A 144179-nucleotide genomic window follows, 5' to 3' on the forward strand; every position below is an offset into this window, starting at 1 on the left:
ATAGGGTTTCCTGCCTGAGGAGAGGGCTGGACTAGATTATCTCCAAGGTCCCTTCCAACTTTTTTATTACTATTACTATTATTACTATTATTATTATTATTATTATTATTATTATTATTATTATTATTATTATTATTATTATTATTATGCTCAGTCAGTCCACAATACATGTGTTTTCATTTTGGACCCTAATTTGGTTGTTGAGGATTGATTATGCCATGGGTGTCAAACTCAATTTCATTGAGGGCGACATCAGCATTGTGATTTCCCTCGGGGTGGGTGGGTGTGGTTGGGGTGGGGTGGGTGTGGCCTACTTGATGGGTGTGGTTGGGGATTTTTAGCACTTGGTGCACAGTCACTATGTCCTTTAGGCTTTTTTTCCCTTTTGGTCCCTTTGAATAACTGCTTGGATATGACCCTGCAGTTTTCTTGGCAGTGATTCAGAAGTGGTTTGCCATTGCCTCCTTTCTAGAGCTGAGACAGTATGCCTGGTCCAAGGTCAACAGGTTGACTTTGTGCCTAACATGAGACTAGAACTCACAGACTCCTGATTTCTAGCCTGATGTCTTAACCACTACACCAGATTGGCTATCGATATATATTTACATAATTGCAAGTGATTTTATAGGATCAATCATGTTACATATCTTTTTTAAAATCATTTTATGACAAAAGGAATATTTGCTTAATATGTTCAAGAGTGCTAAATTATGGCTGATCTACTTATAAGATACATTTTGGCTGCTTATGTCTCTGTGTTTGTTAGGTTCACTTTAGCATCAGTTACAGTTCTCTTCCCTAATCAGAGGATGGCATTGTGGCATTGCTAGTCCCTTTAAACTCAATTAAGCATTCCCAGAGTATGATCTCTTTTTGATTGTTCTGGAGTCTTTTAGCAACTGCATTTGACTTTTCATGTCTTCAGTGAAACAGACAAATGGTGTAATGGCAGCATTTTCTAAGAAAAAGATATTAAATCTTTATATTTTAAAAAAACAAACAAAAATGCCCTAAACCTTATTGTAATTCAGGCTTGAACTATTCACCCCGGGCATGTCCAGAAACTCATTTTCTAATACTAGATGCAGCATTCTCTGGAGGAAAATGTGCCATCTGTTTCCTTATGATAAACTGTTAACTCTGTGCATTATTTATTATGTATACCAGTTCATGTTAAGCAATTATTTGCTTCTCCAGCATTAAGAATTCATCTGGATAAAAATGGGATATACATGTTAATAAAATCTGCTTATATTTTCAGTTTCTGTCTTTGAAACGTGGGATTAACAGTCCTCCTCAGTCATTGGAGCAGGAGAAGAGATGTGGATTAAGAGCAAGTGTCCTGAAAAATATTTCAAAATTTATTCCATTTGTATCCCAGCCTTCATCAAATGTATCTCACAATGAAAACTACCACCTTATTTTAATAGGAGTTAAATGTTAACGACTACTGTAGTGATGTATAATTATAGCTTGAGTCTGCATTTTTAAACAGGCCTATTTAAATAATATTTGGAGCTTTCTACAAATTTGCTGCCAATTCTTGCCTGTTCAGATTTGCAAAAAGAAAAGAAAACTGAATAAATGTTGCTACTTTTTAAAAAGAAATACAATATTACACTTTGTGTGTGGATGTGTATTAAATTAATCAAGCATTTAATGGCAAGTCCATTTTAAGATACAAAATACACCTGTCTGTAAAGGTCTCTTCATCCATAAATAGAGTAGGACAAATTGCCATATTTTAGATGATCTGGATTTTGAATGTGTTTGTATGTGGACCCATACTCATAAAAAGAATCATACATACATACACATACACATATACATAAAGATATACATATTTCTGTATTGGGGGCATGATGGCTCAGTGATTAAATATGCTGAGCTTATCAGCTGGAAAGCTGACAGCCTGGGTTCAGGACCCAAGTGCTGTGTGATGGGGGTCAGCTCCCATTACTTGCCCCAGCTCCTGCCACCTAGCAGTTCAAAAGTATGCAAATGTGACTAGATAAATAGGTACCACTTCACTGGGAAGGTAACAGTGTTCTGTGAGCCTCAGCATATAGTCATGCTGGCCACACGACTTCAACAATGCTGGCTCCATTGGCTAAGAAATGGAGATGGGCACCACCCCCTATAGTCAGACACCACTGGACAGGATAAAACTTTACCTTTACCTTTATTTTTGTATTATAACATTTTCCACTATCAGATGTTCCCTTACCAAAGTCAACTCCATCTATCACGGTGGGAAGACTGGTGTGTGTCCCTCCCTTCTGTGATATTTAGACTTGCAATATTCTGTCAATGTAACCTTATAATAAGGCAGAATTAGCTTATCTGGCCATGCTTCCTGTATGGTCTACCTTGTAAGGTTGAAATCAATCTTTCAAGTTTGAAAATAAATTCCCCTCTCTCCTTTACAGCTGAAATACCTTGGGAGGGTCTGTTTGCTCTGTCCACGTTCCTATTGTGATCTAAGTTGCTTTTTATCCTACTGTTTCCTTGGATGCGTCCCTTTGCGCTGTTTCCCAAGGTTATTCATACATACCATTACACAATTGCAGCATTACTCAGCTAAGCATGCACATTCTTTAAAGAGAGAAGGGTGCCTCTCCATGTCATGGGAAAGGAAGGAAGAATATAGGGGGAAGAAAAATACAGGGAATGTGTATGTATGTACAAAATGATGACTAAAAACAAGGAGTTGAAAAGTCTTGGGATATCCATGTGATTCCTCAAAGGAAATTTGGCTCAAGGCCCTTTCAGGCCTGGTAGCATTATTTAGACATTATGCTTCTATTTATGCATTTTAGGTCTTCATTGGGAGTAGTTTTACTAATACCTTTACTGACATGCTCAGTTTAAAATTCACCCTATCTTACAGTATATACTGCATCTAAATCAATGAGCTTTCCTATAAAATACTCTGGGTGGGAAAGACATCTGAAAATCATCTAGACTAAGGCAATGGTGGGATTCAAATAATTTAACAACTGGTTCTCTGCCCTGATGACTGTTTTAAGTATAAAAAAAACTGATATACTGAAAGGTAGTACTTGGTGGCCTCACCCCCTTTCCTGTATGCACCAGTCGGGAAACTAGAGAGATTAAGTGTCTATTCCTGAAATTACCTCTGAGAAGCTCCACCTAGTTTTTTCCTGAGTGACGTGATCAAAGGTGCTGTGTTGCCATTTGGTTTCTGTCGCTCCTCTCTTGGATTTTTGGGGAGATTTTTTTCCCCACCTGGAAGGAAGTTGAACAAAAACCAGACATGTTCCAGAAAACTCAGATTTATCATAACCAGTTCACCGAACTGAACAAAAAAATAGGTATCGGTTCTGCGGAACCAGTGTGAACCAGCTGAATCCCATCACTGGACTAAGGTATGTTTCAATCAAAAATATGCTCAGAAAAAATGAAAAAAATATCCAGTCTCCACTAAATGAGTTTTATTGCACTAATATATATGCTTAAATATGCAAAACAAATTTGTATGCCTTTATCTCTATGGCCACAGGACAGTGTATATTGAATTCTGACCTCTAGAAGTGATATTCCAGAAATCACAGAATATCCTATGGTATGAAAGGCTGAGAGAAAAATGAAAGTTCAGACAATGAGACTATCACATTTGCAGATACTTAATTGGAAGATGAAAGAAGAATGTAGAAACCACATGGGTATTATAGAATAGCAAAGATTAAGTTTCTGAAAATTGACAGCTTATATCCACATAGCTGAGATTTGTACTGTATTTTCTTAGATTAAATGAATAAGGCTGAATAAAACAAATAATTTAACTAAAAATAGTTTTTAAAATATGTTTTTATTACTTCTTCCCACCACCTGTTTAATTAGCTAACATGAAGCATTATGTGTTAGCATAAGTGGTAAAACAAAGAAACAGTAGTAAAAATGAAATATAGTAAAGATCAATCTGTAAGGCATACAAAATAAGGCATACAAATTTGCAGGGCTTTTTTTGTCACAGAACTCCCAGAACGGAGTTCCGGCACCTTTTTTGGATGGAACCTTGTAGGGTAGGCAAGGTGGGTTGTATGACATGTGTGAGTTCCGGCACCTTCTTCTTCTTCTTTTTTTTTTTTTTTTACAAAAAAAGCACTGCAAATTTGTATGAGTAATTAGAGAGTTCACAGAGTAGGTAAAACATAGACTTCCCTATCTCTTGTACTACTACCATCTTCCACCGTGTCCTCTTATCAAAGCTAAATATCTATCTAGGATTTAATTTTGTCCGATAATGAATGATTCTTGCTATCTTTTTCTGAATCTCTTTTAGTTTGTCTGAATTCTTAAAGTGAGTTGTCCAAAAATGTAATAAAGTGAAACTATTATTTTCCATGCTTTGGAAGTAATTTTTCCATTTCTGCAGCCTAAAATTATCTTTTTTACCCAGCATATGTCCTATTTATATTCACTTTGCAACATATTTTGTTTGCAACTAATATTTTAATGGTATCTTTATAGGTATTCTCATGAAACTCTTGATACGGTTCATTTAATTTCATTTCACTTTCTTAAAAGCAAGGCAATGAAGGAGAATATTTGTAGCTCAAGGTTGAAATGAGAGTCCTTGGCACTCTCTAAGCTTGGTTCTTTTCTTACAGATGTTTCATTATCCAAACTAGGTAACATCATACTAGCACTGATGATGTTACCTAGTTCGGGTAATGAAATGTCTGCAAGAAAACAATCAGCTCAGAGAGCACCAAGGACCCCTAAATGCAAAGCTTCCCAATTACCTCTTTTGAATTTCATTCTGTTATTTTTATTTCATTTCCCTACCATATCAGGCTTATTTTGAATTTCATTTATGTCTTCTAAAATATTAACATTCCCATACAATTTTACGTCATCTGGAATTTAATTAGTATTCCTCTGTCTATGCATCTAAATGTTTAAAAAATACATTAAAATATTATATTATATTCCATACTTAAGTTTGATGGGAAGTTAATTGATTCATTGAGTAAGATTTTTGAGTGTCTTTTTGTTGACTTTTGCTTTGTTTATGCATTTGTGCTTTGGCTATTTGGAATCTTAAGACTTCTTGAATAATAGAACAACCTGTGTTAAGTCGTTTTGGTTAGTTTGGTGAAATTTGGTTTCCTTAACTGTGTGAATCCTCTTGTGCTTGATTGTGGAGGATGCAGATTCATTCTGAAATGTAGACTTTGGTGATCAGATTCATTTGATTGTAAGTTTTGAGATGGCTGCACTCTGTTCATCCTCTTGTGTGTAAGTATGAATAGAAGCTGTCTTTTACAGATAAATTCATGGTTGCAAACCTAATGAAAGTATTTCTGTGTGAATATAGTAGAAAACAGTAGACTGGCATTCTTGTCAAATCTGTTTCTCATTTTGTCTTTATTTTTCATTAATTCTCATTTACATCAATGTCATACATATACAATTTAAATCAACAATATGGAAATGTCAAGGGGCAAATATCCATTGAATAAACACAAACTATAGATATTTTCTAATTAAGTTCATAAGCAGATTTAGGAAAATCTTTTTGTAAATTCAATATGAAAATAAGAACTAGAAAACAAAAGCCAAAATAGGGGCACAATCATGAAAATACGATAATACGAGGGTAATTCAGAAATAAACCTCCGTTTGGTTATCAATGACAGACACTCACAGATACAGTACTTTTATTATACACATTAGAAAACTATGCCTGGTGTGTGGGCGAGCATTATCATGAACCAACACCACACCGGAAGTCAGAATGCCCTGATGCTTGTTATGGATGGCTCATCTGAGTTTTCATAACATTTCACAGTAGACTTCTGAACTGACAGTTGAACCATGCTCCATGAACTTCACTAGCAGTACTCCTTTGGTATCTTCACATTTGGCAGGATTTTATATGGCACCATTTCCGGTGTAGTGTTGGTTTTTGAATTTTTTTTTAATTTTTAGTGTAAAAGTGTGACCCCAAATTTAAAAATGAAAAAAATTACTAATTACTTCTCAACCACTGGTCCTGCTAATAAAACAGCCAGAATATTAACAGATACAATGACAGAACACACGAAAATAATGACACCTGTTGATATTTCTGAATCTGATCCTGAGAAGCAAAGCCAAACTATAAATGACTGGCCAAACTATGATCAAAAAAATGATTTTTGCTTGAAAAATGAATGGCTTTGTGTTTGCAAAATGAAACTTGGCTATATGCCTTGTAGAAAAGTTGGAACTCTTGGAGTTGAAAAGAAAATGGGAATGAAACTTTCCAAAGAATGGACCAATAATGAGATAACCTATTCTGGCTAAGATAGGAAGCAACAGTTGAGCTCACTTCAAAAAAATTTTTTGATCACAGAGAATCTGCTGCACATAAAGCAGCATTAAAAATAGTTGCTGAAAGTGAAAAAATGACTCTTGAGAATGGTTTTTAACGTCATTATCTCACAAAAAAATAATAACTGCAAAATGTTTTCAAACTGCATATAAAGTAGCAAAGGAAAATCAATCATTCCAACATTTTGAAACTGTAATTGATCTGCAAGAACTGAATGGAGTTGAAATGGGTTGTATTCTTCATTCTACAAATGCGTTATTAACATTGTTAATCATATAAGTGAAGAAATGAGGAAAACTGTGGTTAAAGAAATTGTTCAATCCAATAATAAAATTTCATTGATAATTGATGAATCAACCACAATAAGCAAAAAAACTGCCCTTATAGTATATGTTCGATGCTGTATTGAAGGTGTTGGAATGAATTCACCAATAAATTTGGTTTTGGACTTGGTAGAACTTGAAAAAGTAACAGCAGAAGGAGTATTTGATTCCTTACTCCAATGTCTTCACTCTTATGGAATGACAGAAGATTATTTAAAAAAAATTGATTTCTCTGGCATGCGACAGCACTGCTGTGATGATAGGGTGTAATAGTGGAGTGAAAAAATTGCTGTCAGAATGTTTTCCTTCTATTATAGTTTGGCGTTGTATTAATCACAGACTAGAATTATCAGTAGGTGATGCTATCAAGGAAACTTCAGGAATAAATAGATTCAAATTATCCAAATTATTAATAAACTTTACGTCATATCCCATGCTTCGGCAAAGAATAGTAGATAGTTGCATTTATGTGTAGAATTACTGGGGGCTGAGCTCTGAAAATTGGAAGAATTTTAAGTACCCGATGGGTCTCATCTTGTTTGCGTACAGTTTTGGCTGTGTGGAATAATTTTGAATCTCTTGTGTATCATTTTGAAGAAGCAATGCATGATCCAACAAGAGATAAAAATGATAAATGCGCTTATGATGGCTTGAAAAGAAAAATCACATCTACAGAATTTTTATTGGACCTAGGATTGATGTGTGACGCTCTCCAAGAATTATCAGAATTAAGTTTGGACCTACAGTACTACAACATGGACCTGTACAAGGCAAATAAGAAAATAAAAATACTGATACAAGTTTTTGAAGAAAAAAGACAGAACTTTGGGCCCTATTATAAATGTGCTGTTGCTGCTGTATGTGATCTTAGCTTTCGTGGAGTTTTAGTTCACGAAAAAGATTCAAGAAAGGATCCTCCCATTGACCCAAGTACATTTTATACAAAATTGAAAGAGTCAATTGAAAAAAGATAGCTTGATAGCAAAGATGATGAGTTGGCGTATTGGTCTCGTGTACTTGATCAAAAACATTGGCCTGAAGCTGTTAATACTCAACTGACATTTGGAGAAGTGGAAATTAGAAACATGTCAATCAGACTGCAACTAAATGAAAGAGAAATGATTCGTGAATTCCGTGAATACATTCTTGAAAAGATACGGACTCTGAATACCATTCCCATTTCTTCAAGTGAATGGGAATGTGGGTTTTCGCAGATGAATCTAATTGCCACCCCAACAAGAGCTTCATTGAAGACTAAGACAATTTTAGCACTTTTGTTCATCAAACTTGTTGGACCACCTCTGAGACTTTTCAATCCTTCAAAGTATATTGATCTGTGATTACTCAGAAGACGACATTCGGCCATAGATATTAACAGCAAGGAAAGGAGTCGAGAAAATTTGCCAGACGAGAATTGGACAAAACTTTGGAATTTACTATGAACATTTGCCTTAAATACAATAAATTAAATTTATGTTAATAACTGAATATATATATATTTAAATAAAAGATTAACAAGATGTGAGTTCTGGCACCTTTTTTTTTTTTTTTTACAAAAAAGCACTGACTAAAAGTACATAACCACATAAAAAGAAATTATCATTTTTATATTTCATTAGGAAATGGTATAATCAAAACTTTAGGTCTTACTTTATTTTCATATTGAAACATAGTCCGATGGGTTTTATTACACATCACAAATTAATTCCACAAATACTTACATCTCTTCTTAACCCTCCCATATTGACCATCTATTGAATAGGTAATTAGGAGGTAAAATTATTTTGCTTTAGTATAGTAATTCCATTGACCATGAATGAAATAAGAAAGCTTACTATGAAACAAATTGTCATGCAATAGGTAATGAGGTGAAAAAATATTGTTGCTTAGATAGTATTCAAAATCAGGTTCTTAACTAGCCATTAGCCAAAACTAGAAGCTTTTTACCTCCAATAAAATGAGTTTGTGTTTTTAACCCTGCAACCCAAAAGTAAATGCATTTAATGATGAAGGTTGCTTAGAGTTATGATTCAACAATATTTGGAAAACAGTGGCATTATATGGATTTGTCCCAATAGGATTCATGCTTGAATAAATAGATAAAAAATAATACTGTTTGTTCGATTAATGCAGAAGATAGATATGATGCATGTTTAGGTGTATATTTCATTGCATTCATCCATGCAACTTTTCAATGCAATCCAAACAATCAGACTGATATCAGGATGTGCATCAGAATCAAGATGTTATGCATCCACATTTTTGTTCTTAATAGTACATGCTTTCTCTTTCAACTACTATGCACACCTCAAGATAATGGAAGCAACGTAACATAGCTGGGATCTCAAATTATTTTTGTTGTTGATATAAGTTTTCTGTACAATAGCTTTGACAAAAAAGAAAAGTGAGGTGCTTAAGTGTTAAATTAAGATGCAATTTTCAATTATATTCCCTAACACCCACACTCTTTATATTACAATTTGGAAAATGAATTTCCTTCTACTTTCCTGGTGACTTTTCCCATCAGTCATGATAAATGTGCAAAACAATATTTGCATATAGATTGTTGGGATTTCTTTATAAGAAGTTATATAGAACTAATAACTAGCTGATCACAAGAGAAACAAATATATTAGAATAATGAGTGCCTGGTTTAGAGATAAGGATTTGGTTGTTGCGCCCAAAATAGTCACCGTGAATATTAATCACCAAAATTGAATTTTACTGTGTACTGAACTGTGTACAAGTCTGACACTTTGAAATTGAACTAATCAATTTTCCTGCAGGAACACCAGCTTTGACACTGCAACCTTTACTATGACTGAATGGAAAGAAAACACAAATGTCAGATACTGTATTAAGACTGGATTACATTATGTTTGATTTAATATTGTCTCTTTGTTTTTTTTCCCTTTTTTGGCATGACCAAAGTTCACAAGTATATGTAACTATTTGATTACTAAAAAATGACAATACCATGTGATTTTTCTTTTCACAATAGCAAGAGAATATAAATCTTTCACCCAACATTTTAAAATGTAATTGTTACAGCTTCCCAATCTTCTCTTATCTGTTTTGTTAATTATATTAACTATCCAATGTTTTTGCTTCCAAAGAAAAACCAAGTGTGGAATATAAACCATAGCAGTTCTAGATTATATTGTGACTATCACATAAATGCCAGATTACTGTTCTTTCTCCATTACTGAATTGAACTACTAACTTCCCATATTTGAGTCAATGTAAAATAATGATGGGGTAAAACTTGCCATCCTCATTCTTGCTTTGGCTGTTGTGAGAAACTGATGAATGTTGTCCTGCTTTTAATGTGCCACTTGTTACAGGCAAAGTTATTGATTTACTTTGATGGTTTTTGTTCCCTTTTCTCTTTATGGTGCCACTACCTAGTAGGGAAATCAATGTAGCTGGGGGTGGGAGGAGAGACCTATACAACATAAAAAGGATGGATCTGACTTAGGATTTTGCCTGTATTCCTTTGTCTGCAACTCTTTCCATTTGGACACATAAAGTGATTTTTAGGAAAACACTAAGGCAGCAATAGAAGGAACAGAACAGAACAGAATAACAGAGTTGGAAGGGACCTTGGGGGTCTTCTAATCTAAACCAACCCCCCTGCTCAGGCAGGAAACCCTATATCATTTCAGACAAATGATTGTCCAATCTCTTCTTTAAAACTTCCAGTGTTGGAGCATTCACAACTTCTGGAGGCAAGTTGCTCCCCTGATTAATTGTTCTAACAGTCAAGAAATTTCTCCTTAGTTCTAGGTTGCTTCTCTCCTTGATTATCTTCCATCCATTGATTCTTGTCCTGCCTTCAGGTGCTTTGGAGAATAGCTTGACTGCCTCTTCTTTGTGGCAACCCCTGAGATATTGGAACACTGCTATCATGTCACCTCTAGTTCTTCTTTTCATTAAACTAGACATATCCAATTCCAGCAACCATTCTTTATATGTTTTAGTCTCCAGTCCCCTAATCATCCTTGTTGCTCTTCTCTGTATTCTTTCTAGAGTCTCAACATTTTTTTACATTGTGGCGACTAAAACCTGATGCAATATTCAAGCGTGGTCTTACTAAGGTATATAAAGTGGTATTAACACTTCACGTGATTTTGATTCTGTCCCTCTGTTAATGTAGCCTAGAACTGTGTTGGATTTTTTGGCAGCTGCAGCACACTGCTGGCTCATATTTAAGTGATTGTCCACTAGGACTGCAAGATCCCTCTCACAGTTACTACTATTGAGCCAGGTATCACTTATACTATACCTGTGCATTTGGTTTTTCTTGCCTAAATGTAAGAGCCTTACTTTTTTCACCATTGAATTTTATTTTGTTAGTGCCCAGTGTTCAAATCTGTCAAGATTCTTCTGTATCTTAAGTCTTAAGAGTACTGGGCTTAAAACAGAGCCTTGGAGTACCCTACTGCATACTTCCCTCCATGATGCAGTTGCATTGAAGACTTCATGTTGAGTGAGATTGGTCAGCTTGTTACAAAGCCATCTGGTGGTGATGCTGTCTCACCCACATTTTTCTATCTTATAAGATAAGATAACTTTTATTGCCATTTTTTTACTGTGGGCACAATGGCACACATCAAAAATGAAATTTAGTTGCCCGCTCTCAAAAATGAACACATACATGACACACACCTAAACATACCATATACAACAGATGTATAGACCCACACCCCTATATATACATAACAAATAAATATTAAACACTATCCATCTTGAATATATAACGGAAGAAGGAAGCTTGATAATTCACAAGCTTAATGCTGTATGGAATGAAGCTATGGCTGAATCTGGTTGTTCTGCTTCAGATACTGCGAAGCTTCCTCCCAGAAGGTAACAAGGAAAACAGGTCATGAAGAGGATGTGTAGTGTTCCAGATTATGTTACAGACCCTACTCAAGCAACGCTTCTGTGCTATGTCCTGGTTGGGAGGGAGGGAACTGCAATGATCTTTTAGCAGGTTGTGATCTACTTTATCAAATGCCTTACTGAAATCCAAGTAAATTATATCCACAGCATTCCTCTGGTCTACTAATTGTGTCACTTTGTCAAAGAATGCAATAATATTTGTCTGGTACGATCTGTTTTTGACAAATCCAAGGTGGCTTTTGGTTATGATGTTTGCCTCTAGGTGTTCGCTGATTCGTTGCTTGATTATCTTTTCCAGAAGCTTCCCAGGTATTGAGGTTAGGCTGATAGATCTGTGTTTCCTGGATCTATTTTTTTCCTTTTTTGAAGATGGGAACTGCATCAGCTCTTTTTCAGTCCTCTGGTAGTTCCCCAGTGCTCTAGGATCTTTGAAAGATATAGTTCAGTGGTTCTGAGATCATGTCTACCAGGTGCTCACTTACCATTTTCTTGCCTATCTTAATTTGTGTTTTTAAATCTGTTTTTTATAGATTGGACTGTTTTTTCCCTCTGTGTAAAGACAGATGCAAAAACCAAGTTAAATAGTTCTGCTTTCTCCCTGTTGCTTGTTACCTTCTTGCCACTTTCTCCCACTAATGGACCAATAATTTCCTTAACTTTTTTCTTGTTTTTTATGTGTTGAAAGAAGCTTTTTTTGTTATTTTTGACTTTTATCACAAGCCTTAGTTCATTTTAAGCCTTAGCTTTCCTCACTTCATATTTGCAGCTCAGGCTATTTGCTGATATTCTGCCTTAGTTATGTGCCCTCTTTCCACTTTTTATACTTGTCCTTTTTGTCTTTCAGTTTATCAGAGAGTTCTTTATACAGCCATGCTGGTTTCTTTTGAGAACTGTTTTTTTCTTCTTTGTTGGTATTGTACCAGATTGGGTTTTTATAATCTCACATTTCAAAGTTTCCCAAGCTTCTTGGGTTGTTTTCCCCTTGAGGATTCTCATCCATGGAATCCTTCCTGTTGTGTCCTGAGCCTGCAAAAGCAGGCTCGGGATGTTGCATTGGTCCCGGGCATTCCAAAAGCTGCCCGGGACCAGACAGAGCGGTGCTGGCCTTGTGCACATGCGCAAGGCGTGAAAATGCTCTGTTCCTATTGGTTGTCACTGTCCGGGCTTCTGGCCATATAAAAAGGCCTGCGAGCCTTTTGTTTTCGCTTGGTTGTTGTAGAAGGAGTAAAGTGTTTGTTCAGCATTCGCCATGTGTCTTCATCATTCGCACACGAACGAAGTACACAACACTGGCGACAATGGTGGGATCCTTTGCAAGCTGAAACAAAAGATTTAAGGACTTACCCAGGAAGTCCTGAAGAGGGGAAGACGGTGTCTGAATCAGCGTCCCAGCCTGCCAGTAAGCGTCGCTGAAGGTTGAGCTCGGCTAAAGGACCCTTTCCCCAAACAGCAGCTTGCAGAGGAAGCGAGTGGTGAAGGTCGTAAAGTTTACGATGTCAAAGATTGGCCGCTTGACTGATTTCGATGTCTCCCACTCAGAGAGATGGAATTCTTATGTAGGAGACTGGACTATCACCCTTCCGCTCCTGGCTTTGCTCTGGGGGGGGGGAGGAGGAGCATAATATGCATTCTGGGTCACAGTTTCCCAGGCCTAACAGGTCCTCACTAGCTGCTACTGAGGCTGTTTGGGATTCATCCCAAGGTTCCGCAAGTGCTCCAAACAGAAATTCACTGGATAGGGGGTCATCCCACATATCCATAATTACTCCAGACAGGGAGTCACACTGTGGGTATCCACTATTCACATATGCCAGATAGTGCTCCAGACAGGGAGCCTGACCAGAGGTATCCACACAAATCACTAGCAGTAAGAGAAAAGGAATTCCATCAAAGGTGCTTGCCTAATTCCACAATTGCTCCCAAAAGGAAGTCACCAGCAAGGGGGGTTGCCATGGAGGCAACTCCTGACTCTGGCACCTCTGTCACGTGTTTGGGGGCCACAGAGTACTAGGGCACTTTCGCTACCCAGCCCTCTCCATCTGCTGGTGTTAGGCTCGAGGGACAGTATTCCCAAGAGGGGTCCACTGTGAACTCGGGGACTTCCACCCCTCCAAGGTATCCTGGCTTGGACTTAGAGGGTCCAGCCAGCCAGCAGATGGGTGGGTCAACCGGGTATTTGGGGCAGCAAAGTCCTGGCCTGCCTAGCCTGGTAGGCGAGCAGGTAGGCCAGGCACCCTCACCAGGGTCACCTGGGGATTTAGGGCAGCAATGCCCTGGCCTGCCTAGCCTGGTAGGTGAGCAGGTGGGCCAGGCAATCTCTCCGGGCCTTAGAAGGTTGCAGCGGGCCAAGTGCCCACCCAAACATCTGAGAGACTTTGTGAGGTTGCTGTCAAATCATGAGGGACCTGTTCATGAGGTCCCTAAATAACGGGAGTAACTCGTGGGTAGATTATTTTGTTTTTTTTTATTTCAGATATATTTATTTGTATTAATAAATATTGAAGGGGGTGCCTGAGGGCAGACTCAAGTATTCCACATCTTTGCATTTGTATAATGCAACTGTATGCCACTCTTCCCAATGCATGACATACATGTGAGTATGCAAAGTATGTTCCATCTAGGGAGGAGGGATGTTGTGTCCTGAGCCTGCAAAAGCAGGCTCGGGTCGTTGCATTGGTCCCGGGCATTCCAAAAGCTGCCCGGGACCAGACAGAGCGGTGCTGGCCTTGTGCGCATGTGCAAGGCGCGAAAACGCTCTGTTCCTATTGGTTGTCACTGTTCGGGCTTCTGGCCATATAAAAAGGCCTGCGAGCCTTTTGTTTTCGCTTGGTTGTTGTAGAAGGAGAATAAAGTGTTTGTTCAGCATTCGCCATGTGTCTTCATCATTTGCATGCGAACGAAGTACACAACACTTCCCATGCTCTCTCTGTTTATTGAAATTAGCTCTCTTAAAGGAGACTGTGTGCAACCAAAAGGTTTTGTAGATTGAGATAACAGAAACATATTGCTAGATAGACTATCACATTTCTTACTTGACTGAAATTGACAAACAAAGGGAAATGGGCAAATAAGCAACATTTCTAGGTACATACATGGCTAAAGGCAGAGTTGTAGAATCTAAAGGTAATCAATGCATATTAATGGCATTTCAATACAGAATTGCATAAATATGCTCCTTCTTCCCAATAAAAAGGGGTGGTGTGCAGACCTAGTAAGTTTTAAAAATAGGAAACATCTATGAAAAGAACTCATGAAACGGTTCTAGAGGTCTAGGTAAATGCTAGAAGGAAATGGCTCTGGTGGAGACTGGCTAGTGATAAAAAGAGAGTCACCAATAATGCTCAAACATATTTCTGGTCACATAGAGTTGCTCATCAGATCTCACCTCCAGAATAATAGTTGACAATATGATACAGAATTTACACATCCTGAGATTGTGCTGTGATAGTGTCATCTTAAATGTAAAAATGACTTTTACTTCAAAGATTCAGCAATAATTTAAAATTGTTTCATGCATGAGCTGGAAACAGGATGAGGACAATAATTGTAACCAAGGAGGAAGTGTGTGTATTGTCAATGTATGGTGATGTCATAGTAAAGTCTAATTAGAGACTGGTCCTTTATGGTAGGTAGATAATTTATTAGATGCTATAAAAAGCCTTAAGATTAGACTAATGTTTATTTTGAATCAAGTAATGATACTATATCTCCAAACTTTTAAATTATATCATCTTGGATCCAGTCCAACAAAGAATGTATAGTAGCCAAATACCTCAGAAAAAAATGTGAAATCTTGTTGATTCAATATTTGGAAAAGAAGGCAGAACATATGTACTACTCTTCCTATTCCAGCTGTGGTAATAGATTAGATTTTGGCTGGAAGGTGGTGTATATAAAGCAGCTATTCCAAAAGTTATTTTCCTTCTGGACAACAAAATGCACAAAACCAAAGAAATGCACTTCTCCCTATAGAGCAACATAATCATCTGTGTACGTATATGGTCACAAAGAAGAAGGATTATAGTAACACATTGTATAAATATATTAAATAAAAAACCAGAACACAATATTTATTTTCCAGACTACTGAAAGTTTTTAACTGAATCTATGTTAGGTCTTTGATATGATGTTATAAAGCCCTGTGTCTGCATTATAAAACTGTCACAAAAATCCATTTAATGATCAAGTTTTATTATATTTTCAGGCAGAATTTAATATCAGTTATGACCTGATGATCATAAATATGGTATTTCTGTTATTATAGAATACTGAACCATTTTAATTATTTTTTAAAAATACAAGAAAAATCTGAAAAGTACTTTCATTTATAGGATTAATGTAAGTGAAAGCATTTCTCCTTAGGTTTTTTTTTTTTTTTCAGACTGAAAACTGAGTACATGTATATCATTCTTTGCTTTGAACTATGAACTGGTTAATTAGTTTCAAATGTTAATATTAATGGATATTAGCTAATATCACATCATCTAACTTGTTTATGCAAACATTTCTGGGTGAGAATTAATTGAAAATAGTAATGTGGACCAGGGAAGAATATATGTTATGTCATGACAAATATTGATATCCTTCTGAGTCTAAGAACTACTTATAAAATATGAAAAAAATTCAAACCATAGAGAAACAATTGGTAATGAGATAATGCAAGCATATTTAAAACCCATGTCAACTCCCCAATTCCAATTACAAAAATCAGTGAGCTTATGTTTTGATTTTGGATAGCTGAATTTGATTAACTTTGGTTGGTGCTAGATAACCCATGACCCACTGAGTCATCATTTCAGAGATATTTCCTTACCTAAATAGAAAAACAGAATAACCATAAGAGGGCAAAAAAGCAGTGGAAGCAGGACAGATTTCCAACTTTCTGCTTATTTCCATTGCATTTTCTTATGAGAAGCTGGCAAGCATCAGAAATCTTTCCTTTCCTTTCCTTTCCTTTCCTTTCCTTTCCTTTCCTTTCCTTTCCTTTCCTTTCCTTTCCTTTCCTTTCCTTCCCTTCCCTTCCCTTCCCTTCCCTTCCCCTTTCCCTTCCTGTTAGGCATGGAAAATCAGGTCCACTCATGAAGATTTAAATTAACTGATTTATTGCTAAAAGACTATGCACAGGAATCTTCTTGACTAATGGTGAACACCTAGTTAGAGTCAGATAAGCTCCAACAGCAATCAAGGGGGATTGGACTTAGTTCACTTCTGGTTACTAACTAATGACTCTAAACTGATCCCTCTTTAGTCCTCCTCTAGACTTTTTCTTATACTCTCTCCCTCCACTACTTTGCTTGTGGGAAGTTTGGGAGAAAATGGTTAAGCTGGCAGGAAGTTGCAAGTCCAAGGTCAGCAGGCAGGTTAGTGTCAGGGAGGGCACACAGAAAGGTGGCACAAGTCGGGAATGTTTGCACACTTACCTAAAGGTGAAATGAATGGTTTAAATCAAGTTGCAATTTCAGTACAAATAAAATTTTCTGAATTCAAACAACAGCAACAAAAACAAAAAATTAGCATAGTTATTTTGGTGTTACACCAAAATCTAGTTTTTTTTCCCTCCAATACCTAGCCTTTTTAAAACCCAGAGCTGAAAACTCATACAGCTTTTCCATCTCTTTTTGTTCATTACTTTATTCTACAATTCCTAGCAGCTTTTAATCTTTCACTGTTTGCTTGAGAATCAATATTAATTATTCACTTCTGTGAAATATCTGTGATTTCCTGCAGTCTCTGCTTTTTAGATTTCAGTGAACCTGGATCCCAACAAATGAAAAAGGATGTTAGGAAAATGGTAACGCAGAAATAATTTCACAACAAAGAGCCTTATCAAAGTCCTATTACCTAATTTGTATCCAAATCTATTTAGATGCAACTTATTCAATGGCAAATGCTACCGCTCACTTCACTAAAATTTTATGCAGGTGTATTATAGCATATTATTTTTATTATGTACACAAGAATATGAAATCATAGCTGCTAATTCTTTAGCTGGTGTAGTTTTCATGCACACTGAGTAGTTCTCAAGAATCTAAGATGTCATAATGTATTGGTGTAGTATATGTATGGAGCCAAGCAGTGTGGATTGACAGTGTATAATTGACAAATGGAAATTTTGTCAATGTGTATATTTGTCAGGTTCCATACAAGATTTTCTGATATGGCACATAATGTGCTGATAACTAATGGGGCCACCATATCCAGTTTATTCATAATCTTTCCATTTTGATTTTCAGATTTTAATCCAGTTTTTTATCTTCTACTATACTGTCTCCTGGTATTGCCATATCAATTATCTGTGCTTTATTATTTTTTTAACCACAGTTAATTCTGGTGTGATATGAGCCAGTCTTTTATCAGTTTGTATTCAGAAACCCCACAATATTTTAACCTGCTGATATTTTCCTACTTTTTCAACTATGTATGCTCACTAATTTTTCACTCTCACATGATAATTTTTACAGACGTTCCAGTGAATCATTTTGGTAACTGTTATGTTATTGTTTATAATCAATTTCTGCAATCTTCTTGCATGAGCTGAGTGATTTACTGTTTCTTCCATCTCTTTGCACAATCTGCACTTTGAATCATTTGATGATTTTTCAATTCTAACTTGGAATGTATCACTTTAAATAGCTTGCTTTTCAGCAACAAAAATTAAGTTTTTGGTTTCTTTTTTTAATGTCCCAATTGTAAACAATTGCCAGGTTTATCTTTATCCGCTTTCCCTTCAATATTTTATTATTAATTAATAATTTATTTATTATAAAGTCTTTGTTCGGAGTAAATTCTTGTTTATTGGGACTTACTAATAAATCTTTAGTTTTCCCCTTGACAACTAGTTAATTACAACTCCAATTCAGACTTCTAATGCAGTTTATTTCCACCAAGAGCATAAATATCTAAGTATGTTTCAGAAGGGGCATTACTGGATTATACGGAGAAAACACAAAGCATTTTGAATGTAAGAAAGAGGATGCATTATGTCTACTTCTTTTACTGCCTCCAAGAATACATTTTTTTTCAAAATATCTGGCTTAAATTATAAAATTCAACAGGATTAAGTCCTGATTTCTTCAAAAATATTTTGAGTACAGTCATACTCCCTTGCTCTACTGATTACAACTAATTAGAGTTTAAAGTTTAAAACATCTAGAAATCTCTGGATTACTTATTCATAATGCCTTATTCTACTAGTTTTCCTTGCACTTCCTTTTGCAATTCAGTTACATTGCCAATGTTCAGGGACTTTAGGAGTAGTACAGAGGTTTCCATTTATGAGAAAGTCATTCTAACACATTAGAAAAGAGTAGCAAGGGTATAGAGAGCATTACAGGATGATCAAAACATGAATGGAAGTGTGAAACCAATCATCCCTCCTTAACACATTACCAACTTTCAGGTACAGGTAGTCCTCAACATACAACCACAATTGAGCCCAAAATTTATGTTGTTAAGTGAGATAGTTGTTAAGTGAATTTTGCCCCATTTTATGACCTTTCTTCTCACAGTTAAATGAATCTCTGCAGTTGTTAAGTTAGTAATACAGTTGTTAAATGAATCTGGCTTCCCCATTGACTTTGGTTGTCAGAAAGTCACAAAAGGGGATCACACGACCCTGAGACATTGCAACCGTCATAAATATGTGTCAGTTGCCAAAGCATCTAAATTTTGATCACATGACCATGGGGATGCTGCAACGGTTGTGTAAAAGCTGTCATCCACTTTTTTCAGTGCCATTGTAACTTTGAATGGTATTAAACAGTTGTAAATTGAGGACTACGTGTATATGTGTGTGTGCGTGTGTGTGTATCACAACATACCCAAAATGAATGGACCTTTTCCAAAGATGTAAATATGCACCTCACAGTAGATGGCAGCATATAGCAATTTTCCACATATGTATATTTTTTAAAAACCCTAAGCAAAGTCAGTCCTGGTCAGTACAATAGTTGAATGAGAGATTTCCAAAATATTCCTGTGGTGGAAAAATATTTTGGAAGACATCATTGGCAAACCATTTCCAAGTTCCAGGAACCAAATGAATATAATTGGAAGATGGCAAAGGTGAACCCATTTCTGTATTGTTGTCAAGAGAAATAAACGAATATGTCAATACAATCATCAGGAGCCAAGTTTGACTGAAGGGAAGCTATGATGTGAAAGTAAGATTTGAGTATTAATATTCTAGGGGGAAGATGGAGTGTTGTAGAAATGACAGATTTAGAAGACTGAGAAGAAAAAAGTACAGAGAACAGAATCAATGCAGTTAAGTTTAGATGGTTTCAGAGTGGGTAACTGAAAATAATCTGATTTTTTGGGTAATCATGGATACTTTAAAGCTTAGAGTTGGCAAAGGCATCCAGCTTTTAGATAAAAATCAACAACATCCCTGGGCCGGAGTCAAAACAGGCAAAAAGATAGTCATAGCATTGTTATTAAAGTTACACCACTTTATGTGTTTGTCTGATGTAAAGGCTCATACAAAGGATTGGAGTTCAAATCATGATGCATCAACATATTTGTGACATATTTCTAAAGATTAGTTTTTAAACAGTTAAGAATCTTGATTAAAGCAATACCTTTTGTGTGAAGGAGAAGTTGTAAATATCAGTTTTGAGGTAATGATACAACATACAATAATAAAAAACTGGGTCAATGAGTCTGATGAATAACTTTTGATTCAAACAAATCAAAGATATGCCATTTTTATTCTATAGCATTAGAATGTGTTCTTTTACAGGACTTCTGGTTTGCATCGCGGCAGGATGAGACACAGGAAGGCAGGGCTCTGCCTTCCACACTCGATTTTGCCCTACTGGGGTCCCTGAAAAGGGCCTAAAATCACCCCGAAGAGGCGATGAAAAGGAGGGGTGCCTTGCTGATAACGGAGAGATGGCAGCTTTCCATTCAATCCAAGGAAAGCCCTCCAAACTGGCAGGGGAAAGACCAGCTACATTCCTGTGGCTGGCCATTAGCTGCTGACAACCAAAGGAGAAAAAAGCACTACTTAAGACATTATAAACAGCATGTTTGGAACTGGATGAGAATATTGATCCTTTCTTTGCTATTTTACAACTGAATTTCCTGGGAAAGGCTCCCAAGAAGCTAAAAACCTCCGAATGTAATCGGAAGCAGCATTTTAATTTTATGGGGGACAGAAACATATAATATTGAAGTGGAAGTAATATAAATCTACAGTTTCAAAAAATTTGAGAACTGAGATAACTGTTAAGATTTTCTCTTTGAAAAGAAAAAGAAAAAAACATTGAAGCGAAATATAAGAAATCAATCTTTTGTTTTAAGAGTGGAAAATGGACTTTGAATGACATCTGGTGGTGTGTGTGTATATAGCATCATAATTTGCTTTGTTTGGTGATTCCTACCTTGGGAGAATAGCTGGCATTAAAGGAAAATATTTTGGCATACTTATCATCCTGACCTTCTTGGATTATAAATACCTACTGAGCTTGGACTTTTAACTTCAGGAGCTAGGGGGAGAGAAAGAAAAATTTTATCTTGGACTATGCTGGGCTAAGACAGACTTTTGAGCTGCTTTCAGAGAGGTTGAACATTTTAAATACTTCGAACATTGTGGATTACAACCTTGCCTGATTGACCATTTTGGGGATACTTGAGACAAGGAATTATCATAAAATATTGCTTTCAGAACTGAATCTATACTTTGGAATCTATTGGATTATAAAGGATTCATTTAAAGACCAGAAAATAATCTCCAGGAATGATTCCTCAAGAAAAAACAAACACCTTTCAGAAAGAAATATATTCTATGTACAACTAATTCGCCAAACAATTGTTGAATGCAAAGAGAACATAAAAAGAAATCATAATGAGACTAAAAACAATTTAGACAATATAAATGAGGAAATCTCCAAATTAAATCTACAACTAGACTACAAAGTATGAACAAATAATCCAGAAATCAGAAGATGAAACAGAGGAAATGGATTTAGAGATAAAAGAAGGGAAATATAAAAAACTATATACAAACAAAATATTGCAAGACTTAGCTATAACAATGAAAATGCAAAAGACCTTTTACCCCTTAGATCTGCAAAATATATCTGATGGAAGGAAAAAGATTTTTAAAAAGGGAATATAGAGCTGTTAAGGGAAATGTCACAACTTGGGAGACAGGGAATGAAAAGAGAAAGGGAGGGAGAAAAGAACTGGGAGTTGTTTAAGGAATATAAATGGGTGGGATTCCCCCCCCCCAAAAAAAATACCCTACCTAAATTGTTTTCCTCATGCCAAGCAATTTTTTACAAAAATAGAAAGAAAATTCCTGGGAGATCTAATTGCCCTGGCTTGGAAAGCAACTTGGGAAAGAAAGCGAGAGTCAGATTTAAAAAAACAGAAGATTTGACCTTTTAAAGGGGTCAAATTTAGAGGTATTTATATGTTTAAATACTTCTTTGAATATGATTAAAAGAATGGAAGACTCTTAGATATAATCAGACTTTTATAATGCAAGGTATGATTTAGAATTAAGATAACATTTATTTCTATTTTTTGATATGGGAAATATGGAGATAAGAGGATTGATTTGAATAAAAAGTTCAGCTATATAAATGCAATCAATATTGAGAAAATCATAACTGATAAAGCTATTTCAAATACTGATGGGAAATCAAACTTTAACAAAAGCACAAAAACCAGGATATTAATGAATTGACATTATTGATTTATGAATTGATATTATTATTTGTATGATATTAGTAAAATATGATGAAGATGCTTATATCTAACACTGTATACATTAACAGTAGCAAAAACTGTAATGGTGTAATGAAGGGAAAATGGGAAAAATATGGAGAAGAAAGGAGGATCAGCAAAAAAAAATACTGGATTGTGTAGTATTGAACAGATTTATATTGAAGAAGTTAACGTTAAATATCTGAACCCAGACAACATGTTGTTTACTAAGCACTAAAGACTGTAATTTTTAAAAATTAATAAAAATTTTATTTTAAAAAGTGTTCTTTTACTATAGAATAGAAATGCTTTGATTGGCTTCATTCACAGAAGCCACTCAGCCTCTTATGTTCGTTGAAAATCTGGTACCAAGACTAGTTAAATGCTATGGAACAGCAAAGAGGCTGTGGAGGAAGAGAACTTTGTAAATCATTTTGCTCCGCTATATATAAGTTGAGTAATGCCACTTAGGTGTAATGCTAAAAAAACCAAACTCTGAATGTAAGCTCTCTTGTTTGTTTAGTAATATCTATGAGCAAGAAGAACCAAGTGGATATACAACAGCATCCTTGGTCAGTTGTGAAAGTTCTTCAGAATTCTGCCTTAGCGTTATATCTAAAACTGACCCATTTTTTTTCTTTGCCATTCAAAATTGCTTATCTTCATGAGTCAAAATAAATGCAAATAATCAGAGATTATTTTTATAAAATTGTTGAAATATATATATGTTAGAGAATTTTATTTTCTCTATTGGTAAAAAAATAAATCAGAAGCTCTCACAGTTGACTGCATTTAGCTGATTCAAATAACTTTATATTTATATAAAAATATTTACAATACCATTCTTCTTTACAGCAACATAGCTTAATGAAGACTTCTTACAGAGACAGACCAGAGACAAACCTGACACTGGAAATCCAGCTCCTAACTCAATACTCTTTTTTTTTTTTCACAGACTCAGTAGCACTTCCTTCACATTGGCTGACTGAGTTACCACATGACTCTTCCTGCTCATAAATATTCCAACACTCCTCCCTTCATGACAGGAAGAGACATCAGACCTATTAACTTAATACATTTTCCATAGTGAACATTACCCAATGGTTTAGTCATCATGTCTGCCAAATTATCCTCAGAAGAACAATGATGTAAACTAATCAATTTTCCTTTTACAGCTTTCCTGACATTACAATACTTAATGTCTACATGTTTACTTCTGTTCTTCACCCTGTCACCAGTTGCCATTTTTATACAGGCAGCATTGTCTTCAAATACCTTTACAGATTCTTTTACATTAATATTTAAATCTTGCAACAACTGTACATACCATGTTACTTCAGAACACAATTCAGATAAAGCAATAAACTCTGCTTCCACTGTTGAAATAGCAACAGTTGTTTGTTTTCTGGACTTCCATCCAATCAGAGTCCCTCCAAACAATATTATAATTCCAGAATTTGATTTCCTTGTGTTTATGTCATTTGCATAGTCACTATCGAAATAACACTTTAATTTCAATTCCTCAGTAATCTGTATTTGAAGACCCAAATTTATAGTTCCCTTTAAATATCTGAGAACCCTTTTTACACCCATCCAATGTAACTTTGTAGATGCAGCTGTAAAACGACTCAAAATGCTTACTGCGCAAGCTATGTCTGGTCTGGACCACTGTGACAGATATAACAAACTCCCTATTGCCAAGTGATATATCTCTTGATCACAGGTTTCACCTTTGTCCGCACTTAAACTATTATAAAAATCCGCACTCATGGGTGTGGGAGCAATATTGCAATCTTTTATATTATATTTCTCCAATAACTGCTTAATTTTTCTCCTTTGACTGAGAATATAACTACCTTTTTCATTTTTCTGTATCTCTACACTGAGATAATTTTTTATTTCTCCCAAATTCTTTAATTCAAATTTCTTTCCTAATTTATCAGCAAATTCTTTGACTTGTGATGCATCCTTTGCGATGAAGCAAAGATATCCACAAATGATAACGTAGACAATTCCCTCCTTGTAACTGTCCAGTATATATACAATTATCAGCTTTGCAACTTTTAAATCCAAGATCCTTTAAAGCAGTACCTAAACAGATATTCCAGTTTCTGGCTGACTGCTTCAGCCCATAAATAGCCTGGTTTAATTTATATACCATGTTAGGTTTTGCAATTTCATATCCTGCTGCTTGGATCATATAAATTTCTTCCTCTAACTCAGCATTGAGGAATGCAGTTGTGATATCAAAGTGCCAGATTTTGTTTATATGCTGCTGCCAACGCCAGTGCTAATCTTATGCTCTCACTTTTCACAGTTGGCGCAAATACTTCATCGTAGTGCACATTCTTTAATTGTGAAAAACCTTGTGCCACTAACCTGGCCTTATACTGTACATCATTATTTGGCAATACCTTTTTCTTATATACCCACTTACAACCCATAGCTTTGGTTCCCTGTGGCAAAGTCACTGATTTAAATATTTCATGGTCTCCCATGGATTTCATCTCTTTATCCATGGCCTCCTTCCATCTTTCTTGTTCAGCTTTTGGTAATGCCAACACCTCTTTATAACTTCTTGGCTCATACCACACATTGCAAACTTTTATCTTGCTGGCAGAATATCTGTCAGCAAGATATTCCTTTATTACATCACTCTGACCTACGTGGTATTAACTGCTCCTGTGTCTCAAGTCTATCTGGCTTCATGTCTTGTTCAGCCTCTCCTCCCTGACATTGACATCTTCAATAATGATTTTTCTATCATTAGATGAGTTATTGTCATTAAATAGATCACCATCATTAAGTGAGACATACCCAGAATTTGCATTAATTCTGTCCCAATTTTGTTCTGCAAAATTAGCAGACCTTGAAATTATAATTCTTTTACTTCCATCGCTAAAGCGATATCCTTTTGACCCTGGCTCATAGCCCACAAACCTGAGCTTTCTTGCCTTTTGCTGTCCCTTTCTTCTGATTGCTTTTGGAATATGTACCCATGCAGTACTTCCAAAAATTCTCAAATGTGCCAGTGATGGCTTTCTCCCATATAGAATGGCATATGGAGTATTATTAATGGAGGAACTCCACAGCCTGTTAACTATATAATTGGCAGTCAATATGGCTTCTCCCCAATATGACCTGCTCATACCAGAATCCTCTAACAATGAATCTTTCATTGTTTGCAAAACACCATTCCTTCTTTCAGCTACACCGTTCTCTGCTGCTGTGTAAGGATTTGTACGTCTGTGTCTTATCCCCAATTGCCCCAACCATTGTTGGAATTTAGTTGACATAAATTCAGTACCTCTGTCAGTTTGCAACTGACACACTTGTTGTCTGTACCTTCTCTCTACAAAACTTATCCACTGTTTGAATTGTTGTAGCACCTTTGTCTTTGCTCTAAGCAAGTAGCAAAACAAATACCTGCTATAATCATCAACAATTACCAGTGCATATTTTGCTCCTCCCAAACTGGCTTGCATAGGTCCCACCAGATCTGCATGGACCAGCTCTAGAACTCTTTTTGTTTGTCTTGTGCTATATTTACTAACTGGGAATGCCTTTGACTTCGATGCTTTGCATACTGCACAGTCCAAATATGTTTTGCATCCCTTCAAATTTAGCCCTTTTGCAAAATCTTGCATTTGCTGCAAAACTTTAAAGCTTGCATGGCCAAGTCTTCTATGCAGAAGATGCACACATGAATCATGCTCTGCAACATTCTTAAATATATGGGAACATTGAACCTTTTGTCCCTGCAATACATATAGATCATCTTCCTTTATGCCTTCTGCACAAATATTCCCATTCCTTTTGATGAGACACTTCCCATTTACAAAAATGATCTCAAAACTTTGTTTGTCTAAATTAGACACACTTAACAAATTATGTTCCATTTCAGGTACACAAAGCACATTGGTAAACTTTGATTCCAAATATGGAATTTTTACATCGCCTTTTCTGATGACTTTTGCTTTCTGGCCATTTGCCAAAGCCACAGCTTCTTGTGCTACTGGAACAAACCTGCAAAATAATTCAGAGTCATTAACAATTGTTTGACTTGCCCCACTATCTATAAGCCACTTGTCTCTGTTGTTGCTATAGCAAACTTTTGCAACACCAAAATGTTCCTTTTGCAAATTAGTCCTTTTTGATTGCACAAATGTCCTTTGCTGCAAACTGTGCCTCTGCAAACAGTTGCTTTTCATATGTATGCTCGCTCCACAAATGTAGCAATTCTTTTCTTGCAAAGCTCTCTGCTTGCAAAATGTTTCTTCTTTTGTTGCAACTTAGTCCGGGTCCGATCTGCTTGTTTTTTCTCCTCCGGAGACTTGCAGTCTGGACCCCCTCCTCAGGAATTTCTCCTCCTTGTGGCTGCTTCTAAAACGGCGTTTTTCTTCTTCATTAAGCAAACATGCCTTGAAAGCCTCAAACTTTTAAGTCTTGCTCTTCTTTACACTCAAATATTGTAGAAACTGTGTCCCAGGTTTTATCTAAACTGTTCAACACCAATAAAACCTTCTGGGACTCAGGGAATTTAATCCCACGTTGTTCTAAGTCCAAAAATAAACTTTGCATTTTATTTAAATGCTGTTCCACAGATTCACCTAGTTGCAAACAGGCCCTGTAACATTTTGACAATTGCACTATATTGCATGCAGAAACATTCACGTGCACAGCTCTCAACTTCAACCAAATCTCCTTTGCAGTCTTTAAATTTGCAACATTTAGAAATTGTTCATCATCTAAATTCAAGATGAGATAAGCCATTGCTTGATCATGGCTTTTCTGATCAGCTGCTGCAAACACTTGTGGTAGATTTTCTACAATATACCACAGCTCTTTAGCTTTCAGCAAACATTCCATTTTTGCAACCCATATAATGTAATTCTTCTGGCCCAAATGAGGCACAGAGTTTTCCTCAAATTCCATTGCAGCCATTCTGCTTATTCTGCCTTGTTCTTATATTTTCTAAACACAGGCAATTTCTTCCAGCTTTAAATTACAATGCAGTCCTTAGTAAGCTCTGGGCCCATAACCTGTTAGAGAATTTTATTTTCTCTATTGGTAAAAAAATAAATCAGAAGCTCTCACAGTTGACTGCATTTAGCTGATTCAAATAACTTTATATTTATATAAAAATATTTACAATAACATTCTTCTTTACAGCAACATAGCTTAATGAAGACTTCTTACAGAGACAGACCAGAGACAAACCTGACACTGGAAATCCAGCTCCTAACTCAATACTCTTTTTTTTGCACAGACTCAGTAGCACTTTCTTCACATTGACTGACTGAGTTACCACATGACTCTTCCTGCTCATGAATATTCCAACAGTATATTTCTTAAATTGTGTATCTTGGGCTTCTCTCTCTCTCTTTTTTTTTTTAGCAAATCTTTACAACAGATGCAATATACCGGATATTTGGAGAAACAGTGAATAAGTGGGCACAACTGGAGAACAGAGGATATAAATATAGATGATACAAATTTAAATGAAATAACTCTGGGCATAGTTATAGACATAAATATACAGTAATTGCTGATAAATTTGGTGTCAGTTGTGATTAATCCAACTTTTTAAGAGGGAAAATATACTTCCATGTTACAACTTGTAGCTCAACTCATTTCTAATGAGATAAACAGGATAATTAAACTCTAAGACCAAATAAAAAGGATGAGCTAATTTTATGTGGTAGATTAAGTACACTGCTGAAAAACAACAAACTGGAAATGTTGCTTGAAATTTTGTCTCTTATAGAACTTCCTGCTGTGAACTTTATCAGATGTCTTTATTGCATGGGTAATTTTGTGATTGAATATTTAGTGGATACTTTACAACCTGTTCACTAACCTTTGTTTAGAAATGAAGTGCAGGACCACCAAAGAACCAAAAATATTTTTGACCATTTTGTTGTCATTTCTGTCATTGTCTACTGAAGTGATTTTCATTTAGGTATTATTCATGCCAGGTTGTCTGATGATCTAAAAATGCTGTATTTGCGCAAGTTGCTACAGTTTAAAAACAGCTGAGACTTTACACTTCAGATATTTCTCTTTGCAGTCATAAACTTCAATACTTCTTTCAAGAGGAAAACTGAAATACAACAGAAACAATAATTTCATTATTATAATACTAATAGCCCTCTGATTACAGATTACAGTACATCTGGCAAGTATTATTGCTGTAACAATGGAACAAATTACAAGATACTTTACACAACAAAAAGAAGGTATGCTGCTACATACGACAAGTTTAAGTTATTTGTGTGTGAACAATATAATATGATTATATTTGATTTGAGATAAAATGGCAATTTACTTGTACTGGAAATGAGTAAGTATGTGGTGTTTTTATAAAACAAGAACTAGAATAAAGGAAGCTGCTTCTATAAAAAGTAGGCATTTATTTTTGAACTTTTGCTATAATAATGGGTCACAAAAGGTGGAATGAAAGTTTCTCAACCTTAGGAAGACATGTTTGTGAGCCAGCTTGGGGGGGGGAGGGAATCTGGGGGAGCTTTATTCCAAAAGCATCCAGTACCCAGAAATCAACATGGTTTATCAAAAACAGATCACATCAAACAAATCTTATTGCATTCTTTGACACAGTGACTAAATTAGTGGACCAATGAAATACTGTGGACAGGGGCTTCCGGTTCCGGGTCATGATGGTGCGGTCAAGCAAAGAGAGCCGTCTCTTTGCCGGCTGAGTTTCCTCTGCCAGTAGACCCCTGAGTGGGTCGAAAAGTCACTCTGGAGGAGCGACTACCATTGAGGAGGCTTCTTGGATGACTGCAGAGGGGCGGTGGCATCTTCTGTAGTCCGAATATCTCCTTTGGGCCGTCAGAGTAAAGATTGGTCAATAAAATGGCCGATCATTTAGCTGCACCAACTGTAAGCCATAAGATCATCTAAGCAAACAGACCCACCGTGGAAGATTCAGTGAGATTTTCTTTTACCTCTACCTTCCTTTTTTTCCTGTGAAAAGCTTTTTTTTGGGGGGGGGGAGAATTATTTGTTAAAGTGGCATTTTTGGTGGGGGAAGAGAAGCTTATAAAAAGAAAATAATTTTTTTTATTGGTTGATTTTATTTTTGGATATTTGGGAGCCCCAAGAAATTTTGATCTTTTGGTGAAACTACTCATTGAAATTATTATTTTTTTTCTTTTTGGAGTCTGACTTTGGCTTTCAAATTATTATAAAGGAAAAAGATAAAGAAGCCGTATGGCTGGATGGGGCGGATATTGACTGATTTCTTCTGAAAATAGTCTCCCCCAAAAGGACGATGGCTTTAAATGTGATAGAAATGGAAGAAACGTGTTTAAATTTCACTTATAAGTATATATTGGATAAAATCCTGGAAAACACTGAGATGATAGTTGCTTACACAAAAGAGATTTCACTTCAATGACAAAATAAAGCACAAGGTGTAAGTAAGCACTTTGAAAGCCAAGAAACAGCAGAGGGGGCTTATATCCAAGAGGTTTCTTTTCAACCTTGTCTTCAGCCCACTGAGATGGATGAATCAAATTTCCATTTGGATTATCAACCTATATTGGAAAAGACTCTTGATGTTAAGGAGCAAATGATTTACAATAAGAAGATGGAGGATTTTACCCCAGAAGGACAAGCTGACTTGCAGACACCATCTGACTTTTTGACAGAGAAAAAACTAACAGAAGAAGAGCAATAGTTGATCAAAGAGGACTATATATCATCTTATCTACAACTTACTAAGAAAATGATGCCAATTAAATTCTATGCAACTTTTAAAAAGATGGGAAACGATGTTCAGCTACGAGTTATTGAGAACAGCTACAATTCCTATATCAGTTTAATAAAATGGATAATGGGAGACTCACTTTTGGTCTACATGTTATGGCAAGAGATAATGAGAGATCTATTTGAGGAATTAGAAACTCTATTATGGAAACCCATTTGGAATAGAAAGAAACCCAGAATAAGATATAAATATTGAATTTAAGATTACAGTGATGGGTGGTAAAGGATTTATAGCGACTTGGACTGATTTGTCAAAAGGGAAGTTATTACGAAAAGATTTAGAATTTAATATTGAAATATAGTAAGAATATGTTTTTGGGAATGATAAATCTTTTTTCTCTCTCCCTTTTTTCTTTTCCTTTCCTCTTTCTTCCTTTGTTTCGTCTCCTTGGTTTATCTGTATTCCTTTTCCTTCGTGTTCTTTTTCTTTTTCTTTCTTAGTATTTTTTTTGTGTTTTTAATAATAGGGGTGGTATAATGAGAAAAAGATTGAAATAATGGAAGAGATGAAATTAATAATTGGAGAATTATTGAATAAGAATAGAATATAGTTGAGAGATGTAAGAATTTAGTTATGGAAAAAATATGTTTAAATAAGAGAAACTTGGGGTACCTGAATAGTATATAAATGTGTTAGTTTAAGTTTAAAAAATTAATAAAGTGTAAAACAGGATCTTATGGGATAGATAATGATAATTTTTATTGATTTATGGAATCTATATGGAGTGATATATTAATGAATGGATTTGTTTTAGAAATGTATTAATTTGAATATAATTTTTAAATAGAGAGAGAGAGTTAGTTTAAGTTTAAACATTTGAAAAAGTAATAAAACATAAAATAGGATTTTATGGGATAATGAGTTGTTGAAAATTTTTTATTCATTAACGGAATTTATATGTATGAATTTCTTTTTAGAACTGTATTAATTTGCTTATAATATCCTAAATAGAGAGAGGGGGGAATTTAAAGGAATATTGTGTGAGCTGTATATTTATAATGTTATTGTTTTTAATTGATAACCCTATCTCCATGTCGGTTCTTAAGCCTTGTTGGTGTAAAATGGAAAACTAATAAAAAGTGTTTAAAAACAAAGAAATACTGTGGACATAAGTATGCTTGGACTTCAGTAAGGCATTTGACAAAGTAGACCATAACCTACTTCTTGGTAAGAAATAAATCAGAGGTTGTATTTATCTACTTTTAAGAAGTGGTAAGAACCAGCTGATTCTTAAAACATAAAACTCAAGAGGGTGTACTTTCTTTTTCACATGACTGTAGATAGTACCTGGCTCAATAGTAGTAACTGCGAGGGAGATTGAGGGATCTTAGTGGAAATCACTTAAATATGAGCCAGCAGTGTGCCACAGCCACCAAAAAAAATGAACCCAGTCCTAGGCTGCATTAACAGAGCGATAGAATCAAGATCACATGAAGTATTAATATCACTTTATAATGTCCTGGTAAAATCACACTTGGCATATTGCATTCAGTTTTGGTCACAATGATACAAAAAATGTAGAGACTCTTGAAAGAATACAGAGAAGAATAACAAAGATGATTAGAGGGCTGCAGGCTAAAACATATGAAAAAAGTTGCAGAAATTGGATAGTGAAAATAAGAATTAGGGTTACATGATAGCAGTATTCCAATATTTAAGGGGCTGCCACAAAGAAGACAGGGTTCACCTTTTCTCCAAAACACCTGAAGGCAGGACAACAAGTAATGGAAGCAATCTAATCAAGGAGAAAACCAACCTAGAACTAAGGAGAAATTTCTGGACAGTGAGAACAATTAACAATGGAACAGCTTGCCTCTAGAAGTTGTGGCTGTTCCATCAATGGAGATTTTAAAAGAAGAGACTGAACAGCCATTTGTCTGAAATGGTATAGGGTCTCCTGCTTGAGCAGGGGGTTGGACTAGAAGACTTCAAAGGTCCTTTCCAACTCTATTATTCAGTACCACCCACCCACCCACTCTGACTCCCTTCTCCAATGTTTAGGCCACCCAGAACCTTAGAAATGTCAAGATCTATGGGCTTCCAAGTTAAAATCTACATATTTTCAATTTCCTAAAGTTTAAAAATACTGGAAACAGAGTGATGACTAATACAATCTTCGTTTGGAGCAACTGATCCCAAACTATATGTTCCAGATCTCTTTCCTTTATAGTTCCCAGAATTCATTCATCATGATTAAGAAATTTGAGAATTTATGGTTCCCATATTACTGGTAGATTGGGAAAGCTGAACTAAAATAACAGTAAATGAAGATTCTGTTAATGTAACATTACAGTAAAGATAGAGATAATATTTTGGGGTGTCCTTATTGATTGAACTGCCTTGCAAGATTGATATTAATCTTTAAATCTAAATGTACATCTCAGAGTGATGCCATATTATGCCACAATATAAAAGTATTCACTCTCTTCCTGTGACCTTATGCCCCTTTGAAATAAAATCTGTATTCAGCTACTTTATATAACCCAACTGGGAAAATGCTGCATTCCTTCTCTTCTAAAAGTGAGAATTTTTAAGATTTCTTTTCCAAGTTTCCAAGTACAAACTAAATGTTATTTAATGGCATATGGCTGGATGATTAAAGATTGAAGTGAGGATCTGGGCTGCCATCTTTAATTTTTGGTTTGCTCCTTCTGGACATAGTTCTTTAATACTAACTTAGTTGTCCCTGTTTCTGTGATGCCATCAACTAGACGTTGAATTCTCATACCAATTGTCACTGGGGTCATTATATTTTAGAGACACATCTTGCTAAAGTGAGGATTAAAACAAGAATTAATTATGTGGAACACCAAACAGATATAATTTTGGTTCCAGGCTACAACAATCTGGTTAGAATAAATATGTTGCTTATACCAGCTAAAATTTTTAGAAGATAACAGCATCTACATACAGAAGATCCTATTCATTATCAAGATGCAATTCCTTAACATCTGCAAAGTGATATAGAAAATATCAGAAAATTCCCTACATTGGAAGAATCTGTATTTATGATTCTGGAGCAATAGAATCAGTAAACAATTTCTATTAATGTGCACTTTATTGAGATATTTCTCTATTGTCTTCATGGTTTTTGTTTTACACAAGTAACTCTGAAACAACACTAACTTTTTACTTCCCAGCCCAGTGTTTAAATATGTCTAAAAGCAACTAAATTCTGTGTGACAGTTTGTAAAATTAGAGAGAAGAAAGTTATTAGATTTGCAATAGTGGCAAATATCTGTAACTCAGGTGTAGGATGAGGGTGAAAGTTTGTTTTCTGACCTTCTGGGTTGGTTTCCAAACGTTTCATTACCAGGCTAGGTAACATCTTCAGTAGAGTTTAGGGCACAGGTCGGCAACCTGCGGCTCCGGAGCCGCATGCGGCTCTTTGAGCCTTCCCCTGTGGCTCCCAGCCTCCTCTGCCTTTGCAGAGAGAGAGAGAGAGAGAGAGAGAGAGGCAATTGCACTTCCTTGCTTCTCTCTCTCTCTCTCTCTCTCTCTCTCTCAATCTCTGTATGTGTGTTTGTGTTTTTTTTGTATGTGTGTATGTGTAAAAGAGAGTGCACTCACAGTGTTCTCCGAGGAGCTGAATAGCTTACTGGGCGGAGCTCCTCCCTTTCCTGCGTCTCTGCAGGAAGCAGGAAGCAGGAAGGGTAGGAGAGAGCTAGCTAGCCCAGCTGGGCTGACTCAGGAATTCTGGGAGTTGAAGTCCATGAGTCATAAAAGAGACGAGGTTGCTTGCCCCTGAGCTTGTTGGACAACAGCTTGAAGCTTGCCAGGTGAGCAGCAGATGGGGGGGGGAGAAAGAGAGAGAGAGAGAAAGAGAGAGAGGGAGGGAGGGAGGGAGGGAGGGAGAGAGAGAGAGAGAGAGAGAGAGAGAGAGAGAGAGAGAGAGAGAGAGAAGAAAGAGAGTGGGGGAAGAGGAGTGGCAGACCAAGGGCAGATAGAGAGGGAGGGAGAGAGAGAGACACAGAGAGAGAGAGATCCTTTTGACATCTAAAATGAAGATAACACTGCATATATCCTTTTTTTACCTGTGTGTGTATGTAATTTTATTCTCTTAAAGCATTCTCTTGGTGATCATTGTTTTAATAGTATGGATATTCCCAAGAGTCATATTTTTACTTTTATTTTTAATGTATGTGTGTGTGTGTATGTATGTATGTATGTATGTGTGTGTGTGTATATATATATATATATATATATATATATATATATATATATATATATATATATATATATAGAGAGAGAGAGAGAGAGAGAGAGAGAGAGAGAGAAATGTCCATACACACACATACACACACACCCCTATAATAAAGGTAAAAAAGGATATAGGCAGTGTTATCTTCATTTTAGATATCAAAAGGGTTTTGCGGCTCCTGGTGTTTTGTTTTTGGTGGGAAACGGGTCCAAGTGGCTCTTTGAGTGTTTTGGGTTGCCTACCCCTGGTTTAGGGGATGTCAATATCAATGTTCTTCTGTTTATAAGGACTTCATGTGGTTAGTAGGTCCATATGAAGCCTCAAAGTTATTAGAATTATATCCTATTTTTCCTCCAGACACTCAAGGCAGTTCACAGACCATTCCTATTTTTTCCATACAATAATTCTATGGCTAAGATTTAAATCCCAAAGGTTTTAATTTTGATACAAGTTTGTCTTTTATTGCAGTGATATTATGAATTTGTATTTTATATATGCTTATGGGTTGTTGGGGTTTTTTAGCTGTCTCTTTTGCCATTTTGTTTTTCTTTTGTCTGATTCAAATTTGCAATGACTAATCTGTGGCCTTCTAACTCAGATATAAAAGAGAATGCAAACTGATTTGAAAGAAAGCATAGTGGGGTTCAGCAATGTCTGGGTAGGGCTCAAAAAAAAAAAGTTGACAGTGACAGCAGTGTCACAAAATCCTGCACATTTTGCATACATTGGTTTTGATCACACTGATTTTACTACCATTTTTTTTTTGACGGTCCTGTGGACATCCTGTTCGGATTTATAACAACATAAGAAATTGTGGAAGAGTGTAAAATTGATCTTAGTACATGAAATAAATAGGGGTTCTTGGGATGTTATTATTCAGGAATTTCCCTTTCATTAACATAATTTGACACAGAATTTAATTTGCTAAAAACTTCTCTATTAGTGATAAAAAGCATGTCCCTATTCTTTTTTATTCCAGAAGGGAAGAATATGAACTTGCTAAAGAACTGAAGATGTTGATTAGATTAAACTTTTTTTTTACTTTGATATGTGAGGTTTGAGTACTACAGTTGCCTCTGCCATAAATATTATTTTCAGTTTTTACAGTTAAATAGCCACTTCATCCCTATTCCCCATCTTTCTTTAAATCTTCTGCTCTTCAAATACAAAATCATTACTAGAATGCTTAATGATTGAAAATTTAGAATATTAATTTTAGAAACAAAACAAATTATGTAAAAATAAATCATAGATACACACTCTCATGCATAATTAAGCTGTATACTTTAATTTGAGGCAAAGCCCAGTATATTGCCAAATAGGAAAAGAATATATCTGCAATACAGACTACAATATTAAAATCTACTTTTATTTCTGACAGCAATTGTGCTGAGGTCCCATGTTGGTGCTCAGCCACAGAAAAACAATTCTCCCAGATATAACCACAGAAGCAGCTACTTTGACAAATGTAAGGTATGCAGGGACCCTTATTTCCTCAGAAATGGAAAACTAGTAAAGTAATCTCAGTGGAACAAGTGTCTCTGTGACCAAATCCCTTAATTACATCCAGTAGAAAAGCATCTGTGGCAATTAACTCCTCTAACTCCAGCGTAGCAATTTTAATTGGTTGTGGCAAAAACTTTGCAAACTTAAAAAACCACATAATTATATGTATTACAATTTGTAAAAAGAAGTGCAAACGAGCCAGCAGATTGTAGTATCTATTGTCTTCTGTACACATAGTCCTTGACTTATGACAACTGCCCAAAATTTTTGCTAAGTGAGATAGTTGTTAAGTGAATTTTGCCCCATTTTATGACCTTTCTTGCCACAATTGTTAAGTGAATTACTGCAGCTGATAAGTTAGTAACACAGTTATTAAGTGAATCTGACTTCCCCATTGACTTTTCTTGTCAAAAGGTTGCAAAAGGTGATCACATGACCCCGGGACACTGCAACCGTCATAAATATGAGCCAGTTGCTGAGCATCTGAATTTTGATCACGTGATCATGGGGCTGCTACAAAGGTTGTGAGAAAAATAGTCATAAGTCACTTTTTTCACTGCTGCTTTAATTTTTAAATGAACTTTTGTAAGTTGAGGACTACCTGAACTAATTTTCAAGGTACCAGTAACAAAAGTTGAGTTATACTTGCAATTTGTATCTTAGTTATCTGAGTTTATCTGTTCTTTGTACTAGGTAAATTTGATCTGATACTATCTTTTTCCAATTTCCTTAGTGTATAGTCATGATTTTCAAATACAGGTAACTCTTATTTAGTGATTGCCTCATTTAGTGTCTACTTGCAGTATGACAGTGATTAAAAAGTAACCAGTCCTTACATTTACAGTCTTTGTAGATCTATAAAGGAAAGAAAAGCCGAAGTAAGATAATAAATTTCACTTTACAGCCAACTTGTGGGTCCTAATTGTGGTTTCTGAATGATGACCAAGATTGTTAAGCTGATATATGTATTTATTTATATATACAATTTATATCTGGTTTTGTCAGTTTGCTTTGATAACTATCAGTATGCTGACTATGGTCCCAAGAGCCCCAAATATTGTGATTCAAATTTCTTAGTTCTTATTCTAATCCTGAATGGGCAGGTCAAGAGAAGATTTTTATGTATATTTATTTAACTAAGCTAGGTATAGATCAAGCATAAAGTTCTCATGTTCAAGAAATTGATATTTTGCTAATCAGAGAAAGGTCTGGGGTTGTTATATAGAGCCAGAATGCCTAGCTCCAGGTCTCTTAGAAAAGTTTCAATGGTCATTTGATATTTAACTGTTATTAGACTATTGAGGTATCCTTTGAAAGTAATGGAAAATTAGAACCCCCATTCTGGCAGCAAATCCCCAGAGAGGATAAGGCAGAAACAAGCTGTAGAAAACTCATTGTTGCTATCCAGGGATCAACTTGATTTTGAAGCTCAGATTCAGTAGTCTAGTAAAATGAAGAATGGGGAAATAAAGGAGACTTTAATTCCTGTTCATATTGTTGAAAACCACTGAAAATAATAAGCAATATAATGTTTAATAATAAATAAAGGATAAGGAGGGGAAAGGAAAAATCAGCTTCCACATACTATAAATGAAAAATAATCAGCTTCCACATACTATAAATTAAGGTTTAACATTGTGAAGCATCAGAAAAAGCGCTAAATATTGGAGCTCCTCCTAAAGTTGCAGCTGGATTGTTAGAGTCCAGTTCCTGCCATATCATTCAAAGACCTAATAAAGGCTTCTATCCAAAAAGGATCAAGCTCTACTATGCATGGAGGTTTCTGAAAAAGTAAAAGTAGAAAGGCCAATTCTTCCTTTTTAGTATCTAAAATTAGTGTGTTATTTCTGTTAGTTATCTACAAAATGTTCAATTTTTCAGCTAGTCCTATGGTATTGTTTGATAAGAGAAAGCCTCCCGGGAGGGGGGGGGGGAATAGACACTCAATTAAGCAAATTTAGAGTCCAGAGCTAATGATTTTATAGGGAAGTAATTCCTTTAAAGTGCCCTTAATTGGCAATAAGCCCAATTGTACTGTAGAAAAGAACGTGTAGTTAAAAGAAAAATAACAACTTATTTTTAAAAATAAGAAAAACTTGTTGGGACAGATAGTTTTAGTCAATTTGTGTCCCAAGATGTGTTAGTTCAAGTATTTTGGCTTGTTATCTTCACTCCAAGATGCTGCTGCTCCCTGGATAGTCATTTGGGGCCTCCCTGAACAGCAATTAGGATTTTTTTCAGGGGATCCTGGATTTAGCCATTACTAAATCAGTATTGTGAATGGAGGAGTATAGAAGAAAATATACTGTCTGCTCTTGACAATCCTGAAGTCAATATCTCCCCATCATCTATAAACTTCTGTTAGAGGTTGGCTGGAGGATTTAGAAAGAAGTAGGTTTTTGTAAGACAAGGCTACGCTATAAAAAACCTTTTATTTCTAAACCATACATCCTGAATTTGTCTCTAAAGCGTGTAACTTTTCTTTTGTTTCTTAATATGCTTCTGAGTCTACACATAGCAAAAAGCTTTTATTACTTTTATTACCAGTTTATCTATAGAAAAATGGATAGAAACAATATTTTGATGGGGCAAAATCAGATAAAATATTCAATGACATCTGAAAGGATGAAAAGTACATGACAAAAAAAAGATTCATTTGGTTAACTTCTCACCCTGGAAAGCCATAAATCATATATTTGATACAGTCAGACTTTCATTTCCCTATCCAGGCTTTTATAAAAATATAGTTACATCTAATTGTGTGCTTCATATTTATTAGGGTGCATCTAAACCTATTGTCATCTATCCATCTTGGTTTTCCTTTCTACATTCATTGGTTTGCACCATGCATCAGTGATTCATAGCACACCACAGTGCAGGCTGTTTGCCAAGCTTCATCTTTCCAGTGTCACTTAGTTGTCTTCTCCTTTCAATCAAATCTTGATGTGGACTGACTGTTCATGGCCTCTAGAAGATCTTTATACTTCTGGAAGGTAATAGAGAAAGAAGAGGACCAGAATTATTATTAGGCAGAATACATTAGAAACTAATAAATCAAGGATGTGCAGTCTAAAGACCCTCAAGAATATGACAAGTTAAAGCTAATATAGAATCCACATGTGCATTCATTTTATTCATGGCTGATGGATTCCATTGTGATATGGTTCGACAGTTACAGATACTATCTGTTTAAAAATGTGCATCAGAAGATATGTGTGATTGATTATTTTGCATTTATGCTTGTTAACAGCACTGAATGGTAACATATCAGTTCACACTATAATAAATGGAAACACTGGATATCAAGGTTTCTTTTTCTTTTATTACAATACATTGAAGATAATGGGTCAGACATTCTTTCACAATTAAAGCACTGATTATGTTTATTTTTATACTATGCCTGTAAATAACATATATTACTGAACTCTAGTTTTTTTTTCTAAATTTATGTCTGTAAAATCAACATCTAAGCAATTTAAATAAGAAAGGTTCATATTTTTTCTTCTCTTGGGATTGCATTTATAATAAATTGTTTACTACAGTCTATATTGGTACTAGACTTGGGCAATGTAGAGGTGTCCTATTTTTTAATCAGATAGCTAGATAAGCTTGTAACTTTATTTTGTAAGGTTTTTAATATTCATGTTGCACTTTTTTTTTTTTTTTGAAGAAAAAGGATTTTGATTTAAGGAAACCACTATTTTTAGAATAATTATTTTCCTAACCTGAGTTAAATTCAGACTGCTCAGGGAAAATTGATACATGAAATCAAACTTTAGCATAAAGATAGGTGAAAGATTTTTTTTCAAGATCCAGCATCTAATTGGAAGTTAGGTAGTCAAGGACAAGCATACATGTATATGCTCAAGCACAAATATAAAGTCACCAGATCTTGCTCACCTTGTTATTTCCAACCAGATGCATCAGATGATTAACCATCTGGCAGCACAGATAATTGAAAGGGTCTTTCCTGCTGATGAAAATAACCTAACCTCAGCTCCTAAAGTATTTTTTTTTAAAGTGAACAGTATCATTTAACTTATGCAATTGAGGGATATGCTGGGATTGGACTCTTTTAAAAGTAATCTTGAAAAAGACAAGGAGGGCTGGAAGTAACTATCATAATAAGGATAGCTGATAGGGAATCCCAGAGTTGTAGGCTAGACTTAAGAGAAAGCAGGAGCTAGAGACAGAGACAAAGCTAGAGAGATAGATAATACATACATACATACATACATACATACATACATACATACATACATACATCTCCTAGAACAGGGATGTCAAACTGCTGGCCTGTAGGCCAGTTGCATCATGAGGAAGCTGCACCCACCCCACCTCCAGCAATGTGAAAAAAGTCATGATACGTCACGACACATCACATAATGTGGTGAGTTTGACACTCATATCCTAGAAGGAAACACTTCCAAATTGTTGCCTCAAAACCTATATGCATATAATGCTTGAATCACAGTAACAGAAGGACTTTTAATCCAACCCTCTGCCCAGGCCAGGAATTCTCAGATTATCCCAAAGAAATAGCTGTCCAGTCTTTGAAAACATCCAATGATGGACCACTTACGACTTCATGAGTCAAGCTGTTCCCCTGTTTAATAGCCCTCATTGTCAGGAAATTCCTCATTTTGAGTTTGATTCTCTTTGTAAATCTTCTACCTCTTGATTCATGTCCTACCCTCAGATGCAAAAAAACAAACATATTTTGTTCCTATGACAGACAATAAGATATTAGAAGACTATTATTTCCCCCCTTCTCTTCTTTAGCCTAAACATACTCAGTTTTTCACAGGATTTAGCTTCCATTTTTGTTGCTCTTCTCTGGACTCTTTCCAATTCCTCAGCACCACTCTTGTGTCGCCATGACCAAAACTAGATACAATGTTCCAGATGCTGAAGTCTGATCAGTGCCAAGTAACCTGGAGTTCTCCCTTCCTCCAATGCTGCTCCAGAATCCCAAAGGATCGAAATCGTACATCGGATTCTGAATCAATACATATGAGGACTACTTGGAATATTAATTTGCATAGTTAATAATTCCCTCCTTCAGTCATGTCCACACTCTGTCCAAAACATGCTTTACATTATTATTTGCTTCTTTCCAACTTGACTGGGGCACTTGGGAAAGATGGATAGTGAAAAATCTGGGGATCCTAAACTTGCCCTGCCCTCTCCCAATTTAAAGGTTAAATGTTCTATTTGTCTCAGAAGAGGCTTCTGAGAAAATATTTGAGCAGGGCCAAGGTAGAGAAGGATGCCTGAGAAAGCAAAGGTCACCTTAATCAATCCCGCTCCTTTCCCTTTCCTTCCTCCTCAACACAACCCTTTCTCCTGAACGTCTGCTAAGGTGGCTTTACCACCATCGGCGGCTGAGACATGCGTATTTTCAGTGGCATTTAAACAACAACAATAACAAAAACAAAAACAGCACGAGGGCCGAAGTCGAGGCAAGAAACAAAAGGGGTCAGAGGCTGGTACTCGCGGCGTCTCGGCTCGCTTTGTTTATTTTTCAAGCCACCCCGGAGGAGCCGCCGGGAGCTTCTCCTGCAGCAGTCTCGGCAAGCGCACCAGCCAGCCTGAGCGAGTCACACGCTGCATACACGCATCCCCGCGCTGGGCCGACCGAGCGGGCGGGCGTTGGAGGAGGGGCAAGGAAGCGAGCGAGGCGGCCGAGGAAGAAGAAGCGCGCCGAAGAAGAGGGAGAGAAGGGGAAACCCCTGCGACCGCTGCGTCTTTCTCTAGCCGTGAAAGAGGCGGGGGCGAGGAAGGAGCCGCGTGAGCTCAGTCTCCCCGCTGTGCGCCCACCCGCGGCGCTGCGTGGCAGCCCCTCGGCTGCAGCGGAGCGGTGCTGACATCTTCCAGCTCCCTCGGTTTCACTATGGACAGCTTCGATTTGGCGCTCCTGCAGGAATGGGACCTGGATTCTCTCTGGTAAGGCTGGGTGTCTGCGTTGAAAGCGCTGCGTTTGCTCCGGATTTCTACTTCGGGTGCCGGAGTTCTGAAAGAGCCGCGGGAATGGGCTACCCCAATCCTGTAACGCGCCTCGTTAGGACTGGTTCTGGTGATGTTATTCTAGTATGAATACTAAAGATGCAGTAATAGTACTAAGAAGGTTAAAATGATGGAGTATTATTACATGTCGTATTTTCGTTTGCAGTGATATTCTTCACGCTGTCCTTCAAAACTCTCTTTCTGGGGGCTGAGTTCGGCAACTGCACCTCTCAGTTTCTTCTCTGTGCTTCCACTCTTTTTTGCGATTTTCCTCTTCAGTTCTGCTATTCTCCCGCTTCTCTCTTAACTATTCATCTCTTTCTCCGTCTTATTTCGGGGCGAGTTCCCCAGGGCTTCCTCCCCCCTCCCGGCGCGTTTGTGTCCTCCCGTTTTCCTTTCTTTCCTTGGAAACACCTTGATTTTGCTCTGGCCGACCCCCCCCCCCCCACCGCCTGATCCGCCTTCTGCTTCTCGAGTCATTGTCCCCCTTTTTGCGGCTTAGGCTCTGCTCCCCAGCCTGACCCGCGTCTTCACCTAGATTGCTCCTCGTGTCAATAAATATAGAAATTGCTGCATTTCCAAGCGACATCTGGCAGCAGTCAGAAACCATTTCTAGAAATACCATTAAATTTCTTCTTTCTTGTTGCCATTCAAAGGGCCAGCCTTCACAAGCGAATTCCTCCAGTACAGTAATTGCAACTGATGGCATTTAGCATATGGGCACCCTTAGCTCATTCCCTCTATAATTACAGTAATGCCATTGCTGTGAGTTAACCTTGATCTCTGTATGTGGCTATTGTTTATGCATCTCAGGTATTTTTTGCAACTGCTGGGTGCCACTTCAGTCTTTGCCAGCTTTCCTGTTGATTATAGCCTTTATGGCTTAACCTTTTGTATGTGCTTCTAAGACAGTGGTTCTCAACCTTCCTTATGCCGCGACCCTTTAATACAGTTCCTCATGTTGTGGTAACCCCCAACCCCCATCCAGTTGGCGGGGAGGAGGGGCAGGAAGGCCGCTCCTCCAGCTCCGCCCAACCTGGTTGGAGAAGCGCCATTCCTCTCCCTCTTTCTCTCTTTCTCTCTCTTTCCTCTCTCTTTCTCTTTTTCCTCTCTTTTTCTCTTTCCTCTCCCCCTCTTTCTCTCTTTCCTCTCTTTCTCGGTTTCCTCCCTCTTTCTCTTTCTCTCTCTTTCTTCTCTCTTTCTCTTTCCCTCTTTCCTCTCTCTCTTTCTCACTCTCTCTTACAGCAGCATCATCGGGGGTCCCCACTGCCCCGGCCTGGCCTCCGCCGTGTCCTCAGCTGAATGGGTGGGGAGGGGGAGCAGGATGGGAGGCAGTGCTCTGGTGGTGGCGGCACGGCTGCATCATCGGGTCCCCGCCACCCTTGGCCCAGCCGCCACCCCCGCCAGGACTCCACACTGCCCGGCCTCACCCTTCGCCCATCGATGGAGCCGTGGTAGGGACAGTGCCCGCCTGAGCCGCCTGGGGGGCAGCAGGAGAAAGAAGGAGAGGAGGAGGGTGAGGAAGCAGCTGCCCTAGCCGGGACTCCACGCTGCCCGGCTTTGCCCTTTACCCATTGATGGAGCCGCGGTGGGGGCTGGAGCCACGCGGCTCCTGCCAGCCCCTCTGCCAGCCCGGCTGCTCCCCCCAGGCACCCCTCTTGTCCTGGTGCCCGCCCAAGCCACCTGGGGGGCAGCAGGAGGAAGAAGGGGAGGAGGAAGAGGAGGGCAAGGAAGCTGCCACCAGTGCCAGGCCCCAGAAGGAGGCTCTCTTCTCCTACGATTGCTACATCTCCTTCTTCCTTCCCGGCAGCCTGGACTCCAGTGCGCCTTCCCAGCCAGCAAGGCCAATGGTTGGGCTGGCTGGGAATCACAGGGGCTGATCTCCCTTGGGCCGCGGCTTGTGGGAGGGCTGGCCCGCTCAGCGGAGCCTCCAGCGGGCCACTCCCAGCAGGGATCCCGAAGCTTCCCTGGGCGGCTCCAAGGCCACGAGGCCCTGGCCGCGCTTCTCCCAGGGTGTGGGACACCCAGGCACAGAGCCAATCAGGAGCCCTGCAGGAGGTAAGTCCACCTGAGAGAGAGAGAGAGAGAGAGAGAGAGAGAGAGAGAGAGAGAGAAAGTGCCTCTCTGTCTCTCTCTCTGCAGATGGCGGAGGAGGCCATGCGGAGATGGATGCAGAGCGGTGTCTCGGTCCCTAAGACCATTGGAAATATGAGCCACGACCCACAGGTTGAGAACCGCTGTTCTAAGAGGAAGTAAGTACATCATGTGGTTAAATGAGTGATTATTTATGTTCTGAGTTTAAAGAAGCACAATATACATTCATTTAAAATTCCTATTACATATTTCCTAAGTCTCTTTTTGCTGTATAACTGTCTATTCTCTTTTTTGCAAGGAAGCTGTTCAAAAGATACAGTTATTCTGATATGTAGGTCTTTCTATGTTTAGCATAATTGGAATAATGATGGAGTTGTTTTGCTGAAAAATTATTTGTAGTGTTGTCTCAGGTTTAGGAATTGTGGAAATATCTCATTGAAAATGCATACAGTATGTTCAAATCTGTCTGTCCATCCATCCATCCATCCATCCATCCATCTAACTTTAGGTGCTTTTTTCTGAACATTATGCATAATGCATTCAAAATTTGCAGGGCAGATAATACTGGCAGTAAGTTTTCTATGGAAAAAAGATATTGTAATTGTGCTATATAAGCTCTGCTAATACTGAATTGAGAAATGGCTTACTGAAAAGTTTAAATCTTAAATGTAAATGGGCTATGCAATACATTACAAATGGAGTTGTACATTACAATTACTAATGAGTTAGAAATATTGGATTCTAGAAATAGAGCCCCTAATAATGGATACATTCTATCCATATTAATCCTGATTTTAATGAATAGATATAATCAATAATTTACCAGGCTATAAATGTCATTATAACTTTACTAGTAGACTGTGAGTGAGATGTTATCAGGGTCAATTCTTATTTTGGAACTAAATCATTATGCTGTTTTCTTTTTAATGTCTTTAGGCCAATTCAGTTTTGAATATCTGGATTGAAGAATATAATAGGTCGAAAAAAACCCTTAATTTCCTTTACAATGCAAATTAACTATTTATTTGGCATAGTTAATATTTAAAGAAATCTGGCAGAAATGTTGGGAGACTAGATGCATTTTTGGTACATTTAATTTTCAATATTTTTTTCATAGGCTTAAGTACTATGATTGCCTATTTAAACTAATGTTAAAAAGTTAGCCTTAAATAAATATCGTGGATTTGCTAGAGAGCAACTTTAAGAGAGTTGTACTAAAAATATCTATTATTTTTGTTTGGAGATAAGATTTATATGGTTGCAGATATTGTCATTGATACTCAGCAGTAAGCAGTGTGTTATATCCTGAGAATGACATAAATAGTTTGAGATGGGATTTGCATGGCAAATATTAGCATTTTGTAGCCTTTGTTCTTTATTGCCCAGATTAAATAAGCAGCATTTCATTGTAAAAAGAGGCTATTTTGGTCAATCATTTTAAGATTAATGAGAACAGTGATTTTTTTATAAACATAGGAGAAAATGGATACTTTAAACTTAAAGCATGAATATTGATAACATCATAGCTTCACCACAGTATGACCTGTATGGAACAGAAAACTGCAAGCTTCTTGAGATTGGAGGCCTTATGCCACATTGTGCATTTTCTCCATCCTTTACTTTTTTTAACAAGCACTTGGGTTATTGATATTTACAGAATTTCTGTCACCTCCACCCCTTCAATAAACTTGACCATGATGTTTTAGATATAATAAAATTGTTTTCCTCTTTCTAAAAATTATTTGTTATTGCAAATAAGAAAAATGCACATTTTTATCAATATTATTGCATGAAAAGGAACCACATTCTTGGGTAACAGCAGTAATTCATTGCATTTTGGACTGTATTTACAATGATTTGGTTGCTCATTAAGTAGTGTGAGCCAGAATACTTGATGACTATTTTACTTAAAAGTATAAGATTTTATAGCCATTTATACAGTTTTTATGATTAAATAAAAATGCTTAATCCAATGATGTTCTTATGTGATGAGGAAATGAATAGCAACACGAGAAATCTCGTTGTTACATACAAAGAGACATAATATAGTTTTATAGTACAGATTGTATCAGTATTATTGATGCAAAATACAGACATATAGACATTTTTGTAAGGTTATTGTTACTGCAAATAATTCCTGTTACTGGTGTCCTGTTTCTCCAATGGTTTTCCAGCTGCTCATAAATATATTTGTGTTGAAATTGCTATATTTTTGGGAATTCACATAATGCATAAAAAGTATTATATGTACAGTCTGTTGTTTAGATTGCTTATACTTTGAGATAATCTAAATAATAGTTCATCAATGACCAGTAATATAATTAATCCCAAGAAACACTTAGAGCAATATAATGCACTTTGTGTATTTTCTGTATCCATTAAAAAAGTGTATAATGTGCAGTTAGTTTGCAATCAATTCACTACATTTTTCATTGACAAAGCAATAATATGTTGGTGGAGAAGCAGTTTTTTATTTGGCTGCACTCTAAATGCACTTTACTGCATCTACAATTGTGTTCATGCAAGACAAAACAAGGTGAGAGTCTTGCAAAATTACTGTAAATCATATTGTAGGCATTTAATGAAAATATTTATGTTTGAATATCTTAGGGCCCTTTTAAAAAGGCAAGGTAATTCACAAATGTATTGCGTGTGTGTGTATTTCTGTGCCATTTTGATATTTACTTTGATAAATACATTTACGTATGTATTCTTTTATGGCTGCGTCTAAAACTTTGGAATGAAATTGCTACCATTAAAATCTGCAAATACTTTATGCTTTATTCGTAGCTAATTAAAGTAAAATAAGAGAAGATAAGACTTCCTGAAAAGATGAAGAACATAAATGAGATTTGAATCTTTTGTCTTGCTGGTTGAGAATTGTGGGAATTGGTTCAGATAAGACTGAAGGAATCCCACTCTAAAATCTGGAAAGTTGCTGCTGATTAGCATGCCCAGTCCTGAGCTAGACAGTTCAGTCATTTGAGTAGGTATAAGACAACTTTTCAGATTGCTATAATATTTGGGAATCAAGAAGGCAAAGTGCATGAAGGGCGGAAATGCTGGTTGTTACCACTTCAAACTCTAAGCATGTGCTAGAATATTTTTTCATTGTGCATCTTCCCAGAAGCCTTCTGTAAGAAAAGGCACAGCTGGGAATTAAAAGAGGGATGCTAAAAATCACAGTCTCATATTAAAGCGACCTAGTAAATTTCAATGTGCTTTATTTTATTTATTAAATTTATGTTATAGGACAAGGTGTACAACAAGGTGATACAATATCACCTGTCTTTTTCTCAGCCTGCCTTGAAGAAGTATTTCACAAACTAGACTGGGCAAGAATGGAATAAAAGTTAATAGTGCCTATTTAAACCACTTAAGATTTGCAGATGATGTTGTTCTCTTCTCACTAGACCCAGAAGAGTTACAAAGAGCTATACAAAGCAAGAGAACCATTTTGCTTAAAAATAAACCTGAAAAAGAGCCATGTTATGTTTAATAAATTCACCAAAGGAATAAATATATCTGGAGAAGAACTAAACATACAATAGTAGACCACTACATATGCGTCGGCCAACGGATCTCAATGGAAATTGAACAGTGTGTTAAATGTTGGCAGGCATTTAGTAATTAAACATAATTTACAAGAACAACTTCCCCCTATGCCTGAAGAGAAAAGTATTCGATCAGTGTATGCTACCCATTCTAACGCATGCCAGCGAAACATGAACATATTCAATAGAAAAGCTACGAGTGGTGCAAAGAGCCATGGAAAGTTACATGCTTGACATTGCAACACAAGATGGAAAGACCTACACATGGATTAAAGAAGAAACGTAAATATACAATGCCATCAAAAGAGTGCCATTTAAAGAATTTAAATGGAAATAGTCTGGTCACATGGCAAGAAGAACTGATGGCAGGTAGACTAAGGTAGTTATAGAATGTATTCCACTTGATAAAAAGTGTCCACAAAAGAGATCTAAACCAGTGGTCTCAACCTGTGGGTCGGGACCCCATTTGGGGTCGAACAACCATTTCATGGGGGTCGCCAAACAACGCAGTCTGCCATTTTTTCCCCTTTTCCTTAGCTGTGCTACTCCCTTTTATTCTATTGGCTTTTGAAAGCCAATAGAATAGACTCTCTTGAATAGAGTCTAATTCTATTGGCTTTCAAAAGCCAATAGGAATTGTCCAGGCTGTCTCTGCCCTGCTGAGCCGCCAAAAGTCCCATTCTGCAAACGGTGCTGCAAGTTGTCTGCAGCGAAGGCAAGCTGTCTGGAAGTTTCCACCCCTCCCTGCTGAGCAACTACTAAAAATGTAAGTAAAAGAGGGCCAGAGGTGGGAGGTGGGAGGCCGGCAGGTGCAGGGAGGGTTGCTGGCATGCGTGGGGCCGGCGGGTGCCTTACCTCCCTTGGGCTGGGCCAGCTGGTGGCCCAGCCGGTGGTCGGCCTACGCCATCTCTGCCGCTTGCCAGCTACGCCTCGGCCGGCGCAGGGGGCGGCACCACGCATGCACGGCGCTCCCAGGCAGGGAAAGTCCTCGACTTATGACCGGTTGGGTAGTCCTCGACTTACGACTGGTTGGGGTTGCGGCATTAAAAAGGTTGAGAACCACTAAACCAAGATGGAGAGATAATATCAGTAAGTATTGTGGTCCCAATTGGCAAAGGAAAACTCAAGACTGTATTGCTTGGAAACATGCAGGAGAGGCCTTCATCCTACAGTGGTTAGACAATGAGAATGAAATCCATATACTGCCCAAGTCCAATGTTTGTTGGTGGTTCACATTAAAAAGAAGAAAAAATACAATAATAGATTAGAATGACAGAATATTTTTATTAAGATAGCTTATTTTTAAAAAATGTGAGCAACTTCTACAAATGCTTATGACAATGCAATCATCTTTCACTTTAGAGTAAATAATATTTATCTAAGGATACAGATAGTTAAAGGAGATTTATTTAGGAGATTTGTTTGTTTACTTGTTCACCATTTAAGGACAATTCCAGGAAATGAAGTTCCTTCCAAATTGAGCTACATATACATGAGATCATATTGGTTACCTCTTTTTTTAGCCTTGAAGAACTAAATTCCTTATATTCCATTCTCTGTCCCTTGTATAGCTTAACTGTAAAAAGACAAAACATGGGATGAGTGGAAGACTGAGTTCTCTTTTTATTTTGAGTTCTCTTTTTAATTTTCTGAGTTGCTCTGCAAGATAATAAGAAAACCAGGATTAAAATGTTATAAAAATAAATAGGTTAGATTTTCTTAGATTTTGTCATGAAAAATAAGTTAGTAATAATTCACAAAATTTAGTGATTCTGGCAAGGCTACTGTATTCATAACAAAGTTTGGTATCAACCCACTGTTTCTTTATTGCTCCTTCAGCTAGTCATTACATATAGTCTAAATCAGCCTTTGGCAACTTTAAAATGGGTGGATTTCAACTTCTATAGCTGGCTGGAAAATTCTTGGAATTAAAGTCGCTAAGTTTGAGAAATGCTTTTCTAGAAGAACATACGATGTAGGTTTTTAAATCAGTGTTCATTTTATCTTGAAGTAAATGAAATATTTACATAATAAATGGATGTATTGTTGTATAAATTAAAAAAGATGACAAACATGGAATAAATTAAAAGATGCAGTAAAGGGAAAGGAGTCCCTACAGATTTTACTCCACTAGTTTTGCTGACTATAAGGGACATTGCTCATTTGTTTCAGATTCAGTACTTTTATAAAAAAAATGTCCTGTATATACTTATGTAGTTTCAGTGTGTGTACACACATACACACACACACAAATAGTGTGGTGACTTGCTTATAATATGTTAAATCAAATTCTATCATTCTTAGCATCTCAGTCACAATGAGTTCTTGAGTTCAGGAATGCTATGTTTAAAAAACAGAAACGTTTAGCAGGACTATATAAGATAAATACCAAATTACACAATGATATACCAGATCGATTTAATTATTATTACAGGCATATATTTCCTTTTATTATGGCATTATGAAACAGTCAAAAGTGCACATTTCTTACCTGATAATAAGGCTAAGGCTACTGTTGTCTTATGATCTTTAGATTTTTCTTCGGAAATAGAGTATGGTGCAAATAAGGACATTCATGATTTGGTTTTGTGAAGGTTTACAATTTGTTGGACAGCTCTTAATTTAGCATTGGCAGACAGAGACTACTGCTGTCAGAATGTATTTTATTGACACTCTGTTAGCTATGCTGTATATTGACCTTTGACAAAAAGCCACAGCTGCCATATATCTTGCAGATCCTGAAAAAGAAAAGGAAAATGGTATATTTCTTTTTCTTGTTCTTGGAAGAGAAACAAAGCAAAATAAATAATATGAATTCTAAAACCATTTTAGAACAAAGAAGAAACTGAGATTACAGTCCTAGAATAAGGTAGTGCTCTTTGTAGAGATGCATATTCGTTTGACTTCAGTTGATGCATCCCAATATTCTTAATTTTCCCAGCAGGAGATTAACCAGAACTTCAAAACAATTATATTTGATAAATATTTGAACATACAGTGGTTTTCCTTGATACAAAACAACTTTTACAATATGCTTAATTTGCACGAAAAGTGAGCATGGAATAGGGCTGTACAAAACCATTAAAATGTGTATTTGAATACATAGAAGCAGGTTTTTATTGTTAAAATAGTGCTGCTTTGGGGGAGGGGGCTGACTTGTCTGATTCAGAAGCTGCTTCCAGTTGTTTCTATATACATGCATGCATAGTTACTTCACTTTGCTGAGAAAGTATTGAACACAATATCCAAATCACAATAAAACTAGATTTGGATTAAAAAAGAATGGCTTTTGAGAAAAAAAGGGAAATCATATTGAAATACATACTCAGTACACATAGTCTTGCATTAAAGTACATGTCCAGAAATTAGGGAATGCAAAAAAGGAGATGCAATTCAGACATTTTTTAAAAATATAAAAATGTCCCCAGATCCATATATGCTTTTTATATTGAGAGGTAGCCGTATTTTAAATGCTTAATATAAAACATGTTTTTAAAGAAGATATTTGTTCTAAATGAACTGATAATACCTTCTAGCCCTAGAGCAGTGGTTCTCAACCTTTTTAATGCCGCGACCCCCAACCGGTCGTAAGTCGAGGACTACTCAACCAGTCGTAAGTCGAGGACTACTCAACTGGTGCAGCACCATTTGCAGAATGGGACTTTTGGCGGGCTCAGCAGGGCAGAGACAGCCTGGACAATTCCTATTGGCTTTTGAAAGCCAATAGAATTAGACTCTATTCAAGAGAGTCTATTCTATTGGCTTTCAAAAGCCAATAGAATAAAAGGGAGTAGCACAGCTAAGGAAAAGGGGGAAAAAATGGCGGACTGCGTTGTTTGGCGACCCCCGTGAAATGGTCGTTCGATCCCAAATGGGGTCCCGACCCACAGGTTGAGAACCACTGCCCTAGAGTGTATGTGGACATCAGCATTAAGAGTGGGATCTTGTCCCAAAACAGACAGAGAGATTCCCTGAGGATGGGGGCCCCAGCAGGAGTCCAAAAGCTCGGAAGACAAAACCTCTGGCCATGGTGACCCATCTAGATTGGATTCTGATGTGTCTTTTCCCTTGACAGCTTACTGGGCCCTGGAGGATGTAAGCAAATGAATAAGGGAAAAGAAAATGTCAGAAAGAAAGAGGAATAGAATATTGGCTTAAAAACATAGAAAAGTGTTCTGTGGTAAAAGTTTCTGTTCTTGAATGTAGGAAAGAAAAGGTCAGGAAAAGGAACATGTAATCAATTTTTTTATTAATATATAAAATGTCATGTTATTAAAATTACATTAGTCAATTAATAATTTGTTCTTTCGTGTCATGTTTAAAATTCAAGATAAATACCACTTATATAGTGATGCTCTAATTATATGTAGAACAGTGTTGTACAATAACTTTAAAACATGTTTCATAGTAAAAAAAAGTGTGAAAAGTGATCATTAATGCCATAAAAGAAATCATTCTTTTATGAAGTTTAATTAAAATTTAGTTGAATCTGCAATTATTGCTTGATTAATAGATTTTTTGAATTTGTTTCTGCTTTCTGTAATATGTGGCAGGGATCCCCAACTCTCAGACCATAGACCAGTACCGGTCCTTGGCCTGTTAGGAACTGGGCTGCATAGCTGGAGGTGAGTGATGGATGAATGAGCAAAGCTTCATCTGTATTTGCAACCGCTCCTCAGCACTAGCATTACTGCCTCAGCTCCACCTCAGATCATCAGACATTAGATTCTCATAGGAGTGCTGTAAACTGCACGTGCAAGGGATCTCAGTTGCATGGTCCTCCCCCCCCCCCAGTCTGTGGAAAAATTGTCTTCCACAAAACTGGTCCCTGGTGCTAAAAAGGTTAGGGACCACTGCTATATGGAACAGATCCTGAAACAGTGGCCCTTTGACAGTAACAGAGGAAATGGAGTCTGGTGAATTAAAAAAGAAAATTTGTTTATGAGCTACAACAATGTTATTTCCTTTAGGAAATTATCTTCACTCTTTTGTATAAATAGAAAAGAGAGACAGTTTGGTGTGGTGGGTAAAAGATCAGCTAGAAATGGGGAAACTATGAGTTCTAATCCCACGTTAGGCAAAAGACAAACATGGTGACCTTGGGCCAGTCACTTTCTTTCAACTCTAGGAAAGAGATAATGGTAAGCCACTTCTGAAAAATTTTGCCAAGAAAACTGCAGAGTCCACTCCAGGCTATATCTGAGAATCAGATATGAGTGAAAGGAAGGTAAAAAAAAAACAGAAGCAAGCTTAAAAATTAGTCGTTATATTACAGTATCTTCAAGAAACAATATGTTTTAATATTTTTAATTTCTTCAATTTTGAAATATGGAAATGGGAGAAATAACACTTCCTCAATTATCTCTCTATATATTTATGTCTTCTTTGTTTGATAATACAAAATTATTTTGTTACATAAATAAATAAAAATTCAGGAGACACATATGGTTTAATAGACATAGCTTGATTAAATGTCAAATCAATTAAATACATATCTAAAAGCACCTACATGCTCAATCATAGAGAATGCTTCTAAGTCTATTTTATACAGTGCTTCAGCATAATATTAGTATTTTTTCAGATTTCACTTACCTTGAAACCAAATTTTTAGGCTACATGCAACAATGCAAGGCTTACTATTAGCTTTGTTACAACCTATTGCACATGACATTAAACTCCTACTAAAAGAGCCCATAAAACAGGGGTCTTCAAACTTGGCCCTTTTATGACTTGTGGACTTCAACTCCCAGAATTCCTCAGCCAGCATGAAGACCCCTGCCATAAAATATACAAAGTTATACCAGGAGTTTTTAATGATACTAAAATGCATAACAAGAAACTTCACATATGGGCAATTTGAAATAATACAATAGCATGACAGATCAGTACTCACCCAAATTAATTGAACATTTGAATTGCTGAACAATTTGCCATAAAACTAAAAGAGATTCCTGCTTTGTTGTGCCTCAGGCATTTAGACAAATAGCTTTGTGTTCTTATTTTACCTTGAAGAAAGGATGGGTTATAGAATAAATAAATAAATTCTGAAGTAGATTATGTAAAAAAAAAAAAAAATAGAAGCTTGCACATACAACCAACCGTATAAGAGAACTGCAGGAAAGCATGACAAGCTCTCCAGATTTCATAAAACCTGAATGGGGTTCTATTTTATGTATGGAATCTCTGCATTCTGCTTATTTTTTTCTCCTATTCTTCAATAAGGAAGGACACAAAGTGAAATCATAGCTTGTAAAATGGCCTGTTGAATGAAAAGCAGTGCTCAGAGCCTCCAGGAGCTGCAGGGATCCCCGTGCACCCTTTTCGTGCCATTGTTTGTGGCGCTGAATCTGTGCACGTTTGCCTCGCTGTTTTCGGTAGTGCTTTGGGGGGAATGGTCTATTCCCATTTGCAGCATGGCCACCGTCCAATCACCACGCTGCCGTTCAGGAGGGCAGTGTTAGCTGCCAGTGCAGTGGTGGGGAAGACAGAAGGCAATCCTGCCCACCAGATCAGCCTGGCAGGGGTGGGGTGGGAAACCGAATAGCATGAAAAGTAGCACTCGGCGCCTCCAGGATCTGCAGGGATCCGTGCGCGCCCTTTGCAGTCATCCTCCTGCAACACGCAGCCTCTCCCTGTAAGCAATCTGGCTCGCCCAGGGTCAAGTTGGCCGTCATGGGAGGGTTGTCCCGCATCTGCAGCGGAGCTGGAGGATGGGGACAGGCTACGCCTCCTGTGACAGCCAACCTGATCCCAGGCGAGCCGAATTGCTTCAGCTGCGAGGAGCCTGGCCTAAGGTTTCCATCGCCCAGGCTTCCTGAAGCTGATGGGAACTGTGGCCCCCCATAGCTGAACAGTTTAGCCAAACCACAAAATTGAACTCACAGCGGCGGCACCGCCAGCAGTTAAGGTGGACGGAGGCATGCGATCAGGCCTGCCCAAAAAACTACAGTGTGCGGGTTCTTAAGTAGGGCTTACTTTTGGGAGTAGGGCTTATATTAGCCTAAACCCCCCAAAACAAGCTAGGTCTTATTTTATGGCTAGGTTGTATTTTCAGAGAAACACGGTAGTATAAACAAGTAAGTGATCTAAGGCATAACATAGCTATGCAGCAAAAACATATATTGCCACAAAATATTCCTAACAATTTCCAATAAATAGGAACAATAACAGTTTCATACAATTTATGCATATGACTTTATATTTAAGATCTGAATATTACTTCTTGCTGTACAAATTACCTAAGTAAATTTTAACTTTTAGCAATGTTTGATAATCTTTTGTTCAATTCAGTATGCATTGCATTAAAGAAAAACCAGAACTCTGAGCTGGCTTAAAAATTACGTTGACTTGAATTTACATTTATGCATTTTTAAAATCAAGCATAATTTTAAACAGAATCTGCTTTTTTTCTTTTCAGGAGAAAGTCCTGAAACTCACTACATTGAGTTCCTACTTGATTTTATATTAAAAAACAAAAGCAAAAGATTTTTGTTTCTTAGCAGATTAAGTTTTAATTGTTAGATTGGATCATAATTGGACCCAGGTCATTTGCAAACAAAATACCATACATCCAATACTTTTTTGGACTTAAGGGCAATTGTGGTCCTCAAGATGATAGTGCTAGAAGAGTTTTTGTCAGTATTTGCACTCCAGACATGCCATGTCAACTGGCTATGCTGGCAGGGAAATGAGAGGAGTTGAACATCTGGAAGCATGTGGTTGAATAAGTTGCCCTGAAATCATGCATTATAAAATTGCTGAATTCTTTCCTACCTGAAGAAGCTATCATTTACAGCAGCAGTTCTCAACCTATGGGTTACAACCCCATTTGGGGTCGATCGACCACTTTTCGGGGGTCGCCAAAGGCGGCGATCCGCCATTTTGTCCCCTCTGGGGGCGGCCCCGCGCATGCGCGCCGTGCATGGGGCGGCAGCGCGCCTCTGGGGGTGCCGCCGTGCATACACGCTGCGCATGGGGTGCCATCGCGCATGGGGCGCGCATGGGGCGCACATGGGGCGCGCATGGGGCAGTGCCGCGCATGGGGGCACGCATGGGGGCGGTGCCGCGCATGGGGGCACGCATGGGGGCAGTGCTGCGCATATGTGCCGCGCATGCGCATAACGTTTGTGTGACGGGGTCGCCGTCACACAAACGTTGAGAACCGCTGATTTACAGGAACAGGTAGATGGAGTAAAATGCAAAATCATTGACTTAAAGTTTTTATTCATTTAAATTTATCCCACTGAACTCAGATCTCATTTCTAATGAATGATATTATCAGTTTAGAAACAGATGTTTTAAAGTAATGATTCCAGAATTCACATTTCTACTGCATTGTCTAAAATTTCTGTAATTTAGCAGAAGCTGCCATGGTTATTAACACTTCCTCCTTTGATTCTTTTTATATCAAAATTTTTTTGAAATCTAGGAACTTAAATACTGAGTTCTGCTAAAAGTTTGAGGGTCAGTTTCATAAAATTCTGGGTCACTTCTCTCTGCTCTTCATAGCAACTTTGAAAAATGTAATTATATTAAGCAATCCCAACAAAATGAGTAGGCTTAGTTTTAACTTTATTGATTTACAGTCAGTCATACCAAAAAAACTGGCATTTAGGTTGACACATATAATGTATTGTGAATGTCTTATCCTATTTGGATTATTTATTCATCATTGAAATCTGTAATATCTGTGGGCTATAAACATAGCTAATACGGATGAAATTAGTTATGTACTGTACACCTCTCATGAAATGTTTACTTTTTTACTATAAGAATATAAAAATATTTATATTTATATATAAAAATTTTTCCTTTCATTAATTCCTTAATTTATTTATTTTATCTAGCAAAATCCATAGTGTTAAGTACTCTGTTTAGCTCTGCTGAAATGTACTTACATAAATATTATATTAAAATGAATTGAAATAAATATTTGTATTTTAGGTGAAACAAATTTATGTTGTAAAAAGAATGAGATACTTATTTTATTATTCACAGTTATCCTTGTTAAGTTTTCCCCTCTGCCGACGATGATCTTTCAGTTCTTGTTTCATAAATATGCATATCGTGTTCAAGATCCCATTTAAATGCATGCATGAATAAGAAGCAATGAATTTGATTAACTTTATTAGCCATAAATTATCAAGTGTATTATTTTATGTTAACCCCCTTCAAAGAGAAAAATATGGCAACTCTTACCTGTGTGATTTGTGATTAATTCTACTTATGCTAATGCAAATTTCTATGAGTATAGTGTTTTAAATGTTAGTAGTAGGTAGTAGCTGTAATACAGTATGTTGCAGCCTTTCATAACATTTGCTATCTGGACAGGCAATCATTTGTATCCTTTAAAAATTTATTTACAGCTTCAGCTAATTACTTCTTAGGATGTAAAGCCTATCTCATTCACACAATCCATTAAAGTCTGAATAGAATAATTTTTCAACTTTTTGGTGTCAGTGTTATAGACAAATAACACTTGTAAATAATGGATAATGGGCATCAGAGTACTGTGTGGTATAAAATGAGCATGAATAATGTTTAATGGGAGATAGAAGATTAACTCATCTATGACCTAATTGACTGCTTTATAATAAAAGCAAAATGGTCCATGTCCATTATAACTATCATTTTTTTTTCACTTCTTGGTTCAAATAGGAAAAGAGACCCTAATGATAATCTTGCTACAGAAATTTAGGGATTGCAACAGAGCAAAGGGTAATTAATAATGTCATACACTAATATAATAAATCTCTGGCTTATCTAGAGGTACAGTATGTAGAAACATATGCTGACTTCAGGATATACACCCACACCCACATCCTCTCTTTCGCTCTTCTCTCTCTCTCTCTCTCTCACACACACACACACACATCATACACGAGCACATGAGCACACACACACAAATAGACACATATGTGTTGTCCATCCAATGATTTCAAGGATTAGATCTGATTTTCTTTACATGTATGCTGGTATCTGAAACAATTTTATTTTCATTTATTTTCTAAACTTGGTGTAATCACCAAGATCTTAACACACTGACCAAAAAAGGCAAAATAAAATCTAATTGCTTACAAAAAAATAACAACCTAGTTGGTCACAATGTCTATATATTTTGCAATTATCTAAATCAGTAAAAATGAAATAAAACAAAAAACATCAATAAAAACAATCCAATTTCAGAAAATTAACTTGAGAAACAATATGGAGGTGATGGTGGAAAAAGTGAGTATTTATTTAATGGAAGAGAACAAATATGAAAAACAAAAGCAACAGTTCACCGGTATATATATTTTTATAGCTGTTTCAATGTATGAAACTTTATCCCTATCATTGTTACAGGAAGTGTCAGCTTTCCTGGGTAAATTAGACAGAAAACATGACTAAATGAGCTAATTCTATTAATTATAAGACTACATTAATATACTCTTGTAAGTCTGAGGGTAAATCTTTCCTGCTATTACTTTTAATTATCTGATTAATTAGGGTGGGTCTTTCTTAGTTTCTTCCTCTGATTGGTAAGCTATTGGGGTCTTTTTATTTGATTGTTTTCTAGGCGGTATCTCTTTCTCTAGTCCCCCAGGGTCATCCACATAATCCATTAAAGGGAGTTTTCACTTAATGACCCTTTTTGTGACTGGCAACTCCCTTACTAAGCAAAGTGGTCATTAAGCAAAACATCATCACTGTCCCACTTAACAAAAGCAGTCCCTGTTATCATTAAGTGAATCACCTGTAGTCATTAAGTAATGTAAGGTTTTCTACTTAGCCTCACAATTGCCCCAGCGTTACTCAGGAGTTTAAAAGAGCCAAAGAAACTCCTGAGCCGAGGTTTCAACAAAGATTACAACTTTATTTTGATCAAAACAGAGAGGGGCTGCCTGATTCCTCTTCGTGGCTGGTAGAGGAATGAAGGCAACAACCAGAAAAGATATCTTCCACCTTTTATACCTTTCCAGAACAAAAAGATCAGGTCTTGGTACCAGGCATAAGATGGCACAAAAAAATAATTCTTAGATGATGACTCATACACAGCAACCCAGGCTCCATCCGTAACTCCTTTTCCTCCTCCCCATACTGTGTTCTTTTCATATAAGCAATCACCTGTATCTAAAGAATGAAGCCCTTACTTTTCCAATATATGTATGTATGTATGTATGTATGTATGTATGTATGTATGTATATGTATGTATGTATGTAGGTAGGTAGGTAGGTCTTTGGTTGTTCGGGTTTTCTCCCGCGTAAAATTGGAAGTGTCTTGGCGACATTTCAATGAAGTCCCATTCGTCATCTTCAGGCTGGTGTTTTCAGCTTCGTGCTTCAAGGAGCCATGTGTGGTCTTAGCTGTTTCTTCCTTTTAACTGCCAGTGGGGTTATGAACTGATTGGGTGGGAGCTTGGCTGTGTTCTGATTGGGTGGAGGTATGTTCTGATTGGTTAGGGGTTGGGCTGTGCTCTGATTGGCTGGGGAGTTGGCTGTGCTCTGATTGGCTGGGGGAGTGTTCTGTTTGGGTGGGGGCTTTGTTGTGCTCAGGTTAGTCTGAGTTGCAGGGGGATTTAAGATGGTGGGCTGCCTTGCTACTTTTTGGCTTCGTGTTCGTGGTCGTGCCTCATCTTCATGGAGGGTGTCAGTTTGCTTCATGTATGGATTGGAGGGGTTTAAAGTGGCTAATGATGCAGCTGTGGTCTGGCTTCTGGTTTGTGGTCATGCCTCATCATCGGTGTGGCTTTGGGTTTGCTTTTTGCGTGGATGTGTGGTGGTGACATCCTGTGTGGATTTTGTGAGTGTGGGTCTGGTGTCATTTTTTTGTGTTAGGGAATCGTTTGTCAATAAGGGCGGGTTTCCAAATGGCTGGTAGGCGGGACGTATTATCTCCTTTGTTCATGCTGTGTGGGCGTTTTTCTATCTCGATGGCTTCTCTGATTATTCTGTTATTAAAATGTTCAGTTTGGGCGATAGTTCTGGTATTTTTAAAGTCAATTTCATGTCCTGTGGCTTTAAGGTGTTGGACCAGGGAAGATGTTGGTTCTTCTTTTTTGACTGAGTTCTTATGTTCTTCAATGTGTGCACTTATTCTTCTGTTGGTTTGTCCGATGTATGTGTTGGGACAAGCAATGCATGGGATTTCATATACTCCTTGATTTTCTAACTCAATTTTATCTTTGGGGTTTCTTAGGATGGTGGATATTTTTCTGTTTGTGCAGAATGCTGTTTTGATGTTGTGTTTATGGAGGATCTTACTGATTCTGTCTGTGGTGCCTTTTATGTATGGGAGGAGGGCTTTGCCGTTTTCTTGTTCTTTGTCTTGGATTTTAGTGGGGGTTTCTTTTTGGATTAGGTTTGTAATCTTATTTCTTTGGAATCCATTGGATGTTAGTACATTGGTGAGAGTGTGTAGTTCGGTTTTTAGGTGTTGTTCGTCAGCTAAGCGTTTTGTTCTGGAGATGAGTGTCTTGGCTATGGAGTTGATCTGTGCTGGGTGGTGGTGTGAGAGAGCGTGCAGATAGCGGTTTGTGTGTGTTTTCTTCTGGTAGATGGTGTGTCCTAGGGAGCCATTGGATTTCTTGTAGACTAAGACATCCAGGAAGGGAAGTTGGTTGTTAGCTTCTGTTTCCATGGTGAACTGTATTTTGGGGTGTAGGCTGTTGAGGTGTGTGAGGAATATATATAGCATCTGATCAGTTAATTAACTACAAAATAATGATTACAAAATAACAAAACAATGATTACATGATAACACAATAAGTATCAATATAAAATGGTTACTGTATATAAAATAAATGCTAATGTCAAACTTAAACATACTAAAATCATAAGCACAATAAAATCCCTTCAGTAAGACATCACATGACCATGATTTTTGATCTCCTGTTGGCTTCCCTATTGACTTTGCTTGTCAGAAGCCAGCTGGGAAAGTTGCAAATGGTGATCATGTGATTGCAGGATGATAAAAGTATTGTAAATAGATGATGATTGCCAAGCACCCAAACTGCAATCACATGACTGCATTGACCGCATGTGACAGTCATAAATGTAAGGGCCAGTCATCATTTTTTTCAATGCTATCATAACTTTGAACAGGTTCTAAATAAATGGTTATAATTAGTACATAATCTGTGACTGTAACCAAGTTGTTCCTAAGTCTCAGGCAATATTAGGTCTTCAGTCTATTGAGGAATTAGGTCAATAAATTTAAAGGTATTTTGAAAAGTTTGATACAGATGTTAAGATAGTTTGCCATTGTTTAGACAAATTCTCCAATTACTAGTTACAAAAAGTCTTTTAGAACTTCCATATGAATTGATTTCTCAACAGTTATTATTGTATTATAATTATGAGTTTTGTCTCATAGAATTTAGTGATCATTTCTAATAAATTAGGTATTTCTGAAACTGAAACGCGATTGGTTCAAATAAAAATGTCAGTTAAAAAAATTAATTGTAAATACTGTAAGGGGATAGCAGTAGACAAGTAGTATTTATCTTTTTGCACAAAAAATGCTAAAAGCATATCATTGTCATCAAGTAGGTGATCTAAATAAAAAAATACCAGCATCCATACAAATTTTTCAGTTGACAACTTTAGGGTCTGAATTACCCCATAGCATCAACTGGGCATAAGAAAAAGGATCAAAATGCAATTTTCTAGAAATAGTACAGGACAATTTTCAAACTGATATTTATGGTAGTAAGAAATATATCTGATTTACTCTATTTTCAACCCCAATCTAAAGTATATTCCAAGAAATCAGAAGGAGAATTTATAATAAGTGAATTTGCCCAAAATTTGAACTAATCTCAATAAAATCCATGTGAAATTTGGGAAACTGGAGTCCCCCATTTTTATTTGACACTTTCATGTTTTGGAGAAATTCCATAGAAATTTTCAAAACAATGCATGAATTTTCAAAATGTTTTCCAGATATTATGGAAATATAATGCATTCTGGAAATTTATTTCCTTTGTAGTAAGCAAAACATTGTATATTTTTCTGGTCAAGAGATTTAAAATATTTTTAAACACACTTGTACACATACAGTATATTAGATTCAGCCAATTATTTTTTTCATCCAATTAGTTCAGAATGAGTATACTTGAGTAGTTAGCATAATATGAAACTTGGCAATTGGAGATAGTATTTTTTGAGGGGGGTGGCTATCCTCACAGGGCTGAATTATTATTAAATATTCTCAAGAGAAACAAAGTAATAAGCACAACATGGTAAAAAAGGATTCAATACCTGACTGTAAGAGAATACTGTCTTTTCCAGAGGAAAAATGCTGCTTTGCACTGGATCTGTCCAATAATTTGAACTTCATTTTTTTTAAAGACAAGTTAACTTGATATTTGTTTGGAAATAAACATGATCATCCAAAATGCAAGATATTGGTTTTTATATATTTAATGGACATCCTAGGACAAGTGCCCAAAATTATATAGATCTGCAATGTTAAAAACAAGTGATTTGGTGACATTCAAGACAGCATCAGCACCACCATTTCACCAAGAACAATGGAATAAGCCAGTGATAGCGAACCTTTTAGAGACTGAGTGCCCAAACTGCAACCCAAAACCCACTTATGCATCGTTGAGTGTCAGGTGGGTGTGGCCCATTGGGTGGGCATGGCTGCGGTGGTAACGGCAGACTGGGTGGGACTAAAAAGTTCAATCAATCAATTCCAACTTTACAAGATCATTTTTTTTTCCCTGTGTGATGTTGAAATTGACTGAACCTTTTTTTTTTTTGCACACGGTGGCGGAGGCCTAAAGCGAAAAGGTTTTATAAAACCCAGCTGAAGGCCTAGGACTGGGGCAATGGCGTGCGTGCCCACAGAGAGGGCTCTGAGTGCCGCCTCTGGCACCCGTGCCATAGGTTCATCACCACTGGAATAAGCCAATTTGGGTAAAGAAAACCTGGTTACTGTCTTAAAAACTCCTGGATTCTGATTACTTTAAATGCCAAGTTTATTCCTTGTTGTTGAACTATTGTTTCTAAAAGGAACCCTGAGTTTCTTTGACTCTTTAAGATGCCAATTGTTAAGCAGCTTATCTGCTTTTCAATGCAGCCCTTTAAAGTTATGGCCTCTGTGTCTCAAAAACTTAGCTTTGTTGTCTCTTGCATCTCCTGGAACAATGAGGCAGGAAAATCTATTCTAGTAAATCTTTTTGTTGTGGTTTAGTATAAACCATTGAATATTCTATGGGAGATAAAGAATTAGGCAACAGTTACTTTCTACAATAGAATTCATATTTCCTTTCAAAGATAAAAATATATGGGTGGTCAATTTTTATCCTGCTAATTGGGTCTAGCTCTCTTCAACCCTTGTTCATAGACAGTTTTGATTCTAGCTTCAAAATTGACTTTTCAATTAAAATTCTTCTTTATCAGTTCATTATTCTCCAGTGTGTTTCTCCTTCTTCCTTTGAAGTTGGCATGTCTTTTATTTTGAGAGTTATTGCTTTATTAATCATTTCAGAATGCAGCAGCTGTTTTAATATGCCATGATAGTTGAAGCTTCAAGATAAAATATAGGCTTTTAATGGTTCTGCAAATATTATTCTAGTGTATTTGCATCTATTTTTCTGTTACTTTCAAATATGTAATCATTTGTTCCTATGTTCCATGTTATAGACATCAAATAAATAGATAGAACTGATTAGATAGTCACTGTCAAACTGTCTGAATGACTTTGTCCAGTTAAAAGGGGGCAAATTTTGTTGTCTTCATTACCGCTGAACTACAACTGACTCCTTCACTTCCACCTCAAAATTGTTTCAGGGCCATAAAGGATATCTTACTTTTTCCTAATAATGATAACAGTTGATACTCACTGACTTAATAAAATCAGCAATTTTATTTCTTGGACTCCTGTTATACTTGAAAGTATAACACTCCCCATCCGTCTCTTCATTAAACTAGACAGTCCCAATTTCAGCAATCGTTCTTATATGTTTTAGCCTCCAGTGCCATGAGTGTCATCTTTGTTGCTCTTCTCTGTACTCTTTCTACAGCAGTGTTTCTCAACCTTGGCAACTTTACGATGTGTGGACTTCAACTCCCAAAATTCTCTAGCTAGCAATGCTAGTTGCCAAGGTTGAGAAACACTGTTCTACAGTCTCAACATCTTTTTTACATCACTGTGACCAAAACTGGATGCAGTATTCCAAGTGTGGCCTTACCAAGGCATTGTAAAGTGGTATTAACACTTCATGTGATCTTGATTCTATCCCTCTGTTAATGCAGCTTATTAGCACTGTGTTGACTTTTTTGGCAGCTGCAGCACACTGCTGGCTCATATTTAAGTGATTGTCCACTAGGATGTAGTAATTAGTCCTTAGTCATTGAAGGGTGCAAAGAAATGGCTGGCAGCATGCAGCCTTTATTTGTTTATATAGAGTTTTACAAATAGCAAAAGTTACTGCATGGCAATAGCATTTCATTGGCTAAAATCCTTTACCAATCCTCAAGAGTAAAAAGCTAGAGGCCATAAACAGGGAAACTTGTTGTTTGCAAGCCAGCCTTATCAAACTGGCAAGGTCACACAGACCTGCTTACTTTCACATCACTATGGTGATGTGAGCGGGGGGGGGGGAGATAGATATAGAGAAGACACACAAGTGTTTGGGGGGGGCAGTATTCTACACACGACCTTTGCCTGTCTCTCACCTCTACATCTCACTCCTTTTTGTTTTGTTAGACGAAATATCGCTGTAAGTGGGGTTAATAAAAGGATTATAATCAGGAGAGGAGCATCCTTGCAGTTGTTAATATAGGGCCAAAACTTGACCCTGAGGCAATGTGAGAGAGGATCTACTGGGATTTAAAGCTCTAATACATATATTGCAAAATGAAAGAATACATTACATAAACAGCACCCACAAAGATCCTAAGGTACCAATTTTAAAATCAGGGGCCAAATTGTGTAAAATATAAATCTGGTGCTGGATGGTTCATGAATTATCAGAAATATTGAAACAATACATTTCCTCAAAACGTTTACAACACAAATGCTGGTGCAGAAGCAAATAATCAATTGCAGCGTGATTTTGCAAAATAACTTTTCTCAAATTTTGCAGTTCATGGTTGATCGCTGAAATAGCTGAAGAAGTAGTATTAATTGTTTTTGCCAAATTTCATGTAACAGCATTAATGTTGAGGTGAGCACGAACAGCAAGTCCTGGCATGCCCACTAGAGATATAGCCCACTACAAAGTAAGGTTCTCTCAGAGTCACAAGTGTTGTCTAGCGTAACACCACGTGGAGAATGGTTAATGTGAACTTGTTGTTTGGGAAAGCAAAACAGGAATCAGCTAGCTGAGGCAACATTGCGCTTCATTAATATTAGCAGGAATATAATTTAAAGTTTCTTGACCACATGTAAAAAACCCTCCTTGCAGTAGCCAAGCATGTCCAAAATGAAAGGAAGTCTCTATTGAAGCTGTGCAATTTAAAGCAGGTGAGCCAATGTGATGACAGTGAGGTTTTTTAAAGCAATAACCTCCCAGAGTCAGTGAAGTTTTGAATTACTGCAGAAGGGGTGCAAACAAAGACTAAACATGTAGAAAGCAAATTTTCATGTCATACATTTCAGATAAACAAAGGAAGACATTTTGTGTGATGTTAGATTTTGCTTCATTCGTTGTTCGAATGATTGTTTGAGTGGGATGACAGTTACAGTTGTCAAAGGGCAGATGTTAACGATCAGACATAAACAAATGATGGATAAGAAATTTGCAGTTAAAACCGCAAAAATGGCAGCGCACAGGTTCTCGGGGATCAAGTTATTTACATCTCCCCACGTCACAGGCTGCCTGGCATGTCAGGATTGGATTACTTGCTGTGCCATCTGTAGAGTCACCCTTGCCATTTCTGGGATTGGGTCCAGGGACTGGTGCCACGACATCCCTGGCTGGGTGATCACAACGCGCTGGAATCCGCAAAGGTCCTGTTGGAGCAAGCACAGCAGTGTAGCCCCACCCCCAAGTGATCAGAGGGACTGGTCCCAACCATGCTTTGTCTGTAATGCCCGATAATATACCAGAGGTGGAGGCAAGCTTGTTTTCTGTTAAAAGTGTCTCTGATAAGCAGTCAAATTTGGAATGGAAATATTCAATTGGTGTGATGTAAATAATACTTTTTGAACTCTCCTTTGTTTTTTTTAATTCTTTGAGTATTTTTTTTATAAAGTGGAAATAAAAAAAATTTTTTTTAAAAAAAAATGGCTTCAAAAAGGCAAGCAGCTTCTACAGTTCCTAAGGTGGCTTCTTCTCCTGCGATCTTACCGGTACAACAACCTAAAGCTACACCACCATTTTCTCCTCCTCTGCCAGTAATATCTGTACAAGATATGAAAGATATAATGGGAAATGCAGTAACTCAAATCAGAGGGGAAATGAAGGAGCTTCTAGATCAGAATAAAACTGAAATTAGAGGGGAAGTGAAGAATCTGTTGGAGCAGAATAACACTATTTTGAGGCAAGATATAGTTATGGCTCTATCAGGACTTGCTTCTGTGGTTGAGAAGCTTGACTCTAGAGTTGAAGAGGTTGCAGACAAGGTTGACATCTTGGAAGATAGGTTTGAAGGCATGGAAAAAAAGATGGAAATTTCACAGGATGGCATTGTTATGTCTCAGTACAGAGAAATGGAATATGCCTTAAGAATTAGGGGTCTGAAAGAAGATATGCAGCAAGATTTGAGAGAGATTGTGGTAAATGACTTTGCTGTTATTTTGAATAGGGAGAAAGAGGAAATACGCAGAGAGGTTGAAAAATTATTTAGAGTTAATTCCTGGATTGCAAAACAGAGAAATTTACCAAGAGATGTGGTGGTTTATTTTGGAAAGAGATCTCTGCGCAACAAAATCATACAAGCCTTCTATAATAAGAGATTCCAGATTGCTGCTCAAGATGTTATTATTTTAAAGGAGATCCCATCTAAAATTCTAAGAAAGAGAAAAGATTTTGCTTTCTTATCTAATGAACTTAAAAAAAGAATGATGCCATTCAGATGGGAGATTCCGATGGGTATCAATTAAGAAAGAAACAGAGACAGAGAATTATAGATAAAATAAATTATAATGGTAAATTAGTATATCATAAGGATTTGATTAAGAAATCTTTTTTAGATTATTATCAAAAATTATATAAGAGTAGTAAAATACAGGTTTTAGACATAGAAAATTATTTAAATGAAGCCAACTTCCCTAAATTAACAGAAGATCAGAAACAAGAAATTAATGGTTTAGTTACTAGAGAGGAAATTGAGACAGTGATTAAAGAATTAAAATTAGGTAAAGTACCGGGTACGGATGGTTTGACATCTATTTATTATAAAACTTTGGTACAAGAGATGATTCAACCTTTAAGAGAGCTTTTTAATAATATATTACAGGGTTTAGAGATTCCCCCGTCATGGGGTAGAGCTTTTATATCTTTAATTCCAAAAGAAGATCAAGATCTCACTTTACCAAAGAATTACAGACCTATATCTTTTTTAAATGTAGATTATAAGATTTTTGCAAAAATTTTGGCTAATAGGCTTATGAGGGTTTTGCATCAGGTTATACATAAGGATCAAACGGGTTTTATAACTGGAAGCTACATGAAGAATAATGTCAGACAAATTATTAATTTATTAGAATACTTAGATAAAAATAATCAAGTTCCTGCAGGATTGATATTTTTAGATGCTGAAAAAGCTTTTGATCAACTGAATTGGCAATTTATGTTAAGTTTAATTGAGAAAATGAATTTTGGAGAAAAAATTTTACAAGCTCTTGGTCTTATTTATCAAAAACAAACGGCACAACTTATTGTTAATGGGGGTTTATCAGAGGTCTTTACAATAGAAAAGGGGACTAGACAGGGATGTCCATTGTCACCACTGCTATTTGTTTTAACTTTGGAAATATTGTTGATTAAAATTTGAGAATCACAGGAAATAAAAGGAATAGAAGTTAATAAAAAAGAATATAAATTAAGAGCTTTTGCAGATGACTTGGTGGTCACCCTGTCCCAACCTACTTATTCTGTAGTAGAGTTATTACAATTGATATACCAATATGGACGGGTTTCGGGTTTTAAAATTAATAACAATAAGACTAAAATATTACCTAAAAATATGACCATTTTGGATAAGCAGACTTCGGTTAAGTTGACAGATTTTGAGGTTGTTGATAAGGTAAAATATCTGGGGGTTATTTTATCTGTTTGTAATGCAAAATTGTACAAAAATAATTATGAAAGGTTATGGGTCAGGATACAAAGAGACTTGAAAAATTGGGAGAAATTGCAATTATCCCTTTTGGAAGAATTGCGGTGATTAAAATGAATGTTTTGCCAAAGTTTCTTTTTCTGTTTCAAATGATACCTATTTTAAAGAATGAGATTAATTTAAATGAATGGCAGAAAGGTATCAATAAGTTTATTTGGGCGGAGAAAAAACCAAGAGTAAAGCTTAAAATAATACAAGACATCCGTGAGAGAGGTGGACTTAAGGTACCGAATTTGAAATTGTACTATGATGCGGTGGTTTTAACATTAATTAGTGATTGGGTTAATTTAACAAATGTAGAAATACTCCTCTTGGAGGGTTGGGATTTACTTTTTGGATGGCATGCCTATTTAATTTTTAATAAAAAAGTTGATAGGGTTTTTAAATCTCATATTATAAGGATTTCTCTATTTCGGGTTTGGAGGAAATATTACAGAAGTGATTTTAAAATCCCATTATGGGCTGTACCCTGGCATGCGATAGAGGGGATAAGGAAAGGAGTTAAGATGGATGGTGTTTCTTATGCACAATTACTTAGATGGGATGGTAAAAACTGGCAGTTAAAATCTTTGGAAAACCTAGCACAAGAAAATATTACATATTCATGGTTTCAGTATAGACAAATAGTGGATAGATGGAAGTTAGATTGTAATGTGGGTTTACTTAGAGAAGATGAAAATTTTCTTAAACAAGTAAAAGATCAAAGACGAACTCATATTAAGAGAATTTATGGGGTGCTAGTAGAATTGGATTCAGAGGCAGAATTAATTAAAGAATGTATGATCAAATGGGCACAAAATTTTGGTGAACCAGTTCTACTAGATACCTGGGAAATTATTTGGGTGAGGAATGTCAAATTTACACAAGCCCAGAATTTAAGGGAGAATTTTTATAAAATGTTTTACAGATGGCACCTTGATCCACAAAAAATGTCTCGTATGTATCCTGACTTACAGCCTAAATGTTGGAGATGTGGTTGTTTGGATGCTACTTACTATCATATTTGGTGGTCGTGTAAAAATATAAAAGCCTTTTGGATTAAGATATGGTGGAATATTCAAAGAATTTTCAGAAGGAGGGTAAAATTTACCCCACAATTGTTTTTATTAGGTATTGTTACCGACTGTGATATTAAAGAGACTACATTGATGTTAAATTTAATTACAGCCGCAAGGCTGCTAGTAGGGCAATGTTGGAAGAAGGAATCTCTGCCTACTTTGCAAGAGTGGTTTTTTAAAGTTTCTTATTTGGCGGAAATGGCAAAGATTTCGGCTTTCTTGAAGGATCAATCGCAGGAGAAGTATTTTGTGGTATGGAAAAAATGGATAGATTTTATACAATATAAGTTGGATGTTAAAAATATTATTTAGCTTTTCAATAACTTATATTTAAAATTTAAAATATTTTCTAGATTTTATTCTTTTTTATTTTTATTTTTTATTTTTATTATACTTTCTTTTATTTTTTTATTTTTTTCTTTTTCTTTATTCTTTTTTCTTTCAAGTATTATTCTTTTGGTAATTATGTTTTTTTATATACATATTATTGTTAATTATCTTATAACTTGTTTAATTAATGTATTTAGTATTTAGATTAATTTATGGTTTATATTTTCTTTTAGATTATTTGAAGAAATTTTAATTAAGCCTATGTTCAGCTCTGGGAAGGTCGGGGGAGGGGGATGGGTTGTTTTATTTTTTTTGTAAAATTTTAAAACTTAATAAATATTTACAATAAAAAAATAATACTTTTTGAACCTGTTGTATTATCCATGACAAATTGGGTACCCTAGATAATCTGTCCTTTTTTATTTGTTTGTGAAGGCAGTCCTTGAAAGACCAATTAACATGTTCCACGATAGCTTGACCCATGGAATTATAGAGAAGACCATGAGTAAAAACAATATTTCAGGTTGTATAAAATTGTAAAAAGGCCACTGAAAAATAGGCTGGCCCATTGTCAGTTTTTAGGGAAGAGGGTTAACCCAGGGCTGTAACAGCCAAAAAAAGATGAAAAATAACATGTGAAGCTGTTTCCCTTGTAGAGGTGGGGGAAATTGTTCCTAAATACCTATTTATGAATATACATTTCTAGGAAGCCAAAAAGAGAGAACATGGATAACATCCATTTGTCATAGTTGATTAGAGGCAAAACCACATAAAAGACATAAAAAAGACATACAAAAAAAAAATTAGGCCCAGGAAGGGAGGAGTGATTGTGTATATGAGTAACAAAATTATAAATGCTTTCAGTTCTGGAGCAGCTGCTGCAAAGTTAAAAACAAAGTCATAAGATTGGGGTCAATCCTGGCCGTGATGTAAGCACCTGAAGAAGTAAAAGTAAATTGGCACACATAATGAGAGTCAGAGATTAAGTTAAAAGACTGTTGAGAAAAGGTTTTAAAAGCTAAAATAATTCTGAGCATTGTGATAAGGGTTGCATTGTAGTGTAGGACACTTTCCAGGTATCATCCTTGTAAGCAATTGCTCCTCTCATTCACCCTCCATCAGAAAAAGCAATAACTTGTGGCAAGGGAGAAAGAGGAAGAAAGCAGTGGCTGGACTGGAAAGGAAAAAGTCATTAAACAAGCAAGTCAAAGATCTTTAGGCAAATGATATGAAATACAGCGTATATAGTCAATTAAAGCACATTAAAGAGATAAGTTATTTTTGAAAACAATATTAATAATCAGTTCCTTTTCGACTGCAAGCTCTTGTGCGTCCTAAGGTTATCATTTTAGCAACCACCTGGATAAAAAATAAACATTTTGGGATGGGATGTGGGGTAAATAAATATTATTTAATCCAATATACTTTCTGCACTTCTATTACAGTTAATACTCCATTAGGTAATTTACTAGTAGGAAAAAATCAAAAGTGTGGAATTCTGTCCACAAATTGAGTATTCATGATGTCATCAATTTGTGCAACTATATTTTTTCTGGGATTTATAGCAATCCTAAATCATTTTATATTTTCTGAAAGCCAATTAAATTGTATCTTTGGTGCTTCAATTTAAGCAAAGTTCATTCAGATGGAAACAAATTTTATATAAATAGGTTAAACATTTATAAATCTATAACAAAGTAATTCAGTTAGTTCTTTTGGTTGTTGGATATAAAAAATATTGTCCAACAATTACTGTTTCTCTTTTGAATAAAAAATTTATTTGCCGAAACTGCATAGGTGAATGTCAAGTTTCAGATTCACTCCACTCTTCTCAGATTACAATTCCAAGCAGAGGAAAATTTTTTTTTTTAAACGAACAGTTTCCCCTCCCCTCCTGTCTCTGGCTTTTTAAGCAACGCAGCCAGCCGAAAGAGACGGGGGGGGGGGAGAAATCTCACCACCAAAAAATAGTTTCATCTCCTTCATATGCATTTTTCAATAAATTCTCTCATACATTCTCCATGAAATTCTTCTCATACAAATATTTACTATTATTTTCACAGTTAGGGAAAAAATGGGTGGGTTTTGAAGGCTAACACACACTTCAACAAATAACTCATTCAGTTCCATACTGACTGTTTGCATAAGACCATTCCACATACAATTATTTCATTTCATACTTTCTCCAGGCAAACCATATAGTCTTAGCAAGGCCTTTTTGTATTGTTGTTATCAGAGAGGGCTTTGAGCCTCTTCCAAGTCTTGGAATAACACAGAACAACACAGACAAACGTATATATACAAATACTGTTACAACAACATTTATTTAGACATATAACTTGTCCTGCAAGAAGCGAGAAAAATGACAAGGTGATTTCAACCAAAAAGTGGTTTTGAGGGCCCTTAATCATCTCCCATTTTTCTCACCATTCCAAGCCCAAGCATAATGTTCTGAGTGGCCACACACACACACATAACACAACCAGACATTTGTCTGAACAGGGTTAACTTAACAGATTCCAGAGTTTCAAAGCATTCCGATTGCTCAAAACACTTCACTCTGAGGGAATACATTTTGAGTTATGTCTCTAACTAATCAGCAAACGAATTAGCCTCTTCAGAAGAAGCTGAAAATCCAATTAAAGATGTTTTTAGGAGGAATAAATTTTACTTAGTTGCAAGCAGAAGGGGGCTGATAATTAATTGCCGCCCTTCTGAAGTATTTGGGTCCATTTTTTCTTCCTTGCCTGACAGGACTGAATACTGAATACATAGATGTTTATACTGAAGCCCAAAGTTCAAGATGTAATTTATGCTCTATCTTTTAGCCTAAGCGTCAGATGCTCAGGATTCAAAGAACACTGTTTTCCTATCTCCCTAATCAGCTTCCTTATGTCCTTTTCAAGCGTTGCCACACCTGACTTCTGTAGCAGGAGTCTGAGCTCCTGTACGTGCTTTTGCTGAGGGTGAGATAATTTACAGCCCATACTTACTCACTGAGGGGTCTCGTAAGACGAAAGTGCACCTAGGGGTCTGTTCCGGATGATGATAAGTATGTTGGTGGCTGTTTCTTCCCGGAGGGGTCCCAAAACGAAATGTCCCTGCTGAGGGCGCCAGCTGTAGTAATCAGTCCTTAGTCATTGAAGGGTGCAAAGAAATGGCCAGCAGCACGCAGCCTTTATTTGTTTATATAGAGTTTTACAAATAGCAAAAGTTACTGCATGGCAATAGCATTTCATTGGCTAAAATCCTTTACCAATCCTCAAGAGTAAAAAGCTAGAGGCCATAAACAGGGAAACTTGTTGTTTGCGAGCCAGCCTTATCAAACTGGCAAGGTCACACAGACCTGCTTACTTTCACATCACTATGGTGATGTGAGGGGGAGGAGATAGATATAGAGAAGATACACAAGCGTTGGGGGGCAGTATTCTACACACGACCTTTGCCTGTCTCTCACCTCTACACTAGGACTCCAAGATCCCTCTCACAGTTGCTACTATTGAGCAAGGTACCGCCTATACCACAGGTCGGCAACCTGCGGCTCCGGAGCCGCATGCGGCTCTTTGAGCCTTCCCATGCGGCTCCCAGCCTCCTCTGCCTTTGCAGAGAGAGACAAAGACAGAGAGAGGAATTGCGCTTCCCTGCTTCTCTCTCTCTCTCTCTCTCTCTCTCTGTGTGTGTGTGTGTGTGTGTGTGTGTGTGTGGCTTCTCTCTCTCTCTCTCTCTCTCTCTCTCTCTCTCTCTCTCTCTCTGTGTGTGTGTGTGTGTGTGTGTATAAAAAAGAGAGTGCACTCACAGTGTTCTCCGAGGAGCTGAAAAGCTTACTGGGCGGAGCTCTTCCCTTTGCTGCGTCTCTGCAGGAAGCAGGAAGGGCAGCAGAGAGCTAGCTAGCCCAGCTAGGCTGACTCAGGAATTCTGGGAGTTGAAGTCCATGAGTCATAAAAGAGACGAGGTTGCCTACCCCTGATCTTGTTGACAACAGCCTGAAGCTTGTCAGGTGAGCAGCAGATAGGAGAGGGGGGGAGAAAGAGAGAGAGAGAGAAAGAGAGAGAGAGAGAAAGAGAGAGAGGGAGAGAGAGAGAGAGAGAGAGAGAGAGGAAAGAGAGAGAGAATAAGAAAGAGAGCGGGGGAAAAGGAGTGGCAGACCAAGGGCAGATAGAGAGGGAGAGAGAGAGAGAGAGAGACCCTTTTGACATCTAAAATGAAGATAACACTGCATATATCCTTTTTTTACCTCTGTGTGTGTGTGTGTGTGTGTATGTATATATATATACATACATACATATACATATATATATATATATATATACACACACACACACATACATACACACACACACACAAACACACACACACCTATAATAAAGGTAAAAAAGGATATATGCAGTGTTATCTTCATTTTAGATATCAAAATGGTTTTGCGGCTCCCAGTGTTTTGTTTTTGGTGGGAAACAGGTCCAAGTGGCTCTTTAAGTGTTTTGGGTTGCCTACCCCTGGCCTATACTATACCTGTGCATTTGGTTTTTCTTGCCTAAATGTAGAACCTTACTTTTTTCACCATTGAATTTCATTTTGTTAGATAGCGCCCAATGTTCAAGTCTGTCCAGATCCTCCTGTATCTTAAGCCTATCTTCTGGAGTGTTGGCCATTCCTGCCAGCTTAGTGTCATCTGCAAATGTAATGAGTTCCCCATCTGTCCCCTCATCCGAATCATTGATGAAGATGTTGAAGAGCACTGGGCCCAGAACAGAGCCCTGGGGCACCCCACTACACACTTCCCTCCATGTAGATGCGGTTCCATTGAGGACCACACGCTGAGTACGGCCAGTCAGCCAGCCACTAATCCATCTGGTGGTGATGCTGTCTAACCCACCTTTTTTCCATCTTATCAAGTAGTAGGTTGTGATCTACTTTATCAAATGCCTTACTGAAGTTCAAGTAAATTATATCCACTGGTCCACTAATTTTGTCACCTGGTCAAAGAATGCAATAAGATTTGTCTGGCATGATCTGTTTTTGACAAACCCTTGTTGGCTTTTGGTAATGACTTTGTTTGCCTATAGATGGTTGCTGATTCGTTGTTTGATTATCTTTTCCAGAATCTTCCCAGGTATTGAGGTTAGGCTGATAGATCTGTAGTTTCCTGGATCCATTTTTTCCCCTTTTTTGAAGATGGGAACTACATCAGCTCTTTTCCAGTCCTCTGGTAGTTCCCAAGTGCTCCAGGATCTTTGAAAGATATAGTTCAGTAGTTCTGAGATCACATCTGCCTTCAGAACCTTGGGGTGTAGTCCAACTGGTCCTGGTGATTTGAACTTATGTAGGCTGGACAGGTGCTCATTTACCATTTTCTTGCCTATCTTAACTTGTGTTTCTATTCTGTTTTTTATGGCACTATTTTTGATAGGTTGGTCTCTTTTTCCCTTTTTTCTCTTTCTTCCTGTTGCTTGTCACCTCCTTGCCAATTTCCCTCATCTATTACCTCTGTTTGGTTGGGTGGCCTATAGTATACACCTATGGCAATGTCATTTCTCCCCCTTTTATATTGACCCAAATGCATTCAAGACAGTTTTCATTATTGTTGTGCTCTATTTCTGTAGAGATGTAGTTATTTCTTATATAGAGAGCAACTACATCTACTCTTTTATTTGGTCTGTTTCTTTTAAATAATTTGAATCCCTCTAGCTGTGTGTTCCATTTGTGGGTTTTATCCCACCAAATTTCCGTAAAGGATACAATATCATATCTGCTCTCATTTACCTGAATTTCTAATTCACCCTCTTTGTTGCTCATGCTCTGTGTGTTGGTGTATAGACATTTGAATCTTCATGACTGACCCTGTGTTTACTTTCTATATAACCTGTGTGGTGCCTGAGTTCCCCTATTTTCTTATCACCTGTTTGACTAGTGCACTTTGTGTGGCACTCGCTATTATAAGCTTGATTTTGCTTGACAGCTAGGTTGATATTCTTGTCCACACAAACATCTATGTTATATGCACTGATAACCCTATAATTTTTAGATTGCCGGGGACAGGGATGTTCTGTATCAATTAACTCACTGTCCCCGTTGTTTAGTTTAAATATTTCTGCAGAAAATCTGTGAATTTATTGCCAAGTAACTCTGTCCTTTTCTTTGATGGATCTAAACCATCTCTTTTGTACACTTTTTCATTGGACCAACTGGAGAAATCTTGACTAATATAACCAAAGCCTTCCCCTTTATACCACTCCTTTAGCCACATATTGAAGTCTCTGAGATCATGATAATAAATACCATGAATCTCTGAAATCATGATAATAAATATACTAATTAATATGTAAATTAAATGAGATTGTATTATTCTTGTAGAACCTCAGTTCATATAATCAGATGTGTTAATTCAGAGTTCCCCAGTCTTTTGGGCACTAGGGACCAGTTCCGTGGAGAAAGGTTTTTCTGCAGACCGGAGGGTGCATGGTTTTGTGTGCTGCCTGCATCCCACAGATGGGGCTTTGCTTGTTTGTGTGGACCGGTTTCTGGCATGTCGCAAACCGGTACTGGTCCATAGACCAGGAGTTGGGGACCCCTGTGTTAATTAATATGTTGCCAAATGTTAAGGCAAAGCTGAAGCATTCATTGTCTGTTCATCTATCCATCATTTGGGAGGGGATATATCTACTTAATTCAGTCAATCTTAGTTCTGAGTAGACATGTCTAAAACTGCATAGCTAGCCATGCTTTCTCAAGCCACTAAATTTAGATATATAATTAGGTAAATGAAATCAACATTTGTTGTAAGAAGTTCAAAATATTTCTCAGAATAGTGTATATTTTGCAGAATGATGTATATTTTAAATGTACACTTATAATATTTATAAATGTTTAGCTTCTACAGGTTTTGAAAATGCTAGTAGCAATCTTTTTATTTGTTTGTAATATTTGCCCAAAGTTAATATTGAAGGTAAAAAATAAAGTTCAGTTCTTTGGGCAAGTCATATAGATGAGAGTTAAAGCATGTTGTTTGGGTCTTATGTGAAGTGTTCTGATATTGTCCCAACTATTCTGGAACTGTTCCCAACTCAAAAATATTCTGTCTTCAACCAAAATATATGGTTGTTTCAAGGTTGAAATGTTTCAAGTTCTAAACACTTTGCACAGTACTAGAAGTATACATGAGCAATTGCCTTTTTGAAAGCAATTCACAATTGGTATTACATGCGATAAATATTTCTTGCTAACTGAATCAAACAACATGCTTCTGTACAACTTCAGATTATAAAACAAGTGCATAAAATGCTGTATAATTAAAGATGCATTCTAATTAATCATTGTTTTTCTGTTAAACAAATTTTCAGTGGCAGTTTTCTTGCCATTATTAACCTAATAATGGAAATTGCAATAATAGAAGTAAATTAATGTGGTGGGAAAACATTTACAGAGTAATGTTCTAAATTAAATACGACATTAACAAGTCTAATGTTTAAATGCCATATAATTAACATTTGTTCAGCTCCTGACAAATTACAATAATATAATTTTTAGTAGCTTTATTTATGGTTCAAGATATTCTTTGATAAACATTAAATGAGCCATGCTTTTTTTTATTTCTTTATGATATACTATATATGCTCTATATTCATGAATAATATATTACTTTTTCAAGTAGTATGCCATGATTGTTAAAGGATTTGGTAATATAAGACTGCCTTATAGAGCCGTGGCAGCGCAGTAGTTAGAATGCAGTACTGCAGGCTGTTTCTGCTGCCTGCCACTGCCAGCAGTTTGTCAGTTCGATTCTCACAGCTCAAGGTTGACTCAGCTTTCCATCCTTCCAAGGTCAGTAAAATGAGGATCCAGATTGTTGGGAGCAATATGTTGACTCTGTAAACCGCTTAGAGAGGTCTGTAAAGCACTGTGAAGTGGTATATAAGTCTAAGTGCTATACTATTGCTATCGCTTTATGTGTAACAGGTACAAAGATGATCATATCTGCAGTACAGTAAAATATTGGAATCTCTAGTATTCCTTCTCAGCACATGCATAGCTCTGCTAAGTCCTTGCAAATAAATATTGCTGAAGTGTTTTTTGTTTTTTTGTTTTTGGTAAGAGCACTTAATGGGAGATTGAAAACAAAGGTCAAAAAGCAATGAAAATATAACCAAAGCAACAAGAAAGACCTTACTAAGTTTAGTATGTGACCAGGGATATTAAATGCTGCACATTACAGTTGTATTAAAATTGAAACTAGCCAGATAACAAAGAAGAGATGGTATGGAATAAAATATGGTTCAGTATTTCACTCTGATATGCCTAGTTTAATTTAATGAACAAATTGCATGTTAAGGAATGATCCTTGGTCAAACTTCTTTCAATTCCTGGTCAAGAAAGTGTGTCTCACGAGACCTTGCTGAGATTTTTAAGAGCTGCCAACATAATTCTGTCTTATTTTGTGAAATGTACATACTTTTCTTCACTTGCAAAGTAGGCTTCTAAATCCTCTTGAAGCTGTAAGGCAGCTATAGCCTTTTGAGGGTAGGCTACTTTCTCTCTCTCTCTCTCTCTCTCTCTCTCTCTCTCTCTCTCTCTCTCTCTGTGTGTGTGTGTGTGTGTGTGTGTGTGTGTGTGTTTGGAACTCTTTCCAAATCAGTTCTGCAAACAAAACAAATTTTAAAAAACCTAATATCTAAATATTTCCACATATTCACCTAAGACTATAACTGGTGAAAAATTAAATTCCTAAGTAGCTATTGAAATTAAGTTCACTTAATTGGAAATGGCATTGAAATGGCATTTCAAACTCATACTCAATACATGTTTTGCTTTCAGGCACTTATGCGTGGTCCAAAACACAGTAAATCATGCAGAATGTCTGCCACAATTCCCTTTAAGCCAAGTGAAACTTAACATGACATAGCACATGGATCATTTCTTGATTAAATTTGATGAACCTTAAGTCATTACCCTGTAAATTGGAAATGCTACTTGGTTAATGTAACCCAAATAGACAGCTTTCATGAGTCATAGGATTTATGGCTGCTAGTACTTGACATTGATAATAAAATGCCATATTTTCCTGTCCCTTGGAAATAAAATATAACACCCTGCTACAATTAGGCATCCTTTGCTTTATATAAGAGGACAGCTAGTTCTGTATTTGTTTCTTTTATGAATATTTATTTGAGAAATAAATGAAAACAGTCACACTGCTAACAGGAGACTGCCTCTATATTTTTAAATTTAAACTTTTTAGAGAATGTTTAAAATGTTCTGAACAGTTGAGATAACCAAGTTAAAATATCTATGATCAGGTTAGACCTGTTAATTTCCTTATAATCTTGTTAAAGAAGGCAATATTATATTACGTGTTTAAGTGTGATTTTGATTCTGGCAGCAGAGAAATACGTTAAATAAATATTATATTCTACAGAAATATATTAAATAAATATTATATTCTACTAGGTACTATAATTGAGAAAAAGAATTGCCTAAATTTATTTTATAAAATTAACAGATCAGATATACTTACAAATACTAACCTAGTTGACTTATTACATTAAGGTATCATTTACTGAATAAGCCACAAGTAGCTGAGTTTATACAACATGCTAAGCCATAAAATATTTGTTTTTTAAAATCATTTTTAAGCTATACAAAATGTGTTTTATAAAATACGGCTTAAAATGCAGTACTGAAGATAATTTCAGTAGTATTAAGCCATAATATGTAAATTGTAGCTTATTGTACTGTTTCAATCCAGTCTCCGTGTATGTCACATTGGAGATGATTTAGTAAAATTCCAGAATTTTCCTGAAACAATTTTCTTCTCATCCAATTTTGCGTCTATCAGTACATAAGTTATTGTTGCTGGAAGACGGTGACTGCATTGATATTTATATGACTGAAATGGTGAGTAGTAGTCATAAAACACATGAAGAATGAAGAATCTTTTATTATAATTTTATTTATTTATTATTAGAGTATAAAATACAAATGAAAATTAGAATAGTGGAAAAAAGGGAAAGAAGTGTAGAATGAAGGGGGAAATAGAAAAAAAACATTAATTTCATATTCTTTTCAGCGCAGTAGAATGAACATAATAATGTTACAGCCTTAGTTTTTTTACTTTACATACTCAGTATACACTAGCCATTTCTATAACAAAAAAACTCAAACACAAAATCTCAATAAAGGAGAATATTTTTTGCTCAAGGTTGAAATAAGGGCTCCTTGGTCCTTTCTGAAGAAAACAACCAAACTCAGAGAGCACTAAGTTACCAAGACTTGTGGATTTGCAGACATTTCATCAGCCAAACTAGGTTTGGATAATGAAAAACATCTGCAAGAAAACAACCAAGCTCAGAGAGCACCAAGGACCTCTCACAAAATCCTGAAACACTTTCCAGATAGATACAAAATTAGATGTACTCTTGATTTAAGCAGTTAATTTTCCCATCTCCACTAGTTCCATCAGTTTTTCCAGCCATTCTTCCATTGTAGGGATTAGTATATCTCTCCATTTTCATGCATAAAGCATTCTCGCTGCTGTAAACATATAGAACAAGGTTCAGGTACAGAAGATTCTTCAAATGAATATGCAAATTAAATCAGAGACTTTTCTTCTAGGTTTAATGGACAAAGAACTTGGGGAAAAAAAGTGAAGAGTGAAAAATCAATTAATCTAGCTTTAAAATTATTTAGAGCAAAAGTTTTAAAACTCATTGCAAAATGAAAAATGAAATTTTAACCAGATATTTTGGTGAAGGAGAAGTAATTTATTGGATGTAAGATGAAAAGCTGTGAAAGTAAACATCAGTCTCATCTTAGACACATGTCACTGATTGATGTTTTCTCTGCACATCTGCCTAGAGGTAAAGTCTTTGAAATAGCATAGTACGTATTTTGTCTAAGGGAAAGAACACTTTGTTTCATTGTTGCTTTTTTTGATACCAGGCTATGTCTTTATTTTCAATCAAAGGAAAAACAATAAATCAGAATAATTGTTTTGCCCTGTGGCATTTCTGTTTGTAAAGGGAAGAAAAATAATGTAGAACCTTCAAATTAACTTTCATTTGAACTAGGTAAAAAGTCTAAAGAATTACTTGCATCCCAATATAGCATTTTATTAATCATGTCACCACCCTGTGAAAAGCTGGTCCATTACTTTTATGTGCATTGCAGTATATGTTTTCATTTAGAAATATTTTTAATATTAATGAGTAGAAAGTCATCACTATCATAAACAATCATATACACTATTAAAACAGCAAGTTTTTAAGGAGATATTATTTTTCTTTTTCTTTTTTTTATTAAAAAGTTTTTATTTTCCATTTATTCATACAAAATACAATTAAATTCCTAACCATTGGTACCGCCTGCCCATTCCCCCCAGGCTGCGTCCACCCTCTCTAATCCTTCCCCACTTCTCTCCTCTTTCTCTCCTCCCCTCCTACTCTCTTCCCCTCCCCTTCTCCTCTAACCATCCTACTTCCTCCCTACTCCTTCCTCCCCTCTCATCCCTCTCACACACATGAACTCAGCATAGGGGAAATGCCCAATCGTTTACCATGACTATATTATCATTACCCACCCACCCTCAACCCTCCCCCCCTCACTTCCCAGAGCAGAGTACAGGGTTATTATTAAGAAAGTTAACAATAATAAAAAAGAAAAAAGAAAAAAAGAGAAAAAAAACATCATAGTTAACCTTTAACTCCCCTTAAATTAAGTCATATAAACAAATCTCTACAACAGTTACTATAAAATTTACTCATAAAATAAATGAATCTTTATAGTCCCATATTTTTTCTGAATATAATCTATCCATCTTCTCCATACAATAATATATCTTTCTTGTGTATGATCCTTCAAATAAGCAGAAATTTTTGCCATTTCTGCAAAGTTAGAAACTATAAATATCCATTCTTCTAAAGTAGGCTATACGAGCCTACTAATCTTCCAATACGAGCCTACTAATAACCTTGCTGCAGTTAATAAATTCAACATTAAAGTAGTTTCTTTGTCATTTAAATCCACAAAGATACCCAATAAGAATAATTGAGGGGTGAACTTTATCTTCCTTTTAAAAATCTTTTGAATGTTCCACCAAATCATAATCCAAAAAGCCTTTACCTTTTTACAATTCCACCAAACATGAAAATATGTCGCATCCATATTACCACATCTCCAACATTTGGGTTGTAAATTTGGATACATACAAGATAATTTTTTAGGATCTAAATGCCATTTGTAAAACATTTTATAAAAATTTTCCTTCAAATTTTGAGCTTGTGTAAATCTAACATTTCTAATCCAAATTGTCTCCCACAAGTCCAATGGGATCGGATCCTGGATATTCTGAGCCCATTTAATCATACAGTCTTTAACCAATTCTGTTTCAGAGTCTAATTCTATTAAAGCATTGTAAATTCTTTTTATATGGGCCTGACTCTGATCTTTAATCTGAATAACCAGATTTCCATCTTCTAATGTTATTCCTTCTTTTTTATCTACAGTCCACCTGTCCACTATTTGTAAATATTGAAACCATGACTGTAGAATATTTTCTTGCCTTAATGCATCTAGAGATTTTAAATGCCAATCTGAACCTGACCAAGTTAATAATTCTTTATATGAAATTTTATCAAAATTCATCCCCTTAGAAATCTCCTCAATTGCATGTCTAGGAATCCCCCAGATAGGTATTTTATAGTTTAACCTATAATAATACTTTTTCCAAACTCGAAGTAAGGCACTCCTCAAAATATGTGATTTGAAAGCCCGGTCCACTTTCTTATTAAAAATTAAATATGCATGCCAACCATACATTAAATCCCACCCTTCAAGTACAAGAATATCCTTATTTGTTAAATTAAGCCAATCACTTATCCAAGTTAAGGCGGCTGCATCATAGTGTAATTTCAAGTTAGATGCTTTAAGTCCTCCTCTTTCTCAGGCATCTTGAAAAATCTTAAACTTAACCCTTGGTTTTTTCCCAGCCCAAATGAATTTATTTTATTTATTTTATTATTTTTTATTGAAAATTTTTACAATTTTACAATAAAATAATCGCCCTCTCCCACCCACCCCAACCCCCCATCACCCTCCCCCCTCCTTCCCAGAGCTGAGTACAGGGTTAATAAAAACTAGAAAAAACCTTACCACTTAAATAGACATCAAACAATTATAAATACATTCAAAGAAGAAAATTTTGAATACTTTAACTCCAATATATAAAAACAAAACAACAGTTCTAATCATTACCTTAAATATAAATTATTCAAAAGCTAAATAATACTTTCTAATCTCATATTTGAGCTGTATAAAATTCACCCATTTTTTCCACACCATAAAATATTTCTCTTGCGATTGATCTTTCAAATAAGCCGAAATTTTTGCCATTTCAGATAATTGAGAAACTTTAAGAATCCATTCCTCTAAAGTAGGCAAAAACTCCTTCTTCCAGTACTGCCCTATCAGCAGCCTTGCTGCCGTAATTAAATTTAACATTAAAATAATTTCTTTATCATCACAATCAACAATAATACCTAACAAAAATAATTGTGGTGTGAATTTTATCCTTCCATTAAAATTTTTTTGAATATTCCACCAAATTTTAATCCAAAAAGCCTTTATATTTTTACATGACCACCAAATATGATAGTACGTTGCATCCAAACAACCACATCTCCAACATTTAGGCTGCAGATTTGAATACATACGTGACATCTTTTGTGGATCAAGGTGCCATCTCTAAAACATTTTGTAAAAATTTTCTCGTAAATTTTGAGCTCGCGTAAATTTAACATTCCTCACCCAAATTATCTCCCATGTATCTAATAAAATCGGCTCTTCAAAATTTTGAGCCCATTTAACCATACAATCTTTAACTAATTCTGTTTCTGAATACAATTCCACTAAAACACCATAAATTCTTTTTATATGAGTTCGACTTTGATCTTTAATTTGTTTCAACAAATTCACATCCTCCCTAATCAAACCCACTTTTTGATCTATCCGCCCAAATGAATTTATTGATACCCTTCTGCCATTCCTCCAAATTTACATCTTTTTTTAAAATAGGTATCATCTGAAACAAGAAAAGAAACTTTGGTAGAACATTCATTTTTACAGCTGAAATTCTCCCCAATAATGACAATTGCAGTTTTTTCCAGTCATTTAAATCCTTTTGCACTTTTGCCCATAGTAATTCATAATTATTTTTATACAATTTTCCATTTGAGGCAGTTAAATATACTCCCAGATATTTAACCTTTTTCACCATCTGAAAACCTGTGGCTTTAACCAAACTTTTCTTGTCATTGGCTAACATATTCTTAGATAATATCTTAGTCTTATGGTTATTGACTTTAAAACCAGAAACTTTTCCATACTGTATTATAAGTTCTAATAGATAATCAACCGCTCTAATCAGTTGTTCCAAAATCAAAACCAAATCATCCACAAAAGCCCGTAATTTATACTAATTTTTTCTTATCTTTATACCCTTGATTACCGTTGATTCTCGAATCTGGATCAACAGAATCTCCAATGTCAAAACAAATAACAATGGAGATAATGGACATCCTTGTCTTGTCCCTTTTTTAATATTAAAAGTCTCAGTCAATCCCCCATTAACAACAATTTGAGCAGATTGTTGCTGATATATAGCTTTAAGTGCATGTAAAAAATTATCCCCAAAATTCATTTTCTCTACCAGTGAGAATAAGAATTGCCAATCTAATTGATCAAAGGCTTTTTCAGCATCCAAAAATATAAAAGCCACAGGAATCTGATTGTTCTTATCCAAATACTCAATTAAGTTAATAATTTGTCTAACATTATATTTCATGTATCGCCCTGTTATGAATCCTGATTGATCACTGTGAATCAAATCCTTCATAACCTGCATTAATCTATTTGCCAAAATTTTTGTAAAAATCTTGTAATCTACATTTAATAATGATATCAGCCTATAATTCTTAGGCTCTGTAAGATCTTGATCCTCCTTCGGAATCAATGATATAAACGCTCTTTTCCAAGAAGGAGGAACTTGTGCTCCCAGCAAGATACTATTAAAAAGCTCCTTTAATGGCTCCAACATTTCTTCATATAAATTTTTATAATACGTCGAGGTCAATCCATCTGTTCCTGGAGACTTTCCCACCTTTAACTGCTTGATAGCTAAGCCAATTTCCTCCACAGTAATTGAACAATTCATCCCATTTTGCTGTTCCTCAGAAAGTTTAGGAAAATGTACTGATTGTAAATATTTATCTATATCCATTCCCCTTTATATTATCACTTGAGTATAGTTTTGTGTAAAAATCTAAAAAACTCTTTTTAATCAAATTTTGCTGAAAAACTTCAGTACCTTTATATTTTACTTTCTCTATAATCCTAGCCTTCTGTTTCTTTTGTAACTGATAAGCTAACCACCTCCCAGGCTTATTCGCATTACAAAAAGTATTATATCTCATATAACGCAAATTGGTAGCCACCTGATCTGCCATCAACATATTAAATTGTTCCCTAAGCATCTTTATAGAAACCTTTAAGTTATTATCAGTTGGATTAAGAGCAAGCGCTTCTTCTTTTATTTTGATCTCTCTTCTATTTCTCTACGTCTTGTAATCTTTTATCCCTAGAAACTTTATTTAAATTAATTAAAAATCCCCTCATATATGCCTTACTGGTGTCCCAGACCATGGGCATCGGTGTACCCTTATTCATATTTAAAGCAAAAAACTCTTTTAAATACTCTTTACATTTTTGTACAAACTCTCCGGGTAAACAAATTCTCATTCAATCTCCAAGGCCTTCTGTTCCCATCTTCCAAGTATAGCTCCATCCACACAGGACTGTGGTCTGAAAGGGTCCTGGGAAAGATTTTTACCTTTCTCACCCTAGAAAGAAAATCACTAGTAATCAAAAAGAAGTCAATCCTTGAAAATGACTGGTGTCTATCCGAATAGAAGGTAAAATCTCTATCACTTGTGTTCCTTTCTCACCAAATGTCAATAAGTTCCAATTCTTCTTTCAAATCAAAAAAAGTTTTGGGTAATTTAGTTTGAGTAAAAAATTTTGAAGAGCTCTTTTTATCTATAGTTATATCCAAAACTCCATTCCAGTCACCCATCAAAATTACAGATTTATAATCCAACTGGGATATCTTCCCATGCAAAAGCTTATAGAATTGCTTCTGTTGTTGATTAGGGGCATATAATCCAACAATAAGAACTTTCTTGCCTTGTAATAGTAGTTCTACAAAGACATATCTTCCTTCAAGATCAACCTCAATTAATTTAGCCGATAAATTTTTCTTCACATAAATTACAACACCCCCTTTTTTCCCTGGAGCTGGAGCTATAAAATGTGATCCCAGACGAGAATTTGTCAGATATTTTGAGTCCTTTGAAGTTATATGAGTCTCTTGCAAACATATCAAGTCATTATTATGTTGTTTCAAATAGTAGAAGACCTTTCTCCTTTTCTGAGGTGAATTTAAGCCATTAACATTCCAGGTCAGGAACTTGGCCATCTACACCAGCCTGAAGCCTTTGAAGCATAGCCTGAAGATCAACTGTCGAAGATCTTTTAGGTCTTGCCCCTCCCACAGGCTCTGTAGTAACCATTCCTTCTACTTTATCGCCACTCTTCTGCTGCTGCTCTTTTTCTTTGTGTTTATGGGCAGCTCGTGTCATCCTTTGATCTTTTATTTCAAGATTCTGTACAGGCAACACCGCTTGTTCCATGACCATCAATGAGGAAGCTCCTGCCATAATGGGCTCTTCAATTATCCTTGTTTGTGGAGGTGAAGACGGTCTTGCCTTTAGAATAGAGTGATAGAAATCTCTTGCCTTAAAAACTGTAGTTAATCTGTAATGTATTCCATCATAATTCACTACTATTCCTCTTGGAATCTCCCATCTGAACTGGATTTGACGACGTTTTAACTCATCAGACAGAAAAGTAAAATCTTTTCTACCTCTTAAAATTTTTGGAGGTATTTCTTTTAAAATTACCAAATCTTGAACTGCAATTTGAAACCTCTTTTTATAAAAAGCCTGTATAATTTCATTACGAATAGATCTTCTGGAAAAGTAAATAACCACATCTCTTGGTAAATTTTTCTGTCTGGCAACCCGTGAGTTGACGCTGAAGATTTTTTCTATCTCATTCCCAACTTCTTCTGGTCTCCATCCAAGATTAAAAGCGATATCTCTAACAATAAGCATCTTCAAATCTTCCTGGGAATTTTCTTTCAATCCCCGGATACGCAATGTGAACTCCATTTCTCTGTATTGTGAAATAGTTTGTTCATCCTGTGTAACTTCTATCTTATTCTCCACTTCCTCCATTCTAAATTCCAGTTTTGCTGCATTTTCAGTAATCTCTTCCATTTTATCATCAATCCTTTCAATATGCAGGGCAAGACCAGAAAACGCAAATAATATGTCTTCTCTGACCTGCTTGTTCTTTTTCTCCAATAATTCTTCTGTAATAGCCCTCTCTGCAATTATAAGATCTTTTACCTCCTCTTTCATAGCCAAAGCAGTCATTTTTAAAGCCTCCTGTAAGTCTTTGAGAGAAATTGCAGGAGGAGGAGAGGGTGGGGGTGATTTTGGTTTAGACTGAGAAGCAGGCTGAGTCATTGGGGAGGAAATAGAAGCTTTAGGGACAGAGACCAAACATTTTGAAGTCATTCTGTTAAGTTCAAAGGAGCAAAATTCTTGCCTCTATAATACCACAGTTCTTTAAATAATAATAAAAAGAAAGAAAAAAGGGGAAAAAAAGAAAGAGGAACAAAATTCTTGCCTCTATATTTAAAACATGAACTTTTAACTTTGTTGCAAAGTCAAACAAGAAAGACAGTCGCCATTTTGCCTTTCACTTTCCCTTTCTTCAAAAGGGAAAGTAAACAAAGAAAAAAAGGGGGGAGAAGATGCTTGCAGGAGTTAATCAATCTTAAATCCACTTTCTCCTGGTCTGCTCCATCTGCATTTGAATACTCACAAGCCTCCAAAAAAAGCAGATGTGGGAGCGGCGCCTTGCTTCATCCCAGAACTTCGGGACAAAGACGTCCTGGAGTGCGGAATTGGCTCAGGCTCCGAGGGAGCTCTACCCTCTGATCCCTGAAATCCAGGGGAGCTCTTACCTCTACCTGAGCAGCTCTTCTCTTCCCTTTCTCCTAGGGAAAAGATTCAAGCCGTGGGACAGCTGATTGTCAAAGTCCCGTGGCTTTTACACAACCCCGGAATGGGCTGCTTTGTGAGAAGCAGCCATCGTAGCTGCTTGATCACACCGGAAGCTCAGATGTTATTTTTCTTTAGTTAAAAAGAAACTGACTTAATTATTAGCTATACCAGGCATGTCAAACTCGCGACGTCACGTGACGTTGCGCTACGTATTGGAACTTTTTCGCCATTGCCGGCAATGGGGTGGGCGCGGCTCCGGTATGATGAAACTGGCCCGTGGGCCGGCAGTTTGACACCCCTGAGCTATACAATAAAAGAGAATAGGCATATCTGAAAATTATGAAACGTCTGCTGTCAAGGGAACGCTGGGAGTTGAAGTCAACACATCTTGAAATAACCAAGTTTCAAAACCACTGTCCTTAGCTCCAGTCCTGTTAGAATAATCCTGACTTCTGGGACTAATATGAGTTTGGATTTTTCTGCAGCAATGCTGTTATCCTTGTCCTTGATTGCTCTTTGATACGTGCCTTGTGTTGTTATTTTGTTATGCTGAATCTGTTTTTAATAATACAATAGGTAGATAGATGTATAGACAGGCATATAGCCAGTCATCTTAGAGATGTGTCTATGGACAACACACAACAAAATACAGTTAAAAATAAATACATAGGAGCATAAGCCACTCAACATCATATATGTTTTTGAAGCAGTTTGTAGGTTTTAGTAAATAAAATAAACTCTGTGAGAAAGAGAATGTATGTGACATAAATTATTAAGGCAGTATAAATGATTCTAGGAACTTGAGTGAAGATTTTGACAGTGATATAACTGGCTTATGCAGACAATTTCAGCTGTCTTTCCACAGATGGAAGTCAGTTTTGGGAGATCTCTGAAAGTCCTTGCATTATGCTACAAGAACAAGTATTTTATTATAAACTATATAAGATAATGTTTTACATACGGTAGTTAAAGTTAAATGAAGGGACACTGTGACAGATATAAGTGCAAGGACCAGTTACTTTTTCAGTGTTATTATAACTTCAAATGGTTGCTAAAGAGTGCAATCATTGAGTGAAGACAACCTGTATAGAAGATAGCACTGTTGTGTGGATCAGAGTTTCTTTGATGATAGTAGAGCTGCTTCTATTATAGACCAATAGTATTGGTGCAAATATATATGTTGTTCCTGGAGCAATTCTGACTTAGATGGAATCAAGGAGAAAATTCAGTAAGGTTGAAAAAGGAGGACTGCAACAGGAACACAGTCAAAATTCCAGGATGTATCAAAAAACAGTGAAATTCACCAATTTGTCTTAAACTTTGCTGAGTTTTTATCAGAGCTTGTTTTAGTGCTCTCCATTTAACAGTTTTAGAGGAAATATTTACTAATACTGCAACCATGCAGAAGTTAGGTCCTTGTGAATTTGGGGGAAATGGGGCCAAGTGAAAAAATGGTTTTAACAGGTAAATTAAAGTGATCTCCAGTTGAGACTATTGTAGGCCCTACTAATAAAGATGTCCAGTCACCTTCATGATTTTATATTTATCACCTTTTGTGGACAAAAAAGGTGATAAATATACAGAATTATATTTATATGAGATACAGAATTATCAGATACTGCTTTCTAGTTTCAGCAGTTTGCCCCCTTATGTTAACTTTGGGAGGTAGGACTAATGCATATGACTATTGTAGCATTCTTATTTGGAATTTATTGGGAGTGTTTTATGTAGGTATACCTAGTCTAAGACAATAATAAGCTTTTCTTCCTTCCTTATTATACTGTATATTAAATCCCTTGATCAAACTGGCATTTTTTGAGGTATCATCTTGTCAACTTTATCATTTTGGGGGGGTCTTGGTTTGCACTTATGTACTGCCACCAAATTTGATTTGTTTTTGTTCTTTTTTTGGTGCAGTGTCTATGATCTTGACAGAAATATGTTACGCAGAAAAGAATGGGAAAGGAGAAATCAGGAGACCCAGCATGAAGATCGCATATTTAATGCCAGTTATTCTCTCTTCAGTGAACCATACAAGGTATGTACTGTATACTTTATCTATATCCTTCCCATCTGTTAGATTGACTTGTTTATGGAATAGTGAAATAGATTAGATATAACTTTTATAAGTTGCAGTGGTTCATCTGCCTCATCAGTTCCAAATGTTATGCAGTTTTCTGTGACCTAAAATCATTTCAACTCCTTTTGCCTAGGTCAGCGGTTCTCAACCTATGGGTCGCGACCCCATTTGGGGTCGAACGACCATTTTACGGGGGTCGCCAAACAACGAGATCCGCCATTTTTTCCCCTCAGGGGCGGCGCCGTGCGTGCGCGCCGCGCATGGGGGCGGCCCCGCGCGTGCGCGCCGCGCCTACGTCACACAAAGGTTGAGAACCGCTGGCCTAGGTAAAGGTTCCTAAATATTTCTATCAAGATTACCTTCCTTGCCCCCTGCATCAATCCTTGAATGGATCGAGATTGACAGTATCTCACTGATCTCATAGTTAATTTTTTAAAAAATTACTAATTAATTTGTTTTACGTTGCCATCCATCTCACAAAGCCACTTGTGAGAATGACTGTTCTCTTAATTCTTTTGAACAGTGTAAGTCAGAATCAAATAATTTGATCCAGTAAAACCAACTGCATTAATTATTTTATGTTCTTATTTTAATTGATCTGTAGAAATATGTTATTGTAGATAAATTTCTATAGTTTCACTGACTTCATAAAGCATGCATTTATGATGATGATTAGTTAAGTTTAGGTGCATGTTATTTGGAATAGAAGAACATTAGGGCAGCATTATATTCAGCTACAGGTACTCCTCAACTTACAACCATACTTAGGACCAGAATTTAAATAAATTAAATTGTTGATTGTTAAACAAATCCAACTTCACCAGTTGACTTTGCTTGTCAGATGCTAGCCGCAAATGTCATAAGTGTAAGACACTTGCAACCATTGTTTACCAAGCATCCAAATTGTAATCATCTGCTCATAGGGGTGTTGCCACAATTACAATTTTGAAAACAGATTGTAAATCACTTTTTCTGAGGCCACCATTCTGAGGCCACCATGGTCTTCAAACCATTAAATGAGTGGTCATAAATTGAGAACTACCTGTACATTTAAAAAAATAAGCTGTTTTAAAATGAGATTACACTTGTATAGTACCTAGTCAATATCTTTCCTCTCCCTTTAAGGCAGTGGTTCTCTACCTTTCTAATGCCGCGACCCCATAATACAGTTCCTCATGTTGTGGTGACCCCCAACCACTTATACATCACCGGGTACCAGGGGCGTGGCCAAAGAAAAGGGGAAAAAATGGCGGACAGCCTTGTTTGGCGACCCCCATGAAATAGTCGTTCGACCCCTAATGGGGTCCCGACCCACAGGTTGAGAACCACTGCTTTAAGGTAAACCTTTCAGATAAGTTGACAAACTATGCAGATTCAATCTGGTCATACAGAGAGCTAAATGTTAACCTGTTTTTCAGGAACCTAACATCATTCTTGTTTTTTGCAGGATTATGTTATCACGCACCGCACATTTTTATTCAGGATAGGTTATTGTTTATTCATGTACTTTTGCATGGAATAATGAAATGTTTTCCTTAACCAAATAAGACAAGCATACCTTGGTCCCTACACTGCTTTGAATCTGTATATGCCAATGCCTTGATCTCATCCCACAGTGCTAATTAATGCTATGAGGACAACTTCTTCTTGTTTCCTTTTCTCCTATAGCAGGGGCGTCAAACTCGCAATGTCACATGATGTGTCATGACGTATTGCGACTTTTTTGCCATTGCCGGCAGTGGGGTGGGTGGGGTTTCGCTATGATGCATCTGGCCCATGGGCCGGCAGTTTGACACCCCTGTCCTATAGATTTCTGTATCACAGCAATAGAAACTGCTTCTTAAGAGGTATTATACAGAGCTAATGGGCGGTTAAAGACACTGAGCTTGTCAGTTGGAAAGCTGACAGCACAGGTTCCAGATCCGAGTGCTATGCAATGGGGTGACCTCCCATTACTTGCCCCAGCTCCTGCCCATCTAGCAGTTTGCATGCAAATGCGAGTAGATAAAGAAATATCTTTTCGGTGAGAAGGTAACAGCATTCCGTGTGCCTTAGTGTATAGCACATGACCACAGAAGTGTTTTTGGATAATGCTGGGTCCCTCAGTTAAGAAATGGAGTTGAGCACCGCCCCCTAGAGTCAGATATAACTGGACAGGGGAAACCTTTGCCTTTACCTTTAGCTAAAAAGGGCATCTATAAAATAGGCAGGTCAGTAAGGATGCTGTTTATTACTTATGTAATAAATACTTAACTACTTATATATTTATAGTATATTTATTTATTTATTTCTTGAATAATGAAGAATTACAAAGAAACATATTTACCTGAGCTAGGGTTCCTTTGAACTGGAAAGTTACATTATGTTTTCAGAACATGTGTAATTAATCTGCATTGTGGGTTGCACAATATCTTGAAACATAAATTAACCAAAATAGCTGAATTTGCAGAACATCTACAAAGAAAAAGTCACAGATTGTACAGACATACTGATTGTAGGTATTTAACTAATCTGAATAACTATATAGTGTGACTGCTGTTATATTGTTTTATAGAGTTTGAATTTATTTACAAATACATAAATACTATGAGTTTGTAGGGCAATAGATCTATGTGACTTACTTAACCTTTGCTATATGTTCCCTGTCTAATGCTTACCCACATTCGGAATAAATAGAATTATTAGATAAACAATAACATTTATTTTTTAAATCATCAATCCTACACTACAAAATTACTGCACATTCATGATTTTCAGTGATTTTATTTCTTGACTCTTTATTTATTTTGATTATTTCCTTTACAGACAAATAAGGGGGATGAATTGTCTAGTCGTATCCAGAATACACTGGGTAACTATGATGAAATGAAAGAATTGTTGACCGATCACTCCAATCAAAGCCAGCTTGTTGGTGTTCAAAAGGTCTGTATGTCACAAGGATCTATGAACAAAATGGAGGAGCACTTTGCTGCTGAAACAATGACTCATACTCAGACTTCTATTTGCAGTCCTCAGTCTTTGCCAGTGACACTGTCTGGACAGCTAAACAAGAATGCAATGGGTTGGCAGAAACCTGGGCGTTCCTTAGAGAATCAGCAGAGGGGAGGTAAACATAAGCATGGACTGCCAGATTCACAGAGTAATGATTTCAGAATAGCTAACCAAAAGAGCAGCTTGGAAAAGATTATGTATTATGTACACAGTCCTTCACCACCATCTTCATCCAGTACTATTCAAGGTCCTTTACCATCCTTATTTGTAGAGAACATTCAAACACAACAACAGTCAAAGTTGAGCTGTGCCACAGAGACTGGAGTCCAGGCTCAAGAAAGACCAGCTATGCATAGCAATGGACATTGTGTACAAAATTTTCATCTTGCTCTTGCTTCAAAACCAAATATAATTCAGCAGAAACCAACAGCTTATGTGAGACCAATGGATGGTCAAGATCAGGCTCCTGATAAATCTCCAAGATTAAAGGTGCCGGATGAAACCAGCATGCTCTGCACCTCATACAGAGAGATGTCTTCTGTTAAAAATGAATCGGCTAGAATCAAATCAAAAGTAACGAAGTGTGGCATGTCCGAACAAGAAGAGGTAAGTTTAATGATGATGCACCTTTCATAACAAACCAATAAAGAATCACTTTTCAAATATTTAGAGTGATGTCCCATATGATGATGATGATGTTGGAAGGGTCATATAGTCCAACCCCCCTGCTCAGGCAGGAAACCTATACCATTTCGGACAAATGGCTGTCCAATCTCTTCTTTAAAACTTCCAGTGTTGGAGCATGTAGCCTTTTACTTTCAGGAAGAATGTTTTGAATTGCATTTCCAGTGTTTTATGACTCAAACTGTAAGTGGCAAACATACGCTATAGTCAATATTTTGATATAATAGAACTCAATTTATTGCTTAATAATGAGATGACTTCATTCAATATGTGCTTTCAACTGTTCAATTGTTCAGCTATTCATATTTCTGTGAAAAGATGTCTCTGATTTGACAACTCCTTTCAAAAGTTTCTGGTAAATGACTTTTAGTGAATTGATTTTTTAAAAAATGGAACTACTGTATATAGAGCTAGCAAAGATTTATATTAGAAATGGGTAATATCTTTGAGGACTTCCCTTGGCCTTGGAATAGATTGCTGGGAGTTCACTGCTGAAAGAAGCAATAGGACAGAGCAAAATATGAACTGAGCTAGGCAGGGCTTTTTTTTGTCATAGAATGCTCAGAACAGAGTTCCGGCACTTTTTTTGGATGGAACCTTGTAGGGTAGGCAAGGTGGGTTGTATGACGTGAGAGTTCCGGCACTTTTTTTTTTTTTTTTTTACAAAAAAAGCATTGGAACTAGGTAAAAACTAGGTTAATTATTAAAAATCCTTTTCTCCAAAGAATACTTCTAAATTGAATGAAATCACATAGCCAAAATTCATCATCAAATGTTATGACACTATTCAAGGATATTCTAGGAAGCACAAAGTCTTACTGGCAAGTGCAGATTACTCTGCCAGGCAGCTATGATGAAAATAGCAAGTTAAAAATTATTTGCTGATCTTTTTCAGAAGCCAGATATCCAGACAGCTTGATCTGGAGAAATTCTATATCGTAAGGATAGTATTAAGCTATGATCTTTCTACTCACAGTGTACATATATCCTTTCAGGTGTTGTACACAATGTATGCATATACAAGTATTGCAAATAGTATTCTCCAAGCCTATAATCTATTATTTTTTATTTCTATAGTTAAAGTTCTGTTGTTGCCAGGAAAAACACAGTTTAGTATGGCAAACACAACCTGTGATTGCTCAATACCCTTATTTATTCTAAGTACATCTGCTAAGGCATTAGATGTAGTTTCTAGTTTTCTAGGTTTAAGCATGTTGAGTCATCATAATATTGCTTTAAATATGATCTTAAATAGTAATCTTTTAAAAATATAGTTATTTCTACACTGTTTAAGTTATTTCTTTTTTCTCCAGAACCTGATATGCCTTCAGTTCATGAAATTGACTTCGGTAGAGTGAATCACAGGAAATACATTTGAATACAAATCACAGGATATTATTTTTAAATTTGCAGGAAAGGTTGATTTCCTCTAGAGATCTATCTTGTATTTATTATTGTTAATCAGTTTTAGAAGGTTCTTGGTAGCATGACATAAAATTAATCATAACAATTTCCAAAATTTAATGTAATGAAATATATTTATATATTAAATATAGCAAGTATATTTCATTAAATTAATTTTTGAGATATTCATTCAAAATTTGATTTTTTGAGTCATTTTCATTATATTAATCAGAATGCATACTCAAATATCCTCCACCTTTCAAAAATTATCCTACTTCTCAGTATAAGTTATAGTCTCTCAACTCAAGTGTTGCTGTTTCTCATGTAGAATTTTACTGTAAGCAGCTTACAAAATATATTATTAGAATGATGTACCAAATTGGGGGGGGGAAGGTAATAGAGAAAAACTGCTTTCTAGTATTTTGGAATAAAAAAATCAGATTATGACAAGAAATATGCATTGTCACAGGATATGTCAAAAGATCCCTTGGATAATATGAAGGTACTCAGATACCTTGAAAGAGTTGCATCTTTTCCCAGGATTGTGTGAGTGTTCTTTGCAACTGCACTGCAGTCCAAAGAAAAACTCACTTGTTGTACCTGTACATGTATCCTTCAGATACAACTCAGAACAGATTTGCCTTCAAATCTGAAGTTAAAATGCGCTTGTTGAAATGGACAACCATGTAAATTGAACAAACAAGCAAACAAATATTTAAATCTAAAGCAGTAATTTAAAGCTTAGAAAGCTGCGTAGTATGCAGTTAGAAATTGTAGCGTATAAGGACACTTTTTGTGATTTCCCCAACTTCCACACCTTAGTTTGGTGTAAATTGTCATTTTTTGAAATGACTAAAAAGTTATACCATGTTTCGCAAGAACATTATATTGTGATAAGTTAGTTAGTACTTTTGGGGATTCTGAACAATTATGTCAGGTTAAATTATACTATATTGGAACCATATGATTGACTATTTAAAGCTGCAGCTTAGTTATTCTAGATCAGGGGTGTCAAACTGCCGATCCGTGGGCCGGATGGATCATAGTGAAACCGCGCCCACCCCATTGCCGGTAATGGCAAAAAAGTTGCGATACATCACGAGACGTCACATGATGTTGCGAGTTTGACACCCCTGTTCTAGATTTATATTAGTAGGATCAAGGAGCTTATGAATGAAATGATGGATCCTAGAATTATAAAAAGTAAATGTACTAATAAAGAAAGGGAATGAGAAATTGCACACTATATGAAAAGCTCCGTCAGGTTACTCACTGAAATACATATCCTTTGTGTCAGACTAGACTTTCTTGTCAGCATGTTATTTTCTGCACTCTGTGTGTGTGTTTTCTGACTGCTTTTGGTTGCTTTTTTACTCCACAAAGCCCAGCCTGGTCCAGAAGCTAAGCCTGGTCAGTAGCTGAGGCAAGAAGATAGTGAAGGTCAGTGGCAGCAGGGCAGCAGAGGGCCAAAAGGTCATAGATGGGGGCAGAGAGGCATGTGGGGGAAGTTAAAATGCCCCATAAACATAAATGTGGGCAGGCTGCTAAGCACCCAGATTTTGATTACGTGACCAAGGGGTCACTGCAATGGCTGTAACTCTGTGCACAGGCTGTCCATTCAGAAATTGCAAATTCTTTGCAATTTCTTGGATCAATATAGAGTAAAAAGAAATATTTCTTGATTTATGAGCAGTTAAATATATTTGGCCCTACTGGGACTTAGATTAGATTTTGATGCCAGTGTAATAAATTCTTTGTGGAATTCTACTTTAAAAATAGGTGATGAGATGTGGAAAAGTTGGGCAGAGTCTGGAGTAGTTGCTTTAAATCAATTATTTTGTAATAATTATTTTAAGGAATTTCAGTGACTTAAGACTTATTTTTTTAAATCTAATATGCAACAGTGGTGTGACTATATAACCAACTCAAACACATATTTATAAGTCAATATGGAGCTTGATCTCAAAAAAGACTGATATTCTTTCATTTTTGATAGTCTATTTTTGAAATAAAATTTAATTTGTATCTGTATCAGAAATTTGAAAACATCTTAAAAATTGAAATTAGTGGCATTTATGGAATAAAGTGTTGGAATAGTAGTAATAGTAGTAATAGTAGTAAAGTTGGAAGGGACCTTGGAGGTCATCTAGTCCAACCCCCTGCTCGGGCAGGAAACCCTACACCATTTCGGACAAATGGCTGTCCAGTCTCTTCTTAAAAACTTCCAGTGTTGGAGCATTTACTGCTTCTGGAGGCAAGCTGTTCCACTGATTAATTGTTCTCACTGTCAGTAAGTTTCTCCTTAGTTCTAGGTTGCTTCTCTCCTTGATTAGTTTCCACCCGTTGCTTCTTGTCCTGCCTTCAGGTGCTTTGGAAAATAGCTTAATTCCCTCTTCTTTATGGCAGCCCCTGAGATATTGTAATACTGCTATCATGTCCCCCCTTGTCCTTCTCTTCGTTAAACTAGACATACCCAATTCTTGCAACCGTTCCTTATATGTTTTAGCCTCCAGTCCCCTAATCATCTTTGTTGCTCTTCTCTGTACTCTTTCTAGAGTCTCAACATCTTTTTTTACATCGTGGTGACCAAAACTGGATGCAGTATTCCAAGTGTGGCCTTACCAAGGCATTGAAGAGTGGTATTAATACTTCACGTGATCTTGATTCTATCCCTCTGTTAATGCAGCCTAGCACTGTGTTGGCCTTTTTGGCAGCTGCAGCACACTGCTGGCTCATATGGATGCAGGTCTTTAAAAATATTGTTTCTTTGGATTTAAGATTGAAATTAATTCACCAAAAGATTTTATTCCAAGTTTATTGAGTGGTTTAGAGAATGCATCAGAAAAGATGGAACAGAGATTTTATTTGTAGGTGATATAAGAAATTCAGGCATATATTACATTAACATACATTAATTCCTCTGATTTGGTTCAGTTTTTTATTGTTTACTTTTTGGAATAAGTAGATTTATGGGTAAATGTTTTCATGGTAGAGATGTGAATTCTATTTTAAATTGTATTTCAAAATCATAGAATTTGACGATTTTTAAGGATTTTTTTGTTACATCAGTCACTACTATAAACTACTATAAACTTCAAGGTTTTAATCAAACATGTAATTTATCATTTTTTAAAAAGGCACTTCACTTCTGCTAATCCAAAAACTATACAAAATATTTCCCTTTGCTGAATATTTCATAATATTTTGCAAGAAAAGACAAATCCTTAGGTGTAATTTGGTGTATAGTTATTAAATGTATGTAATATAATCAGGTGATTTATATCAATTAATATATTAATATTCAACTTTGATTTTGTTTTACTTGTCAATATAATTTAACAATTAATTAATTAGATTATCTGTTGAACAGCTGTATATTATCTTTTGGAATCTGTTTTTGTTCATTGTTCTGTACTTTTTTAAAAAAATCAATTAAATATTCTTCATGATAATTGTTGTAAAACTAATGGCAAACATAGAATATAAAAATAGTTGAACCAAGTACAAATATAATCAGTCATTTAGATTGTTATAATTCAATGTGAAAATATATTTTGATAATTAATTTTCTATACAAATTCATTATTTCATTTGATCACCCCGTGAATTAGGGTCTTTTAAGTAACCACATTTAACTAGATATTAAAAATAGTGATGGTGACTGTTCTGTTTTAGAATCAGACATCAAAGCGAGGCAGGAGTAACAAAACACAACTTCTTTATTGAGATCACAAACAGAACAGAACGGCAAACAAAATGGCGCTGGCTCTTTTATACTTCCCTTGCAGGGACAGCATCAGCCTATCAATGCAAGGCTAGTCTCCCACCTTGCACATGCTCACAAGGCTGGAGGCAGCCTGTCTGGTCCTGGGCAACCACGTGGTCTGCAGCCTCTTGAGCCTGCTGAGTCATTCACAGGCCCAGGACATAACACCCCTTCCCCCTTGGATAAAACAATAAGTAAATACTTACTGTTTTATAGCAGCATACATATACATGTGTTCAATTAAGCTTGTTGTTATTTCTAAACACAGTTATGCCTGCAAGCAGGCAGACCCAGTCATTACATTTCTCATATTTACATGAATACCACATATTGTTTAACACTATCAAACAAAACACCCTAATTCTGAGTGTGCCCTGAGTTCAAGAGAACTATTAAGCCTCCCTTACATACATTCTATTTTTTCACAAGACGATTAGGCCTGTCCTGGAATTGATAAGAACCTTACATAGTCTTGTAAATGCTTGGGAGGGACCCCTTACTCACTCTGACCTTATTAGAGCTGTTGTGGGCGCTTGGCCTGCGAGCTCGCCTGCCAGGCTTGGCAGACCAGGACGTAGATGCTCCCTTGAATCCGGCGACTCTCCATCGTACTGACTGGCCGGCGCCTGTAACCCCAGACCAGAGTTCCTTGATGGGGTGGAATTCCCCGAGTCCACAATGGACGCCTCTTGGGAGCACTGTCCCGTGAACCCAAGACCAGCAGATGGAGAAGCTGTAGTGCCAGTTGACTGGCCAAATCCATAGACCCAGTGCCTGAGTCAGGAGCCGCCTTGTAGGCAGAACCCCCTTCTGGAGCCAGTGTATCCCCATTTTTGTGAAGAGACTGTGGTCCACAATCATAATTGTCTTCCCCCCCCTGAGAGCAGAGGCAGGAGTGGAAGTGTTGCTGGGAAGCCTCCAGCGTAGTTGATCGATGTGCCGCCTTAACACACAACCATTGTCTAAGGCCACTTCGTATGACAGTGGCCAAGAGAACTTTGATACCACTGCGGTCACCCAGAGATGTCCAGGTCCATAGTTCCTTGCCCAGACTGGATCGCCCACCTATAGTCTCCTAGGTGCCCGCGGCTGTGACACCTGTGAAGCCACCCAGTCTGGGTGCAACCTGTCCAGTTTAGTAATGAGTCTGCGACCCTAGCGGAGTTCAGCTGGGCTCTTCCCAGTGGCAGTACAAGGTGTGGTGCAGTGGCAAAGAAGAAAGTCAGCTAACCTGTGATGCCAGTTGCCATGAGTGATTCTCTTTAAAGCATCTTTGATAGTACGCACCATACGCTCAGCCTGGCCGTTGGAAGCTGGATGGAACAGTGCAGATGTGGCATGTCGGATCAAGTTGGCTTGAAGAAAAGCCTGAAACTCAGAATTAATGAATTGGGGTCCATTGTTGGAGACAAGGACGTCTGGAAGACCATGTGAGGCGAAGATTCCTCTCAGCACCTGGATAGTCCTAGCAATAGTAATGTAGGAGACAGGAACAACCTCTAGCCACTTGGAATGGCTGTGCACGAGAAGGAAGAATTGCCCTGAAAGGGCCCAGCGTAGTCGATGTGTACCCTCGACCATGGAGTATGTGTCTCCTCCCACCTATGTACAGGGGCCTGGGGCATTTCAGACCTTCACTGTTGGCACACTTGGCACCCATGAACCTGGGTCTCAATCTCTTTATCGAGCCCAAGCCACCAGAGATGGCTACGCGCAAGTGCCTTCATTCAGACTATTCCTGGATGTCCCTCATGCAGAGAGAGCAAGACTCTAGTCCTCAATGAAGGTGGGATGACTACCCTGCTACCCCATAGGATACACTCCTTGAAAGTGGAAAGCTCGTGCTTTCTTTGCCAGAAACTCTGGAATTCTGCACCAGGACACGTGTCAGTCCCTCCTGACAACACCCATGTCAACATGCGTGTAAGTGTGTGATCAGTGGCAGTTTCTGCAGCCATGTCCCTAGCATTGAGGACAGATTCAGGCAATTCCTGAATGGAGAGAATGTGCAGAGCAGGAGCAGGATCTGCCTCTACCTGCTGTAGAGGTAATATGCTGAGGCCATCTGCATGGCCCATTTCTTTACTTGGTTTGTGAAGCAGGGTGAAGTTATACGCTGACAGGAAAATTGACCATCTCAGCATTCGTGGAGATATTATGTGAGGGGTTTGTTTGTTTGTTGTAAACAAGCCCAGCAGAGGCTTATGGTCTGTGTAGACCATGAAGTGGCGGCCATATAAAAAATCATGGAATTTTTTTATGCCAGCCACTATTGCCAAGGCTTCTCTGTCAATCTGCGCATAATTACGCTCTGCAGATGAGAGGGAATAGTAGGCCACAGGAACTTGTGTCCCATCAGCCTTGAGGTGGCTCAGGACAGCCCCAGCCCCATAAGGGGATGCATCACAGGCTATGCATACAGACAATTGCTCATTGAAATGAGCTAACACAGCATTTGAGGCTAGCAAGGCCTTGGCTTCTGAAAAACTCTGGACTTGTGTCTACTGCCAAGGAGCCTGTTTATCCAAGAGCCGGTGTAATGGCTCAGCCACTGTGGCCTTGTGAGGTAGAAATGCATGGTAGAAGTTTAACAGTCCCAGAAAAGCCTGAAGTTCGCTTTTGGACTTGGGACTTGGGGCCTGCTGAATTGCTTTGAGCTTGGATTCAGCAGGATGGAACCTTCAGCATCAATACGGAACCCCAGAAATTCAGTGGAGGTAACTCCAATCTTACATTTGTCTTGCTTCAGCTTCAGCCCTGCTTGGCGGAAACACAGTAAGACAGCTCTCAGCCTTTCAGCTAAGTTCCCAGATGACTTCCCAGCAATGAGGACATCATCAAAGTAGGGACAGACCCCAGGAATACCACGGAGCATTCGCTCCATCACACTTTAGAATATTCCAGGGGCCACATTAACCCCAAACTGCAGCCTTTTTACCTTAAAGGATCCCCGATGCGTCACAATTGTTTGGGCCTCAGCCGTTGCCTCATCAACAGGTAGCTGTTGATAGGCCTGAGCCAAATCAAACTTTGCAAAGATTTGCCCCCCACTTGAGTGAGGCCAGAATGTGGCTCATCACAGGCACCGGGTAGGCATGCTTTTGCAATGCCTTATTAAGTGTACATTTATAGTCCGCACAAATTCGGACTTCTCCATTGGCCTTCAGTGGCGTGACTATAGGAGTTTCCCATGGACTAGAGTCCACAGGTTCTAAGATGCCCTGCTGGAGCAGCTTGTCCAGTTCTGCATCTATTTTGTTCTTTAGGGCAAAAGGCACCCTTCGGGGCTTGATCCTGATGGGTGTGATGGCTGGGTCTAAACGTAAAGCAGTGGGAGGCCCTTTGTACAAGCCAAGCTCTGAACTGAACACATCAGCAAACTCCTTGAAAACTTCTGTAAGGCCTGACGTTTGCAGATTGTGAAGTCCAGTCACTTGATCCAAGGGCCTCGAACCAATCGAGTCCAATAAGACTCGTACGATCACCCCCAACTACCACCATATCTAGCAGCCCTTCAAAACTCCTACGCTGCACCTTGAGTGTGGCTTCCCCCTTCACGCTGACTCTGGAATTCTGGAAGTCAGGATTAAATTTGAAGGCCTGAGTTTAACTCGTAGGCCACTTCTGCTGCAAATCTTTTTAAAAGTGTCTAAGGAAATGATCGATAGAGTGGACCCTGTGTCCAACTCCATCAACAAGGGAACCCCTTGCAACTTCACGTCAATGTGAAGCTTCTTTTTAAGTGGCCTGTGAACTCTGGTTTTGAAAACGGCTCTATGGGATGCGCAGAAGCCCACCCTGTTTTGTTTGGGGACCTTGGTACCTTTCAGAGGCAATTCTTCTGGAGATAGTTCCTTCTGGCGACCCAAACAGACGGAGGCCATGTGGCCTTGCCTTCCACATGCCTGGTAGATAGCGGAGCAGAACAAGCAGTCAGAGCGCTTGTGGCGTCCTCCATACCCAAAACACCAAGGGAATGAGATTGTCTGTTGTCTACCTTCCTGAGGCCTTCTTTCTGCTTGATGCTGAAGCCTGTCTACCTCCAACTCTGGATCCTCTTCTGGAATCTCCCGAGAAACCTTGTGATGGACGGTGCTAGGCGTTGGGGGGGTTCTTGGCAAGCCGCACAGCCTTCACAGCTCCTCCTGCTGCTTCTTCAGCTGCAATCTCTCTCAAAGCATCTTGAAATGAGACATCTTCTTTTGCAAAAAGTTTCTGTTGCAGTTCACGACTTCATAGGCCGCAAACCAAGCGATCCCGGAGCCTCTCTTCTAGATCCTTAAATGCACACGGCCTAGCTTCTTGTCTTAAGGCAGCAACAAAGACCGCAGCAGACTCACCATGCCTCTGATCCCTTTGCTCAAAGGCGTGCCTCCATGCAATTACTGATAGCTTGGATTCGAAGTGCTCTCACAGCATCCTCTTTAAGTCAGCATACATAATTGATTCCAGTGGTGCTGGGGCTACAAGATTCTCTGCAATATCGAAAGTCTCTTGCCCACAGACACACAGCAATGTAGCAGCTTTAAGGCCGTCTTCTTGGATCTTGTTTACTCGAAAGTAATTCTCTACTCGAGCCATGTAGGAGCTCCAGCGCTCAGGGTGAGAAGTATCAAATTCCAATAGACAGCCTAGCTTTGACATTGTTACAACCTGGAACCTCTTCGATGCCTCTTGCTGCAAGGTATGAGAAGGGGTCCCAGGAAGCCGAGCTCACCTCCAGGGTTCTCGTACTGGCAGGCAATCGCTTCCCCCGGATGACGAACTTCCCAGCGCTTCAGGCTTCTTCTGGTAAGTCAGCCTAGCTTCTCCTGTTGTTCTTCTTGCAGCCAATCCCACCTTTGTTGCCAATGTTCTGTTTTAGAATCAGAGACATCGAAGCGAGGCAAGAGTAACAAAACACAAGTTCTTTATTGAGATCACAAACAGAACAGAACAGCAAACAAAATGGTGCTGGCTCTTTTATACTTCCCTTGCAGGGACAGCATCAGCCTATCAATGCAAGGCTAGTCTCCCACCTTGCACATGCTCACAAGACTGGAGACAGCCTGTCTGGTCCTGGGCAACCACGTGGTCTGCCTGGGCCTTCTGCAGCCTCCTGAGCCTGCTGAGTCATTCAGCAGGCCCAGGACATAACAGTGGCTTATCATTTTTTAACCTCAGTCATATTTTTTTAGTTGAGGGAGAAATCAGAACACTGGTTAGGTCCAGTTGTTAAGGCACCAGGCTTAGAAAAACTAGGAGAAAGGAGTACTAGATATGTTTGCTGCCTTGAATTATTTATATAAATAATAAATGTGGAATAAAAAAAATATTTAAAAAAATCAGAAGTAGGCATGCTTGATTTGAACCATTACCTTAATTAAAATGTATATTAAACTAAGGATATAAGTGTAGTTACAGTTTGAAGGAATTTTGGAAGTTTGCTTTGGATTCGAAAAGTTGTAATCCCAAGATATCTGGAGGCTGGCCAGTTGGGGGCAGTCAGAATACACCCTTGTTTCAGTTGTGGTTGAAATAATATTTGGTTTTCTACCTTTTATTGTCAGTGATGTATTCATCAGCTTCATTAGCTATATCATCTATTTCAGAAAATTAATTTCATATGTTGCTTTCCTAAATACTTGTCAGCAACACTTTATTAAAGTAGGTAATTAAGTTAGCAATATGAAAGAAGTAGATTAAGGCGAATGTTTATCAAACATTTGCATAATTTTGCCTTTTGCACATTTGTGCCTGTTTCTGGATTGGGAAGTCTTATTTTGTCACATCTTGCCTGGATTACTGTCCATTCTTGCAAAGCATTCTGAAATTACTCGTTCAGAATACACCCATGTAATAGTAGTAATAGTGAGATGGATCTTGGAGTCCTAGTGGACAATCACTTAAATATGATCCAGTAGTGTGCTGCAGCTGCCAAAACAACCAACACAGTGCTAGGCTGCATGAACAGAAGGATAGAATCAAAATCATGTAAAGTGTTAGTACCACTTTATAATGCCTTGGTAAGACCACACTTGGAATACTCCATCCAGTTTTGGTCACTACAACATAAAAAAGATATTGAGACTCTAGAAAGAGTACAGAGAAGAGCAAAGAAGATGATTAGGGAACTGGAAGATAAAACCGTAAAGAACAGTTCCAGGAATTCTAGTTTAATGAAAAGAAGGACTAGGAGTAACATGATAGCAATGTTCCAATATTTGAGAGGCTGCCACAAAGAAGAGGGGGTCAACCTATTCTCCAAAGCATCTGAAGGTCGGACAAGAAGCAATGGATGGAAATTAATCAAGGAGAAAAGCAACCTAGAACTAAGGAGAAATTTCCTGACAGTTACAACAATTAATTAGTGGAGTAACTTGCTTCCAGAAGTTAGATACTCACTGGAGGTTTTTAAGAAAATATTGGACAACCATTTGTCTGATGTGGTATGGGGTTTCCTGCCTAAGCAGGGAATTGGACTAGAAGAGCTCCAAGCTCCCTTCCAGCTCTGTTATTATGTTAATACCTCTTGTTTTGCAAGCTGCACTGGCTCCCAATTCAAGATGCTTGTTACCACCTACAAATCCTTACATAGTGGGTGTCCAGGTCATTTGCAGGACTGCCTATCTGTTTGGGTGGAGGTGGTATTGTTTGAGTCCCATCTATTAGAAAGGGTCATCTTGTAAGACCTAGGAGTCATGCATTCTCTGTCACTGTATCTGCCCTGTGGAACAGCAATCCCACAGAGATCCAGATGGCTTTGATCCTGTTAGCCTTTTGTTTGTCATTGAAGACCTGGCTGCTCCCACATTCATGTAAACCAGGACATTAAGAGAGCCCCTGCTTTGTTTTTGTGATTTGAAGGGGAATGTTTTTCTGTGCAAAATGCAATAAACTTTTACTGAAGACAACAGACCAGAATACATAAGAATGCATTTTTTTAACACTATGTGAAACACACATCACAGTCTTTTTCCAGGTCATGAAAGAGAGAAGAACAAGCTTCCTCACTTTTGTCTGACACATCATTTAAGGCAGTGGTTCTCAACCTGTGGGTCGGGACCCCATTTGGGGTCGAACGACCATTTCACGGGGGTCGCCAAACAATGCAGTCTGCCATTTTTTTCCCTTTTACTTAGCTGTGCTACTCCCTTTTATTCTATTGGCTTTTGAAAGCCAATAGAATAGACTCTCTTGAATAGAGTCTAATTCTATTGGCTTTCAAAAGCCAATAGGAATTGTCCAGGCTGTCTCTGCCCTGCTGAGCCCACCAAAAGTCCCATTCTGCAAACGGTGCTGCACCAGTTGAGTAGTCCTCGACTTACGACCAGTTGAGTAGTCCTCGACTTACGACCGGTTGGAGGTCGCAGTATTAAAAAGGTTGAGAACCACTGATTTAAGGGAATGGCAATTATTTTAGACAATTTTATATTTCTTGATTCTTTCATTGCTAATAACTGATAAACTTAAAAGTGTTTTCAAGTATCTTTTGGCTTCCAATGACCAATGTGGGATTTATGTAAGTTTAGGATGTTCTATTGCTAAAATTGTATATTGATTTTGATTTGTTTGTATGCATTTTCTCATTTAAAATTGTTGAATGAAAATGCGATGTTGGAATAACAATACTCGAAGAGACTTGAATAGCAATGTTTCCCCCTTTTAAATTTCAGTTTGCCTCTGATTTGGAAATAATATTAAAATGTTTTTCCTGTTAGTAGAGATAAGTCAAAAGTTATACTGTAGTATATGAAATCAGACTTTTTTTTTAAGGGAGATATGTTTAGCAAAAAAAGACGATATATATTTCTAACAGTGTAATGAGAGCAGTATTCCAGTATTTGAGGGGCTGCCACAAAGACGAGGGGTCACGGTTTTCTCCAAAGCACCAAAAGGCAGGACAAGAAACAATGGTTGGAAACTGAACAAAAAGAGAAGCAACCTAGAATTAAGAAGAAACTTCCTGACAGTGAGGACAATTAACCAGTGGAACAGCATGCCTCCAGAAATCGTGGGTGTTCCATCACTGGAAATTTTTAAGAAAAGGCTAGACAGTCACTTGTCTGAGATGGTATAGATTCTCCTGCTTAAGCGGGGGACTGGACTAAAAGACCTCCAAGGTCCCTTCCAGCTTCTATTCTATTCTATTCTATTCTATTCTATTCTATTCTATTCTATTCTATTCTATTCTATTCTACTCTACTCTACTCTACTCTACTCTACTCTACTCTACTCTACTCTACTCTACTCTATTTGCCTAAAATATTCTGTTTCAAATGTATCTGATATCAAGTAACTGAATATCAAAACAATATCTATTTTAAGAAAAGTCTGAAAAAGGCTTGTTTATAAACAAAATTATTAAATTGGTACACTGGCAAATGTAACCAAACTCTCCATAGGTAATACAAAACACGTGGAGCAATGTCACAACATGAAAGCAAAACATACTGTGATTGCTAATGTATACCATTCTACACAGTGTTCTAGAAAAGCTCCATTTTCATCAATTTCTGTAAGACATTCACAGAAAGAGGTAGTCTCAAGAGGGAAGTTGTTCCAACAAATTTCAATTGTGGTGCCACAATTGAAAAATATCATTCCCTAGCTTTAGTTCCTTTACTGCACAGCAACAGAGGACTATTAGCAGTTTCTGACAGGAGGAATACCTTAAATAAATTAACTTTGGTTTAATAAGATTCCTAGGTCTCAGCTATAAAGGTTAAAATCAGCAGCTTGAATTGTAAATTAGAATGATACAGCTTTGAACTTTATGGCATCCTGGTAACTGTAATCTCCAGCAGAGCAGAGTCTTGACTTCTTGTTCCTACTGAGGTAGGATCTAGATAATATGAGATTTTTCTTAAAATCCATGTCATGTATAGTTAATCTGGCAAGTCAGTGCTGAAAATCTATGTGGGGGATCCATTAGGATATAGTAGTAGATATAACTATATCCCATGTACTGGTAGAAATAATTGAATATCTATTTTGCTATTGAAGTAAGTAACAAAAATCAAACTGCCCTAATCAATCAGAAATTCAGATTGAGATTTTTATGGATGAAGAAGCTATCAAGCAGTATTGCTAAGTATTAAGAGAAGACCAGATCAAGAGACAATTTTTGCACCTCTATATAGCTGGATCCCCTTTATGGATTACTGCCTTGTCGTGGCGAAGGGGCTTGCGTAACTCAATGAAGCTATAAGCTATGCTGTTCAGGGCCACCCAAGATGGACAGGTTATAGCAGAGAGTTCTGACAAAATGTGATCCACTGGAGAAGGAAATGGCAAACCACTCCAGTATCTTTGCCATGAAAACCCCATGGACAGTACTAAAAGGCAAAAAGATATGACGCTGGAAGATGAGCCCCTCAGGTCGGAAGGTGTCCAATATGCTACTGGGGAAGAGCAGAGGGCTAGTACTAGTAGCGCCAGAAAGAATGAAGCGACTGGGCCAAAGCCGAAAGGACGCTCAGCTGTGGATATATCTGGTGGTGAAAGGAAAGTCCGATGCTGTAAAGATTTTTTCTCCATAGGAACCTGGAATGTAAGATCCATGAATCAAGGCAAGCTAGACGTAGTCAAAAAAGAGATGACAAGACTGAACATTGACATCTTAGGAATCAGCGAACTAAAATGGACAGGAATGGGTGAATTTAACTCAGATGACCATCAGGTATACTACTGTGGGCAAGAATCCCTCAGAAGAAATGGAGTAGCCTTCATAGTCAATAAAAGAATAGGAAAAGCAATACTGGGATACAATCCCCAAAATGACAGAATGATCTCAGTTCGAATCCAAGGCAAACCATTCAATATCACAATAGTCCAAATCTATGCTCCAACCACTGGTGCTGAAGAGGATGAAATTGACCAGTTTTATGAAGCCCTACAGCACCTTATAGAATTAACACCAAAAAATGATGTCCTTATCATCATGGGGGATTGGAATGCTAAGGTAGGAAGCCAAAAGATAACCGGAATAACAGGCAAGTTTGGCCTTGGAGTACAAAATGAAGCAGGGCACAGGCTAATAGAATTTTGTCAAGAGAATACGATGGTCATAACAAACACTCTTTTCCAACAACCCAAGAGACGGCTCTACACATGGACATCACCAGACGGTCAACATAGAAATCAGATTGACTATGTGCTCTGCAGCCAAAGATGGAGAAGCTCTATACAGTCAGTAAAAACAAGACCAGGAGCTGACTGTGGCTCAGATCATGAGCTTCTCGTTGCAAAATTTAGGCTTAAATTGAAAAAAGTAGGGAAAAGCACTAGGCCACTCAGGTATGAACTAAATCATATTCCTGATGAATATACAGTAGAGGTGACAAATAGATTTAAGGAATTAGGATCTGATAGACAGAGTGCCTGAAGAACTATGGATGGAAGTTCGCAACATTGTACAAGAGGTAGCAACTAAAACCATCCCAAAGAAAAAGAAATGCAAGAAAGCAAAATGGCTGTCTGAGGAAGCTTTGCAAATAGCTGAGGAAAGAAGGGAAGCGAAAGGCAAAGGAGAAAGAGAAAGATACACCCAATTGAATGCAGAATTCCAGAGAGTAGCTAGAAGAGATAAGAATGCCTTCTTAAATGAACAGTGCAAAGAAATAGAAGAAAACAACAGAATAGGGAGGACCAGAGATCTCTTCAAGAAAATTGGAGATATGAAGGGAACGTTTCATGCAAAGATGGGCATGATAAAGGACCAAAATGGCAGAGACCTAACAGAGGCAGAAGAGATTAAGAAGAGATGGCAAAACTACACAGAAGAACTATACAAGAATGAGCTTAACATCCCAGATAACCACAATGAGATGGTCACTGACCTCGAACTAGACATCCTAGAATGTGAAGTGAAATGGGCCTTAGAAAATCTGAGCAACAACAAAGCTAGTGGAGGTGACAGTATTCCAGCTGAGCTATTCAAAATCTTAAAAGACGATGCAGTAAAAGTGCTACACTCAATTTGCCAGCAAATTTGGAAAACTCAACAGTGGCCACAGGATTGGAAAAGGTCAGTTTACATTCCAATTCCAAAGAAAGGCAATGCCAAAGAATGTTCAAACTATCGCACCATTGCACTCATTTCACATGCTAGTAAAGTTATGCTTAAAATCCTACAAGCTAGACTGCAGCAGCATGTAGATCGAGAACTACCAGAAGTACAAGCAGGATTTCGAAGACGCAGAGGAACTAGAGATCAAATTGCCCTCATGGAGAAAGCTAGGGAGTTCCAGAAAAACATCTACTTCTGCTTCATTGACTATGCTAAAGCCTTTGATTGTGTGGATCACAACAAATTGTGGCAAGTTCTTAAAGAGATGGGAGTACCAGACCATCTTACTTGTCTCTTGAGAAACCTATATGCGGGTCAAGAAGCAACAGTGAGAACTGGACACAGAACCACTGATTGGTTCAAAATTGGGAAAGGAGTCCGGCAAGGCTGTATACTGTCGCCCTGCCTATTTAACTTATATGCAGAGCACATCATGAGAAAGGCAGGGCTAGATGAATCAAAAGTTGGAATTAAGATTGCCGGGAGAAATATCAACAACCTAAGATATGCAGATGATACCACTCTAATGGCAGAAAGTGAAGAGGAACTAAAGAGCCTCTTGATGCGGGTGAAGAAGGAGAGTGCAAAAGTTGGCTTGAAACTCAACATTAAGAAAACCAAAATCATGGCATCCGGCCCTCTCAATTCCTGGCAAATAGATGGGGAAGAAATGGAGGTAGTGACAGATTTTATTTTTCTGGGCTCCAAGATCACCTCAGATGGGGATGCAGCCAAGAAATTAAAAGACGCTTGCTCCTGGGGAGGAAAGCTATGGCAAATCTAGACAGCATACTAAAAAGCAGAGACATCACCCTGCCAACAAAAGTGCGTATAGTCCAGGCCATGGTTTTCCCAGTTGCAATGTATGGCTGTGAAAGTTGGACCATAAGAAAGGCTGAGCGCAAAGAATTGAGGCCTTTGAACTATGGTGCTGGAGAAGACTCCTGCGAGTCCCTTGGACTGCAAGGCGTTCAAACCGGTCAGTCCTAGAAGAGATCAACCCTGACTGCTCTTTAGAAGGCCAGATCCTGAAGTTGAAACTCAAATACTTTGGCCACCTAATGAGAAGGAAGGACTCACTGGAAAAGGGCCTAATGCTGGGAAAGATTGAGGGCAATAGAAGAAGGGGACGACAGAGAATGAGATGGCTGGATGGAGTCACTGAAGCAGTAGGTGAGAACTTAAATGGACTCCAGAAGATGGTAGAGGACAGGAAGACCTGGAGGAACGTTGTCCATGGGGTTGCGATGGGTCGGACACGACTTCGCAATTAACAACAACAACAATAGCTGGATAAGGCAGTTATCTGATCCTATCATGAACAGTTGAAGTCCAAAGATGTTCTTGGAAATATGAGGGCCTGGACTAATCAGAGAGAAAGAGATTTTAAGACAGAGCCTGGACCTGAAGCATGAGAGAAAACCTAGTATTGAGAATCAGTAGTGGAATTAATTATGAGAACTGTTTGTGCATCTTCCACTCAGTCCCTTGATAAGATTCTTCATCTTCATCTTCTTGAGAATGTTGGAATGATTGCGCAATATCTGGCTTTAAGGTGTTAATAAGTTGTCTTTAAGATGGAATAGCCGAATAACATGATATTTATTAAGAAAAAATGTCACTGTTTTCCTCATCTCTTGTTGAAATACCTTTTGTCATATATAACTAAAGAATTTTTGTTTTTAGTAAATTGTATATGTTTGGTATCTGTAGTTTCTTTTATCAGAACCTGGAACAGATTTGTGTGTATAAAGCATTCATTAAGTATATAAAGGCTTGAATGTTTGAGTTTTCTGAATGATCTATGAGTCTCAGTCTGACAGAAGTTGAATAAGCCTATATATGTGCATGTGCAGGAATAATGCTATGGAAACCCATCTAGGAAAAGTTTATTTTCTGAGAAATAAGTTCCGTAAGATGTGCTTCCATGTTACTATGGGCCAAAGCTCTATCATACCAAGCAGGAATTACTTCTGTGTAGATATATGTTAGATTCATAGTTATTAATTTTTTTCTTCTCGAAGGCAAACTGACCTAGCATATATAGAAATTGACAGATGAGCCTTATGGACCATACTAGAGTTGAAATCTTTTTTTATTCCAAGCATACTGCTATTCTGGCAGCTGGGTTGGGGCCAAACATATATGCATAGTTATCATCTGTAGATAAGATGACTCTTATCATATTCACGTACCATAGTTAGTGCTACTAGAGGAGGAGGTGAAGAGATTTAGTTTTTTCCCCATTTCTATTAACCCCACTTTTCACTGATGATGTTATTAAACTATAGACAATCACAGAGTTACTCAGACCCTAAAAGTATTGTTGGCTGTTCTGACAACTATTCTGAGATAATTTTTGATTGGTAGCAGTGGCGACAGCACTTAAACTTATATACCTCTTCACAGTGCTTTACAGCCCTCTCTAAGTGGTTTACAGAGTCAGCATATTGCCCCCAACAATCTGGGTACTCATTTTACTGACCTCAGAAGGATGGAAGACTGAGTCAACCTTGAGCCGCTCAGAATCAAACTCGTGGAGTGAGCAATGAGTTAGCCTGCAGTACTGCATTCTATCTTCCAATCAAAAAAATTAAGAGAATGATGTTTCAAAAAATATATTCAGTTCAGGTTTTATTTAAGTGATAAGTGTATATATGCTTCAGACAACTGAGGAAATTGGTCTATCTCTCTGCATACCAGAACAAACTGTCACCAAGTAGACTTAAGCCTCTTCGTAGTTTTCTTGTTCATTTATATATTGTTGATCTGCTGAGGCATGTTCAGATATTCTTTGCCATGCAAATACAATTTAGGGTGGGGAGAGAGCAGTCAGTTGCTGTATTCACACTATTAGCTGCTCCCTCCTTGATAGCTGCATATTTGCTATTAATGAGAAAGATCCCCATTCACAAGATTCTTTCTCTCATCCAGAAACCTGATCCAAGTGTATAGCCATGTCTTATTAATATTTTTTTTCACATTATTAGGGAGCTCATTAGGGAGATTGTTTTAATAGCTGGATCTTCTTGTTGATAGTTTTCCTAAGTTAGTATTTATTAGCCCTTAGATTCTCCTCTGAATCTTTCTGCCTACAAAAAGAGCACAAGTGAATAGAAATAAGGCATTATTTTTGTATATTAAATATTGTGTTTTCTAATGTATATATTACCAAGTAAATTATATACGGCGAACATTTGAAATTAAATATCTTTGTATTCATTTTCATTTTTGAACCTTTATTTCAAAATAAAATATAATTATTTCCATATTGAGGAAATGTCACATGCATTGTAGGTAAACACCAAACAAATTCAAGAGCCCTAAAAATAAAAGTGAAAGGGGCAGACTAGAAATAAAATAAGGTCACGCATGTCTATATATGCTGAATGTTTCATCTCAATGATTTTATCATGAACATATTATTAGTTTTTGAAAATGATCTTAAAGCAGAATATAATGTTAGATGTAGAAATAAAAATATCCTTGCAAAAGCTCCTGTTTTTCTCAGGCATTTTGGCACTAGTTAAATAATTACTATAGATTTCAGTACATTTTAATATTGTGAAAAACATTATGTTTAAACCACTTTCTTTTCAGAAGATTTGGTTGTTAACATTTAATGCCTTGATTAATCTAACTAATCTACAAGAGTGTTTTCCTATTGTATCTTGTCATTAAGGTTGCCAATGTGATAAGGTGTAAATTGATTATAGTGTGATAACTTATAGCTTAGAAAATATGCTGAAACTACAAAGCAAGGTGAAATGCCTGTATACTCTAATAATTTATATTCTAAATATACATCCTGTACCGATTAATATTAATGCACATTGATGTCAGTATTGTTTGAAAGGTCAGAATACAGAGATTCATAAAACAACCCCCCATATATCTTTAATAAAGAGATGCAAAATGTATTAAATTTAAAACTCTAACTGTAATGTATCTTAGTAGTTTTATGTTGGACATTAGAAAGAATCATATCTGACATTGGAAAGAATCATACATGACCTAGGTCAGGGGTATGCAACCCAAAACAATCAAAGAGCCACTTGGACCCGTTTCCCACCAAAAACAAAACACCGGGAGCCGCAAAACCCTTTTGATATCTAAAATGAAGATAATGAAGATATATACTGCATATATCCTTTTTTACCTTTATTATAGGTGTGTGTGTGTGTGTGTGTGTTTGTGTGTGTGTATGTATGTGTGTGTGTATATATATATATATATATATATATATATATATATATATATATATATGTGTGTGTGTGTGTGTGTCTGTGTGTGTGTGTATAAAAGACGATCACCAGGAAATAAAAGCAATCAAGTATTTAATAACTAAAAACCGAGCTTTCAATGGCTGTATTGCTGCCATCATCGTCAGGGTGTAAAAGCCAGAGGGTGGGGAAGGCTGCTTATGAGCGCAACTGCGCCCGCATTCGGCTCATGGACCTCGTCACGGGGCCTGGTTGGTTGATCCTTGCACCACTCATATCAGACGTACTTTCAAGTTCTAAGTTCCTACAGTTGATTACTTCTCTACTAGCCCGACTCCTAGGCTGGGGAGGGGATGTTCCATATCGTCTTGCATCGAAGCAACTCGTGTGACGCTAGAACGATCATCTAATGGAGTCCCAAGCCTCGCCACCTCTTTCCCCCGTGCTTGCCGCACTATTCTCCGGGGACACACAGCTATGTCCATATCTCTACCCACATCCCCCCCCGCAGCCCCCAAAACGTCACACATCCGCGTGTGGGGTGAGCGATGACTTGTCTGTGCCGGCTCAGCATCTGAAGATCGTTCGACTCTCCCCCCCTTGGTATGCCCCGAGGAAGCATCGAGTCCGGTCTTCACGCCTGCGCTCTCCTGCCTCCGTCGTGCTGTCATACAGGACTGCGTAACCGCACCCTCAATGGGGCGGCTGCAGTTAGTATCTGCTCCGGGAGTTCCGACCGGGCCCCGTGACGAGGTCCATGAGCCGAATGCGGGCACGGTTGCGCTCATAAGTAGCCTTCCCCACCCTCTGGCTTTTACACCCTGACGATGATGGCAGCAATACAGCCATCGAAAGCTCGGTTTTTAGTTATTAAATACTTGATTGCTTTTATTTCCTGGTGATCGTCTTTTATCTTTTAAGTATGTATACACCCAGGAAACGACATTCCTCTGTTTTTAGTTTAATTCTTAATATATATATATATATATATATATATATATATATATATATATATATATATATATATATATATATATATATATATATATATATATATATATATACACACACACACACACACACACACACACGTAAGAAAGGATATATGCAGTGTTATCTTCATTTTAGATGTCAAAAGGGTCTCTCTCTTTCTGTCTCTCTCTCTCCCTCCCTCTCTATCTGCCCTTGGTCTGCCACTCCTCTTCCCCCACTCTCTTTCTTTCTCTCTCTCTCTTTCCTCTCTCTCTCTCTCTCCCTCCCTCCCTCCCTCTCTCTCTCTCTTTCTCTCTCTCTCTTTCTCTCCCCCCCTCTCCTATCTGCTGCTCACCTGGCAAGCTTCAAACTCTTGTCCAACAAGCTCAGGAGTAGGCAACCGCATCTCTTTTATGACTCATGGACTTCAACTCCCAGAATTCCTGAGTCAGCCTAGCTGGGCTAGCTAGCTCTCTCCTGCCCTTCCTGCTTCCTGCAGAAACGCAGCAAAGGGAGGAGCTCCGCCCAGTAAGCTTTTCAGCTTCTCAGAGAACACTGTGAGTGCACTCTTTTTTACACATACACACACACAAAAACACAAACACACACACACACACAGAGAAAGAGAGAGAGAGGGGGGGGGGCAGGGAAGCGCAATTGCCTCTCTCTGTCTCTGTCTCTCTCTGCAAAGGCAGAGGAGGCTGGGAGCCACAGGGGAAGGCCCAAAGAGCCGCATGTGGCTCCGGAGCCACAGGTTGCCAACCTGTGACCTAGGTCCTAGGCCCTAGGACAGGTCTTTGCTACAATAACAAATGCAATCATTTGTATGATTGTAGTTCTTTTGCTGGTAATCTTCTCATGTTGCTACTAATGATATCATTTTGTATAATTCTTTTTATGGTATGCAGTGTTTCATCAAGTAAATTATTTCTCATAGTAGCTGTCATTTTTTATTATATTTTACTATTTTCATTTTGTTCATATAGAGTGAATTCATGCATATTTAAATATTCAAATTAGGATATGTGTATGTGTATTTAGGAGAGGGAAGAAGGGAGATTATCTAGGTAATTATCCAGACACAGCAACTGGTGGAATTTTTATTTATTTATTTATTTATTTATTTGAATCTTGTCTATTACTGTTACAAACAGTCATGATGGCGAACATATCCAATACACCTTCCTCCTCTATTTTTCCCACAACAACCCTGTGAGGTAGATGGGCTGAGAGAAAGTGACTGATTTAAAGTCACCCACCCAGCTGGTTTATAAGCATTGAGGATTAAGTATCACACCATCTATGTTATGCTATTTTTTTTTCTTTTCAATGCACTTTTTAAATGTCTTGATTGTTTTGTGAGGGGGTTTGTGGCTTTTGGGGTATTTTTTGGGTAGGGAGTTTTGTATTTTAACTTTCTTTTGAATAAAAATAGAAAAAAAATATATGTGTGAAGCAAAACCAATTCACATTTAGATAATAAATATTTTGTCCTTGTGGAATATGCGTCTGCAACAAAATTCTAGTCTGCTCTAATGCTAGACTGCATTGTTTTCAGTATGTAAATGTGAAAAAAAAAATAGAATTGGCATCTACTGCTTGTGAGCCAAAATGTTAAATGCAATCCTGAACAGCGACAGCCAGCCTTTATCAGCTTGATAATTTTTTTCTGCCTGTTTGGTATCATGGAAATGATGAAATTGTCCTTCTCCAGTGAACATAATTATTGGGCTGCATTCAAGTTGCTGTTGGACTGAAAAGGAATAGTAGTCAAATTAAAACACAAAAGGTAAATAAGGCAGAATTATATAACAAAGAGAATATATCATGTACATTTTCACTACTAATAATTCCAGTACCTGGTGTGTCCATTTAGCTTTGTTACTAACAAGTCAGAAATCCTGAAAATACTCACAGGAATTTTTGTTGAATGTGAGGAGGTTTTTTTTCTCCTTCTGTTCAATCATGTCTTCGAGTCTGCAGGAGAAGTCACTGCAGTTTTCTTCCCAGGTTTTTCAGAAATGGTTTGCCATTGCCTCCTTTCTAGAACCGGAAGAAAATGTCTAGCTCGAGGTCACCCAGCTGGGTTTGTTCCTAAAGCAGGACTAAGATTCACAATCTCTGAGTTTCTAGCCTGAATCCTTAATCACTGCACTATACTGGCTCTCTGGTGTGCAGTGAGTAGAAATAAATTCAAACGTCACGAGTTACTTTTAAGTGGGACAAACTCACAATGGAAAATCCCTTATACAAAATATGAAATATTCCAGATTATGTCTTTTAGAGCAGTGCCTCCCAACCTTTTGAGTGCCAGTGACCGGTTCTGTGGAGAGAAGTTTTCCGTGGATTGGAGGGGGCGCAGTTTCACATACTGCCTGCATGTGCGGGTGGGACTATGTTCACTTGGGCGGCCCAGTTTCTGGCCCTGGTTTTAGAAGGTTGTGGCTGCTTTTAAAACAAAGTTATCCAGATTTTTTATTCTTGGGGATATTAATGTTACTAATTATCAGAATTTGAATTTCTGTCCCATGACTTAAGTGTCTTTTGTTTATATCTTAGGTAATGGTGCTTGCATAGCCTCTAATTTTGTGTATTTTATGTATTTTATTGTAAGCTGCTTAGAGTCACATGAAAATGAGACTGGCGGCTATATAAATAGAATAAATAAATAAATACATTATCATAATTTGTGGAGATGGTTGAGGAAGGAAAATGGATTATATGATGGATTATAGTGTTTTATCATACTTAATAATAAAACTGGCTGTGATGGATAAAGCTCTTGTGTCTAGCAGTGAGAATATTGCCATCTCTTCTTTTTAAAAGAAATAAATGCTCTATCAAAACCCCTCCCACCTGCGCAGTCCAGGGAACCAATCCAGAGGTGCGAAGGTGTTACGAGAACTCTGAGCTGAGAAGGTGATAAGAATTTGTTCTCAGGCACTACGATCTTGTTTCCCTGGAGTTGAGACAAAACAGGCTCATCCCTTCCCCCTCCCATTCCCAGGAAGATACAGCAAAGCAAAACAGGAACAAAGTAAAAATGGATACATCACAGGAAGCCCCGAGGTTACCCCTCCCACCAGAATGGTAGCACCCTGATAGGAATCTATGGGGACCTGACAATATCTTTGCTCTGATGAATTAAGCGATGTCATTGATGTTTTGTCCTAATGCCTGGAGGCTGTGGAGATCTGGACAGAGTGGCTCTAGGTTTTAAGGCCTTTTGGATCTGGAAACTTACAATCCTTGGTACTGGATGGGGTTGCATTACCCAGTCCTCCTAAACTCTTAACTCCTCCTGAGTTGTGGCAGTTGTGGCTAAGAGGGCTTTTGCACAGCCTAGCATTGTGCACCAGTTACCCTTCTTCCTGGACCATGAGGCTCTACTCGCTGTCATTCATCCTCTGGTAACTCATAGAATGGATTTCTGGAATGCGCTCTACTTGGGGCTGCCCTTGAAGTGCATCCAGAAGCTTTAGCTAGTGCGGAATAAGGTTGCACAGACAATTATGTGTGCTTCCAGGACAGCACTCATTACACTGCATTGGTTGCCAATTTGCTTGATGTAATCAAATTGCTGTGTTTGACCCTTAAAGCCCTATATATCCCAGGTTCAGCAGAAGACGTATGCTCCAAGTCCCATCTGTGAAGGAGTTCCATCTGGCTGGACTCAGGATATGTGCCTTTCCTGCTATAGCCCATGCTTTCTGAAATATTGTGCCCCATCATGCCCCAGAGGTGAGGTTATCCCTATCTCTATTAGTCTTCTGGAAAATCTGGAAAACATGGTTCTTCCCGCAACCCTGGAGATCTTGTAGGTGGCAGCAGGAATTTGATTCTCTCAACAGCCAAACAGGAACTCAGATGGAGGCTTCAGGAGCAGGAAAAATAACTTTTTATTCAGCTGAACAAAACAGTTGGGTGATTAACCTCCTGGCACACAGGCAGCAGCGTGCAAGGGAAGAGCCACACTGAGGGGGGTTTGGCTGTGTATTTGTACAAAGTTCTGTCTAATCGCAACAGCATGAAATTCAAAAGGAGACATGGAGGTGCATTGATTGGGTTCAAAAGGTAAGACAGTCATCAGTTCACCTAAGCATCATCGCTTCATTTGCGTACAGGTACATGGCTCTCTTTGTTAAAGGTAAATGGTGTTTTTCCTGTGTAAGAGTGGCTCCTAAACGCGAGATGGCACTAGCCTGAAATTAGTTTAATTTTCCCTTCATTTCCTCCCTTTTTAAATTGTCAATATGCTTACTGCTATCTGGACATTAGAGGGGCATATTCCTTTGGGACTCTGGTAAGGATCGTTACTTTTGCCAGTTTCTCTTTGGTTGGGTTGGTGGGGGAGGCTATCACAGTAATCCCTAATAAGGTGGAAGTTATAAGCTTCTGGACCAGGGGAATGAGACAGGGGATTATTAGTAATCCTCCAAAAGCTAGCAGGACAAGGAACCCAATTCTCTTCCAATTGGTGAAAACCCCTGAGAACCAACTGGTGTCCATGACTCCAGTCCAAGTCTGGATGGGGACATGGACAATTTTTCTCATTTTAGTGGTGATTTCCTCAATAGTTTTACCTTGGCCATCTATGTGTAAACAGCAGTTCGTTAAATTAAATTTTCCACAGACACCACCTTCTTTTGTGAGCAAATAGTCCAGGGCGAGCCTATTTTGATAAATGGCCGTCCAGAGTTTTGTATTTTGTTGGGCAAGAAGGTTCAAGGCAAGGGCAGTTTCATTGATTATTATCTCTAGCACAGTTTGCAAATGAATTATTCTATTAAGCATATAGATGGGGGTACAATATCCCCAAGACCCATCCTCGGCCCAAGTTGCGGGACCATATACAAGAATGATTCATTCTGGAGGCCATTCATAATCTTTCCAGGTTCCTATTTTCAAAAACCGCTTTGCCCGATAACCTATCTCCTCATAGATTGGATTCCCAGGCACTCCCTCTGGGAAGAAGGGGAAGGAAGAAGCTAAGTTTTATGGTCCCTAAAAGACAGACTTGAGCTTAAATGGACTCCAGAAGATGGTAGAAGACAGGAAAGCCTGGAGGAACATTGTCCATGGGGTTGTGATGGGTCAGACACAACTTCACAACAAAAACAGGTACCCACCCAATTCTGGGGAAAGGTTGCATAGGCATATCTCCCACAAATCCAATAAAATCCATCCAGAGCAAGCTAAGTATAGGAGAGATTATATGGTTGATCCCATAGGGCTTTGAGCTGGGCATAATTTCCAAAAGGATTGGGTGGTTTGGTTATATTTTCTCCACTCCACCAGGTGGAGCTTGTACCATTGGCCACAACCATACTTTCACATGATGACATTCCTACCTATAAGGAGAAAGTCTCAGATTCCTCTCGTGAAACAGAGCTGACCTATGATGGACATTTCAGTCACCCATCGGGGAGGACGGTCAAGAGCAGTCCACGTTAAGTTCAAAGACCCAAGACTGGATATGTTGAACTCCCTGGCTTCCCATGGCCATTGTTCTCCCAAGTTGGTCCCCCCACAAACATAGTAGTTGGTAACATTTAAAGAACCAGGGATTTGTTCCACTAGATCAATAAAAAGGTTCTTGGTAATAGGGGGAATTTCAATTTTTGTTCTCCAATTCCTCGTAGAAGGAATGGAACAATCTCCTTTCTATTGGGGTCAGATTATTTCTGGTCACATTGATGGTGATGCGGGTAGTTGGGTCCCTCCCCGTACCCTCAATTCCCAATCCGTACTCTTGTGATCCTTTTTCGGGATCCACAAAATGCAAGCATATAGGGGTACAGTGGTCTTCAGAACAATTGGATTGCCCGACATCCTTGGTTAGATTGAACCAACTGTTCTGCCCTGGCCAAACTCTGGGTGGGCCCCTACCATCTGCATACCAATAGGTTTGGGAGCACGAGAGCTTCCTCTCTGTTGTTGTAAACTGAAAACATATATCTTTTGTGTGAGGTAGCTTTGTTGCCAGCTCAGGTCCCAACAGGTAGTCCAAGGACTAAACTTCATGGCATAGCAGGCATCGAAGCAGATCTCACTTTTGTGATTAACAAAGGTGCTGGTGTTTTGTCCTAATAAGAGCCCCTGCCCCTTCCCGCTTTGAAATGCTAGAACCTAGATGGTTTTCTAGTATTTTACACTAGAGGGGTCAATGCATGTGATCTTTCCCATACCATTACAAAGGGAAAATCAGTGCTATAATGGACACATGTCCCAACAGCTTATCTGAGTATGGTATATCAGGGTCCTCGTAAGTTCATTCCCTGATCTGGTAGTAATGGTACAGGCAGAACAGTCAGATGGAGGGTTAGTAGATCCCACCATTTGGAGGGCCAAAAGCATTAAGACAAACAGTATAGCCATGCCAGAAATCAGATCCGGCCTTCCCCTTTCAAGGAAGGTGTGGGGGAAATGACGACACAAGGCAAAAAGGCCACAAAAGGAGCAACAAAATGGGCAGTTTATCTAAACGGAGTCCAGTTCATGGTTCGTGTAGTCATCTGGGTTGTCAGAAGATGGGAACAGGTCAGCTGGTGACACCAGAACCTTGCGGAGCTTCAGCTTCAGTTCATCTAGCTGTTGGACTTGCCATTGGGTAGATGGAGATGACACCTTCTTTATTCTAGATCCGTGGACCCACGCTTTTAACTCCTCAACCTTTACTGCTGTGGGGGTACTGAGCAGCACTTGTTGAGGCTCAGACCTCTTCGGATCAACAGAGGAAGTGACAGTTCTTTAACTCAGATCCGGTCTCCATGTTCAGCAAGCGGAGGGTTGTCCAAGACAGGTGGCAGGGCAGCTTGAGCCTGTTTAGAGATAGACAAGAATACTTGCACCAGAATATACAAATATTTAGTCACATTCTTTCCCCCAACATCACAGTTCATTTGGGAGGTGGCAGCTAAGGGCCTCTCATAAGGGGAAAGATCGAGTTTCCCTGAGGGCAAAGCCCTTATGTGAGTGAGGGAAACAGGTAAAATATTTGGCCAAGGTAAGCTGGTTTCTTGACAGGGGTTTAGCCACATAGTTTTTGAGGGTTCTATTCATGCGTTCAACCTGAGCTGAGGCCTGAGGCTGATAGGCCAAGTGGAGATGCCATAGGATGTTAAGGAACTTGCTGGCATCTTGGGTGATTTGAAGTGCTGGCCATCAGATTCCAGGCCTTTAGGCACTCCGAACCTGGATATTATAATTTCAATCACTGCACTACTTCCTCGGCCTTTTGGGTAGCTTCTGGGATGGCCTCTGGCCATCCTATGAAACGATCCACAAACACGAGCAGGTTGGACTTTGCTCCGTGCTTGGGCATTTCAGTAAAATCAACCTGCCAGGCTTCTCCTGGGTGTTTGGTGGTACGAATGTGGCCCGGTGAGACAGCTTTTCCCACTCTGGGATTGTTTCTTTGGAAAACCTCACACTGCTGTACAACTTCTCTACAGGCCTGCCAGATGTCTGAGTTACGGTAGCAGCAATTTAGCTACAAGCTCAAGGTACTGAATGGGAGACTTGGTGGCTTCTTGTGACAACCTTCCAGAATAGTGTATGGGGAAATTGCACTTGGCCATTCACAACCCACCACCCATTTTCTCACGCCCCTTCCGGGATCAATCTACCCCGTTGGTCATATAAACGAGGCATGTCTTGGGCAGGATCAGTGAGAACAAGGGGCAAAACATTTCTCGCCGGGTCTTGTTCTTCTAGCAGGGCTGCTTCCTTTGCTCAATAGTCAGTAGTTTCCTCGGGCAACCTCATTGGCATCTGATTGGTGACCCTTACAATGAATTATGGCCAGTTCCTTGGGTTTCATAAAAAGTAACAAGCTCTTCCAGGAGGGGCCTCATTTTCAATGTCTTTCCGTCTGTCCCGGAAAAACCCTGGGCCTTCCTAATGCAGTGTGGGTGTGAGCAGCAAGGAAGGCATAGCAGCTGTCCATATAAATGTTAACATGGTGTCCTTTCGACAGCTGGCAGGCCTCAATGATAGCCATTAATTCGGCAGCCTGGGCCGAATAATGGGACGGAAGTCACTGCATACTCAAGGGGCCATCTTCTGTCACCACTGCCAGGCCTGTGTACCTCCTCCCATCCTTCACGAACAACAAGCCATCTATCCAGAGTTGGCCATCTGGGTGTTGTAGGGGGTCGGCTTTGAGGTCGGGTCAAATTCCCGCAACCTCCTCCAGGACTTCAAGATAATCATGTGGGTTGGGGAGGAGTAGCAGTCAGGGTTGGGGAGGAGTAGCAGTAAAGTGGCAGGGTTCAACCGTTCACAGTGATATAGTCATATGTGCTCTTGCTCCAGTATAAGGCTAACATACTAGGAAACGCAGTTTGAGGTGACCCATGGAGGGAGCTTTTGCTCTAACAAGGTTTGTATTGAGTGAAGGGTGTAAATGTCTAGGGAAGCTCCAAGGATGATCTTTTGAGCTTCCTGGATCAAAATGGCAGTGGCAGCAACAACACGCAAACACACAGGCCACCCCTTCACACATTGTCCAGTCCTTTTGAGAGATAGGCAACTGGGACTCTCTCAGGGACTAATCTTTGAAGGAGAATGCCCAGGGCACACCCTTTCTGCTCTGTTAAAAATAATTCAAACCCACGGCTTTGATCAGGTAGGGCCAAGCTGGAGCCCATGGCCAGAGATTGTTTTAGAGTCTCCCAGGCCTGTTGGTGTTCACCGGTCCAGTTCCAGGCCATATCCTTTCAGTTAGTACAAAGACTTAGCGAGGATCCAGAGCCGAGCATAGCCCATGATCCCCAGGAACGTTCTTAACTGTTTCTGGTTCTTAAGCATTTGGAGAGAGACTATAGCCTGTAGGCGACTAATGTGGAGGAGTCTTTTGCCTTCTTTGAGAATGTAGCCTAGCTATTGAACTTCCTCAGCCATTGCACCTTTTGGGGGGCACTGTGTATCTTGTCTGGGCAAGGTGGTTCAGTAACATTACTGAGATCTCAGTGTGTTCTTGGTCATGGCCTGCGATGAGATTATCCACATATTGGAGAAGGGTAGTTTGTCCAGGAGAGAAGTCACACAGGTTCTGGGCAAGGGCAACAGCAAAGGTGGTGAGACTATTGCAGTAGCTTTGGGGAAGGCGAGTCCAGGTAAGTTGGCATTTGAAGTTAGTGTCTGGGTCTTCCCATTCAAAGGCAAAATAGGGTTGGCTTTGCTTTGCCAAGGGGATGTAAAAGAAGGCATCTTTAAGGTCAATCATGGTATACCACATCTGGTCACTGGAAAGTGTGGTCAGGAGGGTGTAACGGTTGGCCACACCAGGGTGCAAGAGTTGAATCTGAGCGCTTGATTCCCAGAGATTATGCACAAATCTCCAGGAGCCATCCAGCTTCAGGGCTGGGAAAATTGGGGTGGACCAAGGCGATTGGATGGGGCAAAGGACATTGTTCCTAAGGAACAATTCAATCTGAGGTTTGATCCCCATTCTTACCTCCCATTTCGTCGGGTATTGGCAGATGGAAACCGGCTCGGCATTGGGTAGCAATTAGGCAAGATGTGGGATGGCAAAGATGCTAAACCAGGGGTCCCCTGGTACCAACCCTTCGGGTTGATATTCAAGTAATCAGGGGACCCTTTGTTTGGCAGACCCCGTAGGAAACAGACAAAGGCATGGTTTGGGGCAATGCTCAAGCTGACCCCCTTTAGGCAGCACTCAAGGGTGGCTCCCAGCTTCCCCAGCTGTTAAAGGCTGTTTGGATGAGGATTTTGAAGTTCTGCATGGTTGGGGCCGTAAACATCTGGAGTTTCCTCCTAATGTCATGGGCACTTTGCCCAACGAAGGACATTTTTAACATTACTTTGTTGGCAGGAGCATCAGGGTCCAAATCAGTAAACCTTCTGAACCCGTCCTTAGGCAGTTGAGAAAGTCCATAGGGGACTCTTCGGGCTCCTGAATAATTTGGTGGACCTGGTAAAAATTGACAGACTTAGGGACCCCAGTCTGGAGACCATGGATGAAGGCATCCTGAACATGGCGCAGCACCTCATGCCATGGTTGGTATTCGGATCTGTCTTGTAAATGGGGACAAGAATGACATCAGGGTCGGCTGGATCTCTTTCCTGCAGGCCTCAAGTTTGCGCAGCCTTGTAATGGGTGCTGACTGCCTTCAGGACTTGGCAGCAGTCCACTCCTCCGAGGAGGGTGGAAAAGAGGGTGAACATATCTGGAACAGTGAGTCAATGGGTGGTGACAATACATTGGACTAGGTCTACATACTTTTGGGGTGCCTCCCAATAGGGCGGCAGATCTTCCTTCTAATTGAACAGGTCACTGGTGGTGAAGGGTATATGGAAGAAGGCTAGTCTGTCACCCATGGGGACCTGTTGGAGAGGTGCCAAAAGAGATGGCTCTGGTTGTGGGTCCCTCTCCCCGTAGGGCTGTCGGCCGTCCGGGTGTGGGGGGACTAATGGGGCTGTTTTGGGCTGGTCAGGGAGCAGCGTAGGTGCTGGCTCAGACCCCTGGGGGACTGGTGATAATGGCAGTGGGGTTGGTGGCACTGCTGGTGGAGGTGGGGTGGTTGAATGTGGGGGGCAGAAACTTTTCCTCTTCTTCAGATTTGTATTTCCCATGCTGCCGGGAAACCAGCGGACACACTTTCTGAAGGTTATCATTTTTCAGTCTGCAAAAGTTTTGAATATCGGGACTCTGGGCCAGGTGTAAAAAGAAGCCCGCATAAAGTTCTTCTTCTGTTTTTCCCTGGGTGGCCAGAGAGTCTGTTAATGATCTCGAGGTCAATGGTGCCCTCTTGTGGCCAAGGCTTTTGGTGGTAGCCAAGGTAATAATTTGGCCAGACTACATTCCACATATTGCATAAGGTTTTTACTGCCACTTGGGGTTTTAATGTGCTCCAGTGAATCAACATGCAAGCCAGTGAAGTGCACAGCCTTAACTTCCTGCTTCCTGTTTCATTTGCTTCAAGCAAACTATTACAGTTTCCCACGATTCTTAGGAGATTTCTTGGACCTTTCCTTCAGTTCAGGGCAGGAATAGGGCTCTCCTACTCTATCCTCCTCCTATGTGAGAATCTCAAATGAGTGTCACCAAAAAAAGAAAAAAAGTCCCCTTTTTTCCAACTTTTTTTTCCAACTTTCACTCAGGGCTAGCCTCAGTTGCCTCCAGCTGCGTTCCTCGTGAAAGAGGAGATGCAGTACTGTGTTCAGCAGGTCAGCGGTTCAAATCTCACCGGCTCAAGGTTGACTCAGCCTTCCATCCTTCCAGCGTAGGTAAAATGAGGACCCAGATTGTTGGGGACAATGTAAATATATATATATACATTGCTTACTGGTGTACACCGCTTAGAGAGTGCTTGCACTTAAAGTGGTATATAAGTCTCACAAATAAATAAATAAATAAATAAATAGATGCAGGCCGAACCCCCTTGCTTTGCTGGCAGTTTTCCGCTTCTCAGACACAGACACATGCACACGCACGACACTCCCCGACCTCCCTTTTCCCTCAGAAGTTCCAATTTTTACTTACACAGGCTGGCAGGGTTCCTATGAGGAGGAGTTGAAGCCTCCTGCAGACGTTCAGTTCCGGACTGAAGGCAGGGTCTGCCGGTCATGAACCGGGCCAAAGTCACTGGGATGAAGAGGGTTCTGGAGCACCCTTGACATCATTCCCGGTGCAGATTGGCTTCTCCCGAAAGCCATGCCGAAGGTCTCCACAATGGGGCTTGCCCATGGGGAGCCGGGGTGGCTCCTTTGAAGGGACAGACCCTTTGAGAGGCCCCATGTTGGGTGCCAGAAAATGTAAGGTTTTTAGATGGCAGCAGGAATCTGAGTCTCTCAAATAGCCAAACAGGAACTCAGATGGAAGCTTCAGGAGTGGGGAAAACAACTTTTTATTTGGCCGAACAAAACAGCTGGGTGGTTAACCTCCCAGAACACGGGCAGCAGCATGCAAGGGAAGAGCCACACCTGAGGGGAGATTGGCTACATTTTTATACAAAGTTCTGTCCAACTGCAACAGCACGAAATTCAAAAGGAGACACGGAGGTGCATTGATTGACTTCAAAAAGTAAGACAGTCATCAATTCACCTAAGCATCATTGCTTCATTTGCGTAAAGGTACATGACTCTCTTTGTTAAAGGTAAATGGTGTTTTTCCTGTGTAAGAGTGGCTCCTAAATGCGAGATGGCACTAACCTGAAATTAGTTTAATTTTCCCTTCAATCCCATGATGAGTTTTCAAAGTAGTTGACTGAAACTAAATGATAGTTGTCCTCTCACCATCTTGGGGATTCTTTCATGTTTTATTCCTTTATGTTTTTTATGTTTTATTTTTGTGTTATTGACATTTGGTATTTTTATATTGTGATGGTTGATTATTTTGCTAGTAAGCTACGCAGAATCAAATAAATTAGTATTAAAATTAGAATAACAGAGTTGGAAGGGATCTTATAGGTCATCTAGTCCAACCCCCTGCCCAAGCAGGAGATCCTACATCATTTCTGACAGTTGCTGTCTATCCCACATTTTTTTAGGTTTTTTGAAATTGTGTATATACATACACAAAAATATCTTTTCATTTTATTTATTGTGGTCTACTAATAAATAAAGTGAAAAGATATGTTTGTGTATGTATATACAAATAGTCCTTGACTTACAACCATTCATTTAGTAACCATTCAAAGTTACAATGAAACTGAAAAAAGTGACTTAGGACCATTTTTCACACTTACAACCGTTGCAGCATCCCCATGGTCACATGATCAAAATTTTGACACTTGGCAACTTTATGACGGTTGCAGTGTCTTGGGGTCATGCATTCACCCATTACGACCTTCTGACCAGCAAAGTCAAGGGGGAAGACAGATTCACTTGAACAACTGTGTTATGAAGTTAACAAATGCAGTGACTCACTTAATAACTATGGAAAGAAAGGTTGTAAAATGGAGCCAAACTGACTTAATAACTCTCTCTCTTAGCAATGGAAATTTGGGGCTCAAGTTGTGGCAGCAAGTTGAGGACTACTTGTATATTAGGGCTGCACAAAAAGGGTTTTTAGAGCTTGTATGAACATGAACATTTGTCTGCAATATTCAAAGCTATTCCAGCATTTGTTCAGGAGATATTGCAAGTGTATGCAAGTCTATATGAATAATATAAATAAAGTAAAAAATTAATATAAATGGATAATAAATATTAATGTAATGGATGAAGTAAAAATAATTTGCATTAAAATTCATTCCCTAATAATTTAGAATTAAATATAAAGTACACTCAAGTCATACAACTGTTAGATTATTCTGCCAAAATTTTGAATAGGTTAATCTTTGTAATAAATGTTTCAATTATTTCTGACCTGCCTGCAGGTATCCAATTAAATCAGACGGGTTCTCCCTGTTGGATACCAGAAGACAAAAATTGTGAGCTTTATTTCTGGAGATTTTCTGCTTAAGGAACAGACGAGGAGCCTAGCTTTGACAACTGAGAATATGCATGCAGACAAAGAGAAATATGTTCACTATTAAAAAATTATATATCAAAATATAGAAATATATATATTGTTGTCTTATGATTTCTGCATAGCATCCATAGCTATTGTATGGTTTATGAACTAATTATGACAAAAATAATAATCACAAACACCCAAAAATATTTAGTTTTTTAAGAAAACAAAGGCAGAAGATTCAGATATATGCAATAATGGACTGAGATATATTTTTAAGGGTTGTGGAATTCTATGAAGATAAATCTGTGTATGTATTTGAGCTCTGTGAAATTTTGCTTCATACATAATATATACAAACTTGTAAAAAGGAATGGATCCAGTGTGGAGCCTCCATATTCAGAGAAATTATAAAAGTTAAAGTCACAAGAGAAATCTGCTTAAGGGCACTTGGAGATTTCAGGTTGGTTAAAATGGAAGGTATCTAGCAAGATCACATTGGCCAGTAAACAATTTATATAGGTACAGGTACAGATTTGCATCTATAGAAGGTTTACTGCTAGATTTTTTTTTAATGCAAATGAAGACAGATACTTTTATCTTAGACTTAGTAAGTTCTGCATTTTTATTTCTTAGTGAGATTTTATAATATATATTTTATCTGCATTTATATTGGCACATAATTACAATTATTTTTACAGGTTTTAATTTTTTGGGATGAAATAAACAATGGCATCATTAAATAAACAAATTATTTTTGTGTGTGATTGATTATATGGCATCAAGCTAATGTCAGCTCTTAGCAACCACATGGATAGATTTTTTTTCTGGAATTATCTGCTCCCACCTTTGAGGTCATTCAACAGTGTACTTATTGCCGTTGTAGTCAAATCTATCCATCTTGCAGCTGGTTATTCTCTTTTTCTGTTCCTTTTTATCTTTCTCAGCATTGAAGATTTTCAAGAGAGCTAACATGACTAACAATCAAGAAATGCATTGCAGATTAGCATTTCTCTGAGTAGAAATTAAAGCTTTGGCCAATATACTTGGATGCCTTACACTTTATATCTACAAAAATCAAAATCATGCAATTTTTTTTCCCCTGACACTCTATGGCAGCAACAGCAGGATAGAAATAGTATTGACATTTTAGTATCTTTAGCATTGGAGAAGACTCCTTAGAATATCATGCATAGAAAAAAAATCCTTGAACAATCAACCTAGAGGTCTCACTCAAGGCACAAATGAACAGAGACAAATTACGATACTTTGAACACGTAAGGCAAAGGCTGAACTCTCTATAAACTCAGTAGTCTATAATAGTGGGAAATAAATAAATAAAAAAGATACATGTTCAGTAGCAAGATAGATGAACTCAGTTATAGCAAAGGTGCACCACTGGAAGACCTGAGGACTTGGAGAAAATCTATCCATGTGGTTGTTCAGAGTTGATATTGACCTGATGGCACATAATCAATTAATCAAATTTAAGATAACAGATATTTAGAAATGTATATTTTAAATTATAAAGTGCAGGTTGAAAGCTAGCTATAGGAAGATTTATGCTGACTAAAAGTATAACAACAATAATAATAAAGTTGGAAGGGATCTTGGAGGTCATCTAGTCCAACCCCCTGATCAGGCAGGAAATCCTATAACATTTCAGACAAATAACCTAATAAAGAAAGGGGATAGATTTATAAATGAACATATATCATAAATGAACATATATCAGATGAACAAACATAGCCAGCTATGAAAATACATTTATTTTTCACCATGTGAAGGCCCCAGGAAAAACTGAAGAATAATAGCAATAACAATAACACTTAGACTTATATACCACTTCATAGTGCTTTACAGCCCTCTCTAAAGGGTTTACAAAGTCAGCATATCGCCCCCAACAATCTGAATCCTCAGTTTACCGACCTCGGAATAATGGAAGACTGAGTCAACCTTCTCATATTTGTGGTAGCCAGTTTTAAAATGTTGAAGTCCTTCATAAATATTGAGCTACAGATTGTTTTTGAAGTCAGGATTCCCCCCCCCCCAAAAATGCTAGAAGAGCTGTCCCTTTATATAAGACTTCAAGAGATTCCACTGATAAACAAGAAAGCTATAGCACAATTTAAAAGCTATTACAGAAAAAAATAGAACATAAATTCTGTAGGCAGTAATGATTATCTTGCACATGTTTGTATCTTTGAACTCACAGTAGTTCTTTTTTTTTATAAAGAAATTTTATTGGTTTTTTCATTTTTACATAAAAGTGCTTAAGAAACAACATGGTGATTGGGCTATCAATTATCCAAGAACAAAATCATACATATATCACACAGATTAATTCCTTAAAAGTTCCCTCTCTATTTCCCACATATTATTTTACCAATTAAAATTATTACATTTATAAAAAAAGCTCAATCAATCCAATCGGTCATCAATCACATTTCAATTATAAGAATCCAAGTCCTGTTTTTAAGCTTTACTATTTTAGAAATTACCATATTCCAATTAAGCTTATATAGACATATTAACACTTCGGGCATCCCTCGTTTCTCTTTTCCCTATCATGATGGTTCTATCTAAAATAAATATATTATCCCAAAAAGCAACATCCTTACATTTTTTTAAATATAGCCTATTGCTTAAACTAATACATCATTTATTAATACTATTATTTCTCTTATCACAAATACCTCCTCTTCTCCCTCTATTACAAAATAGTTATCTTGGTTAAAATAAAGATATCAGTCCAAAGAACTACATTTCTGTCTATTTTGAATATATATTCTATCAATCAATTAAGTAAAATTTACCCCTCCAACTACTTATCATCTCTAATACCAAGTATTGTTACAAAAAATATCCTTTTACAGAATCATCTATTTCATTTGTTATTAAAGCAATCCAAGTGTCAACAACCTTTTTAACCCATTCAGTGGAATTTTAAACCACATTTTTAAACCTAACTCTAGCTTTCTTTCTATGCCAAACCGGTTTCCAAGATAAAGCCTCAGCATCATCAAACCTCAACATTTGAGTAAAGCTATTTCTCAATACATCAAAATAGTCAAAGTTCTCTTCTCTTTCTTCCAATATCGTTTGAATAGTATAGTCAATTTTATTCCTTATTAAAGTTGCTAGTTGATTGTCCACATTGTCCCAATTTTCAATAACTTGTACCTGAATGTCAAGCTCTGTTATTTTGGGGAGATCAAATAATTCAGTTAATGGTATTCTTTGATCATCAATGTTCTCCATAGGTCGTAAGTAGGATTGAGTACAATTAATTTACTCAGTAGTTTCTACTGTAAGTTCATAATTGAATTGTAAGTGCTGAATGTGCTGCAATCTGGAAGCGGAAGTCTCAGTAGTTCTAATTAATATTATTGGTAATGGTATAGCATGGTATAGATCAGTGGTTCTCAACTTTTTTAATGCTGCGACTCCCAACCGGTCATAAGTCGAGGACTACCCAACTGGTCGTAAGTCGAGGACTACCTAACCGGTGGTAAGTCAAGGACTACCCAACCGGTCGTAAGTTGAGGACTTTCCCTGCCTGGGAGCGCCGCGCATGCATGGTGCCACCCCCTGTGCCGGCCAAGGCGTAGCTGGCAAGGGGCAGCGACGGTGCAAGGCAACCACCGGCTGGGCCACCAGCTGGCCCAGCCCAAGGGAGGTAAGGCACCCGCCGGGCCCCACGCACGCCAGCAACCCTCCCTGCACTTGCCGGCCTCCCACCCCTGGCCCTGTTTTATTTACATTTTTAGTAGGGAGTTGCTCAGCAGGGAGGGGTGGAAACTTCCAGACAGCTTCGCTGCAGACAACTTGCAGCACCGTTTGCAGACTGGGACTTTTGGTGGGTTCAACAGGGCAGAGACAGCCTGGCCAATTCCTATTGGCTTTTGAAAGCCAACAGAATTAGACTCTATTCAAGAGAGTCTATTCTATTGGCTTTCAAAAGCCAATAGAATAAAAGGGAGTAGCACAGCTAAGGAAAAGGGGAAAAAATGGTGGACTGCATTGTTTGGCGACCGCCCTGAAATGGTCGTTCGACCCCAAATGGGGTCGCGACCCACAGGTTGAGAACCACTGGTATAGATTATATCCAGCACATGAGACAACTGTAATTTTGCTTCATTATTTAATTTTTTTACTAATTTAAATTTAATATATTTTTTTAAATTATTGCTTTTCTTTGATTTTGTAAACTATTGCTTTCTTCAAAGCAAAGAATCTTCTCAACTCTAAGCTCAAGAAGTTATTTATTGTAGATAATGAACTCACAGTTGAGAAAGATCCTGGCTTTGAAGAAACAACTCATTATGAGTGTTATTTTAAGTTTAAATTAACAAAAAAGTTTTTAGATAATGACAGTTACATTTGTTGGAAAGAAACAACTAATGCAGGATTTTTAGTTATGTCAATAGTGTACCACGTTTGTTAATAATCTTACACTAATGCAAAATATAAAGTCACATTTATGAACTGCCTTTGGCATCCTACATAAAATTCCAATTAAGTACAGAGAGATCGATCAACTCTTTTTATGAGCCAATACTTTTCCACAGGTCAAACTGGCTTTGCCCTGGATCCTCAATAATGCAAGATTGTTAAAAAATGGAAGATTTTGAATTTTATAGACTAATCACTTGGCGTAATCAAAATTTATTCCACTTTAAAAGAATATTACATTTCCTGTCCCTTGCTATAAAAAGGACATTAAACTTCATCACTTCTATTAAGTTTTGAAATCTTACTAAATAGGATAGGGACAGTATTTCTCTAAAATCTAAGCAAATAAAACAGTATAGATATATATTTTTCTACATGTGTGAATGCATATATACATATACATCAGCATAGATACCACAAAAAATCTTGAATATACTATTGTTGGGCTATTGTGTACAATATGGTAGAATTTCAGTAAAGTTTTATTATTAGACATTTAGCACAACTAAAGAACAAGTTTGAAAATATAACTGAAATAAATAGGTAGTTTTTTTGAAAAATTCAGGATTGTATCAAAATATCGTTCACCAATAGATTGGCATCTACCAATAGAATTCAGAAGTGATTTAGATGGAATGCATGTAAGTTTTAATTAAGTATTTTTAATTAACCTTAAATGTTTAATATGTTTATATGATTATGTTACAGTATGTATGTTCTTTTTAGAAAAAGTAAGCTTTTATTTATGTTGCCATGATGAAATCAAGTTTGTTTGATAAAAAGATTGGTGGAACTTTTTCTAAGTTTGAGAACCACAGCCTTGAACACTTTTGTTTCTTCTTATCACTCTGAGCTTCTCTGTTCAGTAATGTTTATCTTATAGCTTTGTGGAGGACAGCGACATGATCCTTAAAAAAAAGATCCTGTTGCATTAAGGAGTTGTAGGAAGGATTTTATACTAGAGGTATCCTTTTGGAATTAAATCTGAAACACTAAATATTTTTTTGTTTTCATACCATATTTTCAGGATGCTTGAGAAAGTGAGCAGCAATTCTTGGAATTAATGTTTGACTCATAGTGAGATGTGGAATAATTGACATTTTGAGAATGAATGATGAGTTTTAATACACATTACAGAATCTTTGTACTATGGCTCCTGATAGTCACCAATCTTGGTTGCCATAATTTGATTCTAACTCAAGTTACTTGTAACTGCAATAAGATTAAGAAAGAGTCTAATGTGATTATTAAAACAAGTTATCAGTATTAGCTTGACTTGGTTTAATAGGGAAGGTCTTTTCACTAATTCAGAAAAATATTTTCTGAAAGTAAAGAATCTAAGTTGTAATCTAAAGTTTACAATCTTATATTCAGGTGGCACTATCTAACAAAGGCTAAAGGAGTGCTGTGTGGATTGCTTAATTTCATAACTTTTAATAAAAGTAATATTTCTGAATAATTTTCTAGAAAAATATATCATTGAAATTATCTTGAAAATTATGAGCAGAGCATGTATAATTATAATGATACAAGTTGAGATCTGCATATAGTTTTTTTAAAGAGTTGTGATTGATAAATATAATTAGTTTCAATTAAAGGACTTTTTTTCTCAAAGTGAAAGTTTAAAACACATCCCCATCATTCAGTGAAAAACATGTTTCAGGAAAAATTACAAACATGGTAGTATAAGATTTTAGTTGTATATTTTTAAAAGAAAGACCAGTTTAAGTTTTATATCTTATATGTATACATAATACATTTCAAATATTATTTATTAATAACATACAATAGTATATTTACTCAATGCCATGAAGCTGTTTTCAACCTTGATTTATGCAATCTACTAGAAATTTGATAAAGTTGTAAAAGCAAGGGTGATTGTGAAGGAATTATGAATAACAATAGCTTGTCATCCCATCAAATTTCAGTGACAAGCTTTTTGCAAACAGATAAAAGGAACCTGGGAGGAAAGCCTGAACCTTTGCTGCTTTTGCCCTGTTTCAGAAAACATTATTTAATAAATTCTTTAGTCTTGATGATCTGTGTTTTAGTTTTTAACAAGACCAGGAGCTGACTGTGGCTCAGATCATGAGCTTCTCATTCAAAATTTAGGCTTAAATTGAAGAAAGTAGGGAAAAACACTAGGCCACTCAGGCATGAACTAAATCATATCCCTGATGAATATACAGTAGAGATGACAAATAGATTTAACAAATTAGATCTGATAAACAGAGTGCCTGAAGAACTATGGACAGAGGTTCGCAACATTGTACAAGAGGTAGCAACTAAAACCATCCCAAAGAAAAAGAAATGCAAGAAAGCAAAATGGCTGTCTGAGGAAGCTTTGCAAATAGCTGAGGAAAAAAGGAAAGCAAAAGGCAAGGGAGAAAGAGAAAGATACACCCAACTGAATGCAGAATTCCAGAGAATAGCTAGAAGAGATAAGAATGCCTTCTTAAATGAAAGTGCAAAGAAATAGAGGAGAACAATAGCATAGGGAGAACCAGAGATCTCTTCAAGAAAATTGGAGATATGAAGGGAACATTTCATGCAAAGATGGGCATGATAAAGGACCAAAATGGCAGGGACCTAACAAAGGCAGAAGAAATTAAGAAGAAGTGGCAAAATTACACAGAAGAACTATACAAGAATGAGCTTAATGTCCCTGATAACCACGATGGGGTGGTCTCTGACCTCGAGCCAGACATCCTAGAATGTGAAGTGAAATGGGCCTTAGGAAAGCTGAGCAACAACAAAGCTAGTGGAGGTGACAGTATTCTAGCTGAGCTATTCAAAATCTTAAGAGACGATGCAGTAAAAGTGCTACACTCAATTTGCCAGCAAATTTGGAAAACTCAACAGTGGCCACAGGATTGGAAAAGGTCAGTTTACATTCCAATTCCAAAGAAAGGCAATGCCAAAAAATGTTCAAAATATCACACCATTGCACTCATTTCACATGCAAGTAAAGTTATGCTTAAAACCTACAAGCTAGACTCCAGCAGTATGTGGATCAAGAACTTCCAGAAGTACAGGCAGGATTTCGAAGAGGCAGAGGAACTAGAGATCAAATTGCCAACATACACTGGATCATGGAGAAAGCTAGGGAGTTCCAGAAAAACATCTACTTCTGCCTCATTGACTATGCAAAAGCCTTTGATTGTGTGGATCACAACAAATTGTGGCAAGTTCTTAAAGAGATGGGAGTACCAGACCATCTTACTTGTCTCTTGAGAAACCTATATGCGGGTCAAGAAGCAACAGTGAGAACTGGACACAGAACCACTGATTGGTTCAAAATTGGGAAAGGAGTCCAGCAAGTCTGTATTCTGTCGCCCTGCCTATTTAACTTATATGCAGAGCACATCATAAGAAAGGCAGGGCTAGGTGAATCAAAAGTTGGAATTAAGATTGCCGGGAGAAATATCAACAACCTAAGACAGTGGTGGTGAACCTATGGCATGTGTGCCAGAGGCGGCACTCAGAGCCTTCTCTGTGGGCATGCGCACCGCCGTGCTGCCAGCAGCTTGCGCAGGTCCATTAGGCTGCCGCCGCTACCTGGAGCAGCAGCCCCACCCAGCACAAAGGAGGCAAAGCAGCCAGCTAGCAAGCTAAAGTAGAGGTGGTAGAGCACGCCTATACCCAGCAAGCCAAAGGCCACCCCAAGCAGGAAAAGCCGGATCCCCAATGGCGCCATGGCCCCCCAGTCCCAGCTAGGATTGCGTACTCCCCGCCATCTATTTGGGCCTCCTGCTCACTGCCCCACCCACCAGAGAATGAGGTGGCTGGATGGAGTCACTGAAGCAGTAGGCGTGAGCTTAAAAGGACTCCAGAAGATGGCAGAGGACAGAAGGCCTGGAGGAATGTTGTCCATAGTGTTGCGATGGTTCGGACATGACTTCGCAACTATCAACAACAGTTGGGAGAAGAGCTTAAGCAGGAAATTACCCAGGACTTTTTACATAAACACAATAGAACAAGGTTTGGCCCATCCCCTTGAATGCGTTTGAACCTTATCTAGTTTTTCCCAGGTGAAAGTTGCCAGTCTGGGGAGATTTCTGTATTATACGCAGAGAACCATAAAATGGCTAGCTTGAATCTATCAATTAGAATAGAGCTGGAAGGGACCTTGGAGGTCTTCTAATCTAACCCCCTTCTCAAGTAGGAGATCCTTTACCATTTGAGACAAGTGGCTGTCCAGTCTCTTCTTTAAAACCTCCATTAATGAAGCACCCACAAGCTTGGAAGGCAAGTGTTCTCACTATTAGGAAGTTTCTCCTTAATTCCAGGTTGCTTCTCTCCTTTATTAGTTTCCATCCATTGTTTCTTATCTTGCCTTCAGGTGCTTTGGAAAATAAGTTGACCCCCTCTTATTTGTGGCAGCCCTTCAAATACTGGAATACTACTATCATGTCACCCCTAGCCCTTCTTTTCTCTAGAATAGCCATACCAGTTCTTGCAACCATTCTTCATATATTTTAGCCTCCAAGCCTTTATCAATCCTAGTTGCTATTTTCTGCACTTTTTCCAAAGTCTCAACGGTGTGTTCTTATTAAGGTTTTATAAAGTGGTACTAATACTTCATGTGATTTGTGATTCTGTGCCTCTGTTTATATAACGAAGGATTGTATCAGCTTTTTTTTTAATACACTGGTGGATCTGGTTGTTCGCACCTGATTTAAAAGTAAATGTGAATTTAATTCAATTTATAATTCTATACATATGGTCTTGTATCACATCCATAATTTATATTTCTCTTAACATAAAGTCTTACTATTCTAGTTCTAAGTGATTTGTTAAATCAGAACTTCGAGCAGCTTGGATAGAATTTACTGTAAAATGCAAAATGTGAACCATTAATACTGAATGTTGACACATGTTCATATTATGCATTGTTTGAATTTTAACAATGGCCTGTAGTTTTCAAAATGATATAATGTATTTAGTTATTTAAGACTAATTATAGAAATACTGAAAATTTAAACCTGTAATGTTATAAAATGCTTATTTATCACATTGTTTTATTTTTTCTCTTCTTTACTTTTTCTTTTTTAAATGATTAATAAAAATATAATTAAAGAGAAATTAAAGCTATGCATAATGCATGCTATTTTTGGTCAAACTTAGATCTGTGAGCAAATGCATTAAAAATCATATAATTTTAATTCAGTTTTCAAATTCTTTTTGTATATTTTGATTTGAAGAACTTGTAACTTAGGGAAAAAAACTTTACCAAAGCATCGTAAGTCAGGTAATGGAGCTATCCATTACTAGGGATAATATTTCAATTTTGAAATTCAGGGAATTAGGTAGTTTTAAATTATATTCCTTACATTCTAACATTTATCAGAATCTATGCTGCTTTGACTGCTCCTAAAATAACAATGAAGAAAAATGGATCAACTGACACCAAGAACAGTTTATTTATCTCTTTAGTCACACTTCACTAAAAAATCAATACCTTTCTAAAATATCTGATATTCCAGTGGTTCAAATAAATAGCTGACATCCTTGAATTGAGTACAAGAGAGAGCTTAGAGAATTATCAGCGTAGATATTTAGCATTTATATTGATTTTGCGTTGAATACCTGAAATTTTTATTTGAAGCTAAAATGAATGAGATTTTTGATAAAGAAAATACTCCCTATAACTGAAGTCATATAAAAGGAAAAGAAAACTGATTCTAGAATCCTCAGATTGTATGTTTATTTTAAAATTAAAGATTGTGCACTAGAGCGTGTTTTTTATTAAGCCCTTTTATTGGAAGAGCGTGCAATATTGTGTGATTTTTTAAAAAGAGATGATGACATTCACAATGTAAAGCTTTGGTTAGCGAATAGCTCACTATAAAGGTGAAATGAACAAGACAGTGTTATTACAGAAATGCAGAACATTGAAATGGGTAATAGCCCTGGAAGTTTATCCATGTTTCTTAATTGTACATAATGGAAGCAATGGCATTATATTTATGGCAAAGCAAAATCTTGAATCCATTAATTAAATGTTTCCATAGAAAGATAGAAAATAAAAGTAAAAATACAAAGAAAAGGGCATATTATGTTTTATAGAGGAGAATCTATAGTAAAAATTCAGGAATGAAAAATGAGAAAATAGTTTCTCTTGATATAATTATGAATGCTAATTTTTTCACTCCTGATTGTGTTACATACAATTATTCACATTTGCAAGTTTGAAAATATTCAGTGCTTCTGAAACTTCGCATTCATTCTCCTGCTTATCAAAAAGTCCTTGTTCACTGTTGAGTCCTTCGCGAAATGGCAAGACACAAGAAGCAGCTGTAGTTCTCAGGAAACTTCTTTATTCATGTGTTCAGCTTACAGTTAGAAGACGCCGACAACGCCCAAAACTCCTGGCCTCTTACCATCTCCGGGTAAATCTGCAACTTTTGCATGAGCACAAATACTGGCGACAGCCTGTCTGGTCCCGGGCAGCCTGCACCTGCCGGAACCGTTTGCAATGCCCCGAGCCTGCTTGCACAGGCTCAGGACATAACACCCCTTCCCCCCGGGCTAAAACTATTCCTTATACCATAATAACACATAACTAATTTCTGTAGTGTAGTGCCATGCTCCCCAATACCAGGTATTCCTGGTCTTCCATCAGCCTCAGTGCTCTACTTTTCTACTAGCTCTGTTTGGCCAAGAGGGTTACAAAATCCTCCAAATACTTAGGAGATTTCCTTGCTCTTTGTGACCTCCTAAATTCAGGGTGCTTGCCGAGTACCCTCTGATTGAGGGGTGATGCGTGCCTGTCCCCCTTGTTTTGCCTTGGTGATTCCCAAAGACTGTGCTCCAATGCCTGGCCTGCTTGCTTGCCCACCGGGCTTGTCAGGCCAGGGCTTCTTTCACTATGTGACCTCGTTGTCCCGCCTAGCTGTAGGCTCTCTGGCCCTTCTAAGTGACTGTCACTGTTGGGCGTTTCTGTAGAACCTCCTAGGTCTGTCCAAGACCTGTCAGGAGGCTGTCTGTCCCCTGAATCCCGTTCTGTGCCCGGGCTGGTGTGGGTTTCAGTACTGTCCCAAAACTCAGTTGTCCCCTGAGTGGAGTCAGAGGTGTTGTAGTCGGGATTTGGTTCCTCGACCACCTCCCTGTGTGTTTGCCCCCTTCTAGGGACAGGGGTAGTGTCGGGCCAACTCGAAGGAGTGTGTGCCAGCTCTCTTGCGGGGAATGGTTTATTGGGATGCTCCCGGGTATTCTCCCTGACTGGAGTACTGAGTGATGCGGGTGAGAAGTGATCATGCCCCCGGGGTGACTCCCTGGCTGGAGTAGGCGTTGATGCCTGTTATCTAGTTGGGCTCCTTGAATTCCTGTTTGGAGCACTCGCGGAATCTTGAGATGGGCTGATTGTGGCTTCCCCATTGATAATGGGCATCATTCCATGCCCCTCCCTTTGCCCAAAGGGCTCCCCCTCCCCCCCTGGAAAAGACCCAGGAGTCTCAGCGGGAAGGTCCCGTCTAGGGCGAAGTGGGTCAATGTGCCGACGCAGGACACGACCGTTGTCCAGGGATACCTCGTAGGATAGAGGACCTGTGACCCTGGATATAGATGCGGGGACCCATGTATGACCAGGCCCGTAATTACGAGTCCAAACCGGGGCACCCCCAAGTAGTTGCCTAGGTGCCCTGGGGTGTGAGACAGAAGGAGGCAGTCTGTCCGGATGCAACCGGTCAAGCTTGGTAGTCAGTTTGCGCCCCCAATGAAGTTCAGCTGGGCTTCTCCCTGTAGAAGTGGACGGTGTGGTGCGATAAAAAAGGAGGAAGTCAGCCAACCTGTGATGCCAGTCTCCGTAGGTGAGTTTCTTCAAGGCGTCCTTGGTGATGCGCACCATGCGTTCAGCCATACCGTTGGTGGACGGGTGGAAAGGTGCAGAGGTGGCATGACGAATCATGTTAGCCTGCAAGAAAGCTTGGAATTCGGAGGAATGAATTGAGGGCCGTTGTCAGACACAATGACGTCTGGGAGCCCGTGTGCAGCAAAAATCCCCCTCAGTACCTGAATAGTCTTTGCAGCGGTGGTGGATGAGACAGGTACAACCTCAAGCCATTTTGAATGGCTGTCAATGAGGACCAAGAAGAATTGACCCTGAAAGGGCCCAGCGTAGTCAATGTGCACCCTAGACCATGGAGATTGTGTTTCCTCCCATCTATGCACAGGAGCTTGGGGCATTTCAGGGCATGAGCATTGACAAAGGTGGCATGCATGCACCTTAGCTTCAATGTCTTTGTCTAGGCCAGGCCACCACAAGTGGCTGCACGCAAGAGCCTTCATTCGTACAATGCCAGGATGACCCTCGTGGAGGGAACCTAAGACCCTAGTCCTCATTGAGGAGGGAATGACAACTCTGCTTCCCCAAAGCAGACAACCCTGAGAGGTGGACAACTCGTTCCTTTTAGAGCAGAAACCCTGAAACTCAGGACTAGGACAGTGCTCAGGCCATCCAGACAAAACCCAAGAAAGGACACGTGAAAGTGTGTGATCTGTGCCTGATTCAGCGGCTACATCCCTGGCATTCAGGGGAGACTCGGGCAAGGCTTGGATAGAGAGAATATTGATAGCTGGCGCAGGGTCAGCTTCTATTACCGGCAGGGGTAATCTACTGAGGCCATCAGCATGGCCCATTTCCTTCCCAGGCTTGTGAAGTAGGGAAAAATCAGATGCAGACAAAAAGATAGACCACCTGAGCATCCTGGGGGAGATGATTTGGGGGGGTTGTTTACATGTGGTAAACAGTCCCAGCAAAGGCTTATGGTCAGTGAAGACCGTGAAATTCCTACCATATAAAAAATCATGGAATTTTTTAATTCCAGCAACAACAGCTAAGGCCTCCCTGTCTATTTGAGCATAGTTGCGCTCAGCTGAAGACAATGTCCTGGAGTAATATGCAACAGGAACCTGAGTTCCATCAGACCTGAGGTGGCTCAGTACAGCTCCTACCCCATAAGGGGAAGCATCACAAGCAATGCACACAGGAAGGGACTCATTGAAGTGTGCAAGTACACTGTTAGAAGTGAGCAAGGCCTTGACCTCATTGAAACTTGCCTCATGTGTTTGTGACCACTGCCACACTGCCTGTTTATCTAATAGCCTGTGAAGAGGCTCAGCTGCACTAGCCTTATGTGGGAGAAAGGAATTGTAGAAATTCAGAAGGCCCAGGAAAGCCTGTAGTTCGGCCTTAGACATTGGCCTAGGGGCTTGCATAATGGCTTTTAGTTTGGATTCAGCAGGGTGAATCCCAGCAGCATCAATTTTGAACCCCAGAAACTCTGTGGAAGGCACCCCAATTTTACATTTGTCCTTCTTGAGTTTGAGTCCCGTTTTCCTGAACCTTAACAGGACAGCCCTTAGCCTTTCAGCTAGAATGTGTGTGGAGTCTCCTGCAATTAAGACATCATCAAAATAGGGGCAAACCCCTGGTATACCCCGTAGTGTGTTTTCCATTACGCTTTGGAAAATCTCAGGAGCGACATTTACTCCAAATTGAAGTCTCTTTACCTTGAAAGCTCCTCTGTGGGTCACAATTGTCTGAGCTATAGCAGCATCATCATCAACAGGCAGCTGTTGATATGCTTGAGCTAGGTCAAGCTTTGCAAAAACACGCCCCCCCTTGAGGGAGGCCAGAATATGACTGACCACAGGAACAGGATAGGCATGTTGCTGCAATGCCTTATTCAGAGTGCATTTGTAATCAGCACGGATGCGAATGTCCCCATTTGCCTTGAGAGGCATGACAATGGGGGTTTCCCAGGGACTGGAGTCAACAGGTTCCAGAATTCCTTGTTGGATCATTTTATCCAACTCAGTGTCAATTTTAGTCTTTAAAGCAAAAGGGACCCTTCTTGCTTTAATTCTAATGGGAGTGACAGTGGGGTCTAGCTTTAAGGACACAGGGTCCTTTGAATGTGCCCAGCTGGGGGCTGAAAACATCTGCAAATTCTTTGCAGACTTCCTGTAGGTCGAGTGTTTGTAGGCTGTTGAGCCCTGTGATGTGTATTCCCAAGGCCTCAAACCAATCGAGTCCTATGAGACTCTTTCATTCACCCCCTACTACTAATAGGTCTAGTGGACCTTCAAAATCCTTATACTGTACGTTAAGGGTGGCCTCCCCTTTAACACACACTCTGGAGTTTTGAAAGTCTGTTAACACAATGTCAGAAGGCCTCAGCTTGGCCTGAGTTCCACTACCGGAACAAATCTTCCTAAACGTTTGCATGGAAATGATTGAAAGGGGAGACCCCGTATCCAGTTCCATAGCTAATGGAACCCCTTGTAGCTTCACCTTAAGTGACAGCTTTTTCTTAATTGACTTGTGTGTGCCTGTCCTATAGATGCTTCTTCGCGAAGCGCAAAACCCCACCCTATTCTGGATGGGGACCCTGGTACTTTTCAGGCGCAATTCTTCCTGAGGTTGTACCTTCAGACGGCCCAGGCACACAGCTGCAATGTGTCCTTGTTTTCCACACGTCCTGCAGATAGCGGAGCGGAACTTGCAGTCGGTTCTCCTGTGGCGACCTCCACAGCCGATGCACTTGGGGAGAGCTGAAGAGTTTCCTTTTTGTTTCTCTTCCTTTGTGGGGTGAAGACGGTCGACTTCCTCGTCCGGATCCTCCTCAGAGTTTCTTTGGACTTCTTCCTGGTGCACGGATGCAGCATCTGGACTGTTCCTGATCGGCCGCATATTCTTGACGGCGCCGCCCGCTGCTTCCTCTGCGGTGACCTCTCTCAAGGCATCTTGGAAAGACAAGTCCTCCTTAGCAAAAAGTCTCTGTTGTAACTCACGATGCCTTAGCCCGCATACGAATCTGTCCCTCAGTCGTTCTTCGAGGTCTTTGAACTCGCAATGTTTGGCGGCTTTCCTTAATGCGGCGATGTACTCCTTGGCCGATTCTCCGGGTCGTTGATCCCTCTGCTCGAAGGTGTGGCGCCACACGATGACGGACATCTTAGGCTGGAAGTGCTCCTTCAGTAGCTTTTTTAGATCTGCGTAGCTGACAGAGTCTAAAGGAACAGGTGCTGCAAGGTTCTCAGCGATTTCGAATGCGTCTTGACTGCAAACGCACAGCAGGGTGGCAGCCTTCAAACTTTCTTCCCTCACTTGGTTCACTTTGAGGTAGTTTTCCACCCTGGCTGCGTAGGACACCCACCTCTCTGGATGTGAGACGTCGAATTCCGAAAGCCTTCCAATCTTTGCCATTTTTGTATCAGGAAGGGTCTATCAGCCAGCCTACCCCTGAATGCACGCTGGATTGGCGGGTAGTTGCCGAGTCAACGCCGTTCCTGCCGTTCAGGACTCACTCGGGTAAGCTTACACCTTTTTGTTGATGTAAGGCAATCCCATCCTCGTCGCCAGTGTTGAGTCCTTCGCGAAATGGCAAGACACGAGAAGCAGTTGTAGTTCTCAGGAAACTTCTTTATTCATGTGTTCAGCTTACAGTTAGAAGACGCCGACAACGCCCAAAACTCCTGGCCTCTTATATAGGCCATCCCCGGGTAAATCTGCAACTTTTGGCGCGCCAGCACTTGCGCATGCGCACAAGTACTGGCGACAGCCTGTCTGGTCCCGGGCAGCCTGCACCTGCCGGAACTGTTTGCAATGCCCCGAGCCTGCTTGCACAGGCTCAGGACATAACATTCACCATTTTCCAAAATCACTTATCAGAAAATCCTTTTTATCATTGTAGGTAAAACACTAACTATACAGAAAAAAAATGTGTGTCGTTACTGAAATAAAAACATTTTTGCACAATTTTGGTTAATTTAATCCAGATTTGGGAAGCACTGTATTAGTCATTTTCCAGATGTTTACACCTAACTAGTGCCATTAAAGTGAAGGATTTG

The 144179-nt window shown here is 38.2% G+C and overlaps 1 protein-coding gene across 1 annotated transcript; it reads left to right on the forward strand.

The window, feature by feature from the left end:
* Positions 1-41170: 41170 nt before the first annotated feature.
* LOC120313681 (AF4/FMR2 family member 3-like) lies at positions 41171-94388 on the forward strand. Its single transcript, XM_039355820.1, has 4 exons — positions 41171-41726; positions 89193-89313; positions 92161-92952; positions 94344-94388. The coding sequence occupies exons 1-4, from the start codon at positions 41674-41676 to the stop codon at positions 94386-94388; spliced, it is 1011 nt and encodes a 336-aa protein (XP_039211754.1). The 5' UTR covers positions 41171-41673.
* Positions 94389-144179: the final 49791 nt, after the last annotated feature.

This window comes from Crotalus tigris, unplaced genomic scaffold (genome assembly GCF_016545835.1).
Source record: "Crotalus tigris isolate CLP2741 ecotype Arizona unplaced genomic scaffold, ASM1654583v1 scf7180000018759.1681925, whole genome shotgun sequence".
Lineage (NCBI taxonomy): Eukaryota > Metazoa > Chordata > Lepidosauria > Squamata > Viperidae > Crotalus > Crotalus tigris.

What these genes read in the sequence shown, in the direction of transcription:
- LOC120313681 (XM_039355820.1), top strand. Translation starts at nt 41,674, where the DNA reads ATGGACAGCTTCGATTTGGCGCTCCTGCAGGAATGGGACCTGGATTCT. An exon ending in TGGGACCTGGATTCTCTCTG is followed by an intron (nt 41,727 to 89,192) that starts GTAAGGCTGGGT and finishes TTTTTGGTGCAG; the next exon opens with TGTCTATGATCTTGACAGAA. An exon ending in TCTTCAGTGAACCATACAAG is followed by an intron (nt 89,314 to 92,160) that starts GTATGTACTGTA and finishes TTTCCTTTACAG; the next exon opens with ACAAATAAGGGGGATGAATT.